Source organism: Macrotis lagotis, chromosome 1 (genome assembly GCF_037893015.1).
Source record: "Macrotis lagotis isolate mMagLag1 chromosome 1, bilby.v1.9.chrom.fasta, whole genome shotgun sequence".
Classification (NCBI taxonomy): Eukaryota; Metazoa; Chordata; class Mammalia; order Peramelemorphia; family Peramelidae; genus Macrotis; species Macrotis lagotis.
This window is the reverse complement of record NC_133658.1, coordinates 561,723,025-561,867,203: the sequence shown is the minus strand read 5'-3', so window position 1 is coordinate 561,867,203 and position 144,179 is coordinate 561,723,025.

Here is a 144,179-nt window from a genome sequence, read left to right as displayed (position 1 = left end):
AAAAAGTTTTAAAAAGTGAAAATATTATACTTTTGTCTGCATTTAAACTCCACAGTTTTTCTCTGGATGTGGATGACATTTTCCACGACAAGTCTTTTAGAATTGCCCTTGATCTCTCATAGTTGGTCATCATAGACTGTAGCTGTTATTGTGTATAATGTTCTTCTGGTTCTATTCATTTCATTCTTCATCAGTTATTGTAAGTCTTCCAAAGCTTTTCTGAAGTCTACCTGTTCATGATTCCTTTTTTTTCTTTCTTTTCTTAAAAAATTATTAATTAATTTCATGTAAAGATAGTTTTCAACAATCATTTTTGTAAGGTTTTGAGTTTCACATTTTTTTCTCTCCCTCCTTTCTCTCTACCCCAATCCCCTTGACAGAGAGCAATCTAATATAGATTATACATGTATAACTATATTAAACATATTTTCATATTAATTATGTTGTGGAAGAAGAATAAGAACAAAAAGGAGTGGGAAAAATCATGAGAGGAAAAATTTTTAAATATAAAACATTTTAAAACTTTAAAGTACTAAACTACAGCATTTAGACTCTATGGCTCCTTCTCTGGATGAGGATGGTATTTTCCATCACAAGTCCTTTAGAATTATCTTTGATTACTGTACTGTTCTGATGAGTAAGTCCATCCTAGGTGGTCATTACAAAATGTTGTTGTTAGTGTGTATAATATCCTTCTGGTTCTGTTCATTTCATTCAGGAATCAATTCATTAAGTCCTTCCAGGTTCTTCTGAAATCTAACCCCTCATGATTTCTTATAAAACAATAGAGTTCCATAACATTCATATACCATAATTTGTTCAGTCATTTCCCAATAGATGAACATCCCCTCAATTTCCAATTCTTTGCCTCTACTAAAAGAGCTGTTATAAATACTTTTGTACATGTTCTAGCCAAGCTCTTGAGTAATTACAGATCTCATTTTAGAAACTTTGCTATATTCCAATCCTAGAAGTCAAAAGTCAGCCACAAACAAGAGTATCTGCAGTACCTCACTATCTATTGGGAATTCTCCTCAGTGAACAATTTCCATGACTACAGTAGATAACTTTGGTCATCACTGACCTCTCTGGGTTTTGTCTTGTTTGATAATAGTAAGAAATTGTCAAATATTTTATACCTTATAAGGTTAATTCTGTACCGTTTGTGCTAAAAAAGTCAAATTTGTTTATAAAAAACAAAAATTAATAAAACGGGAATTTATATTGTCTTTTCCTTTCAATTACTTAGGCAATTGTAAAGATGAGGTCTGCAATAGCAAGGGATACAAATAGGGACTACTTATGTGACTTCATTGGCAGAGGTATCTCCCATGTAAGTGAACTCACTCTACCAAAGCAGACTGACATTTATCTAGCAGTTTATAATCCCAGAGAACACTGAGAGATTAAAGGATTGGATCAGGATAACCCAGTTATTAAGTGCGAAAGACTGAACTTGAGCCCAAGTCTTTGGGCACCAAGACTAACTCCCTAAACACTATAGCTATCCCTTCCACATTGTAAAATCTGAAAAAATCTATGTAAAATTCATAGTGGTAGATCTTTTAACCTTCATTTTCCTTTAGGGAATCATATAAAGATCTAACTCTTTTTCATGTGAGGCCAGAAAGTCCTACACACACACACACACACACACACACACACACACACAAACACACACAAACAAACAAACACACGTATGTGTGTATTTGTGTATATATATATGTGTGTGTGTGTGTGTGTGTGTGTGTATGTATGTATAAAACAATCCTACATTTCTGAGTTTCTAAGTTTTTTCTGTGCCATCTACTAGCCTTCTCTTGTCATCTGTGGCTTCCACAAAACTCTCATTTAATTTTCTATACCTCATCAAAACCATGATGAGGAAAATCATGTTGTGGAAGAGGTAACTGTCTATAATACTGATACCTCTTTACCTTAGCAAGCCATTCACAAAATACTACCTGTATGTTTAATAGAAAAGTTAAAAACATGAGTATGAACCTACCTTATCCTAAAGTTTACTAAATTTGACAATTACTCTTCATGGCTAGGATAGTGCTTCATTTATTTTGTTAACATCTTCTTGTACCATCCAAATATGTTCAATGCTCAGTGATCAAAAAATGCAGGTTGACATATATATTACTGCTCAAAGATTCACTTTTTCAAGGACATTAATATCAGTTTGATAATATTCAGCTACAGAATGATGGAGCTCACAATAGATCATGGCTTTCAGGTCTAAATATGGCCATTTCAAGAAGTGTGACACAGTGGATATTTCATATTTGTACTTGTTCCATCTGGATCTATGTAGTTTGGCTGAAGATATTCTGATTAAACTCTGCTCAGTAGGGTTCTCTAGTAGGTCACAGCTCTATGCACACACAATGGTGGGTACCGCTTGCTTCGTTTACCACTAATGAGGTTGGGCACCAAGGCTACCACTCTCGAGTTGTCATAAATGCTCTGTGCAGGGGCCAAGTCTCACAGTTGGTGGGAGAGGACAGCTCCCAGAAATCGTTCACCGTTTTATTTATGGAGAATGATTCCTTTGGAAACCAGTTGCCTTGGCTTGTTAATTCTCCCCAACCATTTCTGCCTTTCTTTGGCTCTTAGGACTTTAGTGGAACCATGACTGCTCAAGGCAATTAGAGAACTTCTATGTTATTATTGCAGCCCAGGAGTTATTTGATAAAGATTGATAATATTTTTTTAGAGCTTCCAAAAGATATTTTGCTTTTTTTTGTGCCTTAGAGGAAGGCCTTTAAGAAGCAGAAAATGTTTGTTTACACAGGTAGACTTTAAAAATGTTGCATTATATATTCATCTGAGAAAAAGTGTGACTCTGGCAATTTGCCTGGTGGTGGCAATATGTGTGTGTATGTGTGTGTGTGTGTGTGTGTGTGTGTGTGTGTGTGTGTGTGTGTGTGTTTTAAAATATTCCAAGAGCAATGGTTGTGAACACATGAAGACAAATGTTGTATTATCCAAAATTCCCTCTTTATTTATCTTGTCAAAGGTTTGAGGCAATTCTAAAATGGGTCAAGGATACTCCAAAATTGATAACGGAAATTAAAGGATGTTTGTAATTTTAAAAAAAGAATTTTTTTCCAATTAAAAATACTTCAAAAAGTAAATATATATATATATATGATATTGGATTTGACATGAAATATAAAACTTTCCTATATAAAATTTAATTTAACTCTTATTGGTTATTTATAAATAGCAAGTGGTAGAATAGGATGTTGGTCTTGGAACCAGAAAGACATAATTTTAAATTCAACAACTGATACTAATGAACTGTGTGATGATGGGCAATAACCTCTGTGAATCATGGGCAACATTTTAACACAGTAAGTTATAGACAAGTTGCTGTCTGCAAATTGAGGGATTTCCCTCACTCAAAAATATTGAGTATATATATATATATATATATATATATATATATATATACATGTATATACATATGTATATATGAATATATTCACTGAAGTAAATATAGTTATGTCTTGTTAGGACATAAAAGTTTTTTCAATTCTTTTTAAGTTTATGTCAGCAAAATATAAATTTAGTTGGGTCTCCCCAATATGAACATGCTTTGAGTATGGGTCTAATAATAAGTTTATGTTTCTATTAGTGCCAATTTAAATTTAGGGAGATTTAATCTCAGAAATTGGTCATAAGGTGTTCTGACTACAATAACTTTTTTATAATCATTCATTATTTGTTTGATTTATTAACCAAGCTACTTCAACTTTCCTCAACTGTTAAATGGGGATGACAATATTTTCTTTTGTTTTAATTTTATTTTTCCAATTGCATGTTAGGGAAAGTTTTTCAACATTCATCTTCTTGCATATTTACAACTTATGCAATTTTCTACTACGCTCTATTCCCACCCCTATCCCCTCAGCAGCAAACAATTGGCTATAATAACTTTTAGAGAGTATCTTTTAAGGAATGGAGATATTGTTAAGTGACAGGAGGCAACAAACACATCAGATATATCATAGATTCCTTAAAATAACTTTTTGAGTACTGTATATAAGGGCAGTTAGGTTGTGTGGATAGAGCACTGGACTTTCAATCAGGAAGATTCAGCTTTTGGAGTTCAAATCTGATCTTGGATGCTTATTAGCTAAGTGGCCTTGCGTAAGTCACTTAACTGTGTTTGCCTCAATCTCCTCTTCTGTAAAGTGAACTGGAGAAGGAAATGGAAAAATCAGTCTAATGTCTTTGCCAAAAATACTCCATTTGGGGAGATAAAGAGTTTGACATGATTGATATGATTGAACAAAATGTATATACAACAACAGCTATCATGAGGTTATAGTCACATATGCTGAGGTCCATTTGTTTCATTAATGATGATTTTTTATTAGGGATTGTGCTTTTTGGTTTGTGACTAGGAAAGAAAACACTAATAATTTTCCCCTTATTATTTATCTCCTCTTTCCTCCAATTAATGTGGGAGCAGTTGAACAGTGAACCATAGTTTTGAAACTGTTGTTTATTACCATAAAAAAGCACTAATTCCTCAATTGATAAACAGTCAAGGGCAATTCTTGTACAAAGAAATCAAAGCTATCTAAAGTCATATGAAAAATTGCTCTAAATCATTATTTATTATAGAAATGCAAATTAAAGCATCTTTGAGGTACCATTTCACATCTCTCAGGTTGGTCAATATGACTAGAAAGGATAATAATCAATGTTTGATGGAATGTAGGAAATCTGGTGAAGCTGTGAACTGATCCAACCTTTCTAGAGAGCAATTTTAAATTATGCCCAAAGGTCAATAAAAATGTGCATCCCTTTGATCCAGCAATACCACTACGGGATCAATACCCCAAAGAAATCATGAAAAAGGTTAAAAACATCACTTGTACAAAAAAATACTCATAGCAGCTTTGTTTGTAGTGTCTAAGAACTAAAAATTGAGAGAATGTCTATCAACTGAGGAATGGCTATACAAATTGTGTTATATGTATGTGATGGAATGTTATTTTTCTATAAGAAATCTTGAGGGATGGGATTTCAGAAAAGCCTGGAAAGACTTGCAGGAACTGGTGTTGAGTAAGATGAACAGAACCAGAAGAAGATTATACACCCTAACAGCAACATGGAGATGAGCAACCTTAATGGACTTGTTCGTTTCAGTAGCATAATAATCAAAGGCAATTTTAAGGGACTTGTGATAGAAAAATACCATCCATTAACCAGAGAAGGAACTGTGGAATTTAAGTGAAGATCAAAACTTATTATCTTCAGTTTTTAATAGTTGTCTTAAGAATTATGTAATTTTGTTACCTCTAATGTTTACTTCCTTTTGGATCTGATTCTTGTTTTCAACCTGTTTAATTTTGATCTATTTTGAGCATGGCTACAAATATTAAGCCTATACAGAATTGCTTTTAGGAGAGGGGAGGGGAAAGGAAGGGAAGGAGGGAGAAAAATTGCAAAACTCAAAACCTTGACAAAAATGATTGGTAAAATTGGCCATTGACTTTTTCTCTATAAAAATTTTATATGAGGCAGCATAGTATAATAGCTAGAGATCCAGCTAGAGATCCAGAAAGACATCTATGGCTATGTGACCATGGTCAGGTACCTAACCTTTCGGTGCACTAAGGAACACTATAAACATTTTCCTTGGCTAGGAATTTCCTACCTATGTAATCAAAAGAAGTTAGGTACTAGAGTAGATAGAGTATTATACCTGGGGTCAGGAGGCCATGAATTAAAATCCAGGTTCAGACACTGATGTTGTTCTTCATTTATCTTGGAGTACTAAAAGACTTGCATAATAACACACACTATTCTTTTTTTTTTTAACAGATCTATGTATTGCACCATCAGGTTGTCATGTCAGAGACAGAGAGTACTACCAATGAACCACATAAGGAAAAATGTTCAAGCAGGCATAGAGGTGGAGGAGTCCACTGGAGACTCATTCTCCTTTGGATGTAAGAGTTTGGAGCCAGTTTGGTAGGCAACTATGCTTCAGTATAGGCATCTTGTCTATCAAGCTCAATCCTGCCAGCTAAATGACTGTAAAGTTTATGGTCCGCAGGGGCCTTGTCAAGATAGACAATCCACTATCCAAGTTCTACTTTTCACAACAGCTGATCTGCCTTCTGGTTGTGATGTTCTAGGGCATTATTTTTACTACCAATTTTTACTACCAAAAGTAGAAACTTTTCCCCCCAAATTAATTTTATTTTCTTCAATTAACATTCATTTCTTCTCCCTCTCATCCTCCATTGAAAAAAGAGACTGAATCTTAAAAAGGAGTTGAATAGATTGAAACAAAAATCATAGAAAGATTCAATAATTTATTTGACAATGACAATAATGAGACCATATATGGAAAATTATGGGATGCAGACAAAGCAGTCAAAAGGGGAAAATCTATATTTCTAAATGCTTACATGCATAAAAAGAAAGGGGAGATCACTGAATTGCGTACAACTAAGAAAGCTAGAAAAAAAAGAATAAATTTAATTTATTAACATAGCAAATTAGGGGTGGCTAGGTGGCGTAGTGGATAAAGCACCGGCCTTGGAGTCAGGGGTACCTGGGTTCAAATCCAGTTTCAGACACTTAGTAATTACCTAGCTGTGTGGCCTTGGGCAAGCCACTTTTGCAAAAACTAAAAAAAAAAATAGCAAATTAAATTCTGAAATAAATTAAGTATCAAATTAGAAATTCTGAAATTAAAGGAAAGATTAACAAAATTGAAAGTAAAAAATATTGAAATATAAAAAAACCCCTTAAATGGGTTTTATGAAAAAAAACCCAATAAAATAGAAATCTTTTGGTCAATTTGATTTACAAATAGAAAGAAACCAAATTACCAGTATCAAAAGTGAAAAAGGTGAATTCACCACCAGTGAAGAAGAAATTAAAGTAAATTTCAGAGCTAGCTAATAGATCTGACAATCTAAGTGAAATAGATGAATATTTACAAAAACATAAATTGCCTAGATTAACAGAAGAGAAGATAAAGCAATTAAATAACTCCATTTTAGAAAAAGAAATTGAACAAACTATCAATGAATTTCTGAAGAAAAATCTCCAGGACCAGATGATTCACAAGTGAATTCTACCAAATATTTAAAGAATAATCAATTCTAATACTATATAAACTATTTGAAAAATAGGTGAAGAAGTTCTACCAAATTTCTTCTATGACACCAATACAGTGTTAATACCTAAACCAGGAAAAGCAAAAATAGAAAGAAAATTTTAGACCAATTTTCCAAATGAATATGATGCAAAAATTTCAAATAAAATATTAGCAAAGAGATTACAGCTATCACTATCACTAGGAAAATACACAATGATCAGATAGGATTTATACCAGCAATGGAGAGATGGTTTAATATTAGGAAAACAATCAATATAATTGACCATATCAATAATAAAACTATCGGAAACCAGATAATTGTCTCCATAGGTGCTTAAAAAGTTTTTGACAAAATGTACCTCATTCCTATTAAAGTCATTCGAGAGCATAGGAATAAATCAAGTTTTTCTTAAAATGATAAACAACAGCTATTTGAAAATGTCGACAAGCATTATATGTAATGAGGATAAGCCAGAAACATTTTCCACAAGATCAGGGGTGAAAAAAGGATGTCTATTATTACCACTTTTATTCAATACTGTATTAGAAATGTTAGCTTTAGCAATGTGGAAAAGAAAAGAAATTGAAGGAATTAGAATAGGTAATAAGAAAATAAAACTCTCATTCTTTGAAGATGATATGACAGCATATTTAAAGCATCTTAGAAATCAACCAAAAAACTGTTTCAAACACAATTAGCAACTTTAGCAAAGTTGCAAGATAAAAATAAACCCATACAATATCAGCATTTTTACATACTGCCAACAAAACCCATTTGCAAGAGGTAAAAAGAGAAATTCCATTTAAAGTAACTGCAGACAACATAAAATATTTGGAAGTATACCTTCCAGAAACTAAATGAACACAGTTACAAAACACTTTTCACACAAATAAAATCAGATTGGACAAATTGGAAAATGTCAAATGCTCATGACTAGGCTAAGCTGATATAATAAAAGACACTTTTATCTATATTAATCTATTTATTCAGGGTCATAACAATCAAACTACCAAACAATTAATTAGTAAAACTGTAAAATTAGTAACAGAATTCATCTGGTGGAACAAAAGTTCAGTACTATCAAGGGAATTAATTTAAAAAAATGCAAAGGAAGGTGGCCTAGTCATAGTGAATCTAAAAAGCATTTTAAAGTGACAGTCATCAAAACTGTATGGTACTGGTCACAAAATAGAGCGGTGTATCAGAGGAACATATCAGTAAAAAAAAGAAACAGTAGTAAATGAGCATAGTAATCTACTGTTTGATAAATTCAAAGATTCCAGTTTCTGGGATAAGAACTCATTACTTCTCAAAGACCACTGGGAAACTAGAAAAGAGTAGGGTAGAAACTAGGCATAGATCAATATTTCATACCCTCTACCAAGCTAAGATAAAAATTATAGGATTTAGACATAAAGGATGATGCCATAAGCCAGTTAGGAGAACCAAAAATATATTAGATCTATAGATGGGAGGCATTTATGACTAAACAAGAGAGAGAGCATTACAAAATAAAAATGGATAATTTTGATTACATTAAATTAAAAAAGTTTTGCACAAATTAAACCAATGTAACCAAAATTAGAAGGAATGCAGAAAACTGAGAAGCAATTTTCACAGCTGATATTTCTGATAATGTTCTAATTTCTAAAATATAGAGAGAACTGAGTCAAATTTCTAAGAATAAAAGTCATTCCCCAATTGATAAATGGTCAAAGGATATGAATAGGCAGTTTTCAGATGAAGAAATTAAACCTAACTATAGCTATGTGAAAAAATGCTTTAAATCATTATTAATTAAAGAAGTTCAAATTAAAAGAACTCTGAAGTACCACCTTACACCTGTTAGATTGGCTAAAATGACAAAAAAGGGGAAACAATCAATAATGGAGAGGGAGTGGGATCATAATGCATTGTTGGTAGAGTTTTGAACTGATCTAACCATTCTGGAGGGCAATTTGGAATTATGCCCAAAGAGCAATAAAACCATGAATACCCTTTGATCCAGCAATCCCACAAATGTAATGGTCTGTAACCCAAAGAGATCATAAAAATGGGGAAAAGATCCACATGTACAAAAATATTTATAATTAGGTCTTTTTTGGAGTGGCAAAGAATTAGGGATTTAGGGGAGTCTCATCAGTTGGAGAATGGCTGAACAACTTGTGATTATATGAATGTAATGGAGTACTGTTGTTCTGTAAGAATTCATTAGTGGGCAGATTTCAGAAAAAATCTGGAAAGACTCTAATGAACTAATGCTTATTGAAGTGAACAGAACCATTGTATACGTGAACAGCAACATTGTGTGATGATCAACTGTGATGGACTTAGCTCCTCTCAGCAGTTTAGTGAGCAAAGACAGTTGTAAAAGACTTATGATGGAAAATACCATCCACATTCAGAGAAAAAAAAAAACTGAGGTCTGAATCCAAATCAAAGCATACTATTTTCACTTTTTTGAAATTTGTTTTATTTTTTTAATTTCTCATGTTTTCCCCTTTAGATCAGATTATTCTTTCCCAACATGACTAACATGGAAATATGTTAAACATTATTGTTCATGGGGAAGAGGGAGGAAGAAAAATGTGGAACTCAAAATCTTATAAAAGATGCATGCTGAAAACTTTCTTTGCATATAATTGGAAAGAATAAAATAAAAATAATATAAATGATAAAAAGAGTTAACATTCAGCAAATCTGACCTTGTGATAGTGTTGATGGGTTGACTGAAAGCACTAAAACTTCTTAAGATCAATGATAATGATGTATTATGATGAGACTTAGAGATTGTAACTCTTTATCACAAATGTGACCTTTATAATAAAGATCTTCTTTCCTATCACATAGTTACTTCATGCTCTTATCAATTTATGGAAGAAAATGCAAGGATGAGACAAAATGACCCTGGTGCCATCTGGGAGAAGATGATTACATGAAAACACTGATGTTTCATGCAGATCAGAGTAGATTAAGTTGGAAGGCAAAGAAAACTATTTCTAGATTGCTGGTATCCAGTGGAATCTTTTGGAGCATTTTAGCAAGCTATTGTTTAAGGTCTATTCTAGAACTCGGTAATTGCCTATTGATGCAGCTCATAGATATAGGGCATCCCAATAGAGGAAATACTGAACAAAAGCCTTGAATGAACATGAACTTGTTTACCACACCTATAGTATATATTAGAGTCTGAAGAATATCTGGAAAGAACTAAGTCTCCAAAGAAATTCAGATTATCATGAACTTAAGTTGTTCCTTATTTTGGATCCTACTGCTCCAAACTTCTAATGATTTCCTGGCTAACTAATTTCAGAGATTTATGGATGGATGTGTGTTTCAAAGCTGGTCAAGGCCATGAGAGCAGGCCCAATAAATTTGTTGAATCAGCCATAAGATGATGCAAGCTCTTCTTTTTTCCTTTCAATCAATTCCAGTGTTGAAATATCTTAAAGTATATATCTGAAAGTAGTTGTAATAAATAACATCTTGCTTCCTACTAATCACTGCCCTAAAACTCCAGGAAGCATTGAGAGCTGATGCAAAAAAAAAAAAATCAGTGATGTACATCAAAGATAAGACCTTTCCTGTATAAAAATAAGGAAACTGGAAAACTAAATTTGGTGCTGCCATACCAACTATATATTAAGGGGTACTACCATACCTGTGAACGAATCTGAGAACATAGCCAATAGATACCCAACTTAAGATTTAGAATGGAAGAATCTCAAATCAATCATTTTCAGCCATCCTACTCAGATGGCTGTGAAGACCATCCATAAATGCACTTCATTCATTAATGTAAGATTTATACATGGGGTATCTTTTCCTTCTTGAACATATTTGCTTATTTATCACAAAAAATCACATGTTTAGAGAGCATTTACTGCTAAATGGTAGGAAAAATGGACAATAAAGAATGTTTACCATCCCTTGTCCAAATACACCCCCAAATCCTAGAAATTAAATAGTTCATTTTGTAAGGGCTATTGAGACTAAAAAACTTGATGATAAAGTTGCCTCAGTAATGCAGAAAAAATAAAGTTAGAGGTCTACCATTTTAGGAGTTCTCTAAAGCAGCATGACTTTGACTGTATGAAGTGAGTGGAAATGAAAAGTAGAGGATGGCAATAAGGTTTCAAGTTTGATTAACTAGAAAAATGGAGGTATCCTCAATAGAAATAGGAAAAAATTAGAAGGAAGCAAACTTAAAGAAGGGAAGATAATGATTTCTGAACTTGAGATGCCTTCACAGCATCTGTTTCAAGATGTCCAAGGGTCAGTTAATGATATGGAACTGGTGTTCCAGAGAAATAAGAGTTGGATATCTCAATCTGGGAATCATCTCCATAGAGATGATAGCTGAACACATGGGAGTGAATGAGATCATCAAGCAAGACTGTAAAGAAGGAAAAGATAAGAGGGTTCATGGAAGAGCCTTAGGGGAAAACCACAGTTAGCAATCACAGGAAAAAAGTTTGTAAAATTTATTCCAGTGCTTTCCTTTTGGTGCTCTCTGGATCTTTCTGTATATGGCTTCTCTAAATTTTTTCCAGAGGACTTATTTGTCCCTTTTTGACCCTTCAGGTTTTTCAGAGGCAATGAGTGGGCCGGATCCCAAAGTTTCTCCAATAGGTCCAGAGACCTGAATTGAAGGTCTAATTCTAATGAGTTTCTATTTGTTCATTCCCCCTCCCATGTAAGACATAGAATGGACCCCTTTAATATAGAAATTTTGGTGAAATCAGCTGCCGCCTGATTTAATTATAACTTCACGTTCTTCAGTACTTTTTTGGGTTATATGGATGATCTTTTCCGGACAGTGCCCTTTTCAACAGCTGAAACCTGCCACATTATTCAAGATGCTATAGATATTTGGTATTCTATTTGTAGGAACAAAGCCAAGTACTAAACCTTGGTGCTGTGGAAGATTAGATCCATCTATTCCTTATGATGTACTGTCAGTGCTGATATAACACCCATTCAGGGAAAATACTAGGAGAAGAAATGTTCATATTAAGTGTAGTGTTTAAACCTCTTTGCTTGCTTGTTAACAGTTAATAGTTTTTTGAAGTATATTGTGACCCCCTGTAATCTCTTTAAAAAGTTTAATGGTTATTTCACCTCCTGGCTGTAATATACTTGAGCTCTGTGAGAAACCTCATTTTGTAGATCTTCCTGCCCCACCTCTGCTCTGAAATAAGAGTGGTCATCTCCAAAGCCATTTCTGGGAAGTCTCATCTAGTATTCTGACTACTCCAAAATAACAATTACCCTCAAAGCCATACTTAAAGATTACAATGTGTGATAGAGTCTGAGCAAACCAGAAAGACCATTTAGGAAATGGACAACTTCATTGTGGCCAATCATTGCCTTGCACCTCCAAGGAATTACTATTTGCATCTCAGAAGTCTTTCTTCTCTTTAAAACTGTGAGGAACTAAACACTAAACTGAGCTGCTAGTCCATACATATTGGGTGGATATGAAGATAGAATGTAAGATCCTTAAAGGGCAGGAAAGTTCTCATTTTTGTCTTTGTATTTCCAGACTAACACAATCCTTGGACAAAGTAGGCATTTATAAAATGTGTCTCAAATAATTAGATTATATAACATGAGATTCTTCTTAGGTTTTGGTTAAGTGTGTGTGTGTGTGTGTGTGTGTGTGTGTGTGTGTGTGTGTGTGGTGTGTATTTTAATAAAATCTTACATCAAAGGGAAGATCCAAGATGGCAGATTAGAGGCAGCAACTCAACAAACTCCCTCAAAGTCCCTGCCCCAAACAACTTTAAAATATGCAAGGGCAGTATCCAGACTTCTTAACCTAGGGATCACCAAGCACAACTAGGAAGATCAGCAGGAAAAACTCTTCCCGAGGGAGTTCAGAATCCAGGCCAGTCTGGCCCTCAGAGCAACCCCTGTCTGGAAACAGAAGCAACTCTGTAGAGCCACCTAGCAGGAAGCTACCAGGTGACTGCTTCCAGCACACTCAGTCCACAGAAGGTAAGGGGGCTGGGGGAGACTGTCAAGGCCTCTCCCCTATCCCTGGAGGAGGATTCTGTGACTTCATCCAAAATCAGACTCTGGTCCCAGTCTGAGGACCCCCATTGCCATGGAGCAGGACCCTCCCCATAACTAACTCCAAGGGAGAGGGAAGCATATGTGGTCATCCACAGACCAGAGCACTGGCAGGAGTGCAATTAGAGCCTCTCATAAGACTTTGAAGGAATTAAGGTCCTTGTGGGAGTGTCCCATTAACATTCAAAAGCTTGGGAAGCACCTCAAAACCAGGGCACAGCTGGGGAAATGAGCAAACTGGAAAAAAAAGAATCTGACCATAGATAATTACTTTGATCTCCTGAAAGATCAAAACACACACTCAGAAGATGACAAAGGTCAAGCTTCTGTATCCAAAGCCTCCAAGAAAGATAGGAAATCAACTCAGCTTTTGGACAAGCTCAAAAAAGAATTTGAGGGGTGGCTAGGTGGCACAGTGGATAGAGCACCGACCCTGGAGTCAGGAGTACCTGAGTTCAAATCTGGCCTCAGGCATTTAATAATTGCCTAGCTGAGTGGCCTTGGGCAAGCCACTTAACCCCATTGCCTTGCAAAAACCTAAAAAAAAAAGATTTTGACAATCATGTAAGGGAGATAGAGGAAAAATTGGGAAGAGAAATGAGAGTAATGCAGGGAAATCATGGAAATTGAGTTAGCAGTTTGGTGAAGGAGATACCAAAAGAAAATGCCAAAGAAAACAACATGTTAAAAGCCAGTTTAAATCAAATGGAAAAAGCAATCCAAAAAGGTAATGAGGAGAAGAATGACTTAAAAAGCAGAATTGGTCAGACAGAAAAGGAGATAAGAAAGATCTCTGAGGAAAACAACTCTTTAGAATGTAGAATGGTGATAAAGGAAGCTGATGACTTTGTGAGGAATGAAGAAACAATAAAACAATAGCAAAAGAATGAAAAACTAGAAGAAAACATGAAATATCTCATTGGAAAAGCAACTGACCTGGAACATAGATCCAGAAGAGACAATTTAAGAATTATTGGGCTACCTGAAAATCACAATCAGCAAAAGAACCTAGACTAAATTTTTCAAGAATTTCTTCAGGAAGATTACCCTGATATCCTAGAAGCAGAGGGCAAAATAGAAATTGAAGGAATCCATTGATCTCCTCCCAAAAGAGATCCCCCCCCCAAAAAATAACTCCCAGGAATATTACAATCAAATTCCAGAACTCCCAAGTCAAAGAGAAAATATTACAAGCAGCCAGGAAAAAACAATTCAATTATCATGGAGCTACAGTCAGTGTTACACAGGATTTCATACTATCTACATTAAGGGCTTGTAGGGCTTGGAATATAATATTCTGAAAGGTAAAAAAGCTTAATTTACAACCAAGAATCACCTACCCAGCAAAACTGAACACCCCCTTTCAGGGGAAAATGTGGACATTCAATGAAATTGAGCTGAACAGAAAGTTTGATCTCCATGTACAGGATACAGGTGAAGCATAGAAAGGATAGGCGAGAAGGACTAATTATGAGGAATTTAATGATGTTGAGCTGCATGTATTCCTGCATGGTATGATGATACTGATCAATCATATGAATCATCTCAATTAATAGAGCCATTAGGAGGAGCATATTTAGACAAAGCACAGGAGAGGGCTGAATATGAAGGTATAATATATTATAAAGATGGAGTCAATGGGTGAAAAAAAGGAATGTATTAGGAGAAAGGGAAAGGAAAGGTGGAATGCACAAAGATATTTCTTGTAAAAGAGTCAAGAAAAACCTTTTGCAATAGAGTGGAAGGGGGAAGGTGAGGGGAAAGGAGGGAGCCTTCATTCTCATCAGAAATGGCTCAGAGAAGAAACAACATACACACTTAACAGATATCAAACTCTATCTTTCTCTAGAGAAAAAAGCAGAGAAAGGGGATGGGAGAAAGGGGACAGGGAGAGGGGAGGGGGATGCAGGTGATAGAGGAGAGGGAAGAATATGGAAGAGAGTAGTCAGACACAATGCACTTTGTTCCTGAACGCTCAGTGCATGGAAGGTAAGGGGGCTGGGGGATACTGTTGATGCCTCCCCCTTATCCCTGGGGAAGGACTCTGTGGCTTCAGCCACAATTAGACCCTGGTTGCAGTCTGTCCCCTCCACCCCATTGCTATAGAGCAGAGACCTCCTCATAGCTCCAGGGTAGGTGGGGGGTTTGATAACCTGCCCAGGACCACATGGATGGGTGGTTACTGGGTGTCTGGGGTGGGATTTGGGCTCAGGTCCTCTTGGCTTCAGGACTGGTGTTCTGTACTCTGGATAGCACACTTTTGAGGAGGGAACACATGAAAGGAGAAAGAAAATAGAAAAAAATAGGAGTGGGAAGAAATGAATATAGGTTAAATACAATTAGCAATAGCAACTGTGGGAAAAAAATAATGGAAACAACTTCTCTGATGGACCCATGATAAAGAATGCAATCTACCCCAGGGACAGACCTGGTGGTATAAGAACTCAGACTGAAGAACAATTTTTTCCTTCTTTCTTTCACTTTATTTTTGTGAGGTTTTTCTGGTTTGGGGGAGGGGGACTATGCTTACTCTCACATCAAGACTATTTTAGTAATGTGTAAATAAATTTTAAAAATGTAAAAAACAAAAATAAATAAATAAATAAAACAAAAAAGTTCTTCCCAGTTCCTCAGGATCAAGAAAAAAAAGAAAAGAACACCTTATAAGACAGAATTGGTCAAATGGAAAACGAGGTACAAAAGTTCACTGAAAAATACTTCTTATAAAACTAGAATTTAACAAGTGGAAGCTTATGACTCCAAGAAATAATCAAAGTTAAAAGAATGAAAAAATAAAGATAGCATGAAATATCTAATTGGAAAAGTAACTGATCTGGATAATATATCAAGGAGAGATAATTTTAGAATGATTGGACTATCTGAAAACCATGCTCAATAAAATAGACATATTTCAAAAAATTATCAAGGAAAACTGGCCTTAGATATAATTTGTAAAATAGGAACTGAAGTGATCTACCAATTACTTCCTGTAAGTGTTCCCAAACACAAACTACAGGTGTATTGTAAGTATTATAACCAAATTCCAGAACTTTTATGTCAAGGAGAAAATCCTATGAGCCACCAGGAAAAAACTTCAGATATCATGGAATCACTGTTGGGATCTCACAAGCTTTAACAGTTTCCTTGTTAAAGAATGGAAGACTTGGAATAAGATTTTCTGGAAGGCAAAGCAGCTAGGATTGCCACCAAGAATAACATATCCTGAAAAACTGACTATAATCCTTCAGGGAGAAAAAAATGGAAATTTAATGAAATATAAAACTTTCAAGTTTTCCTGAAGAAAAGTGCATCTCTGAATAGAAAATTTGACATTCAAGGACAAGTCTCAAGAGAAGCATAAAAAGATTTTCAAAAAAGAGAAAAGACTCAATAAAATAAAACTTTTGCGTTCTTATATGAAAAGTTAATACATGTAGTTCCTAAGAACTTTCCCATCATTAGTGTGTAAGATGTAATCTACATAAACAAAGGGCTCTAGTGTGAGTAAATTATATTGGGAAGAAAAAAATGGAGGGGTAAAAAAAGGGGGATATGCTTGGAGAAGGGGGAAAGGAGAGGTAGAATAGAATAAGACATAATTGTCTTTTATGTGCACATAAAAGAAATACACAAGAAAGGGATTTTACAGTGGAAGGAAAAATGAGAGGGAACTCATATATGTGTTTACATGGACATACTCAAATGGGTATGGAAATCTATCTTGTCCAATAGGGAAAGAAAGGGGGAAAGGGGATGAGTGATATGGGAAGGGCATGATAAAAGGGAGGGCAGATGAAGGGAGTCAATGGTCAGAAGCACAACAGACTTTTGAGGAGAGACAGAATGAAAAGAGAGAGAGAGAAAAAAAAGAATAAATAGAACATATAATGGAAGGGAAAAGTAGAAAGAATAAAGAATTAAAAACTAGAATCCAATAATATGTTGTTTACAATAGACACAATTGCAACAGAAAAACACACAAAAAGAACTAAAATAAGATTATGGAACAGAATCTGTTTCAATTAAAGTAAAAAAAGATAGGGGAATTATCTATCATGATCTCAGATTAGGCAAAAGCAAATAAAAAGACCTAATTAAGAGAGTGATAATTAAGGAAAAGACATTTTGCTAAAAGTTATCTCAGACAATGAAGTATTCTCAAAAAAAATTTACAGCAGTTTTCCCTGATTAATGTCTCATTTCTCAAAAATAAAGGGAACAGAGTCAAGTTTATAAAAATAAGAGTCATTACTTAATTGACATATTGTCAAATGATATCAAGTCATTTTTCAGAAAACATTGAAGTTATCTTTAGTTATATAAAAATGCTTTAAATCACAATTGATTAGAGAAATGTAAACTAAAATAACTCTGAGGTACCATCTCATACCATCAGATTGGCTAACATGACAGAAAAGGAAAATGGCAAATACTGGAGGGAATAAGGAAAAATTAGGACACTGTGGAGTTGTAAACTGCTCCAACTGTTCTGTAGAACAGTTTGGAACTTCATCCAAAGTACTATAAAACTGGACATATACAACAATACAACAAGAAATCAAAGAAAAAGTAAAGGACCTATATGTACAAAAATATTTATAAGTTTTTTTGTGATGTCAAAATATTAGAAATTGAGAAAATGTTCAGTTGGAGAATAACTGAACAAGTTTTGGCATATGATTGAGATGGAGTACTATTGTGCTTCAAGAAATGTTGAGGGGGATGGTTTTAGGGGGGAAAACACATGAGAAGACCTATATGTACTGATGTAAAGTGAAGTGAGCAGGACAAGATCATTGTGCATAGTAACAGCTTTAATGGAATGATGGTCTCTATGAAAAATTTATCTATTCTGATCAATAGAATGATCTAAGAAAATTTAAAAGACTCATGATGAAAAATGCTATTCACTTCAAGAGCTGATGAAACCTGAGTACAAATTATAGTTTTTCCACTATGTTTATTTTTCTTTCCTTCTTTCCTCTCCCCTTCTGTTTCTTTCTTTTTTTTTTTTGGCAAAACATGATTAAAATAGGAATATGTATTGCATGATTTCACCTTTGTAATTCATATCATATTGCTTACTTCCTCAATGGGTGGGGGGAGAAGTGGGAAGCAGGGCAAGAATTTAGAATTTAAAAAATTTTTAAATGTTAAAAAATAATATATTTCTTTTAAAAATGAAACACTCAGGGGCAGCTAGATGGCACGGTGGATGGAGTGCTGGCCCTGGAGTCAGGGGGACCTAAGTTCAAATTATGCCCTGGACACAATAATTATCTAGCTATGTGACCTTATACAAGCCACTTAACCCCATTGCATTGTAACAAAACAAAGAACTCCACCCCCAAAATGAAACACATAAAAAACACTTTTCAACCAAAAAAAAGTTTATGTCAATAAGCTACATAATGCTCAATATATGGTGTGAGTTTGAGTGGGAAGATGTGTATGTAGCTATAATAGTAAAAGAGGAATGCTATAAGCTTACAGTATTCATGTACTCATACTACCAAATTTAAATCTTTTCAAATATTGAAAAAATAAGTCATAATCCTCAAAAATGACATGTGTGGAGACCAGCCCAAATTAATGGCATTAAAACAATGCTTTTCAGGTACACATGCCAAGAGTTATACTGTAGGGAAATATCTAACCAGTTGCTATATAATGTATTAAAATGGGACAACAGTTAGAGAGCTAGTTAAAATAAAGATTTTGAGAACTCATTTTATTATTCTGTCCTATGTGCATTGCAGAAAACATACACTTTAACAGAAAAGCTTCCTTGGCATCATTAGTTTTCAATGACTTGTCAGACAAGAAATATGCACTGCCTACTTTGCTCTCTGGGCAGCAACATAGCATGATAAAATGCCAAAGCTGTAAAGGACTTAAGAGATCAGGGCAATTCTTGGGTTGCCCCCCCCCCCCTTTCCCCTTTGTTAATACATTTGCTTGGTTTCAGCCTTTTTGCATCCTGAAATGTCATTTCTGCTACCTGAAGCTGAAAAAAACATGTTTCCTTAGGGTACTGTTTTTTTTTTCTGGGACTCTATATGGTGCTTTGTCCTAGAGGTTTGATGTGCTCCTACTATATTAACATAAATTCAATTGCTAGAGAATTCTCTCTCAATGTTTTTATCCTCTGGCTATGAAGCCACATTTAAAATTGGCATTCCTTGGCAATGTCCATTTATCGATGTGGCCCTTGAACATTTTGCTGGACGTTTTATTCTATTATCCCCTTTTAATGGCTTTTCATTTCCTCTAACTGTTGATGGTCATTTTTACTAACCACTGGGCATTTTCAACTGACAGGTGGAAACGTCTTTTATTGTGCTGGGAGGAAATGATGGGCAAGAGCTCACTACATCTTGAATTAATTCAGATCAGCTCATAACTTTATTTTTGGATATTATGATCTGTTCTTCACTGCCTCCTTTAGTTATTGCTTTCCATGGAACAGATTATATTGGTCCTCTCCCATTGTATTGATCTAATTTTAGGATTGCAGAGTCTTTAACTCTTCTCTTCTAGGCTACTTTGATCTTTAAGATGGGGAGGAGGAATGAAGTAACTACTATCTAGCAAGTCACCTTAGAGGAGTATTGAGGTTTGTTCAACTTGGACAAGGCTTCTAATGCTGTCAACCATCTTCAGTTCCTGATTGGTGAACACTCAACTTGCAAATCACTAGTAGATTGAATTTGAATTTATTCTACTGGTTTGATCAGCTTATATTCCATCACCATAAATTCAGTAAAACTTAACCACTCCTGGGGCGGCTAGGTGGTGTAGTGAATAGGGCATTGGCCTTGGAGTCAGAACTCCAGCCTCAGACACTTAATAATTACCTAGCTGTGTGACCTTGGATAAGTCAACTAACCCTGATGGCCTCACATCCAGGGTCATCTCCAGTCATCCTGATCCATATATGGTCACTGGAACCAGATGACTATGGAGGAGAAAGTGAGTCTGGTGACTTAGCATAGCATCCCCTCACTCATATTCAATTCAAGTACTTGCCATGGCATCACCTCCTAGATATTGTGGTCTTCTTCAAGAATGGAGGACAAGCAGGAACCATCTTAGTGAAGGCATTTGCTACAAGCAAGCCTGACAAATTGTTGGAGACAAGCACACCAGTGGGGGCTCACAAATGTACTAGCAATTTAGTTTTTCAGTGTTTTCCACAGAATCCTGAAAATGGAATTAGTCTGTACTCTTTGAAAACCCCAGTCAACTAGTGCCAGTGGGAGTTGAGAAAGACATTCCAAAGAGGGGGCCACAAACTTGTTTGATTAGTGTTATCCCACCACCATCTCACAAAAAGGAAGATGCTCTTAAACATCAGTCAGAACCCTAAAGAGTAAAGTTTTCCTTGCAAGATGGGCTGTCCACCAACCAGGAAGTCATCTAAGGCCATGGGGGAGGGCAGAACATTTCCTCCGGCACCTGAATACTGTTGTGGTTAATCCAGATATAATTGCCTTGAGGGAGCAAAATTAAGCCAAAAAAGGAAAAATAGGGAGTTTGGAGGGGCAAAGTGTCAGGGTTAAGAGCTGATGTGGTTGTATGGGAGACAAATAACATTTACACCTATTGCACTAAATTGGAGCTTTTAACTGGTTGTTCACACACCCCGGAATCAGTCCAAGGTCCACTTTGAAGAACATTGCTAATTTCATATAAATATATACACCCCACATACACACATGTATGTATGATTTTATATATATATATATATATCTGTATGTATATGTGTATATATATATATATAAACACACGAACACAGAGAATAGTCATGTGGATGGTTTATATGTGTGTACACATGTATGTGTATGCTTATATGTGTATGTGTATTTTGACCCAGACATTTAACTAGCTGTGTGTAACTCTGAACAAATCACTTAATCTCTCTGATACTCAGGTTCCTTCCCTATAAAATGAGAAAAAAATAGTACCTATATCACAGTAATTTTTTAAAATTTTCATCCATTTGTACATGCATATTTCCAAGTAACAAAATTTCCCTCAACTCTTTCTTCCCACCCTCATTCCTCACTAGGGAATACTCAGGTTAGCATTTTGCATGTATTTTTAAGCATATATACAAATTAGTAATTTTTGGCATGAGGAATTAGGATTAAGGGAAAGAGGTACATAAGAGATAATTTTTATAGTGTACAACAGATTTGGTAGGGGTGTTTTTTTCTGTGTGTTTTGTTTTGTTTTGTTTTTCTTCCTCTGGTTGGGGATAATATAGTCTATAACCTGTCTAATACAGTTGTCTTAGCTCTCTGGACTGTTGAAAGGAGTTGCTTCCATCAATGTTGTTCATCTCATAATGATGTTGATGTGTACATTGTTCTCCTGACTTACTCTCTTTGCTCAGCATCAGATCCATAAGTCATTCCATGATTCCCTAGAGTCCAACCATTTATAGTTTCTTATAGAACAATAATATTCCATAGTATTCATGTATCATAAATTGTTTAGGCATTCCCCAATTGAAGGGCATCCCCTCAATTTCCAATTCTTTGCTACTCCCAAAAGAACTGCTATGAATATTTTGGAACATGTAGGACTTTTCCCATTTTTTACAATTTCTTCTGGATATAGGCCTAGAATTGGCATTGCTGAGTCAAAGGGTATGAACAGTTTTATTGTTCTTTGGACATAGTTCCATATTGCTCTCCAGAAAGGTTAGATCTGTTCACAACATCACCGGCAATGCAGCAACATCCCCATCCTCCCACAACCCCTCCAACATTGATCATCTTCCCTTTTTTCTCATCTGAACTAATCTAATAGGTGTGAGATGATATCATTGTTGTTTTCGTGTGCATTTCTCTAATCAATGTAATTTGGAGCATTTTTTCATATGATTATATATAGCTTTAATTTCTTCATTTGAAAACTGCCTGTTCATATCTTTTGACCATTTATCAATTGGGGAATGACTTGTGACCTTATAAATTTGATGCAATTCTCTATATATTTTAGAAATAAGACCTTTATAAGATTTCCTAGTTGTGAAGATTGTTTCCCAGCTTTCTGCTTTCTTTCTATTTTTGGTAGCATTGATTTTATTTGTGCAAAAACTTTTTAATTTAATATAGTCAAAATCATTCAGTGTACTCTAATTCTTATTTGGTCATAAATTTATCCCTTTTCCATAGATTATAGATGAGAATTTTTTAAATTTATTATTTATCTATGGTATTGTTCTTTCTGTGTAAATTTTGTACCCATTTTGACCTTATTTTGGTATAGGGTCTGAGATGTGGATCTATGCCTCGTTTTTGCCATCTTATTTTCCATTTTTCCCAATAATCTTTGTCAAAAAGTGAGTTCTTATCCCAGAGGCTGATGTCTTTGGGATTGTCAAATAGTAGATTTCTGTAATCATTTATTACAGTTTCTTTTGAACCTATCCTAATCCACTGATCCATTATTCTATTTCTTAACCAGCATCAGGCAGTTTTGATGACTGCTGCTTTATAGTATAGTTTGAGATGTGGTAAAGCTAGGCCACCTTCCTTCACATTTTTTCCTTGCTATTCTTTCCCTTTTGTTGCTCCAGATGAATTTGGTTAATATTTTTCCTAGTTAAGTAGTTATTTGATAGTTTGATTGGTATGGCACTGAATGAATAATTTAATTTTGGTGGAATTGCCATTTTTATTATATTAGCTTGACCAAACCATGAGAATTTAACATTTTCCCAATTATTTAGATCTGACTTTATTTGGGTGAGGAGAGTTTTATAATTGTGTTCATAGAGTTTCTAGGGTTTGTCTTAGGAGCTAGATTCCCAAGTATTTAATGTTGTCTACAGTTATTTGAAATGGAATTTCTTGGGCTTTGTTATTTATATATAGAAATGCTGATGATTTGTGTGGGTTTATTTTATATCCTGCTACTTTGCTGGATTTATTAATTGTTTCAAGGAATTTTTTAGATGATTTTCTTGGGTTCTCTAGGTATACCATCATATCATCTGCAAAGAGTGAAAGTTTTGCTTCCTCATTGCCAATTCTAATTCTTTCTATTTCTTTTTCTTCTCTTATTGCTTCTGTTAGCATTTCCAATACTACATTGAATAGTAATGGTGATAATAAGCATACTTGTTCTACCCTTGAATTTATTGGAAATTTTCTGAGTTAATTCTCATTAAATATAATATTTATTGATGGTTTTAGATAGATACTATTTATTATTTTAAGGAAAACTCCATTTATCCCTAAACTTTCTAGTGTTTTTAATAGGAATGGATGTGCTATTTTATTAAAGGCTTTTCCAACATCTATTGAGATAATCATATGGTTTCTGTTGGTTTTACTATTGATATATTTAATTATGTTGAGTGTTTTCCTAATGTTGAACCATCCCTGCCTGACTGGTACAAATCCAACCTGATCATTGTGTATTATCCTGGTAATAACTTGCTGCAGTCTCATTGCTAAAATTTTATTTAAGATTTTTGCATCAATGTTCATTAGAGAGATTGGTCTATAATTTTCTTAGACTTTTTTGGTTCTTCCTGATTTAGGTATCAGTGCCATGTTGGAATAAAAAAAGGAGTTTGGCAGAACTCCCTCTTCTATTTTTTTAAATAGTTATATAGAATAGGAATTAATTGCTCCTTAAATGTTTGGTAGAATTCACTTGTAAATCCATCTGGACCTGGAGACTTTTTCTTAGGGAATTTGTTGATGCATTCTTCAATTTCTTTTTCCGAAATGGGGTTATTTAAGTAATTCATTCCCTCTTCTGTAAATCTGGGCAGTTTGTATTTTGGACAACTCAAGTTGTCCAGTTTATTGGCATATAGTTCAGCAAAGTAGCTCTGAATTATCTCTTTAGTTTCCTCCTCATTGGTGGTTAGTGCACCCTTTTCATTTTTGATACAAATAATTTGATTATCTTCTTTCTTTTAAAAATCATATTAACCAGAGGTTTGTCTATTTTATTGTTTTTTTCATAAAACCAACTCTTAGTTTTATTTATGAAATCAATGACATTCTTGCTTTCAGTTTATTAATCTCTCCCTTTATTTTCAGAATTTCTAATTTGGTATTTAATTGGGGTTTAATTTGTTCTTTTCCTACCTTTTTTAGATGCATACCCAATTCATTGATCTTCTCTTTCTCTATTTTATTCATATAGGCATTTAGAGATATAAAGTTTCCCCTCAAAACTGCCTTTGTTGCAACTCATAAATTTTGGTATGATGTCTCATTATTATCATTTTCTTGGAGATAATTATTGATTATTTCTATTATTTGATGTTTGATCTACCCATTATTTGAGATAAAGTTATTGAATTTCCAATTAGATATTGGTTCATCTTTCCCTGACATTTTACTACATGTAATTTTCATTGCATCATAGTCTGAGAAGTGTATATTTTTTTCTACCTTTCTGCATTTGATTTAAAGTTTTTGTGTCCTAGTACATGGTCAGTTTTGGTGAAGGTACCATGTACTGCTGAGAAAAACATATGTTCTTATTTATCCTCATTAAGTTTCCTTCAGAGGTCTATCATTTCTATGTTTTCTAAGATTTCATTCACCTTTTTAACTTCCTTTTTTATTTATTTTGTTGTTAGATTTATGTAGTTCTGAGAGAGGGAGATTGATGTCTCCCATTATTAAAGTTTTGCTATTTCTCCTTGTAATTCACTCAATTTTTTCTCTAGGAATCTGGATGCTATGCCATTAGGTGCATACATATTTAGTAATGACATAGCCTCATTACCAATGGTGCCTTTTAAGAAGATGTTGTTTCCTCCTTATCCCTTTTAATGAGATTGATTTTTGCTTTTTTACTTTGTCTGAGAGTAGGATCACTACCCCTGATTTTTTATTTCTTCTGAGGCATAATATATTGTGCTCCAATCTTTTGCCTTTACCTTTCTGCTTTAAATGTGTTTCTTGTAAACAACATATTGTAGGATTCTGGTTTTTAATCCATTCTGCTATCCATTTCTGTCATCTAAAGCCATATCATTTCTTGAACTATTTGTGCCCCTCCCCCCAGGCCTATCTCCTTTCACACTTTACACCCCCTCCCCACCCTGGGTACATAAAACCTTGTTAAGTGAACCAAGGCCAATTAATTATGTCTCCCCTTATACCCCTCTACCCACCCAGGGTACTTAATCCCTTGTTAAGTAAAGCACTAGATGCTGATCTAATTAATTCTAAGAACTCTAAGTACTGGGAGCCTCTGAAGGTCTCACTGGAAACTTTACAAATGATTGTAAGTAACAGAGATATTGTCTTATATCCTCACAGATTATGATGCCCTCATTGGACAAGGTTCTTAGCACCTTGTGATTAAAGTGAGTCATAGTATAATGAGACACTTAAATTGAAGTTAACACTCCTAATGTTTTTCAGGGCTTTTTGTCTCAAACCTAGCGATGTGATCTTCAATCTCTTCAACTGAGAGACAAGACCCAATTGTATCCCTGTCCCTTAGATTTATTCTCTTCAAATATATTCTACCCTCTAATTTTCCTTAGAAAAGTAAAGTTCTAAAGAGTTAGAATTGTTATATCTTTTCTTTTAGGAACTGACATTTGTTTAAAACAATTTTTTTTCTGTCCCCTTTTTCATTTACCTTTTTTTTTAATATAACTCTTCAATCATGTATTTGGCGATTGAATTCCCTGTTCAGTTCTGGTCTTTGCATCAGCAAGTTCTGGAAGTTCTGTATTTCCTTGAACATTCATCTTTTCCCCTGAAATTTGCAGGGTAGTACATTCTGGGTTGTAATCCTAGGTCCTCAGCTCTTCAAAATATGTCCTTCCAGATCCTTCAGTGTTGAGGCTGATAGGTCCCGTGTAAGTATGATTGTATTCCCCTTGTATTTGAATTGTTTTCTTTTTGCTGTTTGCAATATTCTCTCTTTTATTTGAAGGTTCTGGAATTTAGCTATTATAGCCCTTAGAGTTTTTATCCTGGGGCCTTTTCTGGAGATGTGCTGTGGATTCTTTCAATTGTTATATTGCTACCTTGTTCTAGTTGGTTGGGACAGTTTTCCTTTATAATTTCCTGCATGATGTTTTCCAAGTTCTTCTGTTGATCCAGGTTTCCTAGTAGTCCAATGATTCATATATTGTCTCTTCTGGATCTGTTTTACAGATACCCTAGAAGGCACTTTACATTGTCTTCAATTTTTTCAGCCTTTTAATTTTGTTTGATGGAATCTTGTAATCTTGTAGATTCATTAGTTTCTAACTGTTCAATTCTAATTTTTAGGATTTTATTTTCTTCAATTATCTTCTGTGTTTCCTTTTCCAGTTGGTTATTTTTACTTTTAATGGAATCTATTTCTTTGGTCAACATGTCACAATTTTCCTGTAAGACTTTCATTTCTTTTTTCCATTTTTCTTCTTCTTCTCTTCTTTGGTTTTAAAATTCTTTTTTAAGCTCTTGGATGAGTATTTGAGTCCAATTTATAGACTGTTTTGATACTTCTCCTATTATAATTTTTCATTGTTTTTTCTTCAGACATGGCATTGCTGTCACCTTTACCTTTATTTGTGAAGTATTTTCCTTTAGAGAGCACTTTTTTTTAGCTTTTTTTCTCATCTTTGTTGTTGGGGTATATGGAGTATAGATCCGAGCTTTTATTTTGCTGGGGCTGGGGTCTGATCCCTGTCTTGTTGCTGGCCAAGATGTTGCCTATGCAGTCCACACCTTGCCTTTGCAGAGGTTTGTTCCCTCCTTTATGTCCAGGTTCTGACTTAACAAAGTTTTATTCCCTACCCAGTCCTGTCTTTTACCCTGGTGCTCTCATGGTCCAGACTTTGTTTGGGTTTGGGATCCTCCAAGCAGGCTTGCTATCTAGCTGCTGGGACCTCTGCTATTATTAAACTGTTGGGACCTGGATTACACTGTGGCTAAAAGCCTCCTGTGGCTTTCCCTACTCTCCACCTCCTGGACTTTACTTCCCCTTTTCCCCTCAAAGAGACAGACCTTCAATGAAGATCCTCCATGATGTCTACATTTGAAAACTTCTTTGAATCTTCTCCTTTTTATGGGATCTGTAGTTTGAATGTCAGAGTAGAGGCTTCATGTATCTTTGGAAGGGAAAGGCTCTAGGAGCTTGTTGGCTTCACACCACCATCTTGACTCTACCTATCTCACAGTATTATGAGGAACAAATGACAGTACAAATAAATTGTTCTGTAAACCTTAAAGCTATATGCCATGGGTAATTATTCAATTAACAAACTTGCTGATATTTCCTCAAAGGACAGCGGCCAGTATTGGATACCTCATAAATTGCTTTATTGTGGACTATGATTGGTTTTTTCTCACAATTTCTTGTGTCATCATCATTATTATTATTATAAAAACCATCATCATAATCAAAATGTATTAAGTACCTACTATGTGTAGATATAAACTAATCAAGTTTTTTGTACTTTATGCATGTATTTTCATCTAGGATATTATTTATTTGGAAAGTGACATAATACTTTTTCTCCAGAGAAAAGAAAAAAATAAATTTATTTCCAATCTGAATAACACATAGTCTGTCAAATAAGCAAAGGAACATTTGGATGCATTTTAGGCAGCAGTATTCATGGTCTGATAAGGAGAAACGAATTTAGGTAACTTGGGCTTTTCAAAGTCATTATGCCGGATTGTTACACTGAGATAAATTCTTGCCAAGCCAGGTCTGTATTAGGGTGACTTCCCTGAGAGATTTTGCATGGCACTAATTCCCCTATAGACACTTAATTTCTATTGTTCTATAAGATTTGTTGTTGTCATTATGAAAAGCAATAAAAATCAGTGAAGCCGTGAAAATTTGCAGATTTCTGGCTGGCTTTAATTTATCTAATCTAGACTTGATTATCAGAGGTTTGCATAATAGGAGAGTCATTCAATCTAGCCAGTTAAAGCAGGAAGGCTGGTTTGTAAAATTTGTCTGTGAAGAAATAATCATTAGATTTGCAACAGAAGAAGAAAGATAACTAAATTTCCTTTATAGCTCTGGTGCCAGTTAGTCCTATAATCAACAAGCATTTATTAAGTGATTACCATATGCTAGTCATTGTGCTAAATTCTGGAGCTGCAAATGTAACCCCATCTATCCAGGCACTCTGCCTGAAGGTGGGTTCTATCTCATTCCTCCTCCAGTTTCTGGTATGTGAGAAAGAGGGGAGAGAGGTGGGGAGAGGGGGAGGAGAGAGGGAGGGAGGGAGGGAGAGAGAAGACAGAGAGAAACAGAGACAGAGACAGAGAGCCACACACAGACAGAGGATGTGTGTGTGTGTGTGTGTGTGTGCATGTGAGAAAGAGAGTGTATGTATATGTGGGTGTCTTGAGGTGGGCATCAAACTCTCTACAAATGGACCTTATCCCACAGATAATATTTTTCTCCATTGTAAGGAATAGTCTCATGCACCCCAGTTCCATTAACCATTCACAGTCCTATTACTTTTACACAAAAAATATTTACTTTAAAAGGTATAATCATGAATATACAAACTTACTCTTCCCCAACACAAGGAGGACATATACCTCTTCCTTGCTGTACACCTTAGTCTCTGGGGAAAAGCAAAACACCCCTCAGACTCAAGTCCCAGGCACCTTGACTTCTCAAGTTCTTATGATGGGCAGGCTACCTTCACTACTCCAAGGTCATCTTCTCCAACTCCTGAGTCCTATGAGGTTCATCTCTGGAACCTGAAACTGAGAAGTACAAGCAACACAAACAGACCCTAGCACCCCCCAGAGCCTGGGTAAATTAAGAGAGGGTTTGGAGAAGGCTAGGTCTCCATCCTCACCAATTCAGTTCAAGGCAACTTTGCTGTACTTCTTATAGCAAATAAGAGTTACCACATAGATGAAAAAAATGACAGAAGAAGAGAGTGTCTAGTTCAGTTTCACCAGTTTTAAGACTCAAGTAGACAATCAAGTAGCCACCAAAGTGCCCTGGGATACAGCAGGTTTCAGGTTAGGCAAATTGGGCATTCTCAAAAAAATTTCTTCAAGGATATTTCTTTAATTAGAATTTGGCAAGCCCAAGGAAGCCTGGGTTACACACACAAAAAAGGCAAAAACAAATCAAAAACAACACCCTTACCCAAAAAATATCATCCTGCTCTCAAGTAACTCATACCAGGGAAGATAATATATAAATAGCTATTATAAAAGAGGGGTAATTTCAGAGGGAAGGAGGCAGAAAAGGCCTTGTGAAGAATGTGGTATATGAATTTAGAAAACCAGGAAATTAGAAGTTGATGGTGAAGAGTGAAAATTATCAAGGTAATGAGAATCAGCTGAGGCAAGTTTCTCAGAAAGGTTAATGAGAATACAATGGATACTTCCATTGTCAGATATGAAAAGCGATTTCCAGTTGTGTTGAACTGTATATTTCTACTGGCACAGGACCACCTAGCATCAGAGAAGGTATCTTTTTGCAAGGCAATGGGGTTAAGTAAGTGGCTTGCCCAAGGCCACACAGCTAGGCAATTATTAAAGTGTCTGAGGCTGGATTTGAACCGAGGTCCTCCTGACTCCTGGGCCTGTGTTCTATCCACTTGGCCACCTAGCCACCCCCCCCCCCCCCAGAGAGGGTAGTATATGAACAAGGTAGAATTGAAGTAGTTCAAAGAAAACGTGAGATACATAGGTTTAAACTCTCTAGGTGTTCACATGGACTATTTTTGCCTGACCTATGGTAGAGCAATCTGAGTTCTTATTGGTGTGATCAGCCACAGTCAGACACACTATATCTTGACTCTAACATATTTTTTACGTCATTTTTGGTCTTCTTTGATAATGAAGGACAAGAATCAACCAACCAACCATTTCCATCATGAAAAGAGGCACATATAGGAATTTGACCCTTGGGGGACTCTGTCTCAAAAGAGGAATAAGAATTAAAATGAAAGATGAGAAGTGCAAGTTAAATTTCAGGATGAACTTTCTGGAAGTAAAGTCCCTATTGATTAGAAAAATGCAAATTAAAACAACTCTAACCAATCAGATTGGTTAATATGAAAAAAAATGAAAATGACAAATGTTGGAGGGGATATTGGAAACCTGGGACACTAAGGAACTATAAGTGAAGTTGTGAACTGATCCAACCATTCTGGAAAACAATTTAGAACTATCTCTAAATGGCTATAAAATTGTGCATACCCTTTAATGAAACAATACCACTACTAAGTCTACATTCCAAAGGTATTTAACAAAAGAAACAGGATCTAGTTGAACAAAAATATTTATAGCAGTTTCTTTTGTGGGGGCTAATAATTGGACATTGAGAGAATGTCTGAATAAGATATGGTATATGGGGGTGGCTAGGTGGCATAGTGGATAAAGCACAGGCCCTGGAGTCAGGAGTACCTGGGTTCAAATCTGGTGTCAGACACTTAATAATTACCTAGCTGTGAGGCCTTGGGCAAGCCACTTAACCCCCATATGCCTTACAAAAAAAAAGATATGGTATATTATTGTAATGTAATATTATTGTACCATAATAAATGACAAGCAGGATGGTTTCAGAAAAACATGAAAAGACATGAACTGATGCAAACTGAAATGTAATAGAACCAGGAGAATACTGTGCATTTTAACAGCTTTGGGAGAAGGAGTTGAGAATTAATTGAAAGTAGAAAGTATCCAAAGCTGTTAAAGCCAAAGCAAACTTTTTGTTGACATCAAAAACTTGAATAAGCTTGAGATTTTGAAACCCCTTCGAAAGGTACTATGTATACAGAGAACACACATGATCACTTTAATAATAAATGTATATTATATCACATCATCCTATAAAGTAGATGGTACCATGATCCCCATTTTACAGAAATGGAAACTAAGGCTGAGAAAGCAGACGTTCTCAGGGCAAATAGTGAAGTGCAAATTTGAAGGAAGATTTGAACTTGGGTCTTCCTGATTTCAATTACAATGTTCTTTCCACAGCATCAACTAGCTCTGAAAACAGGAGGGTTTTTTTTGTGGATAGGTACAGTGTTGGCATGACATGAAGTTAGTGGGTTAATATGGAAATTACAGGAGCATCATCTTATAGCTGTGAAATCACAACAGTGGTATGAGGGAGAGGTTCTAGGAGGTATTCATCTACTTGTCCAGGATTATCTAGGAGAAATGGTGGATGGCTCAAAGGATAGCCATTGACCTAGGAGTCAGGAAGACTAGCATAAAAATCCAGCCTCTAAGAATTACTAACTTTGTGATCCTAGGAATTCATTTACTTTCTGTCTAACTCAGTTTTCTCAACTATAAAATGGGGACAGTTACAGTACCACTTCCCAGGCTTGTTGTGAGGATCAAATGAGAAAATATTTGCAAAATGTTTAATACATAATAGACACTTGAAGAGCAGAGCCAAGATGGCAACATGAAGGGATCGAGTCTTAGGCGCTCTCTGATAAAAACTCATAAACTAAGGACTCTAACTAAACTTTCGAGAGACAGAACCCACAAAGGGAACCAGTGAGGCAGTTCTCCTACTCAAGGTAACCTGGAAAAAGAGCAGAAAGGCTCTGCTCCCCAGGGTCGGAGGGGCGGCCAGGCAGAGGGGTGGCCCCCCAGAGTGAAAGAACTTCAGCCTCCTGGAGGCAGCTCCAGGGTGCTGGGAGCTGGCTCACAGCAGTGGGGGAGTCCCCTGAGCTGCACCCTGGGGAGCACTGGGTGCAAAGTGGGGGAACAGCGGGGGACCTCTGCCAGAGCAAGCACTTGGAGCCCAGCCCTCAGGGCACACAGGGAACAGCATGGTCTTTCCTCAGCCCTGATCCAGGAAAAAGAAGCAGGCAGAGCCAGTAAGCAGGAGCCCCCAGGGCATGAGCCCATTGAGCTGAGGGAGTGGAGTGAAGAGAGAGAGACTGCAGAGCTCTGTCCTTTGCCCCTGGAACAGGACTCTGGGAATCTGACCACATTCAGATCCTGATTGCAGTCTAGGCCCCCCCATAGAATAGCAGCCCCCCCCACCTTGGCCCCGTGGCAGAGGGGAGTGCTTATGGTCATTCACAGACCAGGAGGGAGTACAGAGCCTCACACACTGAGACCCTTGTGGGAGTACCCCAAAAGCTCAGGAAGCACCCCAAAACCAGGCCCAGGCTGGGAAAATGAGCAAGCAGAGAACCAAAAAGAAGACTATTGAAAAAATATTTTGCTAATGAGCCCAAGAAGGATCAAAATACTCAGTCTGAAGATGAGGCAGCACAAGCTCCTGCATCTAAAGACTCCAAGGAAAATAGAAATTGGGCTCAGGCTATGACAGAGCTCAAAAAAGACTTTGAAAATCAAATGAGGGAGTTGAAAGAAAAACTGGGAAACGAAAGGAGAGAGATGCAGGAAAAACATGAAAATGAAGTCAGCAGCTTAGTCAAGGAAATCCAAAAAAATGCTGAAGAAAATAGCATGCTAAAAACCAGCTTAGGTCAAATGGATAAAACAGTTCAAAAAGTTATTGAGGAGAAGAATGCTTTAAAAAGCAAAATTGGCCAGATGGAAAAAGAGATAAGAAAACTCTGAGGAGAACAAATCCTTCAGACAAAGAATAGAATTCAGGGAGATTGATGAATTTACCAGAAATTAGGAATCAATACTTCAAAACCAAAAAAAAATGAAAAATTAGAAGAAAATGTGAAATATCTCATTGAAAAAACAACTGATATGGATAACAGACTTAGGAAAGATAATTTAAAAATTATTGGAATACCTGAAAGTCATGATCAGGAAAAGAGTCTTGACATCATTTTCAAAGAATTACTACAGGAAAATTGCCCTGATATTCTAGAAGCAGAGGGCAAAATAGAAATGGAGAGAATCCACCAATCCCCTCCAGAAAGAGATCCCAAAAAACCAACCCCTAGGAATATTATAGCCAAGTTCCAGAACTCCCAAGTCAAAGAGAAAATATTCCAAGCAGCCAGAAGGACACAGTTCAAATATCGTGGAGCTGCAGTCAGGATCACACAGGACTTAGCAGCAACTACATTGGAAGCTCCTAGGGCTTGGAATACAATATACCGGAAGGCAAAAGAGCTTAGAATGCAGCCAAGTATGAAATACCCAGCAAGGCTGAATGTCCTCTTCCAGGGAAAAAGATGGACTTTCAATGAACCAGGGGAATGTCAAATGTTCCTTTTGGAATGGCCAGAGCTGAACAGAAGGTTTGATCTTCAGATACAGGACTCAGGTGAAGCATGGAGATTGGAGGAGAGGGGGGAAATATGAGGGACTTAATGGGGATGAACTGCATGTATAGAAAAATGATACTGATAATATTCATATGAACCTTCTCAGTTAATAGAGCAGGTAGAGGGAGCTTTTATAGTTGAAGCACAGGAGAAAGCTGAATTCGAAGATAAAATATGGTGTAAAAATGGAGTCAATAGAAAAAAGGGAAATGGAGTAGGAGAAAGAAAAAGGAGAGGGGGAATAGGCCAAGATATTTTACATAATAAGATTTTTTTTTATTACAATGAGCTATTGCAATGATATGGAAGGGGCAGGCAAGGGGGAATGAGGGAACCTTTGCTCTCATCAGAGATAGCTAGGAGAGGAAACAGCAAATATACTCAATGAGGTATAGACATCTGGAGTAAGAAGGAGGGGGGAGCAGGGGGAAGGGGTGGGGATGTGAATAAAGGAGGAGAGGATGGACCATGGGGGGAAAGTGGTCAGATATAACACATTTTCTTTTTTACTTCTTGCAAGGGGCTGGGATTGGAAGGCCTGCCCAGGACCACAGGGCCAGGTGGATTCTGGGCCTAAGGGGTGGTATGGGGGCTCAGGGCTTCTTGGCCCCAGGACCAGGGATCTGTCTGCTGTGCCACTCAGCGACCCTACAGCAGAGTCAGAGTGAAAGGAGAGAGAAAATATAGTACATGGTAGTGGAGAAATAAGAAAGGAGGTACTTGCGATCAGCAATGGCAACGTTGGAAAAATATGGAAGTAACTTTTGTGATGAACTTATCATAAACAATGTGATCCACCCGTGACAGAGTTGTTGGTATTGGAACAAAAACTGAAGCACATTTTTTGTTATTATTATTTGGGGGAGGGTGCAGGGCAAGTGGGGCTGGGTGGCCTGCCTGGGGTCACATAGCAGGGTGATCTTTGGGTGTCTGGGGCCGGATTTGGACCCAGGTGCTCCTGGCTCAAGGGCCAAATGTTCTGTCTGCCACCCAGCCACCCCTACTATTATTACTATTTTATTTTATTTTGGCTCTTTTTTTTTTTCTTCGTTTTGGTTTTTGCAGGGCAGTGGGGATCGGGTTTCTTGCATGTCACATGGCTGGGTGATTGTTGGGTCTACGGGGCTGGAGGTGGGCTTGGGTGCTCGTGGCTCCAGGGCTGGTGCTTCGTCCATTGTGCCACCTAGCCATACCTACAATTATTACTATTATTTTTTTAATTTTAATTTTTTTTCTCTCCCCTTTACTTTTTTCGCCCAAGCAAGTCTATCTATATTCATGGGGGGAGGGGTATTTTGTTTACTTGTAAACAAGAATATTTTATTAATGTAAAAAAAATTTGTACAAAATGAGAATAAAAAATAAATTTAAAAAAATAATAGACACTTAATAAATGATTATTTATTGTTTTTTAATTCCTTAAAAATGTTGAGTTGCCATACTCTGTGGAGGAGTTCCTGAAACAAATGAAGCTCAAGCTAAGAACCACCAACTGAATTGACAGCAATATGAAAAAAACAAAGTTAGACCTTGTTCTTCATTAATGTTGGATACTCTCATTTATCTGCATTTTGCAAGAGGTTGGTTCTTAAATCCAATGCTTTTCTCTTAAAGGGGAACCTCTAGCCTATGAATTTTCTAGCTAGTTTTGTTGCAAAGCTGGAGAACTATTGAGATCTCAGGAAAAGGTAGATACCCAGAAAACAGGAAGAGAGAATTATTTTGAATACATCTAGATTTGAGTGTAAATTCCTTCTGTTTTGTGTTTTTATTACTTAACATTAAGCCTATCCTATATGCAATTTGTCTGAGCCTTCTTAATCCCATTTGGGATTTGCATGGTACTGGAGTTCTTTACCATTTCCTTCTCCAGTTCATTTTACAGATGAAGAAACTGAGACAAACCAAGTTAAATGACTTGCCCAGGGTCACACAGCTAATGTCTGAAGTCATATTTGAATTCAGAGTCTAGGCCTTGCACTCTATTCATTGTGCCAACTAGTTACCATAAGTTTAAATGTTTTCATAGTAACTAAGGGATGTTTTCTTATGGTTTGAGGATACTAGGCAGGAACCAAACTTAAGTAGGAAAAGGAGACAAAGAAGTTATATCCAAAATTGAATCTGGTCTATATAAACTGAATGTCTGAATATGGCCCACAAGTTGCAATGCTATGCTTTTTTACTTTTACAAAATACTTTTAAAACACTGCCTCAATTATACTGCAGTACCTGATGATACTTCTTCCCTCCATAAGAATTCTAGAATATTGTTCATTAGAGATGCTATCAAGATGCAAATACCTCCGCTCAGTGGTCTGGGTTTCTAGGTATGGGTCTGGAGCAAGGAAGATCTGAGTTCCAATCTGCTCTCAGACATTTATTAGCTATGTGACTCTGGACAAGTCACTTAATATTTTCTGTCTTAATTTTCTCATCTGTAAAAGGGAGAAAACATTAGGACATATTCCAGGATTGTTATGAAGATTAAATAGGATAGTATTTGCAAAGTGCTTAGTACAGAGTCTGGCATGTAATAGATGCTAAAGTAATTCATATTTGTGGGTCCTTTGTGAATTCTCTCACCCAGATTTCCTTATTGCTCTGATTTTGGAAAATATCATAACCTTTATTTTAGGTTTTATTTAAAGGCTTTATCACCACACAAAACAGGAACATATCACTGACTTTATACAACACTTTAAAGTATTATAAGGCACTTAAATATAGCATTAAAATATATTTGACAGATAAGGAGGAATCTAAGCAATGGGGTACCCAGCTAAAACTGCATGATTCTGAAATCCCATTTTTATAAAGACTGAAAAAGATGAGTTGTGACAAATTTAACCAACCAGTAAAAAGACAAGCAAAAAAGCATAAATCTTAGTAACAAAATCTTGGTAATTTGCCTCTCTGCTTGTATCCTATTTCTTTTGCACTAATAGTGAAATGCCCTACTTTTGGATGCCACATCAAAATTTGTGCTGATAGAAGATTTGACTGGGAAGAACTAATGGTGCTTGGAATAAATCTACAGAGTACCTCCAAGAAATGTACAGAAGCTGCTCTTCTTCCCAAGGAAACCATCTGTACCCAATAAAGGAGATATTTCTACTAAGGAACTCAAGTTGGCAACTCAATTTTGAGGACTAGTTAATTCCATCAGAAATATCTAAGGAAAAAAAATATGAGTCATTACTGAGATCAAATTAATTTTGAGTAATTTATTGTCTTCATATTGTCTGATCTAATATACCCTTTTGGGAATCATGGCAAAAAGAGACAAGAAAATAGGAGAGTAGGATTTGTAGAAGAAGGAATAAGAACTTTTAGTATTACAGGGCAAAAAATAAAAATAAAAAATAAAAGGAAAATTTGCAAAGATTTCTAACATAAAAATTTAGACTTAATATTTCCAAATTCTCCCTTTTATTTCTTTTGCTAATTGAACTCTTTCACTCAGATGCTATTTCATTTTATTTTGCCTTCTGAGTCAGCTTGTTCCAAGATTTATTTTCACTTTTAATTTTCTTTCTTTCTTTCTTTCTTTTTTGCAAGGCAATGGGGTTAGAGTGGCTTGCCCAAGGCATCACAGTTAAGTAATTATTAAGTATCTAAGTTTAGATTTGAACTCAGGTACTTCTGACTCCGGGGCTGGTGCTCTAGCCACTGCACTGCCTAGCCATCTCTACTTTTAATTTTCTTAACTGGAATTTCTTGGAAGAAATCTGACCTTTGCAGCAGTAAGTTGAATTCTTATCTTTGCTTGTTTTTCAGCTACCCATCCAATTCACAAGAGTATCTGGGTTCTAGGTTGGGCCAGTAAGTATTGTCTGGACATTTCCTAAGTAATTTATTTACAATCAGCGCAGTTCCAGTCTGCCAGGGTCTACCATTTTCATATCTCCACAAAGATAGCAAGGACAGATTTGAAAAGTTTGGCAAACATTTGATAGTCACACTGGTTCTCTAGACATTTAAACAATAGTTGTCTTTCAAAATATGTATATTGTTGTAAATACCTAGCTTATGTCCCTAGTAGACTATAGTCCAGAGAAATTAAAAAATCTAACTTTTAAACTTGTGTACATGACCATTACTAAAGCAATATCTCACTAAAAGGACTATTTTGGGGGCATTAAATAAGAGCAATATTGTATCACAAAGCCAGTAAGATCTGACTTGCTCAATTACTTCAATTGATCTATGCCCTCTTCCTTATGGATAGTCTATAAGTGCAGGTTGCAACCTACCTTGGTATCCTGTGGAATTCGTTTCTATATTCTTCCATAGATCCCTTCCTCTCTCCCTCCCTTCCTTTGTCCCTCCTTTCCTCCCTCCCTCCCTTCCCTCCCTCCCTCCCTCCCTCCCTCCCTCCCTCCCTCCCTCCCTCCTTCCTTCCTTCCTTCCTTCCTTCCTTCCTTCCTTCCTTCCTTCCTTCCTTCCTTCCCTCCCTCCCTCCCTCCCTCCTTCCTTCCTTCCTTCCCTCCTTCTTTCCTTCCTTTCTTTCACACACTCTTCCTCTCTGCCTGTCTCTCTGCCTCTCCCTGTCTCTGCCTCTCTCTCTCTCTCTGTCTGTCTGTCTCTCTATCTCCCTCTCTCTCTCTGTCTTGCCCCCTTCACTATCCCACCTCCCAGTTTCTCTTCTGATCATACTTTTCTTTGTTGATTCCCATTATACTAATTTTTTGAGTGATAGTAATCATTGCAAATATGAAATAAACACCTGTCCTTTGAGCCCCTCTCCACCTTAATTCATTGATGATGATGTTTATCCAATACCTTTGACCACACAGGATTGCTAAGAGAACATAAATATTGAAAAGATGAGTCTTTGAGTCAGGCACAAACTGGAAATATTAAAAGCACTATGTGAGTTCTAACAAAAAAAAATCTAGCCTGCTTTCTTCCTCCTATTCAATATTGTATCCAATTAGAATATAATCACAGACAATATTCTTGCTTTGGATCAGAGATGAAAATTCAGTTTTATTAATTTCAGTAAATTTTATTTTTATTATTTAAAAATAACTGACACAAAAAGGACATTTTAAGAATCCTTTTGACCTGAGGGAAATAGTTTCTCTTCTCTTCCTTTTCTCATGGTCAGTAATACATCACTTCTAACCTGAGTCTCATTTCAACTGTCTCTAGTATTTTTGACGTACTCACTTCCCTCTTGATCACAGAAAAAGGTTGTAAATCCATCCATGATTCTAGGGCACATATGGCTTAGGGGTGAAGAAAAATTGCAGGAATTTAGCTAAGTCCAGCTGTCTGAAGCTTCATAAAGTCATTGGTGTGTCTCAGGATAGAGAACTAGCCTTGAAATCTTCCATGCCCAATCTACCCCTCTGAAAGCTCTCCCTCCTCTAGTACTTATTTAGTAAATCACTCATCTGATGCATCTCCTAAGTGTCTTTATTTTTCAGCTACATCATGTATAACTTCCTTGATCATAGGAATTAAAGTTCTCTGAATCCTCAGGTCCCCCACCCCCAAGTCCCCATGATATCACAGTGTCATGAGCACAGCCAAGCAGGGGCTGGTAACTTCCCAAGCTAAGGTGCCAAGGTCTTGATCCAATTCCTTTGGCCTGCCCAGAAAAATGGCACAACCTATAGTTGACTTCTGAGGGCAAAAGGTGAGAAAGGAAGATATATACCAATTACAATTATAAGCAGGATCACAGATTTAGAGCTAGAAAGGATTTAGTTTTCCTTTTACAGATTAAAATCTACGGTCTATAAGAAATATGTCAAATTTAAACAAATAAGAGGTGGCAAAACCAATATTTGAACCCAGGTTCTAAAATTTCAACTCCTTCATGCTTTCTAGTTTTCCACAGGATAGGTTTATTGAGTTTTTTTTAAAAAAAAGTTTTGTTAATGCCTTTTCTTCTTTAATCTCATAAAATTTATTGATTTCTTCCTACCCTTACCCCAACTTGACTTTTGCTAATAACCTTAAAAATAGATAAGTAAAACCTGAATGCAAAACAACTCCATCTAGCAATATATGCAGAATTCCATGCCTGTGACTACCCATTTCTCTATTGAGAGAAATGAAGTATATATTTCAATGATCTCTGGGACCCCCCCCCCATTGATTATTGCAATCATCAGTGACAACTTAATTTACTTCCAGATTTTGCTACCCACAAAAATTGCTATAAATATTATTTATAAACATGATATCTTTCTTTCTACCTGCTTGAGGTAAATGTGCCATAGTGGGATCAATTGACCAATCAATAAATATTGATTGAGGGCAATCTTTGTGCTAAGATCTGGAGATACAGAAAAAGAGGCAAAGGACAGTTCCTACCTTCCAAGAGTTTACAAGCTAGCAAGGGAGACAGAATGGGACAAATATATAAAAGCAAGCTACGTATAGGATAAATATGAAATTATTAAGAAGGGAAGAGAAGGTACTAGAATTGAGTCAGGCTTAGAATAGTGGATTTTTGGTTGGAACTTAGAAGCCAGGAGGTTGATAGTCAGAATGGAATGAGGAATGAGACATAGCCAAAGAAAATGCTTGGATCATTGGATCAAAGCATATGAAATTTCTCTCACATAATTCCAAATTATTTTCTAGAATGGTGGGACAAAAACAGAGCTCTATCAAAAGGTATCAATATACTGTCCCCATATAATTCTATTAATAATGACTATTTTTATCTTTTTAAGGAAAGTCATAGATGAAAGTTCTTTGTTATGGGGAGGGAGAAGCATCTTTGGGTCCATGTACTATTGAGAAGCAGACACACATCTATAGTAGATGCCGAATTTATTAAATCTGTAACTGAATCCCATGATTCAGATTGCTCTCGGAATTCATGATTTGAGGTATTATGAAAAAAAGATAGACCCTACCTTGTTCATTACCAACCAGATCAAAAACTAAAATCCAATCATGGAATTTTTATTACCACCTGAGCTTTGCAAAGCCAAAAGAACACTTGATTTTTTTTTTGAATAGAGGCTGTCAGCAAGTCAGATTAACTGCAAGAGAAATTTATTTTTTGCCTTTTACACCTAGTTGGGTGATCAAGCCCAATAGAGAACAAGTGTGGCACCTCAGAGAAGTTTCATAATTATTTTCAGTAATTTATATAGCACTTTATATTTTCAATCATTAGTCATGTTTCTCTCTCTTTTTAAAGGAGTGACTAAATTTCTATCAAAACCATTTTCTCATATATTATTCTACCCTCTATGCCTTTGATAGCCTCAACACAAGCAAATCAAAGAGGTCTTTATAGTGTATTTGGAATGTCATTTACCAGTTTTTTTCATATATGCAGATGTCCTGCCTAGACAGCTAGGTGGCGCCATAGTACAGAGAGCACTGGCCTGGAGTTTGTGAGTTCAAATCTGGCCTGAGACACTTACTAGCTGTGTGACCCTGGGCAAGTCATCTAAACTTGTTTGTCACAATTTTCTCATCTGTAAAATAATCTGGAGATGGTAATGACAAACTATCTCAGTATCTTTGCTAAGAAAATCATATACAACTGAAATGAGGTATAAAAGGAGCATTCTTTTGCAGTAGCATTCTAAATTATATTATGACACACCAGTCAAGTGTAAACAAAATATACAACTCTCACTTGAAGTTTATAAATTAATCTATGGTCTTTTCAAAGATCTTTAAAATTTATCAAAAATTTCAACAATGAGGTTAAGCATTTATTGAACAACTATTAAGTATCAGGTAAATAAAGATAAATATTATCTCTTTTGATTCTTACCATGACCTTGGGATATAGGTACTTTTATTATTCCCTCTTTCACACTGAGGAAAATGATGCTTGTGGTGACTTGGTCAGGATCACACAGCTAATAAATATCTAGGGATACATTGAACTTAGGTCTTCCTAACTCCAGACCCAATGGTTTAACTTATTACCACCAACCTGCCTATTAGGATTAAGTCTTCTTTAAAGATTAGGTTTTGCTAATTCTTGAATGGGTTAAACATCCACAATGAACTTGTGAATTAGATTATATGACAAGGTTGTTTCTTTTTTTTTTCTTTCTGGTGGTGAGAAAGAAGAATTCTCTTGTAAAACTCTGATTAGCCCAGATTTTAAATTTCTATTAATATGGCTAAGTTATTATAGAACATTTAGTTTCTTAAAATAAAATCACAGATTGTATACTTATGTGTGTGAAATACATGTTCTTCAGTAAGGAATAAGTCTTTTACATTTAGGGTCAAATTGTATCACAAATTTCTTCCCTTTACACCTGTCTATTCTGACTGAGTAATGTGAGCATGTGAGGGGGGGAGGAGGGAGAGGATATGGAATTTAAGGGGAAGAGTATATTTTTTCATATTACAGTGAGTATAATGTAAAGGTAATTTGTATTACAGTGAAAGAATGAATAAATGAAAAATCACTTATTAAGTGGTTATTCTGTGCTATTGTACACTCCAGATATGGTCCAACCAGGGAAGTGCATGATGTGATTATTTCTTCCCTTGATCTAGACACAAGACTTCTATGAATGTGACCTAAGATTATAATAGTCCTTTTCATGACCATATTGTACTTTGTTTTTTTGCAAGAAAATGGGGGTTAAGTGACTTGTCTAAAATCACATAGCTAGGTAATTATTAAGTATCTAAGGCTGGATTTGAACTCATTTCCTCTTGACTCCAAAGTGAGTGCTCTATCCACCAAGCCACCTAACCATCCCGCATTGTACTTCTAATGAATTTTAAGTCCACTAAAAGTTCTAGATCAAATGTTACTAAACTTTTTTGTGTCATGGACCCCATGAGAAGTCTGATGGAATATATGGACCCCTTCTCAGATTAATGATTTTAAATGCACAAAATAAAATACATATCATATAATTGCAAAGGAAATCAATTATACCGAAATATAATTGTCAAAATTGTTGAGAAAACAAGTTCATAATTTATATTCTTGTTCAAAAATATTTATAACAGCTCTTTTTGTAGTGGCAAAGAACTGGAATTTGAAGGGATGCCCATCAGTTGAAGAATGACTGAACAAGTTATAGTACTTGTTGTTCTGTAAGAAAGCATGAACAAGGGCAGCTAGGTGGCACAGTGGATAGAGCACTGGCCCTGGAGTCAGGAGCGCCTGAGTTCAAATACGGCCTCAGACACTTAATAATTACCTAGCCGTGTGGCCTTGGGCAAGCCACTTAACCCCATTGCCTTGCAAAAACCTAAAACCTAAAAAATAAAAAATAAAGTATGAACAATCAGATTTTAGAGAACCATGAAAAGACTTGCATGAATGGATGCTGAGTGACGTGAGCCATTGTACACATTAACAGCAATATTGTGATATGATCCATCCTGATGGATGCAGCTTATCTCAGCAGTTCAGAGATCAAGGACAACCCTGAGAGACCTGCTAAGGACAATGGCATCCACATCCAGAGAAAAAACTATGGAGTCTGAATATAGAGCAAAGCATTTGGTGTTCATTTTTTAAAAAACTTTTTTGTTTTTCCTTTCTTTCTCATAGTTTTTTCTTTCCCTTTAGTTCCCATTCCTCTTTCACAACATGACTTAATGTTTTTCTTAAGGATTTTGCAAGGCAATGGGGTTAAGTGGCTTGCCCAAAGCCACACAGCCATGTAATTTTTAAGTGTCTGAGGCCGGATTTGAGCTCAGGTGCTCCTGACTCCAGGGCCGGCGCTCTACCCACTGCACCACACAGCCACCCCACATGATTTAATGTTGAACACAATTGTACAGTACAACTTTTACCAGATTGTTTGCCGCTGTAGGAAAAGGGGAGGGAGTGTAGGGTGGTAGAAAAATGCAGAACTCATAAATTTTCAAATGAATGAATGTTAAAGACTATCTTTGTATGTGATTAGAAAAATAAAAGAAAATTTCAATAAAAAAAGAATTTATGCTCTAAATCTTAACTAAAGCCCTTCATTACCATCTTTCATGTAATCAAATAACTGTAAGTTTACTTGACTTTTAAAAATTTGGCAACAAGTGTATAAATTCACAATCCATTTTTTGTATTTTTAAAATTATGTTAAAATCTAAGATTTATGGGGGAGGAGTAGATGGGAAAAATAGGTTGATTAGCTCAGGCTTGAAATCAGTAGATGGAGTCAAATTAGTAGATGGAAAAATAGAAAGCATGGGATACCAGAATAAAACTTGCTCCAAAGATTAAGCAGCAAGTTATTCTAAAGTCAAAATCAGAACTTCTTGAAGAAATAAATACAAGGGACTGCAAGGTGGCATGAATGCAGTCCAAGAGAAGGTTCAAATCTGGGCGAGTGAGGAAGTGGAGAATTAACTATTCACACAGAACAAGGATAATAAAACATCATGAAGTGGAATGAGAGCCAAGACCAACACTATTTCTTACACATATAACAATCAACCAGAGGAGTCCTTTGGACAGAGTAGCCATGCCCTTTCCCATCTGTTGAAGGTAAATCTCTTCTCCTTTGGCTGTTGAGACTCCAAACTCTCTTGAGTCTTCTTTTGCCTTGCTAGCAGTTCTTTCCTTATAAACTTCATGAGTAACAGGTCTTTTTCCCTAATCTCTTAAGATGGGAATGTAAAACAGTAAAAGACTGTCCCTGTCTTCAAGAAGATTACAATCTAAAGGGAGAGATCAAACAGTTAAATATATACAAATAAACTATTTAGCAGGATTAATTCAATATAATTAGCAGAGCAAAGGTTCCTAGTATAAGATGAAAAAGAATCCAGAGAAATATAGGTGGAGTTAAAGAAGAACTGAAACATGAATCATTTTATTTGTAAAACAGCAGAGGATAGTGTCACTGAATGAAAGAGTATATTGTGGGGAGTAAGATATAAGAAGACTAGAAGGGAATGAGTAATGAAGGCTTTGAATGCTGAAGAGAGCATTTTTTATTTGATTCTGGAGGCAAAAGGGTCAAGTGCCAAAGTCTGAAGGTGTTGAGAAGAATGAAAATTGAGAAAAGATCATTAGATTTGGCAACTAAGAGATCATTAGCAACTTTAGAGAGAGGACTTTTGATAGAATAATAAGGGCAAAAGTTGAACTGTAAGAGGTTATAAAAGAATGAGAGGAAAGAAAGTGGAGATAGCTATTGTAGACAGCCTTTAAAAGTTTAGTCAGTAGACAAGGAGTAAGACTTTATTTCACTCCATAGGAAATACATGCAAAGAGCTCACAGAAAGTTATAAATAAGAATAGAAAATACATTAGACACAGTGTTCTTCCTCAGAAGTAGTGGTACTTAAAACTACTATCAGGACAATGGTACTATTGTATATCTTTTTAAAATATCTATTTTAAATATTCATTTTTAAAAATTTCTAGTTCTAAATTCTCTCCTTCAGCACACCTTTCCCCTTCCTGTTGAGAGGGCAAGAAATGTGACACCAATTATATATGTGAACTAGTTTAAAACATGGTAGCCATGTTGTAAAAAAAATCAAGAAAAGTAAAGAAGTAAAAAGATCATTCTTTAATCTGCTCTCAGACCCCATCATTCCTTTTTCTAGGAGCTGGATAAGCATTTTTCATCATCAGTCCTTCAGAATTGTTTTGGATCATCATAGATGAAAGTAGTTAAGTCATTCACAGTTGATTATTGCACAATATTACTAATGATATATGAAATGTTTTTCTGATTCTTTTCATTTAAGTTTTCTTAAGTTCATATATGTCTTCTCAGGTTTTTCTTAAACTACCCTGCTTGTCATTTCTTATAGCACAATAATATTCCATCACAGTTATTTATCTCAGTTTATTCAGTCATTCACCAGATAATGGGCATCCCAATTTCCAATTCTTTGTCACCACAAAAAGAGTTGTTATAAATACTTATGTATGTATATGTATATGTGTGTGTGTGTGTGTGAGAGAGAGAGAGAGAGAGAGAGAGAGAGAGAGAGAGAGAGAGAGACAGAGAGAGAGACAGAGACAGAGACAGAGAGAGAGAAAGAGAGAGAGATCCTTCTCCCTCTGTCTTTGATCTTTTTGGGATACAGATCTTGTTATGGTATTGCTGGGACAAAGTGTATGCCATTTTATAGCCCTTTGGATGTGGTTCCAAATTGTTCTACAGAATGGTTGAAACTAGTTCATAACTTTGCTAAGATTGTCTTAGTTTTTCCTTATCCCCTCCAGCATTTTTCATTTTTCTTTTTTGTCATAATTGTCAATCTGATGGGTGTGAGGAATTATCACAGAGTTGTTTTAATTTGCATGTCTATGATCAATAGTGATTTTAAAGTATTTTTTCACATGATGATCAATAGCTTTGATTTCTTCTGAAAACAACCTATTAATATCTTTGACCATTTATCAATAGAGGAATGGCTTATATTTTTATAAATTTGACTGTTCCCTATTATTAAGAAATGAGATTTTTTCCAAAGAAACTTGCTACAATTTCATTCCCCCCCTCCCCTATTTTCCACATTCCTTCTGCTTTGGTTGTGGGATACTATGTATGTGTAGTATCTCCTTCCCTACATAGGAGGTGAGAGCTTAAGGAGGAATGTCCATGAATATCTGCCTCAGAGGTAGTATGCAAGCATTATCTGACTGCTTCTGCCATAGGATCCTGAAGAAAATCTATAATTTATCTAGCTGCTGCCTTTCTTTGCCTAGAGAAGTTCATAATCAGGACTCTGTTCTGGGGCCTCTAATCATAAAAGTAAACAGAAAGGCTGTCCCAACAGCAATCTAGATACCAATGCAGCAAAATTCCAATAGTTTTCTCCTCCCTATCCCCTGCCCTCATCTTCCTAACCCAAGTTCCACCCAATTCATAGCTCTAGCACATTTGGTGCTGTTGTCTCGTCTGCAAGAATACCTTGGACAATTTTCTTATTTTTATTTTTCAGAAGGCAGGCTGTTCTGAAAAGTTTTCTTTCTCTAAGAATTCTAGTTCCTGAAATATGGACTTTGGCTTTGTTTTAGAAGGAACTCTGAAGACTGGCAGTACTCTGTAATAAGCCTACATTCCAGAACAAATGATAATAGAAGTATGTAGGGAATATTGTATATACACACATGCAAATATATTTGTATATATGTATATAAACCTATTTGTACCTAAGGATAGTCATCTCTAAGATGGGGGAATGGAAGAAAAAACGGGGGAGAAAAAAGAAATTTACAAAATGTCTTTGATATGTATTTAAAAGGAATAGCAAATGGTACACAGCGAATTTTTTGTTTCATGTGCAATATTTTTTTATTGTGCTAGGTAATGGAAATGTTTGTTTTATACCAGAAGTTAAAAATACATATTTTTAAAGTCATGATTTCCTACCTCTACACAGGACAATGTGGTTCAAACTCTGCACTTCTTTCTCAGGCCACAAGTCAATGATATGTTAAAATGAGATTCTTCTGTTCAAATGCAGGGTGCAGGGGCAGCTAGGTGGCACGGTGAATAGAACATGGGCCTTAGAGTCAGGAGGACCTAGTTGTGTGACTTTGGGCAAATCACTTAACACCATTGCCTTGCAAAAACAAATAAAAAAATTCAGGGTACAGAGATTGAACCCCTTACTAAAATTCTGATCTGGCACAGTAATCTTTGAAGTTGAAAAGACACTCAGCAACTCTCCTTATGACCATTTGACATGCGTTTCTTTAACAAACTGTCAGTAACTGTATCCTTGTGGGAGTTTGGGAGTAGGGGAGCAGGAGTGAGATCACATTCTTCCTTGGCTACTCTGGATGCCAGGAGAATAAGTGGGTGAAAATAAGAATAAAAACTGGGCAAAGAGGGTTAGACTTGAAGTCAAATCCTGGGTTCAAATCCTGTCTCTTCCAATGAAATCCATGTGTCCAGAGTGGAGTAGTATAGTCCTATGATTGATTTTGTCCTATTGTTGAAAGCTTGTCACCAATTATACCACACTGTTGAGTGTCTGTTGTGAGACAGTTAGCTCTACTTTACTGGCAAAAAACTATTGATACAGCAGCTAGGTGGCTCAGTGGATAGAGTACAGGCCCTGGAGTCAGGAGGACCTGAATCCAAATCTGGTCTCAGACATTTAATAATTACCTATTTTATATGACTTTGGGCAAGTCACTTAATACCATTGCCTCAAATAAAAAATTTAAAAAATATTTTAAAAAGACTATTGACATAAATTTCACTATACTGTCGATTAGACCACGGAGAGACAGGTTTGGATATATTGTGCTGCTGCCTATTTCTAGCAAGAAAATCATATCCAGGTGCTTTGCTATGGTGCATCGATGATATGGGAGGGATCCACATCCATAAAGCCAAGGACAGCCACAACATCCAGGCTATAACGAGAAGTCCTGTTCCCATTTAATCAGACCATGGGATTCTAATGGTTCTGGAAAAGGCAATGAGTCACAACATTCCCCTCACTATAATAAATATAATGTGCAAGTCATATGTGTGATGATATGGTCTTCTTTGATTACAAAGGATAACTTACAATGGGAAGTCATTTCATGTCTTTTCCTTTCTTCACAATCTAGTTTCAGATTCTGTTTACAAGTTAATTGGATATTTATCCCCTTCATGGATTCCATAGTGCAGTCAAAAATAAGTGATTCTCTACAAACATGGTTCCATCTTCTTTGCTCAGAATACTTGTAATATGCTCAATCTTCATCTCTGTCCCCTTAGAATCTCTGGTTCATTTCAATTATTAGACCCTTTTCTCCAAATAACTTTGCATTTTGTACAGATTTTGGTTTATTTTTGTTTACCCCTGCAGAATTTAAACAGCTTTAAGGGCACATGTGGTCCCTAGAGTTGGAGAAAGGAGATGTATATGCATATATTTACATATATATGCATGTGTGTGCACAAATAGGCACATACATGCACACATGTGTATATATACATATACATACATGTATATGAAATTTTTTTGAGAGACAAAATAGTGTGGAGGACAGAACACAGAACTTCAAGTCAGGAAGACCTGAGTTTGAATTCTATCTCGGATACCTGTATAACCCTGGGCAAGTTCCTTCCTTTTCTAGGTCCCACATTTCTCATTTATAAAATGAAGTAGTTAGACTTTATCTGTAAAGTCTTTATGATCTCTAATTCTATTATCTCATGATTTTTGTTTCTTCTAATACTTAAAACACATATTGAATAATAGGTGTTTAAGATGCATATTGAATGAATGAATGAATGAATTTGAACAATATAGAGGTAGGATTAGACAATCTTTGAGAGCATTTTCACCTCTAATTCTGTTATATGATAGGTAAATAGTTATTCCAAATAATAAAGGAATATTCATTAGGCAATACATGTTTGAATGACTAATGAAGTCTATAGAATTTAAGTAGGAGTTTAGAGAAGGAAAATATCACTTTAAGAGGTTGACAAGAAAAGAGCATTTACCCAGGTCCTCTACATTAAACAAATTGCAGCCTGAACTAGATTAAAACAGTACTGGGAAATCTTTAGCAAAATAAATAAAATACATTGAACATAAATAATGTTAATATATGGTTTTCTAAGTAAATATGTGGCCCACAGGGATCTGTAGGCATGGCTAGTGGTCCCCTTTTCTATCTGAGTTTGATGCTTCTGTTTTACACTCTACTAGTTCCCAGGTGACTGCACGACAAATGGAGGTAATATAGAGAAGCAGAGATAGCAGCATTTATACATGATAATTCAGGCAGTGATGTCTTTGATGAACGCCAAGCTATGTTTATGCTTGAAGAAAGTTCCCCATGTCTTGCCTGTCCTTCTTGGTAACCCATCGTTTTAACAAAGAGTCATGTCAGTTTAATGTTAAATTCTGTGAGGACAAAGACTGAATGGCTAGACTTCTGCCCATATTCACAAATCAAACCTTTAAGATTTGCAGCAACATTTTAAATGGGAATATAGGTCAACAGACAATTGCAACAAAAGACAAATGTCTAACATTGTTCTCAGTTTTATAAATGTTCTTCCCAACAAGAGAGATCATGAAAGTCAGAGAATATGCTGTAAACAAAGTACTAGCATGTGGGAAATTCCAAATGAAAGACAGGAAATTTTTTTAAAAGCACCCATGAATGTTCAAAGACTTTATCTAATGCACATGAATAATAAGAACAAGAATAATACCACCAAAATTTTAAGATAAATTGTTTATAAGTTTCAAAAAATATTTTACTTATATTATCTCATTTGATCCTTATCAAATTCACAGAAATAGGTACCATTATTATGCTCATTTTGCAGATGAGAAAATTGAGTCTCAGGAATGTTAAATAACTTGCTCATGGTCCCACAACTAATAGTAACTTGAGTCAAGAGTCACATTCGTATCTAATTAGTTCCAAGTTTAATCCTCTATTCCTTTCTTTATGGAAACCCTTATATGAAACTTTTAATCAAATGAAAGTACATTATAAATTGAGTGAAGGAGTATTGAAGGAATATGATATTAGTATTAACAATTTTATCCCTATGAACTTTGAATGAAGTTTAAAGTATAATTTCTTTATTTTTCTTGCTTTCCCCCCCTTACAATATGGTTAATATAGAAATATTTTGCAGATTTTATATGTACACTGAGTATTTTATTTCTTACCTCCTTAATGGATAGGATCAGGCATGGAGGGAAGGGGAGAAGTCATAATTGAAAATAGTAATACAAATAAATTTTTGAAAGAAATTTTACTTTTGATATTGTTCCCCATTATTATTTTCTTTCATTTCCCCCAATTAACACTTGATAAAGATATCTTCTTTTTTAGAGTTGAAACTGTCTTTGGAGCAAGGAGGTTTTAGGGGGGTTTTGATTGTTATTTGCTTATAGTAAATACCATAGGTACCATCACTTAATTTCCCTTTGATTTCTGTTCTTATTGCCTAAGAGATTAAATGACACAGCTGATGTGTATCAGATTCAGTCTTATAGACACAAAGATAGCATTTAGCCTCAAGATTCAAAGGCAATACATATTTGTTTCTAAAAGATAAAACACCAAGATACTCATATACAATACCTTGAGCACATACATGATAGGAATGCAGCACTTCTTTTATTTTTTGTCTAAGGGAACTGCCACCAACTAGGAGATTTAGTAGAGAGAGGAAGGGGCAACTAGGTGGCATAGTGGATTGAGTGCCACATCTGGAGTCAGGAAGACTCATCTTCCTTAGTTCAAATCTGGCCTCAGACACTTACTAGCCTTAAACCTATTTGCTGCAGTTTTCTTATCTGTAAAATGAGAAAGAAATAGCAAATTTTACCAAAAATAAAACCTTAAACTCAAATGGGGTCACAAAGAATTAGACATAACTCAACAAACAACCCAAGAGAGAGAGGAGAAAGGAGCAATCATTGTAAGACTCTATTATGTTCCAGACTCTTTGATAAACACTTAATGAACATTATAGCATTTGAATATAGATCTACAGCTCATAGTTATATTGGAGTCCTCTTCATTTTACAAATCAGAGAACCCCTCAGAAAGGATAAGAGATTTGTGCAAGGTTATAAAGGTGGGCAAGATTAGAGATAGAATTTCAACCCAGGTCCCCTGACTCCAGATTCAATTCTCATTCCACTGTACTGTAAGCTCTTATGTCTCAAAGTCTACAGTAGCAATGAAGGGGCTCTTTGATTCTCTCCTTTGATTAAACATCCTCAGCAACATCATTCATATTCATCAGTCTCACCGAAGCAGTGAAACATTCTTTTCTCAAAAGCTGCCTGTTTTCATGGCCTTCTCCCTTTCCCTTTGGTTGGCAATGGTCTAAGCCTGGAGCCTGCTTCCCTGGGGTTTTGAGGAGTGGGTCTGGGGGTGGGGAGTGGGTCTGGGTGTTGCAGTTCTTGCTTCAGTACAGGCAGAAGGCTTGTCCTCAGCATTCTCCAGTGTTCCCACATCCCCCTTTCACTGTCTTTCATTTTGCTCAGATCCCTCAGTGCTGGACCACACCACATCATCTAATTAAGGAGGACCTGCTTGGGTCGCATTTCTCCTGGCATCTGGGACAAGCTGCTTCTTGATCTGCGGCTGGAGCATCTCCCTTCATCTCCTGTAGCTCATAGCTCATGGCCCACTTTCCATAGGTCATTCCAGGCAACCTACAGGAGGGCGGAGAGGGAAGAGGCAGGCTGGGTCTGGGGGCTGGTCCTCCAGGTGAGCAGTGAGCACAGCTCCTCTTGGCCAGGTCTCTCCATCCATTCTGCAAACAGCAGACACTGCCTGAGACGTTCACCATCGCAGTCTGTGGATTCCTTTCCATTCCCTGCATGGGCTTCCTTTTTTGAGGCCTCTGCAACAAGCCCAGCTGTCATCCCATCTCCCTTCTCTCAAGGCCAGGTACCAAGCAGGAGGAGAAAGCTGGCTCACTTTCCTATCGGGGTCCATCATGGTGGGGGGGGGGGAGATGGAGGGGTGGCAGAGCTGTGTCTATCCAGAATGAACTTCACTTTCACACCAATATTCTGGGCTGAAAAATGAGCAGCAGCGGCTGCTCCAGAGAGAGACGTCACGTCTATCATGTCCTGAGTTTTGAGACTGCTGTAGCCATCCATCACTGCATGCAAATTTAGTTCTCCTCTTTTAAGCAAGGTCAAACAGACTGGCTGTTTAAAAAAACCCAGAGCAATGCTTTTTGTCCTTTTTTGCAGGAGCATATGACAAAGCTGGTAAGTTAAATTCACCTGCTGATAGGTCGTTGGGGAAGATTTCCAGTGGTGGCAGGAACAAGGCTGCTTTCTTAGTTCCACTCTGCAGAAAAGTACAAAAATGTCAAATTATCTCAATTAGTGGACAAGTAATAATTGAATATATAGAGAGAAAATCAGTAAGGAGACAAACCAGTAGCAGAGAGGAGTTGGGGTTAATGTCATTGTTTGCATATGCATCTGAGAGGTGCTGCTTACCAGCATTCCCATACTCACATACTGCATTGCTACATTTGAATTTCTTCATGATCAAATGAGATATTGTGTATAAAGTCTTTTTCAAACCTTAAAGCATCATATAAATGTTATTTCCCATTATTGTTACGATTATAATTGCTTAGCTTTAGCCATACCTAGGGTTTTTTTGCTTTTGTTTTTGTATTTTGTTTTTTGCAAGGCAATGGGGTTAAAGTGATTTGCCCAAGGCCACATAGCTAGGTAATTATTAAGTGTCTGAGGCTGGATTTGAACTAAAGTCCTAATGACTCCAGTGCTGGTGCTCTATCCACTGTGCTACCTAGCTGCCCCCATAACTAGGTTTTTGCCTATACGATACACTATATCATTCCCCTCTAGATCCCACTCTAGATTCTCTGACCTTCTTTCTCCATCATATCTCATCAGAATTCTCACCCCAGAAAAACGTTTCTATTTTCTGTGATTGTGGCCTCTTCCTCTATTGGGAAGCCCCCTGCTCCCCCGAACCTTCATTTTAAGGAAAGGTTCAGGCCAGTTATGCTCATTCTTTCATATGCTACTAGATTCCTTCTCCTGATTCTCCAGACTTTCTCTTCAATGAGATTTCTCTTTTCTACCCCAACCCCTTTTCAGTTTCCTTTTATGTGTTTCTTCCCTTTTTAGAATGTAATCTTCTTGTGGACAGGGATTCTCTTTGTTTTGTTTTGTTTTGTTATTGCTCAGTTGACTGACTCTTTGTGACCCCACCATTTGGGGTTTTCTTCAAAAAGATGCTAGAATGGTTTGCCATTTCTTTTTCTGGTTCATTTGACAGATGAGGAAACTGAGACAAACAGGACTAAGTGACTTGCCCAGGGTCACACAACTAGTGTCTGCCAGCAAAATGAGCCTTCCTGACTCCAGGCCTGGCACACTATTGCCACCTAGCTGCCATCTTTTTGTTTTATCTAGTTGTATTACTAATTGTTTTATCTAATTGTATTACTGGGCTATAGTCATTACAATGAATACTTGATTTCATTTAGGATTTAAAAAAAATTCAGAACTTTTACATTTGCAAATAACCTTATATGCACTGCCATAAACAACTCTATGAAGAGGACAATTTGATGTGAACCCAGTGGTTTCATTGCTTAGGAATCCTTCCAATGGTGTAGATTGCAGCCCTTCTGTCCCTTTCCATTCTACATGAGGTAGATAGTGCAAGAGTTAATTTTTTTTCTATTTTACAGAAGTATAAAGCTGGGTCTCAGTCAGATAAATGACTTGCTCAAGATCAAATGAGACTCTTGATTGAACTTCATGGAGTATCCAGAAGTAGAACTTCAAACTTTTTAGAGTCCAGTGTATTGTATTGTTTTATTTTGCTTTTTTCCACATTTTCTTAAATTTTAGGTTTTTTTTCCACATTTCCTTATAAACTTTCACTACATCTGGCTAAGAGGTGATCTATTCTATTTCTTTGACAAAGATACTTTCAATTTCTTAGTTTATTGAGATTTAATTTGGGCAGATCACTCTGCTTTCCTGTATTTTAGTTATTTATAAAACAGGAATAATAGTATCTTACCATTTTTAAGGAGCTAGCCAGATATCACAGTGGATAGAATTTCTGGCCTGGAGTCAGGAAGACTTATATTTCTGAGTCCAAATCTGGTGTCATGTATTTATTAGCTGTGTGACCCTGAGCAAGTCATTTAACCCTCTTTGACTCAGTTTCCTCATTTATGAAATGAGCTGGAGAAGGAAACAACTAGCCACTCTTTGCCAAGAAAACACCAGATGGGATCAATGGAGAGTTGGACATGACTGAAAAATGACTGAATGAAAATACCATCCTTTTTTTTATCTTGAAGTCCCTTACAGACCTAATAACTATGAACTATGAATTTCTCTTTTTTTAGCAATATTTTTACAAGTCTCACTACCTTTCTTATATGAGTTTTCAACAAGGTTTCTGATTTTCAAGAAATCACAGAGTGGGTTTTAATGATTAGTTGATTATTTTGTCATTTAACATCATCACTTTCTAACAATTACTTACCTCCACCATCACAAAATCCTCTCCTGTAACAAATTTGTTGTTGTTGTTCAGTTGTTTCACTCATGTCTGACAATTACTAAGCCCATATTGGTTTTCTGGGCAAAGATACTGCCATTTCCTTCTCTAGCTTATTTTACAGTTGAGGATACTAGACAGTCAGAGGTTAAGTGACTTGTCCACAGTCACACAGTTAGTAAGTGTCAGAGTTTTAAAAATCTTTCTGAGTTCAAGTCTGGCACTTGAGTCACTTTGCCACCAAGCTGTTCTGTAACAAGTACAATCAAGCAAAATAAATCAACACACTGGACATACCTGAAGAGGTACACAGCAATCTGCACCTATCATCTACCAAATCTCTGTTTAAATCATAGCTGATCTCTAAATTCATTACAATTCTGAAATCTTTCAAGATTGTTTTCCTTTTCCTTATTGAAGAATACTTAATGATGATACAGGGATTCTAAATTCAGTTGCAATTGCATTTTGCTATCTTCTAAACCATCTGTAGCTTGTTAAAAAAAGTTTTGATTGTTTTTGATTTTTAAACCACACTCGTTCCCTGAAAAACAGTGGCTCCCTTATATACCACAAAGGAAGCTTCCCTTGCAATAAAAGAAAACCAACTGATTCAGCAATACTGTCTGTTAGCTTATGAGATATTTACAACTGAAATCCCTAGTTCCATTTCTACTGAGGAGAGGGAATTACTTCATTTTCCTTCCTGAGAGCTGTATTGATTACGGATATTAATTGCATAGATTGTTCTCCATTGCTCACTCTGCTTCAGTCTTATACAAGTCTTCCCATGTTTCACTCAATTTTTCACAATCTTGGTGGTTTAGAGTACAATAATACTCAACAATATTCCCACACAATGAGAATAACAAGGTAATAGCTGGAAGGGATGTTATAGAACATTTAGTCTAATCTCTTCATTCAGAAGATGAGGAAACTGAGGCTAGAGAGGTTAAGTGATTTATCTGATGTCACACAGAAAGTGTCAAGAGTTGAGATATGAACCCAGGTCCTCTAATTCCAGAGTCAATGAGTTTTCTTCTCTATTATTGGCTTCCACACAATGCTTAATTCTTCTCAATAAAAGCTCACCCACTTTGTTCCTAGCTGTTTACCATCATAAAAATGTTATTATAAAATTTAGAATAGATAGCTGGGTGTACAGTGGATGGAGCTCTGGGTTTGGAATTCTTTTTTTTTTTTTTTTTAGGTTTTTGCAAGGCAAATGGGGTTAAGTGGCTTGCCCAAGGCCACACAGCTAGGTAATTATTAAGTGTCTGAGGCCCAATTTGAACTCAGGTACTCCTGACTCCAGGGCTGGTGCTCTATCCACTGCCACCTAGCCTCCCCAATGGGTTGGAATTCTTCATGAGTTCAAATCTAATCTTAGACTCTTATTAACTGCATGACTCTGGGCAAGCACTTAACGTTGTCTGCTTCAATTTTCTCATCCATAAAATGAGCTAGAGAAGGAAATGACAAACCACTCCAGTATGTTTTCCAAGAAAACTTCCAAAAGGGGTCACAAAGAGTCAAGTATGACTGAAATGACTCAATAACAACAGCAGCAAAGAATATTTGGAATATATGAGATTTTTTCTGTTTTTGACCTTCTTGGTATATAAGAACATTAAGGGGATCACTAAGAAAATGGGTATGAATAGTTTAATGACCTTCTTTCATAATTTAAAATTGTTTTCCAAAAAGGCTAGACTAACTCAAAATGTATTAGGGTGCCTACCTTTCTGCAACTTCTTCAATATGGCTTATTTCTATCTTTAATCATTTTTGCCAATTTACTGAGTGTGACATGGAACTCCAGAGTTATTTTAATTTGAATTTCTCTTATTTATGAGTTATTTAGATCATTTTGATTAATTTGCAACAATTTACATTTCTGTTTTTTAATTATTCAAATTGTTTATTTTTCGAAGGATCATCTTAAAACTAAGAATAGGACATCATGTTGGCATGATATTACCACTACAAAAATAGTACTTCTTTGCATATATGAGGTTGTTTTTCCTTGTTGTCTTCCTTTATTTTTGAAACAACCAGTGACATACTGAAGATGGGGGTCCGCATAAAAGTGTGTTCAGCTGTGGCTGATCAGTTGGATACAAGTTTGGCAAGTGATATAATAAGTTAGACACAAGTAGTCCAATAGAATATTTGGGGAGATAATCTGTATTTGTTCAGCAGTGTTTAAAGAATAAAGAAGGAAGATGAGGAAACTGAGGCTAGACTTACAATATATTAATCATTTTGCTAAGCATAAGGATTCAAAAATGAGAAAATAAAGCACTCCTACACTCAAGGAGTTTATATTCTAATGGAGGAGAAGAACTGCAAAGTGAGTTTAGGAACGGGATACCCATTTTTTAAAAATTATTTTTTTCAAAGGGTGACTTTATTGAGTAGAGAAGTGAGCAAAACTGGGGCCCCTCATAAAATGGCAGTCCAATATAGGGAGTTCCCATTAGAAGTTCAAAATTTTATTGCAAAGATTCCTTTCCAAAATTGGAAAATGGTTGGTGAAGAGGTAGAAAACTTGATAGTAAATTAAGTTGGCAGTGAAGTGAGCGTGGACAGGGTCCCTCCTAAAAGATGGATCTTTGAAATTTTGTCCATATGATAACTTCCTCAATAATGAAACCAGAGTCACTCAGCTAAAGTATCAGAGGCAGGATTTGCACCTAGGTCTTCTTGATTCCACATGAAGCTACTCTGTCTGCAGTGGTATTTCACTGCATCTTCATAATAACCTTGAGAAATAGGTATTGTTTTTATTCCCATATTAAAGATGAGGAAACTGAAGATGAGAGGTTACTTGACTTGCCAAAGGTCACAGAAACAGCAATTTGAAATAGGATTTGAACTCAGTTCTCTCTCATTCTAAACACAAAACCCCATCTACTAACCTAATTGCCTAGCAGATAAAATGAAGTATTTTTTAATTGTTTGAAATTTGCAGGACATTTCAAAATATTTTTAAATGGAAGGGGATAGTAGAAGCAATAGACTAACATTTCCCTTAGACATTAGACTCAGTATGCATTGCTTCTCCTTTTGCAATGATCAGTGCTCAGAAAGTCACCCAATGCATATTTGTTGATATGGTTTATTTATGAGGTTTTATACTCAGTGTGAAAAATGAATTTGTTTTTTTAAAAAAAACTAAAGGAGCAAATTTGATGTTAATAGTCTTAATCAATAGTCTTAATCAGTAATAGTAACAATAGAATCAATTAAAAAATATGCTTTATTTTCTTGCAAAGATACAATGCTAAATTTAACATTTCATTTTGCTGACACACAGGTTACAAATTTTCACTTCTACATTGCCTTTTGTGATTTTCTTTCTAACTATTTCTTCTGGTTAGTTTTTGTAGGTTTCTCTTTCCCATCCCAAGAGTATCCCTAAGACTCCATTCTTGTTGATCACATCACTTGCATGGTCTCAGAACATAGGGCTTCAGTATACAAGGTACTGTTATGTTATAGATGACTTTTACACCTTCAAACTTGAGGTACAGCACTAGATTTCTAAGTCCCAGTGGGACATTTTCATCTGGATAATCCTCTGAAACCCAAAACCCAAACATACCAAAATTGAATTCACTATTTTCTGACCAAAACCCATATTTCTAATCAAATTCTTTATTTCCACTTATGGGTACCACTTTCTTGTCTCTCAGGTGGGTGGAAAAATATTAACTTCTTCTTTGACTATACCATTTCCCTCACCTATTTAGCTAGCATTCTAACTGTAGGCAAATCCTACTGATTCCATTTCCAAAATAGCTCTCAAATGTATCTCATGCTTTCCAACTCCTATTGCTGACTGCTTAATTTACCCTGATTCATCACCTCTCTCTGAACTTTCACAATAGCTTCTTAACTGTTCTCTAAGTCTCTGGTTTCTTTATTCTCCAGTATATACCCTTCACAATTCTATCAAAATAGTCAAATAAAACCAATTATGTAACTATCTTGCTCAAAAAATTTTCATTGTCCCCTATTGCCACAAAGCAAAGAAATAAACAAATGAACAAACAAAATTTCAGTATGGTATTCATAGTTCTCCATGGGTTCATTTCAATTTTTTTTCCAACCTTACTATGTACAAATCTTATTTACCCAATCTATATTATAATTATAAAAAATAGTCATGATATTATTTATATAGTACTAATTTATTTAACTTTATAAAATAAATTTGTCAGTGTGGAATTTTTAATGAAAATTATGCCATTAAAATATATAAATATGATCTCGTTTTGTACTCCCAGAAACTCTGGGAGGGAGGCGCTTTTATTTTCTTCATTTTACAAATGAGGAAACTAAGATAGAAAATCCAGGGCCAGACTGCAACTGTCAAAATACAAGATTTGAATTCAGGTCTTCTTGATTGCTGGCCAGGATTATAACCTCTGTGCAACCTAGCTGTCAAACTAAACTAATAACCAAGCCCTGTTTTTATTCCACCTTCTTTTGCCCTCATGTATTTATACACACATTCCCCCTTTTTTGAGACAGTCACTCTTCCCATTTCCTCTTTCTGAAATCTCACCTATGATCAAAGTGCTCCTTTGGGCGGGGGGTCTGCCTTCACAAGGAGTTATTTTCTTTCTTTCTTTCTTCCTTTTTTTTTTTTTTTTTTTTTTTTTTTTTTTTTTTTTTTAGGTTTTTGGGTTAAGTGGCTTGCCCAAGGCCACACAGCTAGGTAATTATTAACTGTCTGAGACAGGATTTGAACCCAGGTACTCCTAACTCCAGGACCGGTGTTTTATCCACTACACCACCTAGCAGCTCCAGCTATTTCCTTTCTTGATCTCCTACAAATCTCATCAGTTTTGATCTTATATATTTTTGTCATTTTAATTGCATTATGTTGATTTGGGTACATGCCTCACCATCCTGTTAAACTGTAATCGCCTTGATAATTGACACTGGATTATTTTTCAACTTTGTATCCATACTAGCCTCTAGTGAGCCCTGTCAGAAACACTAATAAAGGCTTACAAAATTGAATTTTTATATTAATTTTGTTTTCACCGAATCAAGAGAGTAAAAGACACTTGAGAATGTGACCTAGATTATGTCCATACCTTTGAACTGGAAGATATCTAAGACTTTCCCTGAAGATTTTTATAGCCATGAAGAAACTAACCACAGAAGGATTGAGTATTTTTCTTTTTATTTTTCTACTAACAAGTTAAAGTTCACTATAAAAATGAATGAATTAGCCTCAAGATATAGGAAAATGTTGTGTATCCCATATGCTCCAGAATTTTTCAGACTCATATGCAAAGATCTCAGACCTGTACTTTGAGGTCCTTTCAAATCAAATTATGTAGCCCTTCATTTAGGTCTCTTCAGATCTTTTCATTTACACACACACACGCACACACACACACACACACAAACACTCAATTTAAGAAGTCTATAAAGTACTCCTAGATTGGGCAGCTAGAAGACAGGAAGACCTGAGTTCAAATTCAACTTCAGAAACTTACTAACTGTGCGAATCTGAGTAAGTCATTTAACCCTGTTTCCTCATCTATAAAATGATCTGGAGAAAGAAATGCCAAACCATTCTAGAATCTTTGCAAGAAAACCCCAAATGGGAGCATGAAGACTTATTGGAAAGTGTTTGAAAAATAACATCCATAGATTAATAATATGAATTTGAACATAATGATCTGGAAATTACTGAGCTAGATAGATTAATGTCTTAATATCAACAAGAATTTACTAACCATCTCTTTATTTATTTGCTAGAGATGCAAGAAGAAATATGAAATCCCTGTCCTCAAGGATCTTACATACTCTAGAAGTTTACACTATATGATCAGATTTTGCTTAATTGTTCAGGGTTATTTTTGCAATGCCTCTGCAACAGCAGGATGTTTTTATCTGAACTGACTTCTAAAAGCCAATTGATCCAAATACCCTGAGCTCTTAAGAAAAAAAATACCATACTCCCTATGCTATATAAACATTTTAAAGACTTGGTTCAATGTGATTTTTAGAAACATGCCAGAGAGGTTCTCAATAAATCATTCTTAATTAAATATATGTATACACACACACACACACACACACACACACACACACACACACACACACACACACACATATATATATATATATAAAATTTTGATAGCCATCAGAGCTTTTTGCAAGTACCCAGTCAGAAATACTGTGATACACAGCACTAAAAATTTCATATTAATGTTCAGCTAACATTAAATTTATGATCACTCCTCTCCTCTTAGAGTTGCTGGTCCAAGTCAAAAGACACTGTCATTTATCATGAAGATGGCATTATTGATGTACACTCCATGGGGTCTGTGCCTGGTTCTTTTTCCATTCAAAATTATAATTTCATTCTCAGTGATTCATATAATTCCCCATTGTGAGTAAAAGCAAATCTTTATAAGAAAGATAGAGTTAAGAAGACAGTCTGGGAATATGGTAGGACATAGTGAGTTTGGTTTTGTTATTATTTATTCTGTTATTTCTATTCCATATTAATTATATAATTAAAACTATGACCTTAGTCTCATTAATACCACATTCCAACTAGCTAAGATGAAAATGTCATTCTGCATTATTCATATCATTGAAAACCCTAGCTCACAAAGCATTACTTATAATTCCCAAGAAATAACTTGGTAAAAGTCTCAAACTCTACTGTTTTTAAAGTCAATTTACTTGTCCCCAAGGTTTCTAAGAACAGATGGTCCAGAATCTGGTGGAGCTGGCGGAGCATAGGATGATACAGGAAATCTTCCACTAAAATTAGTAAGAAAAAAGCAACAACGTGGAAAAATAACAATAATGAGAAGAATGAAAATATGAAAGAACAAACAACAGAAAAATAAGTAACTAAAGAACCTTCTTAAAGTTTCCTCTTCCTTCAGGGTCCCACTCATAAGGCATGAGTTACAGGACCCAAGCCTTCCTTAAGCCTATAAAGAAAGAAAAAAGAATAATTGCAGAGAAGTATGGAACCTAGGAAGAAGAGAGTGAAGAACTGAGGAAACAGAAACAGAATAAGTTTGATTATAAGTATTTAATACTGTACTAAAAACATAGGAAGCCAGCAGAAGGAATGAGATGCAATTTAAAAAAATTTCTCAGACTTTCACACTAGTATTATTTTGGGAAATCCTACCCTAAAATTTCAGCTAAGTCCTTAGAACTGGGAAACACAGAGATAAATAGCCTTGAAATTCGATACACTTCACTCTGCAGTGACACAAACATTATAGCTGTTTTCATATGTACTTTTCCTCTACTAAGCTTATAACTTCCTTGGTCTTTCCTGCCACCAAGATAGCTTTTTTATGGTCAAATTCTTATGTTATTTTTGCTTGTTCCTTTTCTTAGCTTCTTTTTTTCTCATTTTGAATTTTATGTTAAAGTTGGGTTCTGTTCCCCTGGGGAGGCACTACACCAAGGTTCATGATTTTTTGTGATGAATTGATACAAAGTGAAATGAGCAGAGACAGGATAGTATACCCAATAATAGTAATATTGTATGATGATCAACTATGAATGACTTAACTATTCTCTGTAATACCACAATCTGGACAATTCTGAAGACCTATGATGAAAAGATGTTATCTACCCCTAGGAAAAGAGCTACTTGAATTTAAATGTGGATCATAGAATATTTTTTTTTTAGGTTTTTGCAAGGCAAATGGAGTTAAGTGGCTTGCCCAAGGCCACACAGCTAGGTAATTATTAAATGTCTGAGACCGGATTTGAACCCAGGTACTCCTGAACCCAGGTACTCCTGACTCCAAGGCCGGTGCTTTATCCACTGTGCCACCTAGCAGCCCCTATAGCATATTTTTTAACTTCATTTTTTTTTTGTTTGTGTTTTCTTTTACAACATGACCAATATGGAAATTTGTTTTGCAAGAATGAACATGTATTTGACTTCTGCCAAATTACATGCCATCTTAGTGAGGGAGGACAGTTGAGGGAGAGAATTTGGAACTCAAATTTTAAAAAAAGGTAAAATATTTTATATGTAAATAGAAATAATATTTAAGACTTTTTTCAAAAAGCTGGTAATAATGAAACTTATTTGAAACATCATGGAATCTCAAGAAAATTATAAGAAAATGTATGAAGGAAGGGAATATAGCAGTAGCAGACTTAGCTATATTGTAAAGCAGTAGTCATCAAAACTACTTGATTCTGGTTAAAATAAAACAAAACAAAAAAAAAGAAAAATAGATCAGTGTTATATATTAGCTAAGAGTAGAAACCATTGAAAAAGTAGTTCAATATTTGAGTAATCCAAGTTTCAGTTTCATAAATTACTGGATACAAGAGGCCTTTTTTTTTTTTTTTAAACACAATTTGCTTGGAAATAGGAGAAGAGTTTGGCAGAAATGGAGTTTATACCAGAATCTAATATTACATATAATAAACTCAGAATGCATGTACGATGTGAGTATAAAAACTCATATTAAAAGAAATAGTAGAAGAAAAAGAGAGAAGGTACATTCCCATCTGTGTTAAGAGAAAGAAATCAACCAAAAATGGATAGGAAGATAACATAAAAGGAAACAATTGACTATTTGATTATCCTAAATTAATAAATGTTTATGCAAATACATTAGTGGAAATGATATGGTGATTATGTTTGTCCTTTGTTCTTGAAGAAGATCATGATATCGGGGAGGTGGTGTATAAACAAGTGAATTATATTTGAATGAAGGGAAGCTGTACTAAGTCATCAGCCTCACTTTCTCCTCCAGAGCCATCTGGGTCCAGTGGTCAGATATGAATCACGATGACTGGAGAATTAGTGACAATAAAATAAGAGAAAATAGCAGAGTAAAATATTTGCATCAAATATCATAGATAAGAATTTGATATCTAGGGGTGGCTAGGTGGCACAGTGGATAGAGCGCCGACCTTGGAGTCAGGAGTACCTGAGTTCAAATCTGGCCTTAGACACTTTATAATTACCTACACGTGTGGCCTCGGGCAAGCCACTTAACCCCATTGCCTTGAAAAATCTAAAAAAAAAGGATTTGATATCCAATGTATAGGTAATTATTATAAATACATACCACCAAGATCTGTTTTCAGTAATTAAATTGTCAAAATAAATGGTCTTTAAGTAAGAATTACATAGTAAAAATGATTGTTTAAAAACCTGTTACAAATTACTGATAACAGGTGAAATGAAAATTAAAACAAATCTGACATCTTGTCTTGTACCTTGAAAATTTACAGATTTTGCAAAAAAGAATGTGAGAGTTCTTCCCTGCTTTTTACCAGAGAATGTAATGTTATAAAATGGGTAGTAGAGAGAATAATGCTTCTGGAGACCAGTTCTACTATTAAAATGCTAAATTCAGTCCTTTGGGAGGAGATTTATTTTTACTTGTAAAATGAGGGAATTGGAAAAAAACAATCTTAAGTCTCTATCATCTCTAAAATTTGAAGATTCTTATTTCCTTATATGCCAAGTCAATATTTAAGATTCATTTTCTCAGAGAAACACAATCATAGTAATGTCTCTGAGTCTCCATGTGATAACCATACTTTCTAATTTATCATTTAAACTCTTGGAATACAAAATTTTTGAAAATAGGAAAATTTATATTTTGAGAAGACTTTTGTTTTTTCTCTACTTTTGAAGAAAAAGTGGGAATGGGAAGTGGGAGCTACAAAGATTGTGTTGAGCCAGTAAGCAGAAAGAGTAGAACCCCTAGACATAAGAAGGAACCTCTACACTCATTTGAAAAATATAGAATGAAAAGTCTGGTAAATAGTAAAGTCAAAAACTCAGAAGAGTATGAAGAAATGCCTTGGGTACATTTTCTGCCTTGAGAATTATCGGCTGTTTAGTTTAGAAGTTTGCACTATAAATTAATGTAGGCATTAAATTGACTCAGTACAAATAAATCTTGGATTAATTAGATAATGTTACAGTATTATTTTATGACACTTAGTTGAGAGGCAATATATAAATGGCAAAATAACTATTTTAATTTTGTAAAATTCTCATTTCTCATTGTGTCTATATATTTATCATCCTTAGGCAGTTTATCTTTCAAGTCAATTGGGATTTTAATGGATGTAATTTTTTTAGATAATAAAATATTTAGAATTTTTATCTTGTTTGGTTTAATAAATTAAGATTATTTTAATTTAGATTAAATGTTTTGGAAAAGGTTAATACTAGAAGTAAGAAGATCCCCTTATAAAAACACTTAGGCAGTCAAGTTATTTTTAGGTCAAGTCTGTTTAAGATACATTACTCCTGCTGATTTGGAGAAAGAGGGAATGAAGTCAAGGTCCTCTCTTTTTTCCTTTTTTTCTAAAGAAGTTCATGTCAGTTAATCACATTATTTGTTTGAGATTTTAAAAAAATAAATATGAAAAGTTTTGCAGTCTCATTTCCTAAGATTAAGAACTAATACTTAAAAGAAAAAGGATCTTAACATTTTTTCTTTTTCTTTTTCTTTTTAATTAAAATCCCCAGAGGAGGGCAACATGTATTTTGGCCCCCTGGTAATATTTTAAAGTGTGAAATGTTACAATATTAATCTGATTCATCGTAAAAGTTTATAAAAAATACTAATGTGACATGCATCCCAAGCTACAGCTGAGTGTTTAGAAAAACTATTGAATGGGTAGATAAAAAACAAGGAAGTCTTTACCAATAAATTTATCTGAATTAACTTCATTTCTTCATATTATAACCTATGTTCTAAATTCAAACAAACTGGGTCTGGGGTCCTGGTCTCTGACTTGTTATTATACCACTCAGACATTACTTCATGCTTGTTTCACCTTTAGGCTACAAGACCTTTTTCTGCAAAGAATTATATTGGAAGGGCTAGTGTGATATGGTATGATGAATTTGTATGAAAGAGGGAAGGATGATCATCGATTTATGTTTGTTTCCTTTTCAATATTCATATTTGGTGCTTAAGAACTTTGGTCATTTGAAGAAAAGACTAGGAAACCACTCTGCATGACCCCTGCTCACTGTCCTAATATCTTTGGCTTTAATTAGAGATACCCTGTTCTATGGTCTTTCACAATGGTGGGCAGTAGTACTCAATCAGTCAAAACTTTTTCTTTCTTTCTTTCTTTCTTTCTTTCTTCTCTCTCTCTCTCTCTCTCTCTCTCTCTCTCTCTCTCTCTCTCTCTCTCTCTCTCTCTCTCTCTCTCTCTCTCTCCCTCTCTCTCTCTCTCTTGTGTAAAGGGCCAGGCACTTTACAAATATGATTTCATTTGATGCTTGATGCTCATAATGACTTTATGAAGTAGATATGATTACCCACATTTTATAATTGGGGAAACTGAGAAACTGAGTCATTAAAGGACTAGTCCAGGATCACAACAATTGGATGATGGATATATTTGAGGCTGAATTTGAATTTCTGAGGTCAGGACCACAATCTATCCACAAAATCTGTCTTTAGGCAAAGGGAAATAGGTAAAGACTTTTGATAGAAGGTCAAGTTTTAGCTAGGATGTGAAGGAAGTCAGGGAAGAGAAGAAGAAAGGGGAAAAATTCCAGGCATGGTGGGGGGGTGGATTAACAAAAATGCCCAGAGGAGATGGCATGTCTTATTCAAGGAACAGGAAAGAGGCCAGTATCAATGGGTCACAAAATTTATTGGGAGTATAAGAAGCCTAGACAAGACAAGAGGGCAGGGAAGGTTATGAATGCTAAACAGGAAATGTTATGTTATCCTGGGGGAGATAGGGAGCCACTGAAGGCTTTTTGAGTGGGGGGGGAAGTGACATAGTTGGATGTGTACCTTAGGAAGATCATTTTGATATTTAGTCGAAGATGGACAGTAATGAGAAAGGAATTGAGATGGAGATTTCAATCAGCAGGTTATGGCAATAGTCTGAATAAGAAGAAACAAAGGGCTCTCTCTCTCTACTAATGTAAACTCCTTAAGGGGAGGAAACACCTTATTTTCTACTATTTGTATTCCCAGTGTTTAGCAGAATACCTGAAATATAATAAGTACATAATAAATTCTTTTTTCTCTCTCTCCCTCTCCCTCTCCTCTCCATTTATCTACACATCAATCCATGCATCCATCTTTCTATCTCTATATCTTACCTCTCTATTCTCTCTCTCTCTCTCTCTCTCTCTCTCTATTTCTCTAACTATCTATTATCTATCCATCTATTTCTCTATTTATATATATAATCTATCTCTCTATTTTTCTCTATCATCTATTTATCTATCTATCCAATCTATCTATATCTAGCTATCATCTATCTTCAATCTCTCTTATCTATTTATCTAGTTAGCTAGCTATTTGACTTAGTCCAAAATGCATATGTCTAATGACACCATTTTGAATTTTAAAACCTTTCAAAGAAGCTATGTCAGAGTAGATAAGTAAAGAGGAGTTAGATAAGAAAATGGGAGAACATATTGCTTTAGAATTGCTAAGTGAATAGAATAGGAAGATTACATGGACAACTTTTTCTGGAAATTTGGCTGTGAAATGGAGAAGATAGCTACCTATTTTAATCTTAATACTCCTAATTAGGCAAGACATGGCCATTTCCAAGTCTCAGGATGATAAGTTTGGGACAGAGGTCGATTCTCTCTCCATCATCACCAGCATCTAACCCAAAAGAAGACAGAGTTAGGGACTAACCCTGTGTTTTCACTGATTTGGGAAATTACAAGGTAAGGGAAATCCTTGCAGTAAGGCAGTCATGCAGTAAGGCTTTTTCTTTTTCTTTCTTTTTTTTTTTTTTTGCAAGGCAAATGAGGTTAAGTGGCTTGCCCAAGGCCACACAGCTAGGTAATTATTAAGTGTCTGAGGCCGGATTTGAACTCAGGTACTCCTGAGTCCAGGGCCAGTGCTCTATTCACTCTGCCACCTAGCTGCCCCCAGTAAGGCTTTTTCTCTGTAATTTATGACACTAAAAGAGTTGCCTAGAGTTCTGAGACATTAAATGACTTGTCTAGGATCACACTGATAGTATGTGAGAACTAAAATTTGAACTCAAAGTCTTCCTGGACTTGAGACTCTCTCTACATTCATTAAACAAGATTTTTGCAACTATTTCTTGGGAATATTAGGGTATAGGAGGTATTCAAGGAGGGCTAGAACCTCTGGTATGAGGGATTGCCAAGTCATTTTCAGGGCTGCTCATTCACCTTTGGTGTCCTCCTTTCATCCAACCCTTATCTGTGGCTCCAAGAAGCGGTAGTATGTGCAATGGTAAAATCATCTAGGCAGATGGGCTAAAACAAGTTGAGAATAACCAGTGGTCCTCAAACTCATAACTGAGTTAGGGGATGTCTATCCCAAGCATGTTAAGACTTCTCCCAGCAGAAGAGATGAATGAGAACAATTTGTTCCAATGGCCATGAAGGCAGCTGAATGAAGCAGGTGTTACTTTAGAACTTGGACAAATATGGTACATACCAAGCTATTGCCAGTCCTCTTGAGTGCTGTCTTGCCATTGGACTTCCATGACCTTAGAAGGGAGAGAAAAACTTGCTGGCTTTGTGCAACTTTGACTCACTTAAATCCAATTGATGCACAAATCTACATACCACCCCAGGAAGTCACTGGTCCTCTTGGGAATGAAGGGCCAACAGCAAAGATAGACACAGTATCCCAGGATTATGAAGATGGTGTAAGGTCATATCACTTGCAAGAACTGGCAGGGGATCAGAGCCCTGAACTCAGATGGAAGGCAGTGAGAGCATGATGAGCAAGGATTTGTCCTTTCCATGGCCACCCTACATCCTTATCACTTCCTTTGGGACTTGCTGGAGTAGCCAAAAGTGATAGCAGGCTCTCCCTCCTACCTTCACCTTCCTGGGTATGAATATGTGGCCTCCTCTTATGTTTGTTGGGACAACTTGGCAACCTGTAACTCACCATCATCTGAGACAAGGTCCAACTTGACCCACCTTGGCCCTAACTTTGAGAGAGAGATAATTAAGCAGGAGTAAAGTTCTTTTTTCTAATTTTGAGAGAGAGATAATTAAGCATGAGTAAAGCTCTTTTTTCAGTTCTTTTACTTCATCCAAGGTAATGTCAAGTAGTATATTCTGTTTTATTTGGCAAAAATTGTTTCCTGAGTAAAGTATGCTACCTTCAGCAATGACACAACTTGATGTCCTAAAAGCTCCTGAGAAATCTCTTCTGGCAGCTACCACTGTTGTTTGAAAGCGGGGAACTCCTCCCCCTCCCCCTCCCCAAATCTTGAATTAAATGGGAAGAATTATTCAGATAAAATATTTTTCCTGATGTTCCTAGTTAAATGGAAGGAAAAGAGAATATGCTAAAAAGAACCTCTGAATAAGTAATATATCATGGTACTTTAGCAAAGATATTTTTCCAATAAAAAAAGGTATAGGTTGTAAAAGGATCCATGATTTTAGAAAAATCTGTATCTTTTAGATGAGGTGTCTGCTCTCAGGTACATGCTACTTCATAATGTGTTTACTTATGTCAAAGTTCTTTGTAAGTCCTAAAGGACCATGTAAATACTGGCTATCATCCAGTAGGATTCATTCCTGTACATACAGAGTTTGTTCCCATAGGATAGTGATAACTTTTCTCATGGAAGGGATAGATAGATAATATGTTAAGGAATTTGAGGGAAAGATGCTTCTCCAAATATCTCTTGCATTGATTTGATACAATGCCATTTTACCATTAAAGTATTACTTCTTTGGATTATAAGGCATAATATTTCCATAAAATCTTCATTAAAATTAAACTTCTCCTGGGGCAGGATAATACTTATAACCAGAGAACCTCAGAATAGGAAGGGACCTAAGAGATCTTGTCTTAATCATCCTTGTCAAGAAGCCATTCATCTTCCACTTAAAACTTCAACAGAGAAAAACTCCCTACTCAAGACAAGTTCATTCCATTTTTAGCTAACTCTAATAAGAACATTTTCCTCATATGGAGAAGAAAATCTCCCTATTTGTAAAGTATATCCCTTGTAGTTTTGCCCCTCTGTGTCCAGTAAAACTAAGTCTGACTCTTCCACATCGTACTATTTCACCTATGTGAAAAGAGTTATTACCTACCCTAGGTCAAATTTCACTGCTGCCTTTATCTGCTCTTCATATCAAATGATATTTGGTCACTTCACCATTCTGATTGAGCTCTTCTGCACATACTCAATCTCCTCAATGTACTTCCTAAAATATAATTTCCAGAAATAATCATAGTACTTTTTTTCCTTTAAAAAAATTCCTTTTCACTAGCAAGCATTTTTTTTATTTCCTCTCAACTCCCTAAATTGGGAGTGGGAGAAGAGAACTCTTTTAACAACTGTACAATAGTCAAGCAAAGCAAATTCATACATTGATCATGTCAGGAAATATAGTTCATTTTCCTTCTTGAGCTCATCACCTCTCTGTCAGGAGGTAGGTAGCAGGTATCATTATGAGACCTTTGGAAGTGGATCATATAGTTCTCTATGTTTTAGCAATATAGGAGGAAAATATTTCCTTCATTCTGAACATTATTCTTATATTAATACATATTATGATGGTCCTTTTTTGTTTCCATTTCACATGATTGATATTTAACTTCAGGTCAGTCAATAAATCAACAAGCATTTATTAAGTGTGTTAACAAGCATATTTATTAATGTGCCAGTGAAGTGCTAGAAATACAAAGTAGAAGCAAAACAACAATAACAACAAAAATCACAGTCCTTGACTTCACAACTCTTACCATCTAAGAATGGAGACAACATATGTAAATCAGAACATATGAGATAAATACAGAAGAGATGGAGTATAACCTGAAAGACAATAGCACTAAAACAACCAGAGTTTAATCTAAGCAATCCAACCCCCCCCTTATCCTGCACCATTTATTGCTTTATGTGAATTAAAGAACTGTAAATTTATCCCTATTAAATCCATTATATTCAATTTTTCTATAAAGCCAGTTTTTTAATTATTTTTGGAATCCAATTCTGTCATTAAATGTGTTAATTCACTATTCTAGCTTCATGTCATTCACAATTTGAAAGCCTTCATCCAAGTCATGCAAAATATATTTATTGGAATTGGACCATGACAGGGCTGTTAACACTTCATTAACAATCAGTCTTTGGTCCTAGTCATTTAACCAGTTCCAAATCCAAAAATTCATCTCAAAAATCTCTGTTTTGTCTCCAAGAACATTATGAGATCATGTCAGTTTGCTCATTGGTATCCAGACATACTATGACCTCCTATGACTGTGCTTTATCATTTTCATCAATCTCACATAAAAGTAAATGAGTACAGTTTAGTATGACTTGTTCTTTCAAAAATTGTTAATATATTTGTTTTTATTTTTCTATACTTTCTTCTCTCCTCTCTCCTTCTTCTGCTAATTCATCCTTTATAACAAAGAATTTAAAAGATAGAGAAAAAAAGTTCTAGTTCATCAAAAACAAACAACACATCAAAAAAAAAAAAACCCAAACCTGACATATATATATAGTGTTCCAGTCCCACAGTCCTTCACCTTCTGCAAAGAAGGGCAGAAGGTACATTCTCACAACTGGGGCCAAACTTGATCATTATCATTTCAGAGGAATCCGATTCAAGTGGTTTGTTGTTCTTTCAATTTACATTGTGGCAGTTAATGTGTATGTATATGTTTTTCTGGTTCTTATTTCACTTTCCTTCAGTTCATCAAATTCTTCCCATGTTTCTCCACAATCATCATATTCATTTTTTTCTTCTAGCACAATAAAATGTTATTATATTCATATGTCAGTTTGATAACCAGCTACTTTGTAGGTTCTATTATAACCATTTTGATACATACATATGGTATCTTATGTTTAGAATATATGTGTATCACTGAACTCTCTAGGTCAAATTATGCAGATATTTAAGTCACTTTCTTCTAATAATTTCTATTTTCTTTCTAAAATGGTTGTACTAATTCATAGTACTACCATCAATGTATTAGTAGCTCTATCTTTCCACAGCACTTCCAAAATTGATTAGTCCCAACTTTTGTCATTTGTATAAAAAAAAAACTTAGTTATTTTAATTTGCATTAGTAATTTGAGCATTCTTTCATATTGTTATCAAGAATAAATTCTTAAAAGTCAGGGAGTGGAATGTATGTGTACTTGGGTTGATTATTTCTGGTCTTACTATTGTTTTAGATTTTGTTGGGGGTGAGCTAATCAATCAATCAATAACAGTGCTTTCTATATAGACAGATAGACACTGAGGTGTGGCTCATTGAAAACATCATTGATTGATTAGCTCACCCCCAGCTAAATCCAAAACAACATTAAGACCAGAAATAATTAATCATAGAGAAATATAATGTTCAGAGTGAGATTCTCTGATTCTGATTCTTTTATTCTTATCAATCATTTTAAATGATGATGATTCCTATTATGCACATTATATTTCACATTCTGGAGACATCATTAGTGAATCAACAATGAACTAGGACTTACTGAACATCTACTATGTGCTAAGCACTGTTTCCTGATAAATACAGAACTAACAGTGATAATCCCTGTTCTCAAGGAGTTTATATTCTATTGGGAAACCATATGTTCATCAATCATTATAGCTGTATTTCACCCAAATCATTCATTCATTCATTCCTACTCATTCATGCTACAAGTATTTACTGAGCTTCATACACCATGAAAACTACAAAGGAAAAGCCATAAGGAAACTACAAAGAAAACAAAAGACCTGGTCTCTGGTCATCTAGGCTATTATGCTGGACTTGGAGTTAGAAAGACATAAATTTAAACACTGCCTCACAAACTTACCATCTGTGTGACTCTGGGCAAGTAACTTACCCTCTCTCAGGTTCAATTTCCCCTGTAAGTTGGAGGTAATAATAGAATCTAGACCACAGGACTGTTGTGAGGATCAAATAAAATAATATATAAAATACTTTATAAATTATAAGCTCTATAGAAATCTATTATTCTCATAATTAGCACCTCTGAGGAATGTATATGTTTTATAAACTTAAATAATGAAAAAATTCATATTCATAAAACAATTGAAAAGCATAAAAATGTACTTGATAATATAACACACACTATACAAAAAAAAGTAGTGGTTAGCATAGGACTAGTCAGGGTGAGAGCAGCAAAGTGGCTCAATGGATAGTAGCATGAACCTGGAATCAGAAAGACCTGCATTCAAATCCAGTCTCAGACACTTACTATCTGGGTGACCCTGGGCCAACCACTTAACTTTGTTTGCCTCAGTTTCTTCATCTATAAAATAGCTGAGTAAGGAAAGGGCAAACCACTCCAATATCTCTGCCAAGAAAATTCTAGATGTGGTCACATAGAGTTGGACAAGATTAAAATGATTGAAAACAACAGTTAGGGTGAACTCCATGAAGGAGGTGAATCTATGCCACACCTAAATGATTCTTTTTATTCCTATCCTCAAAATCTGAGCAGATGTTGGAGTTTATAGAAATGTGCCTTTGATTTTGATTAAGTGTTAGTGCTACTTAGCAACATGTTCATCAGTTTGCATTATCTAAAAATGCTCCCATTTTCCACTTGGAAATCCTTTAACCAAATTAGAAACCCATGGGTCCCCACATTGAAAATGATTTTCCAGAAAGGATCTAGAGTAATTAGCAATTAGCAAGGCTTAGGGACCAAATGTTTGGCAGTCCAAGACAGCTAATCCATAAGCATGTTAATTGTGTTGGACTGTGTGTAGGTAAGGAATGAAAAGCCTGCTGAGTGGGAGAATTACCCATTTCTTCTTGTTAGTGGAATTCATGGTGTTGCTATTTAGCTGTCTCAAAAGTAAAATATTGTCAAATTAGCCTCCCAGCTTCTCTAACAGGGAATTCTGGATAGAGGTGCATTGTCACTCTGAATATTTTGCAAGATAGGTATATTGATCTACTTAATATAATCCCAATATTTTGTGCTGGGGAATAATCCTAAAAATCAATAGAAACATAAATTACAAAAAGACAAGCAATTAGTCCTGTGGATTAGAGCATCTGTCTGTTGGTCAAAGATTACTGAACTCTTGCTGATTGTAGCTAGCTGAGCATAATACCACATTGTTAACTCTTATGTTCCAGGATTTGCTACTTTTTTAAACCCCAAAAATAATTTTTATCAATGAAATGAGCCATACATTATTCTGTGATGTTAAAATTTTAATTTAATAGATAATCCTCCCCTCCTTTTTATGCAATAATCATTCCTATGGCACATTTACTGTAAATTTACTCAAAACAAAAAGAAACATGATAATCCAAAACTGACCCACATTTAACTGTAGTATTCTGCTCTGTTAGTCTCTTGTTTCTCTACTGAGAGGAGGGAACTATGCTTATCATTTCTCTGGAATCAAGATGGATTACTACAATTAATAGAAGTCTGGATGTCTTTTAGTATTTCAATTATGTTATTAATATACTTTTTTAAGTAAAGAAGATTTTAGAAGATCTAGTAGTCTCCTCATTTTTAAGATGAAAAAGTTGTGACTTGCCCAAGTTCACAAAGAGAGTTAATAATATATTGCTGTTATGCAGCCAGATAAATAATACAAGATATTAGATTATATGAAAAATTGTGGAGTATAAAGAGCCCTGAACTAAGAGATTGACAAACTAAATTAGAGCCCTATGTCCATAACAATTCTACTTAGAAGGCATGGATTTTCTAATTCTAATGAATTCTGTAGGAAGCTTTTGCATTATGTAATCTTAGGATAGTCATCTGTCATGCAAAAATTTATTAAGTGCACTCTAATGCCAGACACTGTGCTGCACCTTATAAATATTTTTTTTAAAAAAGCAAACTAACAATTATCTCTGCTCTTAAGGAACTCATTTTATCTGTGAAGGGTGGGATGTATATTATATATAAGCATACACACATATAAAACAATACAAGATAAATGAATATAAGATAGAGAGGAAGGGCCCGAGTAGTGTACAATATGTATGTGGGTGGGGGAGCAGGATATATTTCAGAAAAAGTCTCATGCAGAATAAGAAAGGACTTAAGTTGACTTAAAAGAAGGAAGAGATAATAACAATAATAATGGTTAATTATACCTTATATTTCTTAACACTATACTAAGAACTTCACAATTATTATCTCATTTGGTCCTTGCAACAACCTTGGAAAATAAATGCTATTTATTATACCTATTTTGCAGATGAGGAATGTGGCAGAGATGAAGAAGGAATTCCTTCTCATCATGAACAAAGGAGGGAATGATGCAAATAGCCCTATTGGGGGTTCTGAAAGAGCAAGTAAGATAGTGACTGTGCATAGCCCTCACTCACTTAGGTGCAATTAAGATGTATGTCCTGGCATCACCTCCCTCATGTCATAATCCTCTTTGAGGATGAAGGACGAATAATAAATCTATGTGAGTAGTCAGAACCAGTTGGGCAAGACAACTTTCACTTTCTCTCTCCTTTCCTCTCCCAGATTGATTTTTTTGACTCCCCAAAGAGACCTGTCTTTGTTTCAATTCTTTCCTACCTAGCCTTAATCACAGAATAGGTAATTGCCTCAATCAAACTGAGACCTATTAAAGAACTTAGCTTAAAAACGACAATGTCTCCTTCTACATCCAGAATCATTTCTAGTTGTCCTAATCCATATCTGACTACTGGACCTAAATGGCTTCAGAGGTGAAAGTGAGACCAGTAACTTTGCACAGCATCCCCCCTCACTCAAATCTAATTCCCATTCATGTCATGGCATCATCTCCCTGATGTCATGATTTCCTTCGAGAATGAAGAACAAAGAACAATAACCTATGTGAACTGAGGAAAATATATTAATAATAACAAATATATAACATAAAAGTAAATATTTGTGTAGGACCTACTATATTAAGGAATGCACTAAGTTCTTTATGATTGCTTTATTATTTAATTCTCCCAACAACACTAGAAGATAGACTTTATTATTATTATTATTATTATTATTATTTCCATTTTATGGATTGAGAGATACGACGAGACAGAATTAAGGATAGAATTCCTACTAGACTTGGTTAAAAAAGGGAATGATATGGATAGTTCTACAAGTTCTACATTTATCTCATCTTTGAATTGAGGCAACTATACCTGACCATCTTCTGTAGAGTTCTTTCAAATGTTATCATTTTTATGGTTTGACCCAGTATCTAGGACAGGGTATGTTAGGACACTATGGCACACTCTGGAGGAGCATCTTCAGTAGATCTCACCAAGGCATATCTGGCTTATGCCCTACACTTCTCTTTATTTAAGTTCTACCAGCAAAGTCAAGAAAGAAAATTCTAAACTCATAACAAGAGGAAACTGAAGTCTTCAGGGTCAAGCTGGAAAATACCTTAGAACCACTGGGGCTAACTTGGCTTGGTAGAAAAACCCTGGGGGTCAGATTCATGCTCAAACTGGTTTCCTGTTGATAATAGATGAATGTTTCTAAGTGGTTTAAATTGAGTTTTGCAGTCAGTTACCCAGGGGCCTGGACTGTGAGAAATGAAGCAGCTGTAGTCAAGGAGAAGCATGTATGTTCTGTAGCAAGGTTCATCTTGATATGCTGCCCACATTGATCTAGTCATTTCTCTTCAGTCTTCTGACAATGCAATACCTTATTATATTGCTATGTACTATGTGGTGATAACTTTTCCTAGTCTGATTGCCTCAGATATTGATATAAAAATTAATAGCAATAGTTCATTATTTAGGTATTCCATTTTAATATGTAGGATTGTAGATTTAGAACTGGAAGGGATGGAGTCCCAAGGTGATAAAGTTAGTTGTCTAGGCTCACATAAGCAGTAAGTATCAAATGAGATTTGAATCTAGGTCTGATTCCTGAACCCCAGCTCTGCCTCCCTTTGTTAAGTTCACTGCAGTAGTTTCATCTATTTTTGTTTAACTTAGTTGCTGTTTTGTCAGCTTTTAAGGGTGGCAGAGTTAGATAAAGTTGTTATCTTCACTCTTTCTTCTTGAGTCATCAAAGTCCAGCAATAGTACAAAAGTCAAGACAACTGGTGATGGACTGGGATGCAGTGAATGACCTTGGTGTCTCAAAGTTTGACCAAGTTCTAAGCACTCATGACTGTGTTCTGTCTACTCTCCCAGAAGTCTTCCTATGCTTGGGAGAACAAGCCTCAAACAAGAGTTTGAGCCCTATTGGTTACCCTCAACCTAGTTTAGCATGTCTAACTAGATGGTTTTACTGGAGCGTAACTATTGTACATGGATATTCTTGGAGCTAGGGTTCAGATTTTGGTGACTGATAGACACCAAAGATGGGTAAGCAGTCCTGAAAAGGACTCAGCAAGTCCTCACACCTGAGTTGCTAGTGCCATCTGGCATGGGTTATTATGAGTAATTCCATGTAATGGGCATTCTATTTTCTTTGACAAAAATGCCAATACTCTGATATAGCTTTACCTACTTTTTGATCATCTGGGCTTCCATTCAATAGTCAACAATAAGCAGGGCATTAGATCCTAAGACATTAGACCCATTTAGGACATTAAACCCAAAATGATAAATGAGTTTTTAAAGGTACAAGGCAAGAATCTAAAGAGACATGATCATGACTGAGATACACTCAAAAGGGAATCTCTTTTTCAACAGCTCCAGTAGGCATTTATTCAGCCTCTATTTGAAAACCTTAAGTCAAGATGGCAGCACCACTAACAGAAACACAAAAGTAGAAAGTGCAAATCTGTAAAGCAATGTAAAAAAATTCTATTTTGGACTTCTTGAATTCAAGGAAATAGATTATGCAGCTAAATGATTATAGCATAATGGGATAAAACTAGAAGTATCCTTGGATGCCTGATCGTTAGTCTCCTCATTTTAAGCTACAGGCCATAGAAGTAAAGGAACTTGCCCAGAGTTACCCAGCCAGCAAGTGTCTAAGGCTGTATTTGAACCCAGATCTTCCAGATTCCAAGTCAACACCCTATCCACAATGCTGCCTCTAATGTCCAGCATGGAATTGAAGATATGGGGCTGGAGCTCAGAGTAGAGATGAGAACATCATAAATAGATATAAAAAACAATGGAAATTCTATAGATAATTAGTGGCAGAGCTAGGTCTCCTGAGTCCAGGGTTTTTTCTTAGTGCCATGTAATAAATATGTGATTGACTTAAATCAATGCCATGGAAATATTCCTAGTTGTAACACTATGCCAACTCCTCTTCAAAACCTAAGGAGCATGGGGCAGCTAGGTGGTGCAGTGGATAGAGCACCGGCCCTGGAGTCAGGAGTAGCTGAGTTCAAATCCAGCCTCAGACACTTAATAATTACCTAGCTGTGTGGCCTTGGGGAAGCCACTTAACCCCATTGCCTTGAAAAAAACCTAAATAAACAAAAAAAAAAACCCTAAGGAGAAAATTTAGGGAGCTCTCTGACAATCCTTACCACATAAATCTTGTTTCAATATTGCTTGAGCATCTGACTTATTTTACCTTGTTTTCACTAGTCCAGTAAAAATACCTTTAAAATACCTCTAAAAAAGTATCTGGTACTCATTTGGCCTTAATTGTTATTGTGTACCTATAATTTGTAATTATAAATCTCTGAGTTCAGAAATATGTGGGAAGTGAGACCTAGAGTAGTAAGAAAAATAGAATTAAATTGTATAATCATAGAGTACTGGATAGTATGGGACCTGGGATTAACTATTCTGAGTCTCTTGACAAATAAAAACATAGTATTTGGAGTTGTCTTGCCAAACATCCTTATTTCTGAAGGTGAAAACTCTTCACATTTGATTTTTTGTTAGTTTTTCTTTTTAACTTTGGTTGGGGAATATCCCAAGCATATGACTTTTGAGGAGGTTTTGTTCTTGGCTCTATAGATTCCCTATTCTGATCCAAAGAAGGAGATAGTGTAGTATTTACTAGAGGGAAAAATCACTGGATTTTGTTTCAAGAGCTCTGGGTCCTAATCCCATTCGGGTTACCATGTCCTAAATGACCTTAGATAGACAAATTATTCAGTTTTTCTGGGTCTTAGTTTTCTTCTTTTCAAATTGAAGGGGTTGAATGAGATGATATTTAAGATCTTTACTAGCCCTACAAAGAATGAGACTATGGCCTCCTGAACAGAATATAAAAGATTATTGGATCAAATGATCTTTCCAGGCCTGTTCTAGAATGACTCATAATCTATCAATGCAAAACTGGTAAACTGGGAAATTCTGCTACTTTCACTTTTAATTATCTCTATCCCCTCCCCAAATTACCAGAATCATTTTTCTTTACCCTGTGCGCCTTGAATGTCCACAACACCACTGTGTCTCTTGTATTTCAATTTGGTCATTTCTTTCCTTAAAAAAAAAAACAACAACTATATCCTCTTTCTTCCAGTGTGAGCATGACTTCCCTGGAAAAATTCAATATTCTGGATTTTTCTACTTGGATATGATGAAGTAGAGACAAACTAGTTGGCAATTGAGATTTCACTAGTTCTATTCTAAAGTTCTCATGAAATTGCTGTTCACTACAAATTTTAGAAAATGAAAAGAGGACAAGAATAATAGTATCAAAGAGTTAAAAAAAATCACCATCTTAGCAAATCTTCCATTTATTGCTTTGGTTTACCACAGTGTAACATCTCTTAGCAGCACCTACCCTCTAAGGTGTGTTCATTCATTGTTCCTGTCACTCCTATGGACCTCCCCCTCACCTTAACTCTTTTAGGGTATGCAAGTTTCCGTCAGCCCTGATGATTCAAAGGTTTGTAACGTTTGATAATGACAATTGGTTTTATTGACTGCTAAGGCAGAGAGAGCTATTTGGCCCTCTTCCTTTTGGCATCCAAGCCTATAAAGGACTGCTCCCCATGTCTAGGAAAAGAAATGTTGGGGTGGGGGAAGGGGAAATGGGATATTCTTGAATATTTATCCTATTGAGGCAAACCTGTACTTGGGTAGGTCACTTCCTATTTGTGTTTTCAGTCCTTTACAAAGAGCCTTCGGAGATCCGGAAAGGCAGCTGATGGTTTCCCTTGTGGTAGAGCTGCAGGAACCAGGAATGGGTTAGCACCAGAACAGAGGCTACTGGCATGGGAGGAGCACAGCCTCTCACAGAAGGAGGCAGGCTTCAAAGGAAGGAGTTCTGTAAAGCAGAACAAGAAGATCATTGGCTGTTTGAGCAGACCATGCCAATACAGATGTGAAATTTAAAAACTAATTATCAACCTTTCAAGAGACCATGTAACAATGAGCTTTCTGTGTGTCCTGATTCATGTTGATTCATTGAGCACTTCCCTATACTTTCCCTCTTGAAGAGGAGAAACCCCTAGACCAGAAAAGAAGTAGATTTGTTCCTTGTGAATCCTTAATAGGAGTGGAAGCTAATTTTGATGTTTAGAAGACAGACACTGATAACTAGAACAGTAAGGCAGGGAGTTGAAGGGCAGAGCTTGGCACTAGTCAGCATCCTTAGTGACCTCAGGCAAGCAGAGTCTAGCTAACCACAGTCTAGAGAAGTCAGGCTCATATTATAAAAACATTTCTATTTCTTAAATACTTGCCTTCAATAAAGAGCAAGAAAATTCCTTTCTTGAGCTGCAGAGACAGGAAATTGGGTCATCAGAAAAAGGATAGCAATATCTAGCAAGAGACAAGTTTCCCCTTAAAACACAGCAAACACAGACACACACAGAAACACAGAAACATAGATATACAGACACACATAGACACAAATACAGACACACATATAGACACAGACAGACAAACACACACACACACAAACACATCCCACTAAATGCAGTTGAAGGGGCTGTGGAGTTAGATTGATGATTGATACAGAGACCCTGATGATCATTTCAACCTCCTGACCAGATTTCCCTCCCCTCACTTTGTTTTTCCAGGCAATGAAGCTGGCTATTGGAAGGAGGATCATTGACTGCTGCAAACTGTAGATTATCTCTGGGCATGAGCTCCAAACAGGCACTTTTTAGAAGCCTGCAGACCAAGCACAGGAAGCAGAATTTGTGAAGCCACAAATTGAAGTAGGTAGGAGCTTTTGTGCCACAGATCAATTTCCAAAACAACCATATTTATTTTTTCAGCTGTCTTTGTACCCGAGAAAATGCCCTACGCCTACCTGGGGCTTTAGTTCTCTTTCATATTTAAAATTAATAAAGGCTAGCATTTTTCCCTGAGACATTTCCTCCCCAAGAGAACAAACCTTTAGGTCTTCGAATGATTTTTTTTTTCCTGCTCTGCACTGCAGTGACTGAGACTAACTGTGCCTGATTTTGACTCTTAGAATTTCGGGGACTTCAACCAGAGATTGGTAACCTCTCACAAGCTAAAACCATCACAAATTTCCACACAAAGATTCTTATGAAGTGTTTGGGTGAAAGGTCAAAGCTGAAACGTGGTCAACTGAAGTGTATTTCTGCTGTAGAAAAGGCAAGAAACATTTGACTTTCGGTTTTAAGGAAGAAATTGAGTTTTAAAACCTCAGGCTCAAGTGTTACAAAAAAATCCTAGGCTGGTTATATCCCAGGGAATAAAGAGAAAAGAAGGCCTATTAATTTGAGCCTTATTGTGTAAAAGGGAAGCTAAGGCACAAGCCCATTGAATCAAAGAGGAAATATTATCTAAGTATTAGTAGCAATTATGTGAGATTTTTTATTACAAATTCCCAGGGTTTCAACAATTAAAAGTCCTTTCTTTATCTTCTGCTTTTCCTTTTTTAATCCTTTTCTTTTCTCTCTTTTATCATCTCTTCCTTCTATCCTTATTCATCTTTAAAATGTTTTCTTCTCATCTTCTGCTCATTCTTGCCTTTTTTCTTCATTTTTTTCTTCCAATCTCTTCCTTAATTCTGTTTTGCTAACATCTGACAACCCCATTCATTTTCTTTGCCTACTACCCTTTTCTCTTTCCCCCCCTTCTCTGATGCCTTCTTGAATTCTGACTTATCTTACACATTTTTCTCTCATCTTCTTTCAGTCATCATTTTTTCTATCTTCTTTCCCCATTTTATTATGTATGTTTCTGTTTGTATATGCATCTGTTTGTGTGTGAATGAGACAGAGAGACCCAGAAAGAAACAGAGATGAGGGCACAACCTTTTGTTAGTTTGCTCAGTTTGCCCACTACATTCTTTTCCCTTCTCACTGTCTAACAAGTAACTTTTTCATAGCATTTTGTATCACACTAAATGCAGACATATCTGATTCCATATTACTCAACCTCCTCTGCACATTGATGACCCTCCTGATAGCTTCTTCCATGTTATTTTATGAATCAGAATTTTTTCTAGAGATCCCATCAATATATGTTTTTTAATAGTCAGTCACATTTAGTTTATGGAGAAGGTGTTTTATTTAAATAGCAAAATAATAACAAAAATAACTGAACAATCACCTCCACTCTCTGCCATAAATCCTGAAGCTATTCTCTCAAAAATATAGAGTCTAAGTAGGAAAATAAAACTTGCATAAGGATCATATGCAGAACATCCAAATGTGGATGGAAGCAATGGGCAGGTCCTGTTTATAGTGAGCATTGACTTACTTATTCTCTCTTTGCTCTACAAAGACATGCTACAAGTGTCGACCGGCATTGTTTTCATGGAATAGAAGAAAACTCTTTCTAGGAAGATCAGATGATTCCCTCACTAAGTGATTTTAATAGTCTCAGGAAGATGTCACTGATCATATCATCATCAATGCAAAGTCTTCCACTTATGTGTGGAACAAAGAAACCTTTGCACTTAGCTGCCTACATGATGAAGCTAAATGTTTAGCATTATTACTTCATTTCCACCTTGTTTGAAATCCTATCTGTTCCATAACCTAAGAACTTCCTTCTCAAAATCCTTTCTACTTCATAGATCTGCTCACTCAGTTGTAATGTGGCCATCCTCTGCCACAGGGCATATTTCTCAGTCTGCTTGTTCCTTCCATTGACCAAAAATGAAAAAAGTCACTGACTCTCAAGACTTTTTGAAATCTGATCCCACTCCAGCTACATTTTGGCCCTGGATATGACAATAGAACAAGAGATGAATGATGTTTGAATGGCAATCAGTTAAGCTGGAAGGAAATGTTGGCTCTCATATCCCTTAGGAAAGAAAAGACAGAGCTACTATTATATTACCCAGATCTTTGCAGCTTCTACTTTATGGATTCTGTGAAATGGTGAAGGGTAAAGATATTTATTCTATAGTTACTTCTCACTATGGGGACCTCATTCTGAGAATGCTGTATCTCAGAGCTTGATATCTGAAGCAGAAGTGGATACCCTCAAATTTATGTTTCAGGGTTTCATCTGCCCTTCATTCCAGTACCATTGTTGCTTGTGTTTTCAAAAAATGTGGCCATCATCAAAGTAAAGAGATTTGAGCATAAGGGAAAATACTGTGACTTGTGCTGTCTGTGCTACTTGAGTTACTTAAGATTGACAGTCTATTTATGGTAATAAAAAAATCCCTGAAAAACCATTTGCCTAGCTTACACTCAAAGGTCTTTAAGATAAATTGAGAAAAACTGTCTAATGGTTGCTATACATAGACACTCTATTGTTTAATTATTTAAATTAGTGATATTTAATTGTAATTCAAATGGAGCTCCCCCCATAAATTGGGTTTTTAAGATAGAAAAAGAATTTTGGTTTAATGTGGTCTCAAAATAAAATTATACAATTAAGTTCTGATAAATGTCTTATCTAATTAGCTGAGTATTTGAATCTGACATAGGATGAATATTAAGTACTAAAACAGCATTTGACTTTTTGAAAAAATGGAAGCTCTGTCCTGTTCCTAGCTGTCTGAAACAGATAGTTCTTTGTAATTGTGCCATGAACACTTATGGTGAATTCTTGTTCTGTCTTGCCTGTATGTGACATCTTTCAGCTCAAAACTTTCTCATCTTTTACACATGCATTAGGATAGGTGTAATAATGTATTTTATTCAAGAATGTTGATGCACACAAAACTGAATTCTAATCCATAAAAAAAATAACAGCATTTATATAGTGCTTTAAGATGAGCAAAACACATAAATTCTGGGAAGTGTTGTTCAGTAATTTTGGTCTTGCCAACTCTCTTTGATCCCATGCAGGGTTTTCTTTGCAAAGATACTTGAGGGGCAACTAAGCACCAGCCCTGAAGTCAGGAGGATCTGAGCTCAAATCCAGCTTCAGATGCATAATAATTACCTAGCTGTGTGACCTTGGGCAAGTCACTTAACTCCATTGTCTTGCAAAAACAAAAACAAAGATACTGGAGTGGTTTGCTATTTCCTTCTCCAGGTCTTTTTAGAGGAAACTGAGGCAAATGGGGCAAAGAGACTTGCCTGGGGTTATACAGCATCTAAGGTCACATTTAGCTCTAGTCTTCTTGACTTTACTCTATCCATTACACCACCTAGCTGTCCTACCCTGAGCATTTTCATTAAACAGATGAAGAAATTGAGTTAGAGAAAGGCAAAGTAACTTATCTAAACACACAACTAGTGTCTGAAGCGGAACTTGAACCCCAGTCTTCTGATTCTCCATTTGAAGTCCAGCACTAATGGTGTCAAACTCAGATAGAAGCAGGTACTTGTAAGCTAAATATTGACTTAGAAAACCAAAGATTAACATTATTTATGCTGTATTGTATTTTATTTACTTTGTTAAATGTTTCCCAATTATATTTAATTTGCTTGAATATATTGAGCCTTGAGTTCTGATTGTTATACATTTGAATATAGCTTCTATAATGCTTGAAAAGAAATAGCCATGTTTTGGTATAGTGCTCCCTCCCTGAATGTAGATGGTAACCTCTTTGGAAAGAATCTTTAGGAGCTGCAGGGGTCAAAATGAAATGAATTATTTGAATTAATGAAAAAGCATTTATTAAATATCAGTACTATTTTCAAAGTCCTATGCTAAGCAATGAGGTTACCAATTAAAAAACTGGAAAAATTCCCTACTGTTTGGGAACAGTTCACTCCTAATGAGCATATCTCTCACATGAACTTCTCTGTGCTTACCTTGGCCAGTTCTTGAACAAAAGACACCATATGTTTTACAGGAGATGCATCTCAAAGCCTTTTACCTTCATGAGACCTTTTAGAACTTTTCCTCAGCAAGAATGATCTTAAATAATTTGTATATGGTGAAGAGAAATCAAAGTGGTGACTTTGAGGAGGCTGACAAAAATAAACAAAGTAAACAATGAACAGAAAGTTGGTTGTTGTATAGATTTTCTGTATCTCCAGATCTCTTTTTCCTTAGTGAAAGATCTGCAGCTTGCTAGGATTAGGAGTAGATGAGATAGAGATAGAGATAGAGATAGAGATAGAGATAGAGATAGAGATGGAGATGGAGATGGAGATGGAGATAGAGATGGAGATGGAGATGGAGATGGAGATAGATGGAGATGGAGATGGAGATGGAGATGGAGATGGAGATGGAGATGGAGATGGAGATGGAGATGGAGATGGAGATAGAGATAGAGATAGAGATAGAGATAGAGATAGAGATAGAGATAGAGATAGAGATAGAGATGATAGAGATAGAGATAGAGATGATAGAGATAGAGATTAGGTTAGATGTAGATGTAGATATAGATTAGATGTAGATGTAGATGTAAATAGATATAGATATAGATGTAGATAGAGAGAGAGAGATAGAGATAGATTGAGATAGAGACAGAGACAGAGACAGACAGAGATAGAGAGAGACATAGACATAGACATAGACATAGACATAGACAGGTTAGATATAGATATAGATATAGATATAGATATAGATATAGATATAGATATAGATATAGATATAGATATAGTATAGATATAGTATAGATATAGATATAGATATAAAGAGCCTTGTGTCTGAATGTAGTTGTTGTCACTACATCCTAGAATTGGAAGGGAATTTTGAGATTAGCTAGACAATCAGCTGCTAGAGAGAATTATTCTAAAAATACAATGACATTAAGTTGAATGCTTCTAAGAAAATACTGAGTGTCTCATCTTCCAAATCATCTCTCTTTCCACATTAAATTTAAAATACAAGAGAGATACCAGGCTGAGATTCTGCCCCACTTAAGCTCAAAAGAAAAATAAAGGGATACCCAGGAAAACCAAATTTTGAAAATATTTGTGAGAATAACAGAGTAGACTTGTGATAGAATGATAGAGTTGTGGGGATTTTAGAGATTATCCAGTTTTTTTTTCCTATCTCTCTCTTTCCTCCCATGCATGTACTGACAGGCAATGGAATATAATGGTCAGAAGGCTGGCCTTAAAACCCAGAAAACTAGAGTTCAAACCCCATCTTTTGATACATATTGACAGTGATAATGGGAAAGACATTTAACTCTAGGTAGCTCTTCATTATTCTAAGATGCAGAAAAGTTGCTGATGTATGGAAAGTGGATGTTTCCTTACTTGGAAGTTCACATACTAATGAAATTACTGGTTTAATATCTATCCCATCTCAGCTGCCCTCTGGATAAAGAGATCTTTTTGAAATCAAACTTTTGTTTAAACATCTTTAATTACATACAATTGTATGAGACAGTCCATCCCATATGGGGAAAGTTCTAATTATTAGATTGCTTTTCTTCATATTGAAACATACTCTGTTTTTGTTAGACATAAAAACTCTTAACAATGACCAACTATGATTTCAGGGGACTCAAGGTAATAATATGCTACTCTCCTCCTGATAGAGGTGAGAAATTCAGAATTCAGATCTACCAGATCTATACATATTTATAGGTACATATATCTAAAACATACTTTGTACATGTCTATATATATATATATATATATATATATCATATATACCTCTAAATCATACATACATTTGTATGTATGTGTGTGAGAAAGAGAAAAAAATGTCCAGTGTAGAAATTTGTTTGATGATATATAAATTTTGTAAGGTAATGGGTTTAAATGACTTGGCCAAGGTCACACAGTCAGAAATTATCAAGATCTGAGGTTGAATTTGAACTCAGGTCCTCCTGACTCCTGTGTGTTGCTCTATTACTGTGACATCTAATTGCCCCATGTGATATATAACTTTTACAAGGATTTTGCTTTTTTCTTTTTTTCAAAATGGGAGGTAGAAGGAGATGACAAGAAAGAAGATAGATTTTTGTTAATTGAAAAATAAATTTTTTAAAAGAAACACAATCTGCCTCCTGGCAACTACATTCTTAGTTTTCTTTTCAATAGCAACAGAGAATTTCTTAATCCTTTTCCACATGAGAACCTCTAAGTGTTTAAAAAAAGGAATAACATTCACCCTAAGGCTTCCCTTTTCCAGGTTAAATATCTCTATTTTCTTCAATCACATCAAGAACATGAATTGCTTTGAGTTTCCTTCATAGAATTTAAGTTTTTTCCAAGTTGAATAAAAAGATAAATATTATTCAATCTGAAATCATTTCTGAAAACGAGTGGTAATCCAAGGAATTCTATCATATCAGGACCAATTTCTGTTCTAGGACACCTCACATTTATATTGTATTTTCAGTTTTGAAAAATATTTTATATATACTACCTCATTGATCTTACAATACCTCTGGGCCAAAGTTCTATTATTCCCATTTTACTAATGAGGAAAAATTGCGTCAGATAGAGGTTAAGTGATTTGTCCAGAATCTACAACTAGTTTGTTTCAGAAGAAGGACTGGAACCAGGTTTTCCTCATTCCTGTCATCTTTCCCCTGAGAACTAGTAGCTAATGCTATCAAGAACCTTCCCTTTTTGTACCTTCCAGAAATATTCCTATTGTAAAAAATTTCATATAATTCACTACAATGCATTTTCTTGAGTGTCTCCATGGACATTTGATAGAACAATCCATACTCTTTCTCTGTCAGTTTATAGTGTGTTTCAGTTCCTACCAACTACTAAAATGACAGCTTGATTATAATGTAATTATCTTTTGTGGTGAATCTAGTGCATAATTTTATTTCCAGATGGGTTTATGTTGCTTATATTTAAACTCATTACTGAAAAGGCAACTTTGGAGGGAAAATAAATTAAATAAAGGCAAACAATCATAAATTCCTTTAAGGAAAATAGTTATATGAGACATGGACCAGAAAGATAGGGCTACAATCCATATTGTCACATTGTTTGCAACATAAATATTTATGTTGGCTTTAAGAAGACAGAGAGACTTGAGAGTTAATAAAGACTTTTTTTAATGGAAATGGAAAATTAAAGATTTAAATGTCACCAAAGAGGAAAACTATTCTCAGCTGTCATGACTTGATTGGGAGGAAGGAAGCAAGGAAAGCCCACTGCCCCAGAGAAGAGATACAGGTGAGTCGAAATAAATTCCAGGTAACTGGAAGATACTTTAAAAATATATACCAGGATTCATAAAGGAATAAATAATCACATAATTCATACTGACTTTTTTTACTCTCAAGGAGGAAGGATTTAGTATCCTTCTATATGTCTAGCAGATTTGGTATCTATGCAATACTATTTTGCATAGGTGGGAAGAGAAAATCAAGTCTTCAATTGCTGTTGTGCTATAGCTGCATTCTTCATTGATTCATTGGGAGCTTCTGTGTATCCTCCATATTCTGTATGATCCTTATTTTTTTTAGGTTTTTGCAAGGCAAATGGGGTTAAGTGGCTTGCCCAAGGACACACAGCTAAGTAATTAAGTGTCTGAGGCCAAATTTGAACTTAGGTACTCCTGACTCCAGGGCTGGTGCTCTATTCACTACTCTTCCTAGCCACCCCTCTGTATGATCATTATTGCTAGTCAAATTTTCAAAGCAAAATATTTACCATTGACATTGTATTAAGAATGATATTTGGGCTTAAATATAGTATGCTTTTGAGAGGAGTAAGGTTGTAGAAAACTATGCTGTGACAATGATAACAAAGAATTAGGACTTTAAGACATGAAACCGAGAAAGTGGAATGATTGCAAATTTGGCTGGTAAAGTTGAAAGAAGGACCTCGATAGAGAGCTAGAGAAGAGCTTAAAGAGTATCTATTCCAGGCTCTCTATTTTGCAGATGAGGAAACTGAGGCACAAGGTCTCACACTTTCTCAGGGTCACATAGTATGAGAATGATATATTATTTGAACTCACATCTTAGTATATAATTCCAGTGCTTCTTCCCTATGCTATACTGCCTTAGAATAACTCCTGTCTCCATCATTTTGCATTGCCTATCCCCATATCTGGAATGGTCTTCCTCTTTACTTTCCTCTCTGAGAAACCCTGCTTTCCTTCAAAATTAATTTTAAATGCCTCTTCTATATAAGACTTTTCTTGGCCTCCTCTGGATGCTAGTGTCTTTACCCTTCCAGGTTACCTTCTAGTATCTTTAGGTGTGTTTTATATCTAATCCTACAGAATTCCCTTTGTATGACCATACTTTCTCTCTTGTTAGTATGTAAGTTCTTTTCAGGCAGGGTCTTTGCATTTCCAGTGCCTAGGACAGTGTCTGGGTTAGGCATTTAATGAGTGATTATTTGCTTAATTTTAGGTAAATTATTTTTTCTCTGACCTTTGTTTCCTCATTTATAAAATCAAGGGTTTGGATGAGATTATCTCTAAGTTCCATTCCTATCCCTGAAAGAGGTTTGGACTAATCAGATGCTCATTTAATTTTACAGGCCCCCTCACCACCATTGCCACTACTATGACTCCATGACCACCTCCTCTTTTCATCTGGAGAAATTGGGAATTCATTGAACCCAGCTCTGGAGGGCTAGCAAAATTTACAGAGCCAGTAGAGGGCAGCAATGGCATGCTGGAAGAACTATGGCTGAGTGATGATTGCTCAAGATATCTTTTTTTTTTGAATGATATTTTATTCCAGTTACATGTTATGTAAGTTTTTCAACATTCATCCACTTGCATATTTATAAGTTATACAATTTTATTCCACCCTCCCTTCCCACCCCCTCCCCTTAGTGGAAAATGATCTAGTGAATGCTGTACATGGACATTATTGCTTAAGATATCTTGTCAAGGGGCGGCTAGGTGGCGTAGTGGATAAAGCACTGGTCTTGGAGTTAGGAGTACCTGGGTTCAAATCCAGTCTCAGACACTTAATAATTACCTAGCTGTGTAGCCTTGGGCAAGCCGCTTAACCCCATTTGCCTTGCAAAAACCTAAAAGAAAAAAAGATATCTTGTCAAATGGGGTGATCCAGGAAAAAGATGTTCTGGAAAAAATAGCCTGAAGGATTTGGTAAAACTGAGGTCAGTAAAGCTATATAAAAGTAACCCAAAATGAAAAGTGAGGTTCGGGTCCTGGAATTAGGCAAAAAGCCAGAAGGAGATGGAGTGTTGCTCAGGGACCCACTGGGCAGGGGTCACCAGACCTAGTCATGCCTGTTTTGACAGTGGTCCTATGGTTGGTAGCTCACCTGCTGTCTTGGGCCTGGAAGACTCATGACTGACTCACTGTGCTGATCATGACCCAGGGTCTCTCTTAATGATTTGCGCTAAGACTGGAGCACTACTATGCCTGAAAGTCTTTTCCTGCAATCCCTCCAAGTTATTTTTGAACTAGAAAATTGTTTTATTCCTTTCCTTTTGTGGGTTCCTTTTTGAGGCTCAACTTAAAGTCTATTTAAGGGAAACTGGGAAGATTTCAGACAACTTCTTAACTGTCCCTTAAATAATGCATTAAGGTTTATAAGGAACCTCACATCTAATCCTCAAAATTATCTTGAAGGGTAGGTGCTATTTTTAACCTCTTTTATAGATGAAGAAACTGAGGGTGAGAGAGGCAAAGTAACTTGCTACAAGTCACACCCTACTAAGAGTGTGGATCAAGATTTGAACCCAAGTCATTCTGGCTTCAAATCTAGCATTGTATCCACCATACCACATTGCCCCTAAATGGAACCAACCACTTGACCTACATTTTATACTTGAAGGAACAATGACTTAGTGAGAATCTAATAGTCCTTCCTGGAAAAAAGTTGTCATTAATCCCCCTTAAAGTTTTCTCCTTCCTGTCATTCAAGTCCTTAGTAAATTGGGATAATTGAGTTAGCATAATGGAAACTTCTTTCTACCTTGGATTAATAAAGGCAAAATTAGTGTGGGTTGGGAGCAGAATTTAACTACCACAAATTATTCTCCTAATTTGTTTTCTAGGTCACTTTCTCATTCTCTTCTAATTTACAGAAGATCCCTCCTGTGATAGTTACTTTCTACCAGCACAGCTTTTTCAAAGAGGGGCCACAAATACTAGCTAATTGTTGGAAGTATTCAACAACTGAAACATAAAGGTCTCCGTCTTTTCTGGTCCAGAGCTGTGGCTTCTTGAGCACGAAGAATTCCTTAGTTGGACATCTCCCTATCCCAGTGCAGGTTGGCAACTAGTCTGTACCACATAACCTTAGAGAAAAGGGGCATTGTGAGACTCAAATTAGATAATGGAGGTAAAAGCATTTTTTCAAACCTTAAAGCATGACATAAATGCCAGTTATTATCATTATTAGCTACAATCACCAGCTCTCCAGTCTGGTCATAATTCCATTCCCTGAGCTTTTTACTGTTGAACTAAAGTAGTATTTAAAAAGTCAGACAGTGGTATGCAGATAAAATGTTCATCAAAAAGTTCTCCAGAAGAAAAAATAAAATGTATGCACATACACTTTAAGTTTAACCTACACTATTAACACTTTCTCAAGTCTAGATGATCATGAATCAAGACCTGATTTTGTAGCACTTGTCAATTTCTTCAGTATAAATCCTCATACTGAAAATTTAGCAATCAGCTTTTCTATTTGAACTCCTTCTACAGCAGAGTTGCCTTAGAGAGTTGGCAGGGGACAAAGAGAGAATAAGGATCTTGCTCATTGCCACACCACTAATAAAAGAGTTGAGGCTTGAAACTGAGTCTTTTAGACAGCAAGGTCAGATTACTATCAACTCTGCCATGCTGACTGTTTAAAGAGAATCATACAGAGAATAAGCATCCCATCCTGGGATGTAGCAACTCTAGTCTAAAGGATAACTACATAGTGCTCATGATCTACTTTGCCAAGATCTTGTCCTGCAGGATAGCAATACATTCCAGGACTGCTTCTATCTGAATCCTATTGAAAAATAAGAGAAAATGAGTTAATAATAATAATAATATTAATAATAATTCATCCAAAGAATGGTTCTATCTGAATTCTATTGAAAAAGAAGAGAAAATAACATAGTAATTATAATAAATTGTTTATATAGATGTATATATATATATATAAACTATTACCCTGAATTGAAATTCTAAAAGAAAGATCACACATAGAACAATTAATGCCCAAGTAATGTTAGTCTTAATGCTATATATACTTCTGGAATGGCAAAATAGACAGTAATAGATCTCAAAAGAAATCAAACAAAAACCCATACAATGTGAATAAGCTACAGGAATCATTACCTCAAAGTATCTGAAGAAACTTCATTTCCATTAAGCTCAATGATCTTAGAAAAGAATGGAAAGATTTTCATGAAATAATGAAGAACAAAATGAGCTTCCATCAGGTGGTAACCAAGAGAGCATTGTAGTGAATGACTCTGAGCCAATAAGTCATTTTAACTATTGTACATACCCAAATTAACATAAAGATTATATGAAGAAAGATGCTATCTGTATCGAGAGAAAGAATTGATAAATAGGAGCATGTATAGAATAATCTTACATATGCATACATGTAGGTATGCATACATGCATGCATATAAACACCTATTTGGGTTTAATGGTAGCCATCTCTAGGTTGAGAGGAGGAGGAGAAAAAAAGATATTTACATGATAACTATATTTTTAAAAGGAATAGCAAGTTGTACATAATGTTTTTGCAGTTTCATGTGAAATTATCTTTTTTATTATACTAGGTTATGGAAATTATTGCTTTATTTCAGAAATTTAAGAAATTTAAATTAAATTTTTACAATGGAAAAGAAAAAATCAAGAGATATTAATTAGGGACACATAAGTACACACATTCACAAATATGTTAGAAAGTTATAGAAATCCTTTTTTGAAACAAGTACACCTGACTTTACAAAACAATATGAAGGCTGAAATTAGGCATTTGGGATAGGATTTGTTAAATGTGACTTCTCTTCAGACAAGCCTATGAAACAGTCAAGATTTAAGAAATAAATCACTCTCTGAGTAAAAGCAGAATGTACTCAACCAACAATATGTTTAGAGAAAGGTATCTAAGTGATGTGGCTCCGAAATCAGGAAAACTAGAGTCCAAAACCAACATAAGACATTACCTCTGTGATTCTTGGCAAGTTACTTGGCTTCTCTTAACCTCTGTTTCCTTATTTGTAAAATGTGAATGATGAGAGTACCTACCTCACTTGTGAAGATCAAATGAGATAAACACTGTAAAACATTTTACAAACTTTACATCACTATATAAATGTTAGCTATTTTTAAAGAGTCATGAGTATTTGTTGAAACAAGGGGAAGGGTTTATGTAGAATTTCAAGACTAAATCATTGTCAATGGGATTTATTAAAAGAATATGTTAAGAAGCTTGGATTTATTGAGCAATATAAATTATAAAATGATATTATAGAAACTATGCAAAACATCAGGTGGTAAAAACTTTACATATAGTCTACATGTACAAAGACAGGACCAAGTATCTAGAGTTATATGCCAGGAAATTAATATCATTTTTTTATAGTAACAAGTGATAAATCCTCATATTACAAATACAAATTTCCCAAATAGACTTGAGAACTCTAAATTTTTTCCCTATTGGAGCCAGAATACTTTTTCATTAGTCTCTACAATTACATCGACATAATGTTGATCTTTAAAACTAAAGAATATTTTAAAAGTTGTCACTATACCAAATATGCACAAATTCCAAGTCATACATAGCAAAAAAAGCTTTCAAAATATAGAGACCTAGCAAAAGAAATAAAATCATATGAGAATAAGATGAGTTACATTATCATACCAGTAATCATGTTTGCTACTGGATGTTTTCTGGAAACCTACAAGAGATGAACTTCCATGCCAAGACTTTTATTCAAGAGCAAAAGCTATTATTTTATCCCTTTACAATAATCCACAGAAAGTTAAATATAAAAGGATAATAGCAGAATAGAACTTGCTTCAAGACCATTTCTACTTAAATTTACCAAAAATATGAGAACAAGATGAATTAAACAAAAATAATATCATCTTCATTATTCTTTCTGTTCCTGGAGTATGCTCAAAGATGTTTTCAAGTGAGCCTATTGAAGATGAACTTACATCTCACTTCAGTTAAAAAACACATACAATTATTTTATCCACTTGAACAAAAGTCTATAAAACATTAACTACCAAATATCTTGGAGGATTCAAAGTGGACCATTTTTCACAGACAGAATCCTTGCTCACAATCACCTAGATATTAAATTATTCCATAAAAACTTAAGAGCAACAGGACCTTAATAGATGCCACTATGTCAAATGCTTATAGTCGCCAAGCTACATATAATGGAAAACTTACAAAATATAGAAACATAGAAAGAGAAGACCAAAATAGTGGGGGAACAGGATAAGAAAACATATCATCCATGTTCTTTATTCTATTGGAGTTATATAGAAAATGCTTTCAGTGAACCTAAAGAAAATTAGCTTACCTCCAAATACTTTAATTATTAAAAAGCAGGGTTTTTTTCACCTATATAATAGTATTTACATTAGTGAACATGAGAAAAATAGTGGGATGGTGACTTATCCCAAGGCAGTTTCTATCTGAACTCCATTGAAGAGAGGAGAAAAAATATTATTTCCTTCCATCCTGGAGAGTTCTGATTTGCAAATTCTTATCTGTAGGCAAAAGAACCTTTAAAATTATAGTTTTCCAAGGAAACCTTTGCACTAGGTATATTTTCCAAAGTCCTGAAAGTATCCAAGATTTTTCCTTCTCAAGGTTCTCAGGCCCACCTTGCCCCAAGTCAAATTTGACACATTTCATATCACAACACATCACAGCACATCTTATTATATCACATCACATCCATTATGATTTATCCATACCTTTTCTCTCTTCCTCTATTTCCCCCATGCACATACACAAGAAGAATGGAATGTAAAATCCTTGCCAGAATTAATCATTTGATAGGAAATAAAGATGTTTTCTTTGGTTAGTGTCTTCAACTCAGTTTGTCAAGGCATAATATTGAAAGAAATAACTTGGGGCTACTGCAAAGATTATGAACAGATTTATGTCTATAACCTTTGGTCACCAACCCAGTCATTTATTCTCTAGAAATATACTTAATTTCATTAAATTCTGTCACAGTTATTATCCCCCCCCCCCAAAAAAAAACCAAACAAAAACAAAATTGGTCAAAATAATCAGGGGATAAAGTACTTGTCAAAATGAATACAATATTTTATCTGGGAGCAGGACCTTGATGTTTTTGCATCAAAGTCCCTTAGTGTCTACTTTAAAAAAGAGAGAGATAAAAAACTTCAAATTCTAAATATTACATCAGGAAAAAACAAAGAATGGAAATATAGCACACTAATGGAAAAATTTAACAGTCCATCTCCATATAGTTTACAGGTCTTCATTTCTTCAAATAATGAACTCAAAAGAATTGAATATCTAACATCTGTGAGATAATCTGGATATACAGGTTTTATGGTCCTAGGTCCATAGAGGAGAATAGGAAAATAGAGAGAATAGAGAAATACATTCAGGAGAATAGAGAAATACATGCTAAGAAGCATTAAGAAGTAATGTATTGGAAAAGTTCAGCTCTGTTTTTACAAATTGATTTAGAGATAACTTTGGTTGAAATTACATGAGGTGGGGTGGAAAAGACAACCAGAATTAGCTTCCTGACTCATTCTGTTTCTAAGCTAGTAAACATGGATATTTATAAAAATGTTTAAGGTTACTAATGATACTTAGCATTTAGACATAGTTCTATGCAAAACTCAAAAAAAAATCTTTGTAAACAAGTATAGTCATCCTCATTATATAGACAGGAATGGAAGAACAAAGGAGTAGCAATTTGCTATTTACTAAATTTATAAAGTTAAGAATAGGGCCCAACCCTATAGACTTGCATTCAGGTCCTACAATAAAATAGGATAAAAGATATCTTGCTCGGTGGATTCTAGAGACATCTTACTGTGGTTTTTAAAGTATGGGGGGAGGGGAGGCCAAAGTAGAAAGTAACAATAGCCTGTCTCCCCTGGAATGTCTTGTGCCAAGACTTGGTCCATACCTACACAAGAGATGGAGAAGATTCCTCAAAACTTTGTTGGTGGGTAAGGATTCTGAAGACAGCAGGCCACGTGCCTCTCTGAAAATACAACCAAATATGGGACAGGCTGCTCCATAAATCACCAGGAACTAATCAAGGGCTTTTGGGGGAGGTGGGAGCTAGTCTGGAGATTCTGACATGATTTATGGTGGAATTTCCATCTTTCTTCTTGGTCTTTATTCAAGCCATGAGGAATTTTTCCTCCCTCTTATAAAGTTTCTTAGTGATAGACAAATTCATGACATCATTCCATTCCACTTCTTCCCCCTCCCCATTCCCTCTAAAGAAAGAGGAACCTTAGGACAGAAGTTTTTCAGACTTGACACCAAATACCAATTAAACAAGGGCAGCATGTCCTTTGTCTCTGTAGTACATCCACTTTAATATCCCAGTAGTGATTTCAGTCATCAAATACATGGCTCTTAAACAAGTGGCATCCCTTGGTGGCAAGGAGTGCCCCCAATTACAGCTTCCTATGTAGGGAATTCACAGTTGAAATTATGTGGAAGGTGAAATACTAGAGTACTTCTTAAAAGGCTGCCAATCAGGTAAAAAGAAATGGGGTTCCTGGCCACCCCACCTGGCCAAGTGCTTGATGGTTCCACTGAAGGACCTGTGAGTAATGACCACATTATCATCTTCAAACATCTTATTAACTTATTAAACCACACTACAATTACTCCAGCTAATAAAGTGACGGTATAAAACATAATAGAAGCTGTAATTGTAAGGCAGGATGATTAAGCAGTACACTGTGATAATTATTCTAATCCATCTTCAGAGATGGAGTCAAAGCTTGAACAATGAAATCAATCAATTAGTGAGCTGTCAGGGGAGGGGGGAAAGGAGGGAAATTAATGCAAAACAAATTTTCACAACAAAGTGATAAATCAATTCCAAATAATCATGTATTACTGGGAGGAATTCAGCTGATGACACCAGGTGATTAACATGTTGACTTGTGTAGGTTTGCTATTTCATGGATACCAACACCAATCAATCAATCTACAAGCAGACCTATGCTAAGCACTGGAGATATAAAGAAAAAAAACCACATAGTCCCTGACCTCAAGGAGTTTTCATTCTAATAGAAGAGGTAGCATCTATATTAATAGATATATGCAAAATACATTCAGAATAGATGTTGGATGAGCTTGGAAGGGAAACTGGAGGGTTGGGAAAGACTTCCTGTAGAATGTAGTATTTGAGCTGAGTCTTTCAAGAAGGAGCTGAGAGCATTCCAAGCCTGGAAGCAGCCAGAGCAAAGGTGAGGGGAAGTATCATGAAGGAAAGCTGAATTGTAGAGTGTAAGAAAATGGGAAAGGTAGGAAGAGGCCACCTTGTGAAGAGCATTAAGTGCCAAATTAAAGGATTCTACATTTGATCCTGGAAATAGGAAGGCCCTGGAGTTTATGGAGTTGGGTTGTGACACCATGACCTAGCTATGCCTTCTCAATCTGTTCCATGCTTCCCCATGTTGTTCATCTTTTTTTCAGTCATGTCCAAACCTTCATGACCCCATTTGGAGTTTTCTTGGCAGAGATACCAGAGTGATTTGTTAATTACTTCTTCACTTCATTTTTACAGATGAGAAAACTGAGGCAAACGAGGTTAAATCACTTGCCAGGGATCACAGTTAGTGTCTTGCTCTAGTTTGAACTCAGAAAGATGAGTCTTTCTGATTTCATGTCAAATACTCTATCTGCTGTGCCACCTACATTCCCTTTTGCCCAAGTCATGAATGTTCCCCAAGGAATCTACTCAATGCACTGATAAACTGCTTTCAAAGCTTCCAGATCCAGGATACCAATGAAGCACATGGACTGTCCTTTGTTCCTCACTCTTGTTATGAATCATCTGAAGATGATTAATAGAATCATCAGGTCATAGACAGTGAGTTGGAAGGGACTTCAAAGACTATCAAACCCAAACCCCTAATTATAGAGCTAAGAAAATCGAGACAGAGACATGTCAATTGACTTTCCCAAGAGCATACAAATATTAAGCAAGAGAATCAGGATTCAAATCCAGGTCATCTGCCTCCAAATTTGTTTCTTTTGTCTAATCACATCTATTTCTGATGTTACCTTTTTAAGTCAATTCTCCTGCACAATTTTTCAATGATCATATGTTAGCACCTGCTCACATCCTCTATATATACTTCTATTGCCTTTTTTAGAGAACTACAAATTTCATTCTTCATGACAGTTATATGCACCACTGGAAGAAAACTGATGCTAAAAAACTGGGCCTTTGTTTTAGGGAGATGCTTGGGGTCATTGAAAACAATGGGAAATTTCCCATAGTCCTCCCAGTTTCCTGCTCCTTTTCAGTGTTGGGTCCAGATAATTATTCACCCAATTGTTGACAACAATTATTGCAATCTCAGAGCCAAACCAATGTTTCTGTGGTATGGTTTGCTTCTTAGTGCATGGTGCAGTACATCCAAATTCTTTTGGGAAAGCTGTCATGGGGAAAAAAACATCAGAAATGGAGACAAAATACCTGGGTTCTGAATCTGACTCTGACACCTATTGTCTGTGAGACTGGGGGCAATTCACTTAACATTTCTGGTTTTTTCCAAGGCAATGGGGTTAAGTGACTTGCTCAAGGTCACAAAGCTAGGTAATCATTAAGTGTCTGAGGTCAGACTTGAGCTCAGGTACAGGGTCAGTGCTCTATCCACTGAGCCATCTAACAGCCTCATCACTTAATGTTTCTAAAGCTTATTTTCTTCATCTACAAAATGAAAGAAATAAATACCTCATTATTTAGCTCACTGTGTTGTTATCATGGGGAGACCACTTTAAAAACTTTAATGTGTTCTAGAAATATAAGCTATTAAATGACAGCCTAGCCCATTTCTAGGACCCCAGTTGGTATTTTTCAAGTGTAAGGTCACATCAGTATTGCTACTTTTCTAACCTCCTCAGGCACCTGTCAATTCTTTTTTCTACTCAAACAAATAGCAATTTATTCCTATTTTCTTTTTCCTTTGATTATGCCAATCAGTGAGTGCTATGCCTTTTTTACTGTTCCTTAGGCCTGACTCCTGAATGAACCAGAGCTCATCTGAGGATTGAATTAAAAGTGTATATTTAAATAAATTCTATTTGAATAATTTTCTATTTCAATAAAGCTGATGCATAGAAAGGACAAGACATCACCACACTTGTCCTTCTTCCCCAGAATCTCAAATATCTCATCTTCTAAATATCTGAAGATTGGTGGGACAGAGGGAGTGAGACCAGGAATTCAATACCATGACCTCTAAATCCCTCTAAGATAGGCTAAAATGGGTTTAGGTTCTTGTATTAATTCAGATTCTGAATTAATACAATTAATTATTGTAAATAATTGTAAACAATAAATTAATATATGACACTGGATCCTTCACAGATTACTTTGGTCCATCTCTGTACTTCCAAGGATGCCTCCAAATTGACTCACCCTATATTATGGATGGTTATTTCAGCAACAAACAAATCTAGTTCACTCTCCTTGTTGCTTTTTCAATGCTGATGTAAATAATATCATTATGTTTATAGAATAAAAAGCAGTATGGGAGAGTGGTTAGAGTTAAACTCAGAGTAAAAAAGTTGAAATCCTCCCCTCTGATGTATAGTCGTTATTAGGCTCTAGTTAAGTGATATAATCCCTCAGTGACCCAGGTATTTCTCAAAATGAATAAAGCATAACTCTTGGATTCAGGAAGACCTGAGTTCAAATGTGTCTTCAGACACTGTCTGTGTGACAGCCAGCTAGTGACAAATCATTTAGCTTCTGTTTGCCTCAGTTTCCTCATCTGTACTAATAACAGCACCTACTTCCCAAGGTTACTGTGAGGATTTAATGAGACAATATTTGTAAAACAAGCATTATATAAATATTATCTATTATTAAGATGAGACATTTCAGAGTAGATGTTCATCTATGGTGTAAAAGGAGGTTGTAGGAAGTGGACAACTAAACTGAGAGCAGACTGAAGTTGATTAAAATGTAATTAGGAGGGGCAACTAGGTGGCACAATGAATAGAGCACTGGCCTTTAAGTCAAGAGGACTTGAGTTCAAATTTGACCTCAGACACTCAATAATTGCCTATATGTGTGACCTTGGGCAAGTCACTTAACCCCACTGCCTTGCAAAAATAAAAAAATGTAATCAGGAAACGTTCAACAAAATATATTAAAATTCAATTCAGGATAAAGTCAATTTTAATCTTATAAATAAATGTTCAGTCCACAAGAATCCGTTTCTTTTTGAATTTGAAACCACTATGGCAAAGGATGTTTCTTCATTGGAAATTACTGAGGCCAGTGAAAACTTGAGATTTGTCCATCACATCCTTCTGTGGTTATTTATTTTACATTTACATAAATATATACATAAATATTTATATCATATACTTTTGTAGATTTTATTAATGCAAGTTATTTACTTTACTGATGCAGACTACAACCCCTCCTGCCTTTTGTTTCTCATATCTTTCCATGAATCCTCCATAGGGTGTTCTACTATATCAGGAGTTTCAATGTATTGTTTGTATCACTACATGACTAATCAACCTTCTTTTCTAGTTATATAATGCTGTCTTTTAATCCACTTATCATTTGTGATTTGTCACAGGTTAGCATTCCATTTCTTTCTATTGCTATTTGGGTGGCTTTCAATCTTGATTTTTCTAGGTTATGGTATTGCACGATTCATAGTCATATAGACTGGCTGGGAAACTATTGATGATTTAGAAACAGATTTTGTAGTACAAAACAATTTGGGATCACTGAAAGAACTGCTGTTTTCCAAATGAGGTATAGTCTAATCCCCTTCTCAATTGTGAATCTACCTTATTCATCATCTACAGCACTTGTCCAAGATAAATGACCCTGATCCATCTAAGTGCATTCATCTGGTAGTCAAGGAAAATATCATTTTTATTCATGTTGTTTTTCATTAAACTTCTGATTATTTATATTAAATAAGTTATAAATCCCAAACAAGCATTCACCAAAGTTATACACCATTTTAATGGGAGAACAATAGTATTGACCCTAAATCAAAGAGGAATTTTCTGCAGAGTAGGGCTTCTTAACCTGGGGTCCATTAACTTATGTTTATTTTTATATTTATATTTTATATTTATTTACATTTTTGTTTACTATATTTCTATATAACTGATTCTCCGTAAACCTGATGATGGTTTGTCTTTCATTCTCAAAGAAGACCACGACATCGGGGAGGTGATGCCTTGTCAAGTACTTGAATTAGATTTGAGTGAAGGGGAGGCTGTACTAAGTCAGCAGTCTCACTTTCTCCTCTGGAGTTATCTAGAGCCAGTGACCAGATATAAATGAGGTCAACTGGAGATGACCCTGGATGCAAGGCAATCAGGATTAAGTGACTTGCTCAAGGTCACACAGCTAATAAGTGTCAAATGTCTGAGACTGAATTTGAATTCAGTTCCTCCTGACTTCTCTCCACTGCACCACCTATGTTATTTTTTAAATGCATTTAAGGTTTGGGAGAATGAGTCACCAGATTGCCAAAGCTATCTATAAAACAACAACAACAACAACAACAAAGTTAAGAATATCTGTTCTGCTATGCCCAGAGGGCAACAAAAATGAGCATACCCTTTGATCCAGCAATGCCACTACTGGGTCTATACTCTGAAGAGATGATGACAAAGGGTAAAAACATCACTTGTACAAAAATATTCATAGTAGCCCTGCTTGTGGTGGCAAAGAATTGGAAATCAAGTAAACGTCCTTCAATTGGGGAATGGCTTAGCAAACTTTGGTGTATGTATGGAACACTCTTGTTCTATTAGAAACCAGGAGGGATGAGAATTCAGGGAAGCCTGGAGTGATTTCCATTAACTGATGCTGAGGGAGATGAGCAGAACCAGAAAAACACTGTACACCCTAACAGCAACATGGGGGTGATGATCAACCTTGATGGACTTGTTCATTCCATCAGTGCAACAATCAGGGACAATTTTGGGCTGTCTGCAATGGAGAATACCATCTGCATCCAGATAAAGAGCCATGGAGTTTGAACAAAGTTCAAGGACTATTCCCTTTAATTTAGAAAAAAAAATATCTTATCTGATCTTGTTATCTCGTATACTTTTTGTTTCTTCCTTGAGAATATGATTTCTCTCTCATCACACTCAATTTGGATCAATGTACAACATGGAAATAAAGTAAAGACTAACTGATTGCTTTATGTGGGGGTGGGGTGGGGGAGGGAAGTAAGATTGGGGAAAAATTGTAAAACAAATAAAATCTTTAATTAAAAAAATAATATCTGTTCTGGATGATACAGTTCTCTAGCTCTTCCTGCTTGTGGGTGACTTTGTGCTGATTGTATCAAAACCCAGAAAATTTAGAGACTTCTCAATATGATCCATAATATCTTTGCTTTGGTTCAGTCTTATCATCTACCCAGAAAAAACCATGTGAATCAACAATGCTTATGGGTCACCTCATATTCTATAGCTAAACGACTAGTTATTGAGCTCATCCATCAATAAATATATCTTGGACAGATCCCATAAGTGGATGATGAGTTGGTTTGGAATTGAACATGGCTGGGGGCAGGGGGGAAATGGGCCAGTTTGTCCTTGGGAAGTTTCAAAGTTCTTGCAAAACACCCTTGGTTTTTTCCTGAAACAAATATGGAGGAAATAAGCATTTATAGACCTACTAAGTTCCAAGCATTATGCTAAGTATTTTTTAAAATATTGTCTCACTGAATCTTCACAAGACCCTGAAGTTAGTTGCTATTTTTTCCCATTTTATAGTTGGAGAAGCTGTGACTGAAAGAGATTAAGTGATTTGCCCATAGTTACACAGTAAGTATCTGAGGCCAGACTTGAACACAGTTCTTCCTGACTCCAAGCCCTATCCACTATACAACTAGCAGCCACAATTTCCCATTTTTTTAATATTCTTCTTGGGTTCTTAAAAGTATGTAAATTACAGAACACAGCAACCTTCAAAAAATATGAAGTTGAAGATATCCCCTAAGACAAACAGAATGGTACATAGTGGATAGGAACAGATGATAATATCTTATAAAAAAAGAAAATTTGCAGAGAAAGTGAAGTTAAGTTACTAAAGAAATGTTTAATCAAAAAAGTGAAAATAGCCCTGTCACAGTAAGAACATTAAGAGCTTGTAAGGATAAATAGTTATACATGGATGACTTATAATCCACATCAAAGATCCTCGGAGAATACTGTAGTAGTAGTTTTCCATTGTGTAAAGGTAACTTTTTGCGAGAGATTATCTAACATCTCTTATAGAAACTTTCATTAAAAATTCCTCCTATTTTTCTGAACAATTTAAAAAAAATCATTCTTTCTAAGGCAACTTAAAGTTGATGGATATAAATTTCAGCAAAAATTCTTTGAAATATATAACTTTACCTAAAAATTTATAAAATGGAAATGTGAATTTAAAAGCAAAGATGAATTTTTATTGAGTAATGGTAGAAATTTTATTTATTTTAAAAGATTTAAAATAACCTATTAATGCTTCTTTCTTCATTCATTCATTTGAAAATATTTATTAAGAATCTATAGTGCTGGTCTAGGTATTAGCTGAATATAACATGGTCCCTGAACATGATTAACTTACTATTTAGTAAGGGAAATAAGTTCTATACTTAAATAAATAAAGAACAAATTAGAATTTTATAAATGCAGTAAGAGGAATAAGCAAAGCACCATGAACATTCCAAGGATTAAGAAATCATTTCTGGCTGGGGATCAGAGGTTTTCCAGGAAGCTGTAGTATTAAGGGACAAATCTTGAAAGGTAAGCAGGATTTCAATAGACAGAGATGGGGAGAGAGCATTTGAAAAGAAACAGGACAAGTAAAGACATTGAAGTAGGAAAGAAGAGGACCTGTTAAGGGAATGGTGAAAAATCCAGTAGGGTGTGGTGTAGCTGAATATATATAGCTGGAAATATAATTTAAAGTCAAATAGTGAAGATTCTTGACTACCAGACTAAAATGGTAGGCTTAGCCTCTCCTGCTTCCAAAAGAAGTCTCCAAAGTAATACTCTGTCTGCATATGGAGTTGGTGATGTTTAAAATGGAAGAAAAAAAAATTGACCCTTTAGGAAAAACTGGCCTTTCTAGTTCTGTTAGTAGTAGCACTAGGTGGCAGCCCTGGATTAGCCTTTTAAAACCTCCTCAAAACTCAGAAACGACTTGTCTACAGTGGAGGTGTTGGAGGTTATGAAGGAAAGAACAGACTAGAAAACATAGAATTTCCTTCATTTTGTGGAGTCTTTAAAATAGAAAAAAATATTTAAAGAGCAGATAATGGTTAAATTCACAGAGTCAAGGTTAAAAAGTTAAGATAAAACAGAAATTGGGAAAACTATAAAAGGGAATTTAAAGATTTCTTGAAAAGCACATTTTGTTGCAAGGATTATAAAACAGGATCACTATTTGTCTTCCTTTTAATATTCTTCAAGGATAATTTTATTGTGTTTCATGAATTTCTTAAGCATTCCCTACCTTCAATAAAATGTCCTTTGTAACTAACTAAATGACCTTGGGCAAATTATCTGACCTTCTGGTTCTCAATTTTTCCAACTACCAAAATACAGATAATTTAATGATTTTCAAGAACTTTCTTAACCCTGTTTGGGGAGACAGAGGAGAAGGAGGCTATTGAACCTGCAGGAAACTGGAGATCCTGACAATTGGTTTGTTTTTGTCTTTCATGCTTGAAGAAGACTAAAATAACATCACCATTTGGAGTCAAGGCACAGTGTGTCTGTCTGTAGTCTCATAGACACTATCATATGTTGAATACAAATAGTTTGTATGAACTTTACAATTTACTTCCCATGAATGGGAAAAGAGGGTGGACTTTATACTTGCTTTCTGTAAAGTAATTGTGAGAAATGAATAGCATTAATGATACTGAGGACAATAAACTTATTTAGTGATTCAAGGTTTTCTAACTGGCTTTGCAGCAGTCAATCTGAGTAAAACAGTTCATATCTATATGCCTTAGTTTCTTTGTTCATCTGTAAAATGAGGGGTTTGAATTTAATGGTTTCTAAGTTATCTTCTAACTCCAAATTTATGATGCTTGAATTTCAGAGTCTACTAAGTTCTTTTCCTTTCATCATTCTTCAATAATAGACATGACTTTCCTTTTCTCCAGTACCCCCTTTCATTTGAGTTTTTTCCTGTCTCTATGTTTGGTTTTCTGAAACAACCCATCTTTATTAAAGTTCCTACATGCTAAATCTTTTCTAGACACCACTAGGGGCTTCTGAGATATTGTTTTATTGTCAAAGAACATCATCCCCTCTGCATTCCTGCCCTGAAATTAATCTCTATGCTGTTTTATTCAATGGAGAACATTATGATGGTTTCATAAAGCTGATTCACAGACCTGAAAATTAGATGATTAGTAAGCCTATCATTATGAGATAAACCATTTCGTAAAAAGTAGTTTTAATTTTTTTCTACTGTGCTGTATTCAAAATATTTTTTTAAAAATTGTTAGAAGAAAAAGTAAAACATCTTTAATGAAAAAGTTTTAGAAGAGAGCTGAATTGTCATGTGTGATGAATAGCAAAAAAATAAGTGTCAGGGAATTATTGAGAATATAGAGGGCAGTGAAGTGTAAGAAGATTGGAAAAATAGGAATACATCAGCTTTATGCTGTATATATTTATAGATACAGATATATGGATTTAGATAGTTGTACATAGACATATGTATCATATAGATACATATCTATATGTAAACATATCTATCTTTCTAGGTTATTTGCATGTTCTTTCGCCAATAGACAACATGCCTCCTGAGGGTTTACTTTGTTCCTCCCAACACTTAGAATATCTATTTCTATAGCTCTATATCTATATCCATTTATTTCCCCAATAGACTGTAAGATCCTTGAAGGCTTGCCTTGTGTCTTCTTCACTTAACAGAATACATAGCATATAGTGAGCACTTGATAAATATTTATTGACAGATTTATCGTGGACTGCCATGTTTTATTTAGTGCAAAGAGAAGAAAGGAAGAAAAATGAAAACAAACCAAGGATTGATTAATAGATTTTTTCCTGGTTCAGGCACAAAGAGAAATTAAACAGCTGGGAAGCCCAACTTGAGTCCCCACCCCACCCCACCCCCGAGAAAGAGTCAAAAATGGCCCATATATGAGAAGACAGAAAGTTGAACAGAGGCACATGTAGGATTTGGGGTCTTTTTTCTGCCTAGGGTCATGTCGAGGCAGAAGTAGAGAACATATTCACTATAGGGAAAGAACAAACTGAAGCAAAACATCGTTACTTCACTGCTACTAAATGACCCAGAAGACTAGGATACTCCAAAAAAGCTACCAGATCTAAGCAAAGACTGAGATTAAGTTTACAGCTTAAGATGAGAGAGTTTACAGCATCAGGTTATAGCAAAAGCATCACATTATATGGATTCCTGGGTATAGTTGTCTTTTAAATTTAGCTCCCACTAATATTCCTATATTTATGTATCTCATGGAAAATAGAATAATTCATTAATTCATAATTATTGTAACAGAATTTTTTAGGAAATGATTAGACAAGATCATATATTTTTCATTTAACTCTAAAACTCTTAATTGTCATTGAATAATTGAACTGCAAAAATCCTAATCATCATTGTTCACCCTGGGGCTGTTAGCAGAACAGCAGGCATAGACTATCAGAAAAAAACAAACAAATTGAACAAAAAAACTACAAAGCCTACTGTATTTTGGGGGAGCTGATTGTTAAACGTCCATGCCTCCACCCTTAATCAGATCTCAATCAAATAATCAAATCAAATTTTTTTGAAGAAAAACATGTAATACTTTTATGTTTAATCTTCATTACCATTTTCTCCATCACTTTCTTAAATCTAGTCAATTAATAAAATGATAAATCAAACCCTGATATCTAGCTTATGGATTTCTGAGCAATAAATGCTCTGTGAGAATTTAACAAGCTTCTATCATAAACTAGTTGAGATGACTCCAGTAAATCCCTGAATCTATTAATATTGCTCCAAAGCCTTCCTTAGTATCTAAGAGGTAAGAGCCTCCTTCATACCCTTAACTCCAAGGTTTATTGGGATTCACAATAGGCAAGAGGGTACAACTGATCAGTGGTACCTCCCCAAGTCCCCAATTCCATGAAGTTTTGTTGTCAACTTCTGCTTCCATTCTAATTCACTCTTTCCCCCAACTCAGGTATTCTTTGATATCTGACTGACATCAGATATGATCTCAAGGAAACAAAAAAGTATATTTTCTTCATTAAAAGTTCAGTAACTCCTTGTTTTAAGGTTGACTTAAAACTTCTTATAACTTATAACCTTTCTGAGAGACAGGAAATAACTCAGAAATTGCTAGAAGAGAGATAACAATGAAGAAACCTAGTTAATTATTAATTTTTGTCAGTCTTTCTGTTGTAAGGTCAATCCTGACTCAGCTTTATGGCAGTTAATAATGAAGAAAAGAATCACAGTCATGGCCCCCATTATCAGGAAAGAGCTTTCCTGAATTGATCCAAAGGCAGTATTGATATAATAAAGCCATTTCAAATAAAAATCAATCCCTGACAAACAGATCTATAAGGTGATAAAGTGTGTAAGAGTTTTCACCCTATTCCTAATGAAAGAGATTATTCTACTCTTTAAATTACAAGAGGAAACCTTTAGATATTGGGCAATAGAAGAAAGACTGTCATATGTTGGAAAGAATGATGAACTAGGAATCAAGAAAGAGTTGGATTCAAATACTGACAGTTTTTCTGGGCCTCATCTTTCTGAACTGTAAAATAGGAATGCTAGTAATTGTATTATCTTTATCACAAGAATATTTTAAGGAAAGGACTTTGAGAACTTTAACACTCTATAAAAATGAACATTACCATTTCCTTATAAGCTACTAGTGTTACATCAGTCATTTACTACAGTTTACAGGTCAGGTTTCAGGAAGCATGATTCTACCAACAAGGTAATCCAATTTCCTGTAATAATAAACCACATTATAATGGAGTTGCATTGATTTTAGTTCTGTTACTGCAAGATAAATAAGTTAACTTGGCTAACTGTCAGTCAAACAGAAGAAACCATTACCCTCAGTGATGAGGACTTGGCTTTGGTTTGGATGGATAACATTTTAGATGAAAACAGAAAATTGATAATGAAAATAAAAGACCTAAGGAGCAGGGAATTTCCAATAGACATGTCATAGGAAAGATAGAGGATTAGTAGTCTTGGAAACCAGAGCTTTTATTTATCCACAGAGCAACTGTGGCATGGTCATGTGTAGCCAGGCTATCTCCCCAAATATTCTGCCCAATCAAACTTTTAGTGATTGCCAAATTTCAGAAACAAATTGAATATTTGGGTCTGTCACAGTTGTCAGTCAGTCAGTATTTACCAAGTACCCAAAGGGATACAGAGTCCTGTATTTTATTCTCTGCAGATAGGAATCACACCAGATACAATTCTCAATCACTTCTACTTATTACCTATAAGAGTTTGGGACTTTCATTTAACCTTCCAAGACCTCAATATATTTATTTATAAAATGAGAGATTTGGAAAAAATGGTCTTTCAAAGTCCCATCCCAAGCAATTCAACTCAATAGGTAGTTAGTCCCTTTTATGCCACAAGGTACTATAATAAATAGGGGGATAAAAATACAAAATCAAATGGACCCTGATCTCAAAAAATTTACATTCTTTCAACTTTAATACTTTGACTCTATGTAAGAAAATTAACAATGGGAAATAAGACATTCTGATATTTATGGTGATATAAACACTTTCCATTAGAACTTCCTTACTGAGAGCAGTGAAGTTTCATCCTCTCTTCCCATCTCTCTGTCTCTTTGTCTCTTATGGATATCTGCACTATCTTAGATTGAAGAGTCTGTATAGACTGAAATAGAGAAACCAGATATGTTTATTAAGGTTATAGGTACACATTTATTGTAATTTACAATTATAGTCTTTTTGGAACTAAAATCTCAGATTATAAAGATCTATGTTGACTTTTCATCACACAATATAGTCCTTGAAACTCTCACTGGGTCTAAGACTTCTCAGTCTACTCTCTTTTTATTACCATACTATTAGATTTTCTTCCAAAGAACTAACTATAGCATTTACACTAAAGGGTAAATAAACTTAAAATTATTGCCCCACCCTGGAGAATTTCAAAAATATTTTTGAAATAATAAAAGCTTGATTAAGCTTAAAGGGATACAATTCTAAGAAAGACTTGCAAGTTGGAGTCCAAAGGTGGTAAATGATTGGAGGCAGATATCATAATCCTTTCTAGCAACTCTGAAATGCCTACCCTTGAATTCTGGTAATGGAACTGCTAGAGCCTTCCTCTTCAAAATCATATTCCATCTACTCTGAATGCTTCTTGTATGTAACTGAATATGTAAATATTAAAAATGGGAACTCCTTAAAACTCATTAAAATAGGAACTCCTTGAGGGCAGGGACTGCTTATAACTTTCTTTGTATTCCTGGAATTTAAAGCAGTGTCTGCTACCAGAGCACATTAATAAATGTTTGTTCACTGTTTAATTTGTGATATTTCCAGTGTCTGGAGTCACCAGGGAAGGGTCACACAAGTGACAAATAAAAAAATCCTGTTATTGTTCAGTCATTTCTGACTATTCATGACTCTATCTGGGGTTTTCTTGGCAAAGATACTGGAGTGGTTTTCCATTTCCTTCTCCAGCTCATTTTACAACAAATGAAGAAACCAAGGTCGACAGGTTTAAGTGACTTGCCCAAGGTCATACAGTTAGTATCTGAGGTCAAATTTGAGCTTAGGAAAAGGAGTCATCAGGACTTCACACCTGGTACTACTTCCATGTGCTACGTTATCTGATCAAGTAGGGGTTAGGAGAGAATAAAAAGTTCTTGAAATGAATCCTCAAAGAATATCAATGGTAGAAAAAGTTAAGCCTTTGACTCTGGATCTGATTCTCTCCAGAACTCCTCTAACATAATGTGAGGCAAAGAGTACACAATCAATAAATATTGCATGCATCAAATTGAAGCTCAATTTCTTTGAGCATCTCCTTCCTGCAGATCAGCTGTTCAGAACTCAGAGCCAAGCAGAAACATTTGTTAGGCTTTGATTAAAATTGATAAGAGAAAGATAGAGAAGAAAGTGATCCTTGGTCACTCAGAACTTCAGGAGTAGAAATTCTATTACAACTAACCCTTAAAACTCCTATTGGCATGTGAGTGCCAACATTGTTCTGAGGTGGGGAGAGGATGCCAAGAGGAGTGAAAACAGGAACCTCTCAGCTCTTGCAAATTTTGCCTTGTCGTCAAAACAGAAAAGCAAGTAAGCAGAGCCAATTTCACTGCTTCCCTAAAAGTAATATTTTGAAACTTGACTTGATTTGCATTTTTAATTTACTGTGTTCACTTGATGTTGCCTTTACCTCTGAGTAATTGGATTTTCCTGATGGCAGCCTGTAATTTGCCAAATCTTTTTACAAGTGAGATAATTGTATTCATGAGAAAAAGTAAAATCCTGCTAATTATTTTTCTTGTGGTTTCATAGTTTTTATTGTTTGTTTTTTTTTTCCTCCAGATTTAGGATTTCATCATTGTTAGGAACCCTTAATGTGAATTCTCTTTCTATCAAGAGAATGCCTGTTCTTAAAGAGTTACCTGGGCCACTGAAAAGTTATTTGATTTTTAAGGGTCACAAAGTACAGTTTAGAGACAGAATTGAACCTCAGTAATTCTGGTTGGGTTGCCAGGATTTATGACAAACTGCTTCTTTCGTTTTAATTTGTTTTGTTTTTTAATCCATAGTTTCTTGGTAATGTTCTGTTGGTGACTTGTATTTTGAGATGCTTTCTCTAATAAACTCTTTTTCTTGATCACATGTGTTCCTAGAACAAGGCAGCTGCCTTTCTTTGGTGCTGGTTAGGGGCCCCTTCCCTGGGGGAAGAAAGATCAATCATTGTTCTGACAAAAGGGAGGCTCTGAAAGTCCAGTAAAGACCCACACCTGTTGGGTTTTGACAAAGCTCTGAAGTGAAGTCATGGGCCCTATCCTTGGCTCCATCTATATCTATATGGGGGGGGGGGGGAAGAAAAAAAATACCTTTGAGTCTCTGGAACAGCTGATCCAACCAGAGTAGTCACTACATCAGGGGAAGTGAACAGGTGTGACTGATGAGCTAGGCAGAAGAATAAACTGGGAGTTCACTTTGATAGGCAAAGCCTTAGCACATGTACCTACCCCACACTTTTCTCCACATGGGTTATATCATATATTGTGGGGCATAATGTGTCCTGTCATAATCACCCTGAACATCAAGGAGCAGGCATGGTAGAAGCAAATGTCTTTGCTTACAATAGTCTTCCTCACTGGCATTGGCACTGATGCCTCTGACTAGCAGTGGATTATTTTTGCAAGAGCAAAACAAAATGCATTCTATCATCAGAACTGCAAAGTGAATCTGGGATCCTTAGTCATTTATTCAGACCATGTTGGCTCATTGCTCTTGATGATCTGACCGCTTTTGGCTAGTCAATATCTGACCTTTCATGTTTTTTTTTACTTACTGATAAATTGAGATTTTTTTTATTGGATGTTGGAAGGAAAAATCAAGATTTGATAAGTTTCTCACTACTTTGTGCTTAAAAGCCAGAAATGTTTTGGGTAGGTTGATTTCAAACTGTAAAAAAAGGCTGACTTGAAGAGATAGTATGATACAATGAGAATGCTGAATTTCTAATCAAATGTCTCTGGTTCAAGTTCCATACCAGAGACTTAGTGCAACTATGATTCAGCAAACAGCCAATCTCTTTGATTATCTATTTCCTGGTCTGGAAAATAAAGAAGTTGGACTAGATGTTCCCTTAGGTCCCTTTCAGCTCTAATCAATGGCCTATGACTTACTATGTGATCTGTTAAAGTCATTTCTCCTTAGACTTCAACACTGAAAGGTGAACTTCTATTTTATTTTTTATTTATTTATTTTTTCACCCTGCACTATGGGAGGACAATCTATATGGTTAAGGATTGCATGAGAATTGGTTGGAGGAGTTAGTAAAGATTTTTGTTGTGTTTGAGTAGGTGGAGGGAAATGAGAAGTGGAGGAACCATATTAGTTGTCTTTAGTATATATAATGACGTCAATGGAAGGAGAATTAGACTGGTTCTACTCAGCACTGGGGGGAAATGGGTAGAAATTGCAAAGAGACAGATAGAAGGGGTAAAAGTTACTAACAAGTTGAACTGTCCCCAAATTGACCATTCTAGCTTGGGTGGTAGATTTGTCCTACACTGGACATTCAAGTTAAATTCAGATGACCATGTGTTGCAAACATCCTTTGGGATACCTTCCAAATCTTAGATTCTATGATTGTGAATTTGAAGAGACATCTAAAGGTCTGGTAAGGGAGAGGTGAAATCATCAAAATTCTCTTTATTACAGATTTACAAAAGTGAGAGTATCCTATATTACTTGCTTGCTTGTTGTTACTTCATGGAAGACCAGAAGGGGAGAAGAGAAAAAAAAAAGCAAAACAAACATGGTAGGCAGGTCAGGTACAAAATTACAGACTCACTTTGTTAAAGGTAAAGTACATAAAGACAGGGTGACTCTCCCACTCAGAATCTCAGGAGAACTACCACCTAAGCCTAGATTAGGGAGGGATTGTGGGTGGTTATAGAAGGATGGGGAAAGTTAATGTCACCCTCCCCCTAATCAGCATTCACACCACATCCCTAAAGGCCAGTCCTCTGCTGTCAGGTAATCTTCATCTGAAGATGTCCTTTCCCTAGAAAGATGTCTTTTGTAAATAATATGGTACAAAGGAGCTAGGCAAGTGGTTGTTCACTGAAGGAAAAGTTAAAAAGTGTGGTAAGGATCCCATCCCCTGGGTGAATCAGGGACTAAGAAACAACTGATCCTCTATTCTCAGTTACCCAGCTTCATTAGGAAATCCTCCTATTAATCTTTGCCATTGATACCCTCTAAGGACCAATTCTTTTAAAAAAAATTGATATTGTATTTTTCCAATTACATATAAAAACAATTTTAACCTTTTTAAAAACAATTTTGAGTTGTAAATTTGAGTTTCCAGCCCTCACAAATTTTCCCTGTCATTGAAAAGGCAAGCAATTTGATAAGGTTTTATATATAAGAATCATGCAAATGATTTTCTATATTGACCATGTTATGAAAGAAAACACAAGATAAGGAGCTTTTCTATTTTCAAGTTTTTCCCTTACCACTGCCCTGTTTAGGCATGACATACAAGTAGTATTTTTCCCATTTTACATGTAAGATAACTGAGGTTCAGATAAAGTAAGTGATTTGCTCTGATTACACTATTAGTAAGTAGCTGAGTCAAGTTATTGTCTTTTTTTTAAATAAAAGATTGAATTGAATTATTCTGAGCAATATGGGGCATTTCCTTTAAAGTAAGGTTCTGATTTGTCCTGACAATGAAAAGATTCATGTTGTGAAAAGAAAACATTATCTCTGTAAGGCCACATGGATAACCATCCCGTCAGTGACATTTTTCAATGTTAATTCAGTCCATCTCCACTTCTGAATGCAGTTATTCTCATTAGAACATTTTCTACTTAACACCTTCCAAGTCCTTTGGGTGAAGTTCTGTGACTGATCCCTTTTCCTGCTCTGAATCATACCCTGGAGACTGAAAAGTGTTAAATAGAGGATAATCGAATTAAGATAGAGCAAAACTGGAGCACTGGAGAAGAAACAATCAAGACAGGACTCCCTCAACATCATTCAGTTGTTTTTCAGACATTCAAACTCTTTGTGGGTTTTACTGGTAAAGATCCTGGAATGGCTTGATATTACCTTCTCCAACTCCTTTTTCAGATGAGGAAATTGGAACAAACAGAGGTTAAGTGACTTGCCTAGGGTCACACAACTAGTAATTATCTGAGGTAGGATTTGAACTCAGGTCTTCCTGACACCAGACAGAGTTCTCAATCTGTCATCCAAAATATGGCAACTCAATTTGAAAATCTTTCTGCACTAAGAGAATTTACCTGTCTTTGTTGTTCTTATCAAAGATTGCTGTTCAGCACCAAGGAGAAAGAAACCAGAATATACAAAAGGCATTATTTTGAGAACCCATCATTGCACAGAGGATCTGAAGTCAGAGAGCCTGACTTCAAAGTACTCCTTTGATACCCTTAATCTGCATGTCCTTAGACAAGTCTTTTTTTTTTCCTCTGGGACTCAGTTTTCCTATTGTAAAATGAAGGAGTTGCATTAAATGAGCTATAATGTAATTTTCAGTCCTAAATTGATGATTTCTCCCCAAACTGCAGCTAGGTGGGGTAGTGAATAGAATGCTGAAATCAGTCAGCAAGACCTGAGTTCAGATGATGTCTCAGATACTTACTAAGGGAATGATCTTGCAAAAGTCACTTAACCTTCTGCCTCACTTTCCTCATTGGCAAAATAAGATTAACAATAGTGCCTATTTTCCAGGGTTATTGTTAAGATCAAATGAGATAATAATTGGTAAAGTCCTTTGCAAACCTTGAAATTCTACATAAATAGTAGTTATCTTCAATATTAAATTTATGATCCTTTGACTTCGATTCAACTATGAGCTCTGGCTGCTACCTTTGTGATCTTTGAGAAGCCATTTGTTTATCTATCTGGGTTGAGGTTTTCAATTTATAAAATGAAAGGGAGGTGGAGGAAGACAATAAATACTTATCTAGCACTTACAATGTGAAGGCACTGTGCTAAGTACTTTTTACAAGTTTTATCTCATTTGATCCTCATAACAATGCAATGAAGTGGGAACTCTTCTTTTACAGTTAAGAAAACTGAAGCAAAAGAAGGTTAAATGACTTGCCTAGGCTTGATTTTAAAATCAAGTGACATTTTCCTCTCTGTCTTTCAAAAAAAAGAGCAAGATGAGAAAGAATAAAAATGAAACTGGTTTTCCTTTTTTTTTAAATCAGTGGACCTCACTGGATCAATTTTTCTTTTTGTCAATCAGCCTCCTTTTCTAGAAAAAAAAATACTTATTATTAACATCAAATCTCTTTGAACTCAGGTCTTATTGACTGGTCTAGAACTCTACCCACTGCACTGTCTCCATTAGAGATGACCTTTTAATGCAGATAATAAATATTATTTTTTTTCTTTAGAAAGGGAGATTGATGGAAAAAAAAGCAAAACTGATCACCTGAATTCTATTGATTAAAAAAAGTCAAGGAAATTTAATGACATTTTTATTTTTGCTCATCTTGTTCCTTTTTATTTGAAACAGGAATGGAGATAGAAGTAGAATGAGAAAGTGAGTGAGAAAAAAATAAGGAGTTGGAGCATAACACTTAGTTCAATATAAACATGATAAGCTTTAATGGTTGGACACCTGAAATGGAAGGAAAAAGAAAAGAAAAATTAGGAAGAAAGGGAAGAAAAAGGAAAGCTACAGAGAGGAATGGAAGAAGAGAAAGTGAGAGGACAAACTAAGTAGTTAAGAGAAAGGGATCAATGAAGCCACAGAAAGAGGAACCTACATTTATTCATAATCAGAGGAAGACATGATAAGGGAAAAGACCAGAAAAGTGAGAGGGAATAAAGCAAAATGGTGGGTGCAAATGAGAGAATTTTAATACTGCTCTTTAGGTGAGTTGCAGATTTCCCCTATCTTCCTTAATGCCTTCCTAGAGAGGGAGGCTAGATCTTCAAATGGGATACAGGGAGAAATGTTTACAATTCTGTCTTTCCTACTCCTTTCGTGACTTTCACCAAGTCATATTTTATCTAGTATCAACATGAAGAACTTCTTAGAAGAGATAAAATTTTAAAAATCACTTTTAGGGCTGATTTTGACAAAGAATCAGACATTTAATTTGGTTCCTTCCTCAATTACTAGTTATTTAGTCATGGGCTCATTACTTAACTTAATGGAGTCTCAGTTTTGTGAACTGCAAAATGGGGAAAACTCATATAAATTTATTGTGAGAATCAAGTGAGATAATATATGTAAAATACTTTGAAAATCTTTAAAATTCTATAAAAGTCCATCATTATCATTCCATACCAAATTACTGATTGCTTATTGTTCACAGCTTCTCTTTATCATCACCAACCTTTATTTCTCTTTAAAACTTCAGAGGATCAGAGAACCACAGGTCACCATGAAGGAAATTTCTCACTTCCAGGAGCTGCACAAATTTTTTGAGACCACTTGTTTTCAGTCATCTTACAAGTCTTTTTTTCTATAAAAAAATCCCTTAGAAGGAAGGGTTTCAGTATTTCATTAAAATGATCAGAATTTTAATATAAGCCATTACTGTAAACAGTCCCTAAGGCAGGAAGATGTCTGACCAAATCATTTCTCTGCTTAAAAATCCTCAGTGGCTCCCTATTACCTCTGGGATAAAATGCAAATTAATCAAACTAGCATTTAACATTGTCCACAATCTGAAACAAACTTTTCTGTCTAGACAGTTCATTATATCTCTCCTCTTTATACATTGAATGCTCCAGGAAAACTAGTTCTTCCCTGAAACTCAGAATTCTCAATTCTGTGTCCTCACCTTTCCATATGTTTTCCCTCAGTCCCAGAATGTGATCCTTCCTCATCTCCATCCCTCAGAATCTCTTCAAGATACAGCCTCCTAAATTGTCACCTTCTATATAATCAGGAAATTTTCTGATTCTCCCCACTTGTTAGAATACTGTGTACCTCCTCCAATTATATTGCTTTTATTTGGCTTAGTGTAAAGTGAATTTTCTCAGTAGATATAAGCTTCTTGAGGGGAGGAATAATTATTCTATAATAATAATATTAATACAATAACATTATTTAGTAGTTATTGTAATACAAGAATTATTTATCACTAAATTTTATAAAGTTCAATTGTTATTTCTAGATGAGGAAACAGACAGAAATTGAATGACCTACCCAGGGTCACATAGTTGATAAATGTCTGAGGTCAGATTTGAACTGTCTAGATTCTATTTTATTATTGAACTAGCTACTTCTAAATAATAATAGATAACATATAAATTTTTATATGTTTATGCATTGTTGATCTCTAATTACTAATCCTGTTGAATTAAAGGTCACTGGGTGTGCCAACATCCTGAAGGGGATGGCATAACTGATTAGGTACAAAGATCCTGAGTTTGAGAAGAGCCATCTCTCCTAGCATGAGCTCCTGGACATATCACCCCAGCCCTCATTCTAAATTGAAGATTACTCCTTTCCTTTAATGGACAAGTCAGAAGTTTTTTCAGATCCGTTTTTTTTCAGATCCGGCTTTCTGTTAGCCAAATGGTTGAAAAATCCTAGTGGAGTACTTCATTTTGGGGGTTTGACTCTCTAGCCAGATGTCACCCCCATGATTGTGTAATCAGTGAATTTAGAGAAATATTGATAAATATGTATGTTAACCTAATTCTATTTTGCTCTTTCTTAAGCCAGACTCTAGAGATAAACATTTGTCTCTTATTAGGACAAACTCTGAAGTCTAACACATATTTAATCTAAACATTATTTTTAATGCAATAACTCATGGAGGACCCCCTCTTTAGCAAATGCATATATATATGTATATATACTTAAAACTATGTATTATGTAAACAAATATGCATATACATACATACAAATATATATGTATATGTGTGTGTGTATAATGTCATTTAATCCTCAAAAGGACTTCCTGAAATTTGTGCTCCATTTTATAGATAAGAAAACTGAAACTCAAAGAGATTATGTGACTAATCCAAGGTAAGGCAGATAAGTATCTGTTATTGTTGAGTCATGTACAATTCTTCCTGACCCCATTTGGGGTTTTCTTGGCAACAATACTGGAATGCTTTGCCTTTTCCTTCTCCAACTCATTTTACAGATGAGGAAACTGAGGCAATAAAAGGTTAAGTGTCTTGCCCAAGGTTAAGCACTACTATCTGAGCCAGAGTTATGCTCATGAATATGAATTTTCCTGATTCTAAGCCATGTGCTCTATCCATTGGGCCCCCTAGTATCTAAAGTAGGATTCAAATTTTGTCTTCCTAACTCAAATTTAACCACTATCACCACTTAAATGTTCCTGTTAGTATTGGAGATAATAAATGTTTGTCAATAAATTGAATTGAAGGGATTGTTGTTGTTCAGTTGTTTCAGTCATATCCAATTCTTCCTTTCCCCATTTGGGGTTTTCTTGGCAAAGATATTGAAGTAATTTGTTTTTCCCTTCTCTAGGTCATTTTACAAATAAGGACATTGAAATAAACATGGCAAAGTGACTTGTTCAGGTCACCCAGCTAGTAAGTGTCTGAGACTGAGTTTAAATTCAGGTCTTCCTAACTCTAGACCTGAGGGTCTATCTGCCCCACTGGGGCGGGGTATAACTGGTTAAAAAGATAATGGAACCTTTGGTTGCATTGTTAAAAGACTAGTATTAATATTGAAAATAGTTGGAAATAGTCTTACCATGCTTTTCAACAGAAAAATGGCTTGTGAGGTTTTGTATGTATTTCAAGGAGAAATAATGAGGAACTGGAGGGAAATAACTTCAAGAACTTGATAAGCTCTTGAAAAAAATCAAATCATGAAGAGAATGGTTGAAAGGACTAGAAACATTTAACTTGGGGAAGAGAAAGTGTAATAATCATTTGGGAAGTCGATTTTGTTGAAAAATGAATAGATTAGTCCTATATTTTTCCAGAGATTTATAATAACCAATCTGTGTTTTCACATTAGAAGGGAGAAAAATAGTGACTCAGCCTAATTAAAATTGTTCTGACCATTAGAATTGGTTGACTGTCAAGCAGAATTGTGAAATACTAAGCTTCTCTTTAGAGGTATTCTAGCAAAGGCTAAATGAATCTCTCTGAGGAAAGGATGAGACTTTCCTCCCCACCTCCCTTCTCCTTTTTCTTCCTTTTCTTTCCCTCTTCCCTCTTCTTTTTCTTTTCCTCTCCTCACTTCTATCTGACCCCACACACACATACTTTCCCTGGAAAAGGTTGAACAACATAATTGCATTTCCAGCACATTTGAGGTCACATTTCTGATCATTTATGACTTGTCACTTTTGGCCAATTTAGTTTGTCCCAGTCTCCAGTGGAAAAATGATTCAAAAAGCTGCCTAAGGCAAAGATAGCAAAGGAAAGGTTAGACCTTTTATCTAAGCTTCCATTTGTCCCCCATCACTCGGTCTGAGTATAACAATGGGAATGAACACTGGATGATAGTCCCTAAAGACTGGGATGAATAATATGTAAATTATTAAGGGCTGTCTAGTCTGCTGAGATATCATAATAAAGGTGTCAACCATATAAATAACTATTGAAAGTTCTACAAATGGAATTAGAGATGGAAGGAAGGAAGGAAGGAAGGAAGGAAGGAAGGAAGGAAGAGAGGGAGGGAGGGAGGCGGGGAGGAAGGAATTTTAGTCATTCTGCATGGTCAGAGAGTTTACCATCTGAGTGAGAAAAGAAAGAGAGGGATAGAATTTGGAACTCAAAACTTTAAGAAAAGGTTTTAAAAATAATTTTAACATGTAATGGAGGAAATAATAAAATATACTAACAAAAAAGAAAACACCATGCAAAATGAAATGATATCCAGATGGCCATTGAGTTTTATAAGAAAGAAAAATATAAAAGAGCCATTGATTTAATGACAGGATTGCAGAGGTGAGGAGAATGATAAAGGAGGGTTTTCCCCCTATATTAGCAACATTTTTGAAAAATGATGAGGACGCAGTACCTTCTAAGGGATTTGCTTGTATGTGATCCAGAATCTTCTTCTGAATCTGAGTCTGTAGCCTGATTTCTCTTTATTACTCTAATTGGAATGTCATATTCTTAGAGTGATTGCCTTCTTTATTTGAAGTTTATCTCTCTTTTTCCTCAAATATATTAGGAAAATTCCATTAACTTACTCCTGTTCCAGGTCTGTTCTTTCTTTTCTTTTTCAACTACTCCTTCCCAAATTTTCAATATCCTCAGGTTTCTGGAGCCTTCCACTGGGGAATTGTCAACAGTCTTAAATCTTCAATTCAATGTATCATCCCCATCAGTATATGCAGCCTGAGCCTGCTGTTTCTGTACAATCCTCCTCTCCTAGTACATTATGCTCATGTTCATCCCTGGTGATACAGATGTCAGAGAATCAATAAATCCCACAGAGCACAGCAGCAGACGGAAGACCAAACTGTCCTTACCCAAACACTTACTCCTAACACTTCTGGCAACTTGCCCAGGAAGAAAAGACAAGAATATGCAAAGCATGTTTCATTGGTGATGTAGAACAGCAGCTGGTTGTCTCACTAATGACACTTTGCATTCATATATATTCAGCCAAGGAGCTCCAAGCCCTTTAGAAACTCCTACTTGATAATCCAAATTATAATCCTGGGAAGTGTTAAGGAATCATGACCTATTCTGACACTGTTGAAAGCACCCTGTGTTTCTCAAAGTCTATAGGAAGTATTTTATAGTTGAGAAACTGAGATCTGTTGAGTAGCCTAGACTTTCTAAATCAAAACTCAGTTTAGACTAGAGTTCTTGATTCTTATCCCTACATACTTTTTTTCTGTCCTGCTCTAAAATTGATTTCCCACAAAAGGTTTTGTCCAATACAACCAATGAAGCAATGAAATACTTTTCTAGGATAACCCAAGCTTTTCTTTGCTTTTCTTCTTACTCCATTTCCCTTCTGCATGAAAAGTGCTTCTTCGTCTTCTTATCAACTTTGTGACTATGGGCAAGTGACTTAACCATTTTGGGCCTCAGTTTTTCCATCTGTAAAATTATGCCACATGGTTGTTGTGAGGCTCTAATAACAAGATGTTAAGTAAAACATGATATGTGTCAACTACTATTAGAGATGAATATTATATCATATAAATATTCTCTGGATGCTGATGACCATCAGCAACTTACCAATTTATGAGCCATGAACATATGGTTCCATTTGTAAACACACACACATGTCCAGGGGCCACCCAGGGGGCCATAGAAAACTCAGTGAATCCATATTTCTACCAGAAATAACCACAGCTACATTCCTGTTTCAGTTACTAATGGCCCTCCAGGGGTTCAGCACCTCTCTCCTATTATAAGATTTCAGACAGCACCTGAATATTTCTTCAAGGACAGATTTGAATCTTACCTAGGAGAGAGAGAGAGAGAGAGAGAGAGAGAGAGAAGGAAGCAGTGGCTGCTGCCCCTACTTGCTGTATGAGAAGAAATGAAAAGAGAACAATTTTTATAACAACAGCAACATCATAAAGACAGACAATTTTGCAAAACTTAAGAACACTTCTAATCAGTGCATTGGCATAATTCCAATGAACTGATGTTGAAGCACACTATTCCCTGAAGAAAGAGAAGTGATAGACTAAACATGGTAGGTTGAAAAAAAATTTGAAAATGAACAATGCAGGAATTTGTTTTGCCTTGATATTCATATATGAGGTATAAGGATTTTGTTTTTGTTTGATCTCTTTAGATTGGGGAGAGGGAGAAATGGGAAGGGAAAAAAATTTAATTAGAAAATAAAATGGATGAAAAATTAAACTATCACATCTGAAAAAAGAAGAAAAAGAAAAAGGAAGAGAAGAAAAGAAAACTGGTTGACTGCCTGGCACCATAAGAATTTTTCCAATAGACTCTCTATAATTTCCCTCAGAGAAGTATTTACATAGCAGGTTAATTTGATAGATTCCTTGTGGTCCTCTGAGGTTGTTTGAGGTAGTACTGCTAAAAGGAGTTTTCTTATCAAAGATTACCCTATACCAAAGAAAACACAGGTCTGAGATACACACACACACACACACACACACACATATATATATATATGTCTATGAATGCATGTATGCATATCCCACCATTCTTCACCAAGTTGCCCCAAGGAAGCCTAGCCCTTCTCTCTTCCACTGAATCTTATCATCTCATGCTAACTATTTTCTTATTTCTAGCCCTTTTCAGAATATCTAAGAAATAAAGCTACAGGGAGAGGATAGTTAGCATTCATTTATGTGATATGAGGGGGAAAAATGATGATAGATGGTTCAGAAATAGAAATAGAGCAGTGTTGTCTCCCAGCTAATGGTCACCATAGGAAATCACTTCCAATTCTGTTATATGTCCAAGCTGTTCTCATGAATGCAAAATGAGAGGCTAAAAAGAGGAAGACTGAAACAAACTATCAGACATGAAGTCAACTTCATTCTAAGGCAACTGAGCATAGGAAGCAAAACATGGTTTGGATATGTGCAGGTTGACTGTTCAAAGATATCACTGCCCAGTTGACTTAGGGCTGACCTTTAAGTAACCATGAATAAGGAGGCAGTTACATTTCCTTGATTAACAAATCAGTGCCAGTCCTTTTCTTCATTCTTAGCTGCTAGTGAAAGTTTAAACAAATGAAGTTTGTCCTCATTCAGGTTCTCCTTTGCCTTTAGCTCTCAAAGAAAGGGAACCCCCAAACCTCAGAAGTCACCATTCTGTTCATCCAAAACAGACCTAGATCATAACTGACTTTTTATCCTTTGGTGAAACTAAAAATTGACTTTAAAAGAATTGAGGCAACTCACAAGCTGAAGAAAAAGTAAAGATCAATTAAAAACTCATTCTGTAATTCAATCAGAAAAAAGCATGGATATTAGTTCTTTCTAGTTATTGTCTGTGAAGGAGCTCATGGCCTGGTCTCACTCAGCACCATTGTCTCATCATGAAGCTTCTCTTACATTGCAAAGTTTATTATGTAATTTTGAGGCAGTACTAACAGACATTGTTTTCCAGGACTGATGAGCTGCGATTGATATTTTTTGGTGATTATGCAGTCCCAGATATACTGGAATTTCTGAATAGAAAAAAAATGGAAAAAGCACTGAACAAGTGGTTATGTGAGTTCTCTGTAAATAAGAATGATGTGTGTGTAACTTCCTATTCAGATGTGGAATTTCAGGTTTAGAAGAAGTATCAATTAAAAGTCAGGATGTTAACTTGGGTCCTCTAAAAGAGTTACTTTACCTTCTTAAAAGTTTTTCTTGGCAAAGATACTGGAATGGTTTGCCATTTACTTAGCCAGCTCATTTAACAGATGATGAAACTGAGGCAAACAAGATTGTGACTTGCCACAAAATTAACATGTATCTGAGAACAGATTTTAACTCAGGTAGAAAAATCCTCCTAACTTCAGGAATGGCACTCTATCCACCAAGTTACCCAGCTATACAGATGGCATTTACCTAACATTTTAAATATTGTAAACTACTTTATGCATTTTTGAGTTTCGCAGGAACCTCATGAAGTAAACACTATGATCTCTAATTTACAGATAAAGAAAAACAGATTCTACAAGATTAAGTGAATTGCCTTGTAACCAAAAAAAAGAAAAAAAATGGTTAGAAGAGAGATTTCAAATTCAGTTTTCTACTCCCTCTATCATATTGCCTCTCAGTCTTGCTGAGTAAAGGCATAACATCTCTCAGAACCTGATGATCAAATATAGTGAGCACAAATGGCATAGTGGTTTTCATGAGTTTTTTCCTTCTACATTACATAAATATAGCTATAACTTGATTCACTTTGACTTGTTCAGGAGCATTTTGATTCTGTGTCCATCCAGATGGAGACAGACTTTCACCCCCTACCCCCCCAGTCCCTCTTATATGAAGCCCAAATGTCCCAGGGAATCACCAAGTTATTATGTTAACCACACTGAGGAGTAAGGCCTGGAGGAGGTGGAAGAGGGGCTAGTCATAAATCTTAAAAGTCAGGTGTATCGAAGGAAAAGAGAACTCCAAAGAAGTCTAGCATCTGTGTCTTAGAGAACTACTGTGTAGACAATGCTCTTGAACTTGTTGGCAAGTTCAATGTCCTGTTGGAGGACACCATTTCCCATTATAACACTAGGTGCAGGTGTATTTTTCTGTTCCTTCTAGACAAGTACAAGAATAAAAGCTATCCTCAGAAAAAGAAATTCAACAAGCCATCATTGAACTCCCTAAGAAAAAATCTCCAGGGCCTGATGGATTCACAAGTGAATTCTACCAAACATTTAAGGAACAATTGGTTCCAATTCTATATAAACTCTTTGGAAAAAATAGGGAAAAGATGGAACTCTGCCTAATTCTTTCTATGAAACCAATATGGTGCTGTTACCTAAACCAGGAAGGGTTAAAACAGAGAAAGAAAATTATAGACCTATCTCCGGGATGAATATAGATGCAAAAATCTTTTTTTTTTAGGTTTTTTTTTTTTGCAAGGCAAACGGGGTTAAGTGGCTTGCCCAAGGCCAGATGGCTACGTAATTATTAAGTGTCTGAGACCAAATTTGAACCGAGGTACTCCTGACTCCAGGGCCAGTGCTTTATCCACTATGCCACCTAGCTGCCCCTAGAGGCAAAAATCTTAAATATAATCTTAGCAAAACGATTACAACAAATTATCACTAGGATAATGCATTATGATCAAGTAGGATTTATCCCAGGAATGCAGGGTTGGTTCAATACTAGGAAAACTGTTAGTATACTTAATTATATCAACAATGAACCTATCAGAAATTATATGATCATATCAATAGATGCTGAAAAAGCTTTTGACAAAATGCAGCATCCATTCCTACTAAAAACACTAGAGAGTGTAGGAATAAATGGACTGTTCCTTAGAATAATTAGCAGTATCTATCTGAAACCATCAACAAGCATTATATTCAATGGGGAGAGGCTAGAGGCATTCCCAATAAGATCGGGGTGAAACAAAGATGCCCATTATCACTACTACTATTCAATATCGTATTAGAAATGTTAGCTTCAGCAATTAGAGAAGAAAAAGAAATTGAAGGAATTAGAATTGGGAAGGAAGAGACAAAACTCTCACTCTTTGCAGATGACATGATGGTCTACCTAGAGAATCCCAAGAAATCATCCAAAAAACTACTGGAAACAATTAGCAATTTTAGCAAAGTTACAGGTTATAAAATAAACCCTCATAAATCCTTAACTTTTCAATGTATGTGTAGCAAGATACAGCAGGAAGAGCTAGAAAGATAAATTCAAAGTAACCTCAGACAATATAAAATACCTGGTAGTCTATCTGCCAAGACAAACTCAGAAACTTTTTGAAAACAATTAAAAAACACTTCTCACACAAATTAAATCAGATTTAAATATCTGGGCAAATATCAACTGCTCATGGATAGGTAGAGCTAATACAATAAAAATGACAATTCTACCAAAACTAAACTACCTGTTTATTGCCCTACCAATCAAAATTCCAAAAAATTACTTTAATGAATTAGAAAAAAATGTAAGTAAATTCATATGGAGAAATAAAAAGTCAAGAATTTCCAGGAACTTAATGAAAAAAAGTGCAAAAGAAGCGGGCTTAGCCCTACCTGATCTAAAATTATATTATAAAGCATCAGTCATCAAAACTGCTTGGTATTGGCTAAGAAAAAGGGTGGTGGGCCAGTGGAATAGACTAGGTGCAAAAGCAGGAGACAATTATAGTAATCTGCTGTTTGATAAACCCAAAGAGTCCAGCTATTGGGATAAAATCTCTCTCTTTGATAAAAACTGCTGGGAAAATTGGAAGTTAGTATGGAAGAAACTTAGATTAGACCAACACCTAACACCCTTTACTAAGATAAGATCCAAATGGTCACAGGATTTAGACATAAAAAAACAATACTATAAGCAAATTAGAAGATCAAGGGCTAGTTTGCCTGTCAGATCTATGGAAAGGGAAGCAGTTTATGACTAAGGAAGAGTTGGAGAACATCACCAAAAAAACAATTAGATGATTTTGATTACATTAAATTATCAAGCTTTTGCACAGATAAAAACCACTGTAACCAAGATCAAAAGAAATGTAGTAAATTGGGAAACAATCTTTACAACTAATGATTCTGACAAAGGACTCATTTCTAAAATATACAGAGAACTGAGTTATATTTTTAAAACAAAAAGCCATTCCCCAATTGACAAATGGTCAAAGGATATGCAAAGTCAATTTACAGATGAGGAGATCAAAGTAATCCATATCCATATGAAAAATTGCTCTAAATCATTAATTATTAGAGAAATGCAAATTAAAGTTTCTCTGAGGTACCACCTCACACCTGTCAGACTGGCCAATATGACCAGAAAGGATGATCATTGTTGGAAGGGTTGTGGGAAATCTGGGACACTATTACACTGTTGGTGGAGCTGTGAACTCATCCACCCTTTCTGGAGAGAAATTTGTAACTATGCCCAAAGGGCAACAAAAATGAGCATACCCTTTGACCCAGCAATACCATTACTGGGTCTATACCCTGAAGAGATGATGAAAAAAGGGTAAAATCAAGGGTTAAAAACATCACTTGTACAAAAATATTTATAGCAGCCCTGTTTGTGGTGGCAAAGAATTGGAAATCCAGTAAATGTCCTTCAATTGGGGAATGGCTTAGCAAACTGTGGTATATACATGTCATGGAACACTATTGTTCTATTAGAAACCAGGAGGGATGGGATTTCAGGGAAGCCTGGAGGGATTTGCATGAACCAATGCCGAGTGAGATGAGCAGAACCAGAAAAACACTGTAAACCCTAACAGCAACATGGGGATGATGAACAACCTTGAAGGACTTGCTCATTCCATCAGTGCAACAATCGGGAACAATTTTGGGCTGTCTGCAAAAGAGAGTGCCATCTGTATCCAGAGAAAGAGCCGTGGAGTTTGAACAAAGTTCAAGGACTATTCCGTTTAATTTCGGGGAAAAAAAACTGCTATCTTATTGTCTGTTCTTGTTATCTCTTAGACTTTTTGTCTCTTCCTTAAGGATATGATTTCTCTCTCATCACACTCAATTTGGATCAATGTACAACATGGATTGGGAGGAAATTGTAAAACTCAAATAATATCTTTAATAAAAATAAAAAATATTAAAAAATAAAAAAACAGAATAAAAACTATCTGGATACAAAAGGATTCCTAAAATGTGTATTTTTTGGTCCTATGCTTTGATCCCCAAAGTTATCTTGCTCTTCTTTTCTGCCTTTTTTAACCACTTTACTCCCCCCACCCCATGCCCAGCCCTCATTCTCTAACCCTGATAGCAAACTATGGGGGCACCTCTGCAGAAAATAAAGATAGAGAAATATCCCTGTGTTCCAGCCCACCTAGTATAACAACCATCATCATTACTACTAATGCCACTTTTTATAGCTCTTTAAACCTCTGCAAAGCATCTTCAGCCTCACAGCAAACCTATGAGTTGGATACTATAGGTATAGTTATCTCAACTTTACAAGTGAAGAAATTGAATTACTATGTCCCTCAATCACGACTAGAAAACATTAGAATCAGTACTCAAATTCATGTTTACTTGACCTGAAGTATACTGTTCTGTTCACTATACCAGACTGTCTTTGAGACCAAGATATATTTCCCTGTCCACCTCTCCCATTATTACAGTTCTTTAAAAGCAGAGATTGTATCTATATCTCCAATATCTAGCCCAGTGCTTGGTACCTAGGAAGTTCTTAAGAAATACTTGCTTTCTTTCATTGATGGATTGATTGATCCATTCATTCATTATTCATTCTGTAATCAGTGTAGCTTTCAGATCTTGTGGGGCCTGAACTACTGTTGAAAGGATATTCTCTTGAGCTTTACTATAATCCAATAGCTCCTTTAATGGTCCTCACAGGCTTGTGTTTTGGGATAATAAAACAATCTTTTTCTTAGTCCCTTTCTTCCCATGATGGCAAGAGAGAAAAACTTGTGACAAAGAAGATGCTACTAAGCAAGAAAAGTCATCTACTCAGTAGATTTTAAAAAGAAATAGCTTCTACTATGTCTTCCTTTCTTTCAAACATGGTTAGGATTCTAACAGCTCTCCCTTGGACATCTCCCAATTTGGAGGAGGAATTTCCTTTTCACTTCCTACTAACAGCCATGATAGCTATACGTACATGACCCTAAGGGCCTATTCTTCCCCTAATATGCCTGGACCTTGGCTCCTTGACTTGGTCTTCTATTCAGTATTTCTTTTTCTGAGTACAAATGTCAAAGCAGACTCTTGAATGTTTCTAGTCTTGGCAGCAACATCATTACTTTAAAAATCTGACAGTTTCTTAGTCCAGGTTCTGGTTTCCCATCCAAAGATGAATTATACAACTTTTTAAAGGAAAAGATGACAATTTTAAGGAAACATGGACATTGAGTGAGTTGCTTAAGTAGTGCAGATCTTAAATGAAAGACAAATAATTATCCATCAATTTCACATAATATTTTATATTTTACTATATTATCAGTCTCCCAGAGGAGTATAAAAGGAATGGTGTGTTACTGGTTCTCATTCTAAATATTTAACATTGCATACTAAGAATTTTAAGAATGTATTTGTGGGGGCGGCTAGGTGGCACAGTGGATAGAGCACCAGCCCTGGAGTCAGGAGCACCCGAGTTCAAATATGGCCTCAGACACTTAATAATTACCTAGCTGTGTCCTTGGGCAAGCCACTTAACCCCATTTGCCTTGCAATCCCCCCCCACCAAAAAAGAATATTTGTGATGGAAGAAATGAATAACTGTCCTATAATTTGTGGAAGCAAAATGACCTAGAAAGAAAAAGAAAAACTTGATCTCCCCTGGGATTAGTCTTCTCCAAGATTGAAACCAGCTTGTAGGGATCCAGAACCAGCCCCTTTCTGGAAGAAGGAGTCCATCCACCATGTACCACAAGGTTTTCATAGTTCATTCATTTATTCTTTCAAGAAAGTCCCAGATCTCTACAAGTGGTAGAGCCTTTTAGACCAATGATGGGTTGGGTTATACTTTCTGCGAAAACCCAAAGCCATCATCCAGGGGAAAAACTGTAGATAAAGGATCTGGAAATTGTTTCTGAATCCCCCCAGCTACTTAATAATCATAGCTACTAAAGACCTAGGGAACAATGTTATCATCAAAATTCTTGCCTCTATCAAACAGTCTATCAGAAGCCAATATGGTTTTATCTGTGGATATGACACTTATAAAGAGACCTTGCCATTTTCTTTGATCCCTAAAGAGCATAGGATCTATTCATCTGACTTGCAACTGAAACTTCAAATATGTGTGGTCTCCCTATTAGAATGTGTGCTTCTTGACAGCAGGACATATTTCTACTTCTCTACTTGTAACCCCAGGTCTTAGCACATAATAAACACAATTTTTAATTCATTCATTAATTTATTTTATTTCAATTCACACTGCTTGGTTAGAATATGAAGTGCCTATTAAAGAGAAGAGAGACTTATGACGTGAATATCCCCCAAATGCAGGGAAGTACAGTCTTTGCCCAGCAAATGCCACTGAAATAAATGTCTCTTATCCTTGAGCCTTTAAGGATTAGTTTCACACCCAGTTTAGAGAAACACATTCTTTCCCATTCAGTGGCTCTTCTCCTGTCAGCGAAAGTAGTCATGCTGTGTTAGCATTGTCAACATAGAGAGAAGACTCCTTAAATCTTGACCTTTTTGTAATCTCTATTCCAATGATGGCCAGCTTATCCTTTCTTAATCCCAAATCATCTCTTCAGCTAAAAGTGGTGTTTTGGTATAAGAATCAGGAGCAACAGAGGTAAGAGTTAGATGAAGACAACTCACTCAATTAAATAGATGTTTAAGACTCTAGGCTAAATAGGGCAAGCTATTATGAATTAAAGCCTATTTCATAAGTAGAGGGGTTTTATCTGAAATAATAATATCTTTGAAATTTTCTTCAATTGTATCAATTGTAATAAGAAGATAATTTTATAGCACTTTTAGTTTTATAAAATACTTTCCTTATAATAATTCTAGGAGGCAGTGCAAGTATTATGATGTTCATTTTACAGGTTGGAAAATGGATACCTCTCTTAAATGGCTTGCTGATAATAGTCATTAAATGGGTAGCCCTTAGCATTAGATCTAGAACCTATCTTTTGCCTCCAATAACAGTACTTTTTCTTCCATAGTGTTCCATGGAAGGTCTCTTACTTTAGTTTCTGGTTGGTGCAAAGAAATTATAACTCAGGTTGGTTATTTAATATTTTATTGGATATATTGTATTATATTTGCATAATGGTCTCCAATAATTCTTAAAATTAAATTGAAGAGTAATCAAATTGGTCTAGCAACCACTGAAGATCTGAAGAATGAGGCTATACTTTCTTCTTTGGAGGATTAGAAGGAGAGTGGGGCTAAATCTCATTTTGAATAACTGACAATGACTCCTGCTTCCTCAATCAATTGTAGGACTAAAGGGAACTCTTGAAGGCATAGCACAGGTCTATGTTCCTTATTATTCTTAGATGCCCTGAATGTGGTTCCCCTTGACTTTACTAAATAAAATTGGATAATGCTAACTTGACTGTTTTCCACTGAGGGGAGGGGAGTGGGAAGGAAGGGTAGTAGGAAATTTTGTAACTTAAAAATATATGTGTGCATATGGATGAAAATAAATAAATTAACAAATTTTTTAAAATGCTATTATAGAAGTTAAAAAAATAAGATGGGATTAGAAAGAGGGAGACAAAGAAAAATACTGAGAAGTGCAGAGGAGTAAAGAGAGTCCTAGAAGTAGAAAATGAATGATACATATAAAGGAAGATATTGTAGGAGAAAGGTAGGAAGATTGAGAGAAAGCAATAAAATGGTGGGTTTTAGTGAAGGTAAATGGATGATATTGAAGACTATGTAATAAAAGATTAAAAAGGTCTATATTTGAAGTCAGAAGAAGGAGGCAGTAGAGCCCAGGGGAAAGAGCATTGACTCTGAAGCCAGAGGAAGTAGGCTCAAATTTCACTTCTGGTATTTATTAACTGTGTGACCCTAGGCAAGTCACTTAATTTTCCTTGGTCCCAGTCTCCTCATCTTTACAATGAGAGGGTTTTAAATAACCCCTGAGGTCTCCTTTAAATCAAAATCTATGATCCGGTGAAACATTTGTGACCTTGGTCAAATCATTTCATCCCTCTGGGACTCAGTTTCCACTGAGTGGAACTATAAATGAGTAAGATAGACCAAGTGACTTCCAAATCCCCATGCAACTTTAAAAAAATATGATCCTATGATTTATGAATCACTGCAATCAATAGTATTAGAAAGAGAAGTCTCTGACCCAACTTTTGTAGCAAGAATGGTATTCTTTGTTAAAAGAGTTAACACAGGAAAGCAATGCTTGTAACTATCTCTTGAATTTAAATCATTTTTAGAATTTAAGAAACAATTTCTTCATAATTTTGCTGAGTGGCAGGCAAATGTTATTATCCTCACATTTTATCTGGGGAAACAGCTTCAGATATTAAAAATCTTGCCTATGATCACATAATTACTTATTGTAAATTTGAAATCTGAACCCAGTTCTTTCAGAATCTAAAGCCCTGCTTAGTCCAAGATAGTATGCTTCATCTCTAAAGTCCCTACCGAATATTAGTTATACGATATTGAAGTAGAAAGATCATTAATAGTACAGGGAAACAGTGGCAAGTTAGAAACTAGAGGAGCTGAGATTTCTTACAAACACACCAATAAACCTCTAAATATTAACTAGAAGCCACAATAATTAAGAAAGTCAAAAGGAAACAGCTGGAAACACTGTTATCCAATTTAAGACTGACAAAAAACGACTGCCCCAATATTATAGACTTTCTCCATGGAGATAAATAAGGGTAGGTGGAAATTGGAATTCAAACAGGGCCAAATCAGTGAGGAAATATCCAAATTCTCACACACACCCCGATCTAGCAACCTAAAAAGTCACATCAAAGTATGGTTCTAATCTGTTTGAAACAGTACAAAGAGAAAAAAGACAGAAAGAACCAAGGACAAAAATCTAAGTTGAGTCAACCAAAGACTGAGTCAAAGTCCAGGAATCCCTGTAAAATATAGGAACAGGAAGATCATGCCCATATTGTCTTTTTATGATTTTTATTTTTTTTTAGGTTTTTTGCAAGGCTTAAGGGTTAAGTGGCTTGTCCAAGGCCACACAGCTAGGTAATTATTAAGTGTCTGAGGTTTGGATTTGAACTCGGGTACTTCTGACTCCAGGGCCGGTGCTCTATCCACTGCACCACCTAGCCACCGCAATGCCACCTAGCTGCCCCGATATTGTCTAAATGTAGAGAAGAATGCCATATTTCAACCCCCAAAAAATGATGTACTAATACAGAAATTAAAGGTATACATGAGTTAGAAGAAAACACCAGCCAAAACAGTTCTTTAGACTGAGAAAAACCCAAGATGCAAACTGAGGAGAAAAGCGAAGGTCCCAAACAAGAGCTCCAAAGAACAGAATATCCTGTCCATAAAGATTCTAAGATAATATAGAATAAATGAATAAGAGATAAAAGAAATGGGAGGATAAATTATTGTTAGAGAAGATGGCAGCTTCAAAGGAAAGAATCAAAAGGAGAATTAGTGTTTAGAACTGATCATGATAAATTTTACTTGAATACAAGGATCATTAGAATTGATCAGACAGAGAGCAATTAGCCCCATGAGACAAGAATTATTAAAGTGAATCAAAATATTTAAAAAGAAGAAGAAATAAAAGGTACCTATTATGAAATATAACTGACCCAGAAATATATTATAGAGAGAATATCTAAGAATCATTAAACTTCCTGAAAATTATAACAAAAAAATACTAAATGCCACTTTTCAAGAAATCATAGATGAAAACTCAGATTTATTAGAACCAAAGGATAAAGTGAAAGTACAAAGAATTCACTGGGCACTTCTTGAAAGTCTTAAATGAAAGTAGCCAAGAATATCATTACCAAAATCCAGGATTCCAAAAGCAAAATAAACAGATAAATAAATAAATAAATGCTTCAAACCTCAAAAAAGGATAAATCCCAGGTACCAGAGTCTTAATCACACCAGGTATGGCACTATAAAGGATGAGGCAAGATGGAATTCTAAATTCTAAAAAATAAAAGATGAAGAGTCATCAGAAAGAATAATATCTAGCAAAATTGAATACAATCCTATAAAGGAAAAAAATGTATTTTTAGTACAATAAAGGACTTTTAAGTGTTTTTGATGAAAAGGTCAGATCTCAATAGAAACTTTGAAATGCAAATTCAGAAGTCAAAGGACAAACAGAAAAGTAAAGACAATTGATCATTTGGAAGGGACTATATGATGATACTTTTTACATTTTAATAAGAATTGAAAAACCACATATCTTCAAAACTCTAATGTCTTTTAGAATCATAGGAAAGTGAAATGACACATTATAGAGAAAATTAAATAGGACATGTAGAGGGTCTTAGGGTGATGAACATGTTTTGATGGTCTTAGGAAAAGAAAATTTGAGGTAAAGAAGAAGCATGTACCAGGGAAGAAAGAACAATGGAGAAATAATTTCCTATGTCATATAATACAAGTGCATGAGATAGAGTATATAGACATAAAGGAGGGGAAAGGAGAACAGACATCCCCTGAACCATACTTTCATTGAAACCAGGTGAAGAAAGTTTTAAGAAGGTGTTTAATAGCTAAGGAAATAACCACAAACAAGAGAAATTCCAGCTACAGAGGATGAGATTTGAGTTATAGATTAACAATGTTACTAAAACTCCTTTTGAGCTACCTTCTTTATAAAGAAGAAATATGGGGAAGAACTGAGACAAAAAGAAAGGACAAGAGGCCAGAATGGAGAGAAGTATATAATAAACAATGTAACTAAAAATGAATAGTATAAATAGAAGATAGATAAACTATTAGAAAGTAAAATCCAACTAAATGTTTTTTCTATAAAAAGATTCACACAAATGCTTCAGCTAAACTCAAAAAAGCAGAGAGTAACAATCATGGTTTCAGATTAGAGAATGATTTTTTAAAAAAATAAGACATGATAAAAATGGATAAGGAGGGAAACCATATCATAGATGCTGAGTTTCTGTTGAAGTGAATGAAAATCTGAGAGACAGAGTTTCTCGGTAATTAATAATCAATTTATTAATGAAACTAAGTCATAATCAATAAGTTGAAGGTCAGGGGTTTCCTCTTTGGTAACCAAAGGAAAAAATCATGTTAATCTCTTTTAGAAGGGATTTTAGAAAAGGGGGTTCTTCTGACAAGTGAAAAATCAACTTTGATTAGTAAATAATTAATGAGAAGGTAGACAAATTAATGAGTAGGTAAACTAAATATCTTCAGCTCATCTTGCTGAGAATGTAGCTTGATCATGAAACTCAATCACTTCCAGCAATCTGGGCAAAAGACTCCATCTCTATCTAGAACATTCTGTTTGCTTTTCTCTTTCATCAACTGAATTTCCCTACATGCCAATGGAAGGGTACAAGGGATGGATTCAATGCTTTAGGACTGGAATGCACTTAGATTAGAATATGTTTATACTATCAAAAAAAAGTAAAAAAAGATCCATCTAAGATCTTAAAGCATGTACCCTGAGGATTAGGCCAATCTCATCCATCAGCTATATCCTTCATAGACTGGCTAAATGTCCTGCAAGAGCTAGCTGGTGCTTGAATGAAGAAGTAGAAAGGGAAAAATCTTAATCCTTTCATAATTGGTTTATACAAACATATATAGAATTGATTATTATAATAGAAAAACAATCACTTCTCTCACTATCAATATTTAATTTAAAAGATAGATAGCAGAACTATAATATTAAGACATCTGTGTATCACTTTTCTGATTTTGACAAGCCCAAGAAAAAAGAAAAGAAAGAAAAAAGTTAAGGATCTGACTTGAATTTTAGAAAAAGCTACATATGATAGAGTCTGGTGATTACTAAATGGGAACAGAAGGGAAATTACATATTGTTTTCTCTGGGAATGCAAGAAATTGACCATAAATTAGTTATTGAAAAAGCAAAGCAATGGGGCAGTTAGGTGACAATGGATAGAGCACTGGCCCTGGAGTCAAGAGGACGTGAGTTCAAATTTGACCTCAGTCACTTGACAATTACCTAGCTGTGGACCTTGGGCAAGGCACTTAACCCCAATGCCTTGCAAATAGCCCCCACCCCCAAAGCAAAGCAAATGCAGAAAAGCAGAATTATCAAACATATTTCTTACTGACCAAAATTAAATAAAATATATTCAATAAAAGAACTTTGAAGAAAATATTAAAATTAGTTGAAGATAATTTGATCCTAAAAATTTGAATAATTTGATTCTAAAAATTTGATCCTTATAATTTGATCCTAAAATAATCTGATCCTAAAAATCAATGAATTAAACAAGTCATAAAAATAAGAATGAATTTCATCAAAGAAAATTATAAAAATAAGAAAGTGTTAAAAATTGTGCAGTTTAACTTAAAACATTTCTTCAGGTAAAAGTTCTCTCTAAATTTAACTTGTTCAGCAGTATGAAAAGAAAAGGAAATGATCAATGAACTGTGAATTATTGTACAGTTAAAGCAACAAATCAAAAATATTAAGCTGAACAACAATACAGGAACCCTGACAATTAAAGAAGAGTGATAAAAATTAAGAGCAAGGGAAGAATTGATAAATATAATTAACAGCTGTTTTAAAAGACTTAGATAAATGCCTTATCTGATTAAAAAGGTAAAGAAAACCAAATAATATTATATTAAAAAAAGAAAAACTCACAACATTTGAAAGAAGAAAGCAGTCACTGAATAAGTATTCATTATTTATACTAAGTGCCAAGCACAGAGCTTAGTGCTGGGAATACAAAGAAAAGTCCCTACTGCCAAGGAGCAAAAAAACTCAGATTATTAGAAAAAGAAATCAATTTTTAACATAACTGAATATAGGAAAAAGAAAATTATTAAACCATAAATCAACTGTAAAAGGGGGAAAGAACTAAATGAATTTACAAATTAATTCTCTCAAATATTTTAAAAAATGGATTCCAATTATATATAAACTGCATACAAGTAACATAGGAAAATTGATTTTTCCAAACTTTTCAGGAACATCTTATATTGAAATAAATTATCTAGTGAGATAAAACAAAAAAGTAAAACTATAAATTAAAAACCATACACTAATAATGGACAGAGACCTAAATTTGTTAAATCAAATATTAATGGAGAAACTATAACACCAAATTGGATTTATACTAGAACTGATTGGTTTGTTCAATATGAGAAAATCTATAAAATCATAGATATTAATAACAAAAATAATTTTAAAATTGATGTTAATATCAATATATATTCTTAAAACGTTTTTAAAACTCAAAAACTCATTTCTGTAAAAACTCTCATACATAGACATATAGAGACACAGACATGGCCCAGAAAGCACAGAAATAAAACATTTTTTCTTACTGTGAAAAATAGTTATCCATCCAATCCCTAATCAACATTATGACTTGCCCAAAGAGATCAGGGTTAAAGCAAGGATGGTTATTATCACCACCAATTTTAACTTAGTTGCAGAAATCCTAGCTAAGAAACAAAAAGAAATCAAGGAAATAAATGTAGCAAAAGAAGAAATAAAAAATACTTTTGTAAATGAATGGTTTATCTACAGAATTCCAAAGAATCAACTAAATTGAAAATATAATTTATCAAACTGAAGACCATAAAATTAATCTACATGAATAATTGATTTCTTTAAATTGGTAATTAATTAGTAATTACTAAGAAATTAGTGAGAAACAGTTCATTCAAAATAACTATAGAATACATAAAATACTTGGGAGTCCATCCACCAAGGCTCACACAGAAATTATATGATTATAACTCATTACATTTATATGAAATGAAGAGGTTAAGTGAATATTCAAAACTCATGGGTAGACACATCAATATAATAACAATGATCATGCTGTCTAAATTACTTAACTAATTTAATGTCCATGCCAAAGTACCAAAGAATTATTTTATAAAATTAGAAAAATAATTGCAAAAAATCACCTGAAGAGGAAAAAGATCAAGAATCTCAAGAGACAAAAGGTAAAAACAGAAAATAAGGAGATCAGTAATATCAGACCTCAAACTAGGCTACAAAGTACATAAAAATAATTTTAAATTGTTTGGAAAATCAAAAGGTTGATCAACAGAACATGTAAAGTTCACAAAATGAAGAAAGAAATGAGCAAAACAGTATGATGTTTAAACCTGAACACTTCAACTTATGTGGTAAAATCTGAAAAATACTGCTGGGAAACCCAAAAAACACTCTGGAAAGAAATTTGGTAAAAGTATAGACCAACATCTCAAATCATCTTCTAAGATAAACTTTAAAAGGATAAATTACTTAGATATAAAAAGCCACATCATAAACATACAAGATGAGCAAGAAGAAAGTGCCTTTTTGTAGCTATTGTCAAGGGATGAATTCATGGTCATATAAGGGATAAAGAGGATCTTAGAAGATAAAATGTATAATTTTGAGTGCATACTTATTTTTGAGTTAATAGTAAAAATTTATGCAATTCCAATTTGAAGGAAAATAATTAACTGGGAAATATATTTTCAGAAAGTTTCTCTAATAAAGGTCTTATATCCAGTACATATAAGGAGTCAATTCAAATTTATATGAATAAGAAGCATTACCTAGGTTAAATAAATGGTCAAAGAAAATGCAGAAACTATTTTGTAGATACAAATCTAAGATATTAATCACCAAATTAAAATAACTAGATAAATGTAAATTAAAACAACTCTAAACTCTAATAAACTCTAAACTCCTAAATACTCCTAAAACTGGCAAAGATGACAAAAAAACAAGCCAAAATGACAATTTTGGGGAGAAGCTTCAGGATAATAGTCACAGTGGTACACTGTTGGTAAAATTGTAAATGACTCTAGTTATCCTGAAAGCAATTTGAAATTCTTCCCCAAAGTCACTAAACTCTGCCTATTCTTTGATTCAGAGTCCCATTCCAAAAGAGATCATAGAAGAAAAGGGTAAAGATAAATCTGTTCAAGAATTTTTATTGAGTGTACTCTTCAATTGAACAATGACTGAATAAATCATGATATGACTATGATGGAATATAATTGTGCCATAAGAAAAGACAAAAGAGATATTTTCAGGGAAATTTATATAGACTTGGATAACTCAGAGCAGGGTAAAATAAGAAAACCAGAAGATTAATTTATACAAAAAACACATTGTAAAGACAAACAACTTTGAAAGACTTAGGAACGCTTATCAATATAATGACCAACTAAGATTCCAGAAGAATGAATGAAGAAATGAATTGAAGAAAGGAATGATACTTTTGACTTCTTGTCAGAAAAGTGAAGGATTTAAATTGTAGAGTAAAAAATATTATCTTAGAGTCAAATTAGAATTTTGTTGTGTACAACTATGCATATTTCTTTTTCTCCACTTCATAGTATTTCATTTTTTCCTAACATATAAAGATAATTTTCAACATTCACTTTTATAAGACTTTGAATTACAATTTTTTTCTCCTTCCCTCCCTCTGTTGACTCCTCCCCAAGTTGGCAGACAATCTGATAAGTATGCAAGATTTTCTTCTTTTTTCTCACTGAGGGGCAGGGGTTGGAGAGGTAGTAAGGAGGAGGAGGGCAAGGGCAGGAAGGAAGGAAGGAAGGAAGGAAGGAAGGAAGGAAGGAAGGAAGGAAGGAAGGAAGGAAGGAAGGAAGGAAGGAAGGAAGGAAAAGAAAGAAATGAAGAAATAAAGGAAGAAAGAGATAAAGAAAAGAGAAAGAGGGGGAAAAAAGAGGAACAAAGGAAGTGAAAATATCAAAAAACCGGATAGTTTTAAAGGTAGTTTATTGAACTAATTACATACTTCAAAAGAAAGGAAAACTGTAAATCACAAAGATACTTATCATGTACAATTCTATCTTCTTGTTCTACTGTGTATATAAAAGTATTTACTTAATTCATATTTGCTTAGTTAGAATGTTTTACATGGGTGTGAGGGAAGTAGATATAGCACTAGCATTGATCAGTCTTTGGGATGTTTAAATTCTGCTTTCAGCTTTGTCACTAACTTGCTTGTCAATTATTTTCTAGACCCAAGTGTCCTTATCTGTGTAAAAGTGAAGGTGGAAATTCCCATCCTAGGATGGAAAACTCCATAAATAAATGTACATACAGAAAAATCAGACTTCCCAATTAAAAAAATAAATTGAAAGTTTAAAATAGATGTGTCATTAACAAGTCATTAATTGGTTTGAGAAAAGTGAAGTATTAAGATCAATGGGAAAAATCCAGATGTCACCCCCTTCAGAAATGAAATAAGATTGGTTGAAAGAATTATAGCCTAGGTCTATGTATAATTCAGCAAGTGATTATCCTCAACAGATTCTGTAAGCAGTAAGTTAATGGCAGTTAAGGATGTTGAGGATGAGGAAGATTATTTTTTTCTCCTTTCTTCCCATACTGACCAGATAATGGTCCTGTGAACTCAAAAAAGTAAAATAACTATTTAGATCCATTAGTAATATTTTTCAGCAGCATCTCTGGCTGACACTAATATTTGCATTTGAATGTGAGAGACACACTGAAGAAAAATTAGTCACATTAAGGACTTACAAGTAATTACAAGAATATCAACTCCTGGTGCCCAATGGAAAACTATTTTGGAGAAAAACTTCATAATGATATCACAAAGGGGGCAAAGAGTTTCTAGTAACCAGGAACTATGAATTATTCCTTTGAGCCCACTCTGCCATCCTCTTGGTTTATATTTGTGGCAGAACATGCCCCAAATCTTTGGAACACTGTCCTTAATTCTACTTCATGTGAGGTTAAGGTTATTAAGTACCCATTTCTAAATACTAATTAAGTGACCATCAATTTCAATGAATGATAATCAATGGGGAGTCCACTAAATTAGGACTTTAGAACAACTGCAGCCCAGCATATCAGGGTTATACTTATAATGGGGGGGGGTGAGAACTACCACTCTCTAGTTGGATACAAACAACCTATCATTGTGAATAAGAGTAGGAAAATGAACCAAAAAGGGATGTTGCATTTGTCAAATTAGGGGCCTGAACTAGTTCATTTTGAAGATCCTTTCTAACTCTGACAATTTATGATTCTATCATCAGTGAACTAAAGGAGATTCAAGACCCCTGGAATAAGTTAAAAAAGCACTAGACCAGGGCATATGATGCTCCATCAGCCTTGATTAGCCAAAAATATATCACAACATTTCATGGGAAGGAAATAATTTTGTTAGGAAATCCCAGTTTAGAACTCAGAATAGTCCAGGAACAATGGTTCACCAACTTAGTAGAATGAATTCTTCTTATCCCTAAAAATCATCATTCCTGAACTTTATCTCATCATCCAACTGCCACTATCCTTAGGATCCTCTCACCCCAATTGCTACATTATCCTTTGATCACAATTGGGGAAATTCCTGTGAAACACAGGGTTTATTTGGGCAGCATCCTTCTCTCTTGAGCCTGTTTTAATCCTCAAACCTGATGAATCCAAGAGCTAAACCATGGTGGCCATGACATTCCCTTAACACAATTAATGATGTCTGCCTTGGGTAAAAAAAAAAATCCCCATTGGAGCTCTACCTGTAAATGATTTGACACACATCAAAGTAGAGGTCATAGTAAAGAAAGATTGGACAGCTATTCTTGCTGACTTTAGAATGTACTATTATTTAAAGTTATCTTGGGACCAAATTGTTACAAGCGGCGTGGCACCAGACAACCAAACATAATTTTGCTTATTTATTGGATGACAAATACAATGCCCCCAAAGACTATATTATAACAGGTTTTTTTTCTCTTTTACAGATAGAGGAACCAAAAAAAAAAGAAAAGTGAAATTATACTCAAAGATGAGAAGCATGTGAGTGAAAGATCTTGAAGAAATGAAAATATTATCCTGGTCTAATGGTAGTCAGCTAATTGCTTTATCCATTGAGCCACATTGCTTCCAATCTACTGGAGATCACAACTGCAGATCTGAATGAATTAGCAAATTGAATGAAACATTTATTCAACATGCTAATCTCAGGAGATTCAAAAAGAAAAATAACAGTTTCTCTTATTAAGATGCTCATATTCTAATGGGGGGAAAATAATATACATAGAAGGTTTCAACTGCAATTAAGATGGAAAGGCCCCATTCTCCTTAGGGCACAATGGCAAAGCATAAGAAATGCCTCTTTTTTAATGTATTTATACTATTAAAATCAATCACTCAGGTGACAAGAACGCTCTTTTCTAGGACTTCAATAAATGTGACTGTAGCATCCACAGGACCAGTTACCAGGATGCATCTCCTTTGAGGTTGCTTCCCAGGATGCTGAATAAGGGCACAGAACTAGAAGCATTGTCATTCCTGAGGTTCTTGGGTTCAGGGTCCAAAAATAAAATGTATTATTAAAAAAATATAAATTATAGAATTTTACAGCTTTCTAAATGTTATCCTCATGATATCCCTTGAGGTAGGAAATGCAAGTATTATCATTCCATAAGAGCATTAAAATCCTTAAAATTCCTCTGCCATCCCAGATATCAGTTGTTCCCAAAGATATATACAATCTGATCTGACAGACATTTTGGAGTTACAAAGTATTCTACTTCATGAGAACTTAATATTTCTTTTCCATTAAAGTGCATGCTGAATAACAGCTTTAAATTAGAATAAGAAGACAGAAACTATTTTGCTTAACACTCCAGAAACATTCCATTACTTTTTACATTTTTTTCCAGAACTTAGGGTAGAGGCAAGTATTAAAATAACAAGATTGAAAAGAGGCTGTTAAATTTTTTTGTTTGTTTTTGCAAGGCAATGGGGTTAAGTGACTTGCCCAAATCCACACAGCTAGGTAATTATTAAGTGTCTGAGGCTGTATTTGAACTCAGGTACTCCTGACTCCAGGGTTGGTGTTCTATCCACTGTGCCACCTAGCTGTCCTAGGCTAGAATATTTTAAAACAGAGATCTGAGTTCAGAGATCTTAGATATATATGTTCATGCACAAGAAAGAGGAATTGCTTCAAGAAAGAGAGATAATCTCACTCTCTCTCTCTCTCTCCCTTAGAAAGATGATAGAAAATAAGACAGGAGCTTGTACTTCTCCCTAGCTGGCAGGCTTAAATGATGGGAAGGTCAGGTTCAGAGATCAGGATCCAAATAACCACCACTCTCTCCCATGTCCAGGCCTAGACCAACAAAGCCTTTTGAAGAAAAGAAGAAGGTACAACCAATCCCTAAATTTTCAAAATCTTCAATCATAGACTAAGAAGAGAATTCATAATGAACTAGGTAGAGGTGACCTCTGGAGTAATTCTAGTTCAACCCCCTTATTTTCCCTGTAATGAACCTCAATTGCTTGATCTTTATATTAGGGAAAAAGATGATAACATGCTTAGTCTAAAGGGATGTTAAAAACTGACAGCATGAAGAAAGGTGGAGGTTGGAAATCTGATAAAAAGTGGAGAATGGATTGCCATGATCCAATTCCTTCTCGATCAAAATTACTTAGAATGAGCATCTCCCACACTCATTAGTCCCATTCTATGTATGCTCAGATTCAATTGCTATAACTACATTTTCTCGCTATATTTATATTTTAGTTTAATGTGAAATGTGTTTTTACAAAGTTTAGAAGTAAAATCACAGAAGTCAAACACATGATGATTCCCTAATTGTCTGAGTCCTCTTAAGGGAATAATCATTTAGGAAACTACTTACCTAAAGATGTGATTATAGCACTTGCTGGGTGCAATGGAAGGTTATGAAGACAAAACTGACACGACTGAACTGCAAATGGTAGCCTGGAGAATCCATTGCACTTGGAGTCAGATAACCTGCTGGAGTGGGAAGAGTCCTTCTGGTGACTTGGACTCTTTTTTCTGACTCTGACTACCTGTGTCACCCCTCTGGGCCCTAGTTTATTTAACTCAAAAAAAAAGGGTTGAACTAAATGACCTTTAATATTCCTTCAAGTCTGATGTCAATCCATCAATTAGTCAACAAGCATTTAATATTGAGAGACAGACACTTGATGTAATGAATAGAGATGGACCTGCAGTCAGGAAGAACTCAAATCCAGTCTTAGATATTTACTAGTTATATGACTCTGAGCAAATCAAAGTTCTATCTGCTTTCATTTCCTCAATTTCAAGATAGGGATAATATTAAAAACCCTATTGATTCTTGAAAGGTGTTCTTGAAAGGTCAAAAGGTGAACCATCAGTAAAAAGGAAAATGGTGCTATAAATGGAAGTGAATGCAAAGCTGTTTATTGAAGTAAGGTACAATGGACTGGGTCCAAACAGATTCCAAGAACAGGTAGTGTGGAGAGCAAGTCTTTTATAGGATATTGGATATAGGAGGCAGGGTTGTATGACTTCTATAGGGATTGGGAGCCGTTGGGGCCTCCACAGAGGATGTGTTTTGTTTAGGGCTGGCAGGGCCTCATGTATTCGGGAAAAATCATCTGACACCTGGTCTAGTTTGTTTCAGTCTTCCCACATACTCCCTTGGCTCCTTCCCATATTAACCCCACCAATCATGGTCTTTTTGGCACTCTCCTTAGGTTCTCCTTGTACATCCTTTGTCCACAAAACAGTGAACACTGCAACATCTCAGATGGCCAAATCCATGATGCTACTTTGGGCAGAAGGATACCAAGAAATCATCCTTCACCCTTTGTTGAACCTGATGACATCATTGCCTCCACTTTTCTAGAAGTAGCTCCAGAAGAACCAACCTCCAATCCCAATCCCCACCCCTTAATAAAATTAAAGCAAAAAGGCTGGAATGTTAGATGAAGGCCTGAGTTTCATTGTTGTACAGTAGAACCCCATTGAGCATCCTTTGCTAAGAACATGAACCCTAACCTCCATAGAAACTCAAAATTACACCCAATATCACTTTGGTGAACCCCCAAACAAAACAAATCCTCCATGGAGACCCCAATGGCTCCCAGTCTTTATAGAAGTCATACCACCCTGTCTCCTATATCCAATAACCTTTAAAAAGATTTGCTCCCCCCCCCACTTCTGGAGTCTGCTTGGATGCAACTTACTGTATCTTCCTTCAATAAACAGCTTTGCATTTACTTCCTTTTATAGTGCTATCTTCCTTCTTACAAAAGATTCAACTTTTGACATTTCAGTTATTTGTAAAGTTCTTAGCATAGGGCTTGGCATATAGACACTTAAATTATTGTTTCCTTCCTCCCTTCCTTCAATTCTTTTCTTCCTTCATCCTTTCCTTCCTCTCTTCCTTCTTTTCCCCTCCTTTTCTGCCTTCCTTCAATTCTCCATCCCTCCTTTTCATCCTTTCTCTAATTCTTCCTTCTTCCCTCACTTCATTCTTTCTTCCCTTTTTCCTTTTCTCTACATCTTTCCCTTTCTTCTTTTTTCTTCCTCTCTCCCTTCCTTCTTTCCTTTCTTTCTTGCTTTTTCATCTTTCCTTCTGTCCTTCCTTCCTCCTTTCCTTCCTTCTCATTAACTACTTCTTACATTTTATTCTAACACTATTCTAGCATTGAGAATACAAATACAGAGAGTTCTTGTTCTCAGAGGGGTTGAATTTGAATTCTTCTTCCATTCTGTGACTAGTATCAAGTTACCTTAACCTATTTGAACCTTTTTTCTTCAATCA